The 144179-nt window shown below is 42.2% G+C and overlaps 1 protein-coding gene across 1 annotated transcript; it reads right to left on the minus strand.

The window, feature by feature from the left end:
* Nucleotides 1-18729: 18729 nt before the first annotated feature.
* LOC124721589 (CD82 antigen) lies at nt 18730-116590 on the minus strand. The gene is made up of 5 exons (XM_047246638.1): nt 116373-116590; nt 68418-68612; nt 44573-44752; nt 43637-43849; nt 18730-22910 (listed from the first exon to the last, which is right to left on the minus strand). The coding sequence occupies exons 1-5, from the start codon at nt 116436-116438 to the stop codon at nt 22758-22760; spliced, it is 807 nt and encodes a 268-aa protein (XP_047102594.1). The 5' UTR covers nt 116439-116590; the 3' UTR covers nt 18730-22757.
* Nucleotides 116591-144179: the final 27589 nt, after the last annotated feature.

Genomic DNA, 144179 nt, shown 5'->3' on the forward strand with positions numbered 1-144179 from the left:
GAATACTGAGTTTAGTGACTAGCAGTGAATTCACTGTGCAGTAAGTTCCTGGAAGTGGAAGTATTTTTGAGTTGTTTCTCTCCGCTGCCAGATGGTTTGGCAACTGATGTACGAATTGTGAAAGTACTGGCTAGCATCGGTCATGTTCTGTTGCCAGTAGGTTTGAGTTTATTTCTTGCTGAATGCATGGACAAACTGTTCTCTGAGCAGTTATGCTGCGAGTGTGCATATGCCCTGTCAATCACGTATCACCTCTTAGGAAGGTAGTTTTGGCTTACTCGTGAGTGTTTCCACAGTGACATGTGGTTCTTTATTTGGAACTGTTACATTCCGGTCCCCCCCCCCCCCTTGTGCACAAACCAAGTGGAGGATCAGTCACTAATAGTTTACCTGTTTGGTGTTTTGTACTAGTTATGCTGTTTTGATACTGTTGATTTTGTGGAATCCAGCTGAAATCTAATCTTGGCTCTGTTTATTGTATGCACAGACAGATATTTAAGTGTTTCCCTTGTGTTACTTGTAAGGAACAGTGTACCTGCATTCGTTATCAAGGCTGCCTGCTTTGCTCAGTGGGTATCCTGAGTTCTCAACAGCAAAATCCTACAGTGAGAGCTGTTCTATTTACTAGCAAGGCTATGGCACCATTTGCGTGTCCTTTTCCAGGAGTTTATCAGACCAGTGTCTAAATAACTTTCAGGCAGGTTAAAACTGTGTGCAGGACAGAGATGAAACTCAGGACCTTTGCCTTTCGTGGGCGAGTGCTCATTCTGGAAACATCGCCCAGACTGTGTCTAAGCCATCTCTCTGCAGTATCCTTTCTTCCAGGAGTGCTAGTTCTGCAGATTTTGCAGGAGAGCTTCTGTGAAGATTGGAAGGCAGGAGATGAGTTATTGCTGGAAATAAGGCTGTACGGATGGGCTGAGAGTCGTGCTTGGGTAGCACAGGTGGTAGAGAACTTGGTCACGAAAGGCAAAGATCCCGAGGTCAAGTCTCGGTCCAGCACACAGTTTTAATCTGCCAGGAAGTTTCGTATCGGTGCACACTCCACTGTAGAGTGAAAATTTCATTCTAGTGTCTATCTAGTTGTGAAGGGGCCCACTCTCCAGTCTAAACTGAAAACCTAGATTAAGATATGGCTTGTGCCAATTAGCATAAGAGGGTATTCATTCAATACATGAGTAATATTGTATGACTTTCTTCTGTTGACTCTTCTAATCTCACTCGAAGGGCATATTGAAAATCCTTTCTTCTTTCGTTTAATCTATCCATACCTATAATTTATTTTCTTGGTGTTACTAGTTTTCTTTGTTCCTATGGAATATTAATGTTTGTTTTTGCCCTTACCAGTCTATGGTAAGCCTGTTTTTTGATACCATCCTTGGCATTTAAGTCCCCAATTACCAGTTTAAAGCGGCAGTCTTGTCCTTTGTTATGTGCATTTTTTATTTCTTCGTAAAATGCTTCTACTTCATCATCTGAATAGCTTGCTGCTATAAGGTGTGAAATGATGGCATTGTTGGGATTGATGTATCTCTAAGAAAACAAATCACACAAGTGTCACTGAACTGTGGACAGCAGATGGTACTGGTATGGAGATTACAAGAGCTGTGATCAGCTACAGAAGATTTATGTTCCTTTTACAATGTGTCTGTTTTGACGACAAGAGTACAAGGCAAGAAAGAAGAGTAACTGATAAACTTGCTGCAATAAAGCAAATTTTGGATGTCTTTGTGGTGAACTGCAAGAACACTTATAGTGTAGGACAATTTGTGACAGTAGACGAAAAGTTGCAAGCTTTCTGGGGTCGCTATTCTTTTGTTCAGTATATCGCGAACAAACCAGCGAAGTACAGGATAAAGATTTTGTTTTAGCAGATGCTAAAACATTCTTCACTAGTAATAATGAAGTATATTGTGGAAAACAACCGAAAGGACAATACCATGTTTCTAATACTCCCTGTGATATTGTAGGAAGGCTAGTTACTCACATTGAAGGCTCGGGAAGAAACATTACAATGGATAATTGGTACACTAGCGATTCCTTAGCCAACATCCTTTTGAAAAAGCTACTAACATGCATCGGCATGTTGAGAAGAAGAAAAAAAAAGCCAGATCCCACAAGAATTTTTACCTAGAAAATGTAGGGCTTTCCACTCCTGTTTATTTGGTTTTCAGAATGATATGATGCTAGTTTCGTATGTGCCAAAACAAAACAAGGCAGTTACATTATTTTCAACTATTCCCAATTTGGAAACGTTGACGAAGTTACAGGGAAACGAGAGATAGTTTTGGATTACAATATAGCAAAGGGAGGAGTTGACACAGTCAATCAATCTGGAGGTGCGTATTCCGTCGCAAGGGTGATAAGAAGATGGTCATTGGTTGTATTTTATGTTCTGATGGATATAGCAGGAATCAATGCTCAAATAACTTTTCACACAAATGAGGCAAATCCAAAAAAGAAGAGAAGAATTTTCTTGAAACATTTAGCACTCTATCTTATGAAGCCTCAACTAGGGGAAAGAGCTAATATTCCTTCACTTCCTGCCGACATTGCAACTTTCCTCAAGAAATACAAAGGTCAATGTGTTGAAAGAACTGAGGAGCCTACCACCAAGAAAAGAAGTTGGTTTGTGACATGTGGACAAGTAAGAAACACATCTACCACCATAAGGTGTAACTCATACCATAGCTTTGTTTGCAAAGGATATGTAAAAACAGTGCACACATGTGAGAAGTGTAAAGCATTTCCCGAAAATGTGCAAGACGATTAACTGTGTAGCTGAAAGGAACTTTGTGGTAACTTATACTTCTTCAATATAAAAAGTCTTTGCTCTTTTATATTGCAATGAAGGAGTGTTTTTGTTCAGTAGGTTCTTAAAACTATTGAAACAGGTTGATATGTCAGCTACGGTAGCAGAATGATATGAAAGTTTCTTATTTGTGTAATCGAATAGTAAATTAGTGATGTAATATAAGTTTCTTGTATTGTTGTTTACATAAACTAAAGTTAAAGTGTGATTTAGCTCATACACGTTTCCCTCGGTAGCATAATGACAACTTTCGACTATATGTGTACAAAGTGCGCCAAGCGCCCGCTTACGTTACGAAAAGCGACGAGCCTGTTCGAGGGAACATTCCTTGATTGAATGTTTATTTAGTGTGACTGTAAGCCAGTTGTAACATTAGCTGGAGTGAGACCACATCAATTATTCGGAGCTTTGTTTCAGAACAAGTGCAGTTATGCTTTCCATTTGTCTTACAGGCTCAGCAGTTGCGGGGTTTGCGCCCTCATCATTATGATGCCACACTGTTTGGGGTGGTTCATGTTCTCACATCTGGCACCAGGCTCACTCCAAGAATGTCGAGTGTTCCACAATGGCATCAGATTGGAGGCTACTTGTCAATAAATTTGAGTTGAGGAAAAAGAAATTGAAATAAATAAAAGTTGTTTCTGCCAAATTGATCATCAGTCACAAGAAAACCTGACTCCACTCCCCACCCACATTCTCTGACTCATTAGTTTGAGTGCTACTGTCATCGGCACCTTTGGAAACGTGGTCGAAGGATGGTAAAACCGTGAGTTGGCAACACAGTGTTGGATTTCCGTAAAGCAGGATAGGTGAGTATCTGCAGCAGAGCTAATGACACAGCACAATGCCGGTCCAGGCATATGTGTTTGGGAGCACATATTCAGCGCACATTGCTGAATGTGGGGCCTCCACACCGGATGATGTGTGCATGTACCCATGTTGACCGAATGGTATTGACAACTGTAATTGCAGTGTGCACGAATCATTGAGACTGTTCCATGGAAATGTGTCACATGGTCAGACGAATCATGTTTCTTGTTACACAAGATCAATGACCATGTCCAAATACACTGCCATCCAGGTGTACGGTTGCTCAAAACATGTACCACGCCAAGGGTGCAGTCTACCAAGGGCAGCATTATACTATAGGAACATTCACTTGCACTTTTATGGGACCCATGGTAGTAATGAAAGACATAATTACAGCTGTTGACAATTTATTTATTTACAAGTCAAGTTCCTTAGGACCAAATTGAGGAGCAACTCTCCAAATTCATGGAACATGTAAGTACATGAAATTACAACATGAAAGTAATAACAGATAAAAATAAAGTGTTTATGAACCTGAAAAGAGTCAATCCATAAGTTTAAGTAAATGCAATCAACAATACAACAAGAATCAGCTTAATTTTTCAAGGAACTCCTCGATGGAATAGAAGGAGTGAGCCATGAAGAAACTCTTCAGTTTTAATTTGAAAGCATGTGGATTACTGCTAAGATGTTTGAATTTGAGTGGTAGCTTACTGAAAATGGATGCAGCAGTATACTGCACACCTTTCTGCGCAAGAGTTAAGGAAGTCTGATCCAAATCCAAGTTTGATTCCTGCCGAGTATTAACTGAGTGAACGCTGGCTTATTCTTGGGAATAAGCTAATATTGTTAACAAGAAATGACGGGAAACTTTCTGGCAGATTAAAACAGTGTGCCGGACCGAGACTATAACTCGGGACCTTTGCCTTTCGCGGGCAAGTGCTTACCATCTGAGCTACCCAAGCACGACTCTACTTCCACCAGAACCTCGTCTCCTACTTTGCAAACTTCACAGAAGCTCTCCCTAGTCTGCCAGGAAGTTTCATATCAGCGCACACTCCATTGCAGAGTGAAAATCTCATTCTGGAAACATCCCCCAGGCTGTGGCTAAGCCATGTCTCCGCAATATCCTTTCTTCCAGGAGTGCTAGTTCTGCAAGGTTCGCAGGAGAGCTTCTGTGAAGTTTGGAAAGTAGGAGACGAGGTACTGGTGGAAGTAGAGCTCTGAGGATGAGGCATGAGTCGTGTTTGGGTAGATCAGAGTTCGAGTCTCGGTCCGGCACACAGTTTTAATCTGCTAGGAAGTTTCATATCAGCGCACACTCCCCCGCAGAGTGAAAATCTCATTCTGGAAGAAATGAATGTACGGAATATGTATATATTGAGAGGCCAATGTCAAAGTACTCAGGCTCGTGAACAGGGGTTGACAAGAGGTTCGTGAACCTACACCAGTTATTGCCCAACCAGCCGTTTCTGAGCAAAAAATATCCTTTTAGAATGGGAAGAGTTAAAATACCATACAACATAAGTGAATGAAAATAAGCAAAGTGGACTAATTTTCATTTCGAACGACCACTCACTTCAGATATTGTTCAAATAGTAAAAATGGCAGCATTAAGTCTTTGAACAAGATCCTGAACGTGGGTTTTCCACGACAGTTTACTATCTATCTGAACACCTAGAAATTTGAACTGTTCAGTTTCACCAATCATATGCCGATTCCGTTTTATTGAATTGTGTGTTGGGAACTGTGAAAAGTGAGTCTTACTGTGATTTAGCATTAGTTTATTTTCTACAAGCCATCGACTTAGGTGATGAACTGCACTGTTTGAAACTGACAAGGGGAGGCCGCCAATTGTGAAATTCAGATTGGATTCATACTGCGCATAATAGAAGCTCATGGCCAGAGGTGTAATGTGGCAAAGCACCAAGATGCACTTCTCAGCCGTTGGCGAGAAAATCGACAGTTAAAAGAAACCGTTGCGGTGACATACTCTCTATGATTAATACTTTTCTACAGCGTCGTGGCGCAACGGTAAGCGCTCGGGTTCGTAATCCCAAGGTCGCCTGATCGAATGTCGCGCGATGCAATTCTTTTAATTATTAGTTATTTGTAATTCAAATATCAAATACATAATATATATACATAATATATAATACAGAATATATAAACTATTAATGAATTGCTTATGCATGCTGGTGAAGGCGGATCGCTCTCCAATTGTACCGCCTCCATTTTTCCGTTTGTTTAACAGGGTGTACCAAAGCTCTCCCGTCCCCACTGATTTTCGACGATGTTATAAGTTGCGCTAGGGACCGCATCTACCTTCTTTCGAAGTTAGCAGGCAACTACGCTGTTATGCGGCGGCTCGTTTCGGCCCATTCAACATCTGTCCTTCAAGTGTAACGAGCGAGTAACGGAGTTTATATTTCATACCTGCCACAGCGAATTTGTGTTCGTGGGGTCTCTATTCTAATCCGAACGTTTGACTTACGCTATACGTATTCGTTTCGGAATATCGTTTCTACGTCTTCCGTTAACTATTCGTGGTTAACATTATGAAGACAATTAATAACATTTGTGAAATACAGCTTTGTTTGCGGAAAACATAATGATGTTCGAAGTCGCCAGTTTTTCCACGACAAACGACTTTCAACAACTTATTATATGCATAATTGTTGCAACTGATTGCCGGGAATTTTTATATATATATATATATATATATATATATATATATATATATATATATATATATATATATTTGAATTATAAAAAACAACTACTAAAAAAAATTGCATGGTGCGAGATTCGATCCGGCGACCTTCGGATTACAAACCCGGGCGCTTACCGCTGCGCCACGACGCTGTGGAAAACTATTAATCGTAGAGAGTATTTCACCGCAACGGTTTCTTTTAACTGTCGATTTTCTCGCCAACGGCTGAGAAGTGCATCTTGGTGCTTTGCCACATTACACCTCTGGCCATGAGCTTTTATTATGCGCAGTATGAATCGAATCTGAATTTCACAATTGGCGGCCTCCCCTTGTGAGCCAATGTTGCACACAACATCCTTTACTACCAAGAAAGTGTCATCACCAAACAGAAATATTTTAGAGTTACCAGTAATACTAGAGGGCATATCTTTTATCCAAATAAGGAACAGGAGTGTCCCCAAAACTGATCCCCATCCCCCACTTGGCTGTACCCCGCTGAGACCCCACATCACAGCCATTCACAACATTGTGAATAATGACCTTTTGCTGTCTTTTGCTAAAGTAAGAGGTGAACCAATTGTGAGCTACTCCCTGTATTCCATAATGGTCCAACTTCTAGAGCAATATTTTGTGATCAACACAATCAGTTGCCTTAGTTAAATCAGAAAATATGCCTTGTGTTTGAAACCTGTTGTGTAACCCATCCAGTACCTCACAGAGAAAAGAGAACATAGAATTGTCAGTTGTTAAACGACTTCTATAGCCGAACTGTACATTTAATAGCAAATCGTGTGATACAAAATGATCAATTATATTTACATACACAGCCTTTTCAGTAACTTTAGCAAAGACTGATGGCACAGAAATAGGCCTAAAATTGTCTACATTATCCCTTTCTTCCTTTTTCTAAAGCGGCTTCACTACTGAGTACTTTAATCATTCAGGAAACTGACCATTCTTAAAGGAAAAATTACGAATATGGCTAAATACAGGGCTAACATGTGCAGCAGAGTACTTTAATATTCTGCTAGGCACTCCACCATATCCATGAGAGCCCTTAGTCTTCAGTGATTTAATTATTGACTGAATCTCCCCCTTGTCTGCATCACAGAGGAGTATTTCAGACATCAATCTTAGAAAGGCATTTGTCAAGAGAGTTATATGATTCCCTGTAGTAACAAAATTTTTATTTAATTCACCAGAAATGCTCAGAAAATGATTATTAAATACTGTACATACATCTGATTTACCAGTAACAGAAATATTTTTACTACGAACTGACATTATATGGTCGACCTTTTGCTGCTGACCAGACACTTCCTTCACAACTGACCCTATGGTTTTAATTTTATTCAGTGAATTAGCTATTCTATTTGCATATCACGTGCTCTTTGCCTTCCTAATAACATTTTAAGCACCTTACAATACTGTATGTATGGGCTATTGTAGCTTGATTGTGCCTACTATTAACATTTTGATATAATTCCCACTTTGTTCTACGCAATATGCTTATCCCACTAGTCAACCACACAGGCTGCCTATTATTCTTACTACCCCATTTAGAACGTTCTAATGGAAAGCAACTCTCAAAGAGCATAAGAAATGTGTTAAGGAAAGTATTTATCATATATGTTATCGACACTATAAACATCCTGCCACTCTTGTTCCTTGACAAGGTTTAAAAAGCTCTCTATTGCTGTTGGATTAACTTTTCTACATAGTTTGTAATTACATGTGACATTTATTTGAGTACAAAAGCCTTTTAGTGTTAAAATTTGTGCATCATGGTCTGAAAGGCCACTCACTAATGTAATTCCCATCTAGTAATGAATAAAAATATTGTCTATGGCTGTACTACTGTACCCCTGCACCCTAATTGGAAAAACAGTCTGCATTAGATCATATGAATTTAGGAGATCTACCGACATCCTTTTTATTGCACCATCATATACAAAATTTATATTGAAGTCACCACATATAAATAATTTCTGGTACCTCCTACAAAGTGAATCAAGAACCCTCTATAGCTTGAGCAGAAATGCTCTGAAGTCAGAGTTAGGGGACCTATAAACAACAACAATTAGAAGTTTAGTTTCACCAAATCCAACTGCCCCTGCACAACGTTCAAATATCTGTTCAGTGCAGTGCCGTGATACATCTATGGACTCAAATGGAATACTGTTTTTTTATGTACATAGCCACTCCCCACCCCACAAGGAACTCCTTGAAAAACAGCCAGCTAATCAGTACCCTGGTAAAGGAAGCCTCTGAATTGTCAAATTACTTAAGTGGTGCTCCGATATTCCAATAATTTCAGAGTCAACATCTATAAGCAATTCACCAACTTTATCTCTAATACCTCTTATATTTTGATGAAATATGCTAATTCCTTCTCTACTTGGAAACATGAATTCCTCTGAATGTAAGCCTTTACTCAGAGGGACTCCCTTTAATCAGGTATACCTATCAGCTGATTTCAATCTAAAAAAAGGTGCAGCTCCGACACGAATTACTACAGGAACTTTTCCATGAGTGATCCCACCACCACCCACTACACTGTCACCTATAAGCTTTGCCAGCCTCCCCTTCCCATTCCTATTGAGGTGCAGGCCATGCCTAGTGAAACCTGATCTACTGATAGACTCAACTGGCACCACTCAAATGTGACCCATGCCCTCTGCCATCAGCACCTTCTCCAGCCCCATGTTAACATGCCTAACAGCCGCATTAAGACAAGGCCGATCATGACGCCGAAACAGTTGCACGAAATGCGCATTAGTACTACCAGTTTGAGTAGCTATCTTTACCAGGTCACTGCTGTTGTTGTTTTTTGGGGAAGGAGACCAGACAGCAAGGTCATCGGTCTCATCGGATTAGGGAAGGACGGGGAAGGAAGTCGGCTGTGCCCTTTGAAAGTAACCGTCCCGGCATTTGCCCGGAGCGATTTAGGGAAATCACGGAAAACCTAAATCAGAATGGCCGGACGCGGGATTGAACCGTCGCCCTCCTGAATGCGAGTCCAGTGTTTAACCACTGCGCCACCTCGCTCAGTACCAGGTCACTGTCCACATCATATTCCCTGCTCCAGCCACTATCACTACTTGATCCTCCTTTGTAAAATTCCTACATAACTCCCCTAAGCTGTCAGTCACCTGAGTCAACCCTGCACTAGGCTTCACAATGCTGGTGACCTGGTACTCGCTCCCCAACACTTCGTGCAACTGCTGGCACACACCTCTACTGTGCAAGCTACCTAGCAGCAGAACCTCCTCCTTTCTGTTAGACTTTGCAACTGACCTAGGCCTCCAAACTGCTGAGGACTGCTGCACATTCCCTATATCTACAGATACAAGAGGCTCCTCTTCACTCACCTCTGACAGTTGGTCAAATCTATTGCATATATGCCACGTGTAACTGTCTGCATACCACCTCCTCCTAGCTGCCTTCATGCCAACTGCCAGTTCCCATTCCCCACCACCACTCACCCTCCTCAACCCATCTAATTCCTCCTTTGTGCATCGTAACTGCACCTGAAGGGCACAGATCTTACGCTCCTGCCCCTCTATCAACTTATTTCTACTACAGATTCTGCATTCCCAGGAGAAGATATCACTAGAATGACCACTGGCTTCCCCACTGAACTGCATCCCCCCTCCCCCCCCCCCCCCCCCCCAATGAAAATATTTTGAACAAATCCAACACCATAACCCACTACTCACAAACCTATGACACAGCCCACACATCTCACTCATGATAAATTTTACAGTTACTGAAAAAAAACTATACATCTACCCTACCTACGTTCAGTTACACCAGCATAACTATTTATAGAACTGACAATAGCAGTCTCGAAATTCTCTGTCTACTAAGAAAGCAACTACTTGTCTTAATACTACTACACCCCATCTAATACCAATACCAACAAAACTTCACAAAATTATTAGCTAAAAGCAAAAATTGAAGCGACCACTGGAACACTCAACGAAGTTAAAACACCGAATGAAAATTTTCTGAAATATTTCAGGAGAAACAATAAGAAATGTTAGCTGAAAACTAAAGCACGAAGTTTACTAAAACACTTCAATGCACAGAAAACTCTAAAAAACACATTATTATAGCCCTTTATGCTCTATGTTCCCACAGCTCTGGAGTCTTCCAGCAATATAATTGTCCTTGTCATGAAACCAGAATCGTGCTGCAGTGATTTGAGAAGCATGATAGTGAAACCAGATTGAGGTCTTTGACTTTACACATACACGATCTGAACTCAACGAAACATAGCCAAGGTGCTACCCGGTGCCAACTCCAAGCCCATGAACTGATTTGTAATTTGCAGGGATTACACAATCTGCGCATAGACATCTTGTACTACGTACTTCTGAAAACCTACCACGGACTTGTCGAAAATATGCCACGCAGAATCGACACAGTATTGCATTCTGAAGATGGACCGACACATTATTAAGTAGGTGGTCACAACGTTCTAACTCATCGGTGTATCTGTTTGTATGTATTATTGGCCTGTTGCTGTTGTGTTTATACTTATAGATACACACAAAAAACATCCTACCAGTCACAACTTTCTACACTATATAACCACACCGGTATATAAACTTAACAGAATTTAAACCTGTGTTAAACCATATTAATAACTTCATTTTGAGGCAGTATGGAATGAAACAGTTTGACTGTAACCCAAACTATTAGAAGGAGACATGGATAACTTTATCATTGATAAATGTAGAAGTAACTTGTACACAGTAACTTAGGGAAGTGTAGTGGGACTCAGGGTGTTGAGGTATAACAATCACCTGGCAGACAATATTAATAGTAACATCACGCTTTTAAGAGATGATGTAGTTAAGTATACTGAAGTACAGTCTCAAGAAAGCTGCACAAATATTCAGTCAGATCTTGATACGATTTTACAGTAATTCAAATACTGGAAACTAGCTTCAATTGTATGGAAATACACAGTTGCACATATCACAAAATGTAAAAACACAGTGTTGTATGACTACAATACAGATTGTTTCAAAAGATATATTACAACTTCAATGTATTACAGTATCCAAACTAATCAAGATATTCACATCACAATTGGCTTATGTGACAGACGTACTCTCAAAGTTTTCTTTATGTGCATTCCAGATTGTTGTTGAGTGAAGTGTAATGGCAATGGTTCAAGAAAGGTCTCAGGGTGTGGAATGGTTTGTTCAGACCAAATTGGACATGCAGGTTCAAACGAACTCCCAGACAACAGTACAGATGTCGATGCACTGGTGGTACAGGAATTTTGTGTAGACAAGAAGCATCAATGTGATGTATCCATGCTGGATGATCTGGAACAAGTGAAGCTGACACACAGTCAATACGGTTGGCTTTTCAACATTCACCACAGAAGTCTGTTTGGAGGACATCATAGGAGCTGTGAGCTGAGGCGGCCGTGCACTGGGTCTGTCGGAAACTTTTACAAATGAATCTGTACCAATTGCAACATTGCAACCAGACGACAAGTCACAATGTATACATTTTGCTGCAGACGTTTTTCACCATTTAGGGAGGATGGGAATTTTCTAAATACACTCTTGGAAATTGAAATAAGAACACCGAGAATTCATTGTCCCAGGAAGGGGAAACTTTATTGACACATTCCTGGGGTCAGATACATCACATGATCACACTGACAGAACCACAGGCACATAGACACAGGCAACAGAGCATGCACAATGTTGGCACTAGTACAGTGTATATCCACCTTTCGCAGCAATGCAGGCTGCTATTCTCCCATGGAGACGATCGTAGAGATGCTGGATGTAGTCCTGTGGAAAGGCTTGCCATGCCATTTCCACCTGGCGCCTCAGTTGGACCAGCGTTCGTGCTGGACGTGCAGACCGCGTGAGACGACGCTTCATCCAGTCCCAAACATGCTCAATGGGGGACAGATCCGGAGATCTTGCTGGCCAGGGTAGTTGACTTACACCTTCTAGAGCACGTTGGGTGGCACGGGATACATGCGGACGTGCATTGTCCTGTTGGAACAGCAAGTTCCCTTGCCGGTCTAGGAATGGTAGAACGATGGGTTCGATGCGGTTTGGATGTACCGTGCACTATTCAGTGTCCCCTCGACGATCACCAGTGGTGTACGGCCAGTGTAGGAGATCGCTCCCCACACCATGATGCCGGGTGTTGGCCCTGTGTGCCTCAGTCGTATGCAGTCCTGTTTGTGGCACTCACCTGCACGGCGCCAAACACGCATACGACTATCATTGGCACCAAGGCAGAAGCGACTCTCATCGCTGAAGACGACACGTCTCCATTCGTCCCTCCATTCACGCCTGTCGCGACACCACTGGAGGCGGGCTGCACGATGTTGGGGCGTGAGCGGAAGACGGCCTAACGGTGTCCGGGACCGTAGCCCAGCTTCATGGAGACGGTTGCGAATGGTCCTCGCCGATACCCCAGGAGCAACAGTGTCCCTAATTTGCTGGGAAGTGGCGGTGCGGTCCCCTACGGCACTGCGTAGGATCCTACGGTCTTGGCGTGCATCCGTGCGTCGCTGCGGTCCGGTCCCAGGTCGACGGGCACGTGCACCTTCCGCCGACCACTGGCGACAACATCGATGTACTGTGGAGACCTCACGCCCCACGTGTTGAGCAATTCGGCGGTACGTCCACCCGGCCTCCCGCATGCCCACTATACGCCCTCGCTCAAAGTCCGTCAACTGCACATACGGTTCACGTCCACGCTGTCGCGGCATGCTACCACTGTTAAAGACTGCAATGGAGCTCCGTATGCCACGGCAAACTGGCTGACACTGACGGCGGTGGTGCACAAATGCTGCGCAGCTAGCGCCATTCGACGGCCAACACCGCGGTTCCTGGTGTGTCCGCTGTGCCGTGCGTGTGATCATTGCTTGTACAGCCCTCTCGCAGTGTCCGGAGCAAGTATGGTGAGTCTGACACACCGGTGTCAATGTGTTCTTTTTTCCATTTCCAGGAGGGTAACCTAACATTTTCTGACAAAGCAACATTCCACATGTGTGGTAAGGTAAACAAACACAATGTTCCCACCTGTTTATGTTACCACAACTGGCTGACTGCCAGGACAGTCTTTTCCAACAAGATTATGCCCTGTGTCTGCTAAGACATGGTGCAAGTATCTTATTTAGTTTGGATGCTATAACACGTTCAATTTGTATCAAAACTTTTGAGAAACCCTGTATATTAATAAGTCACAACTAAAATCCATCAACTTTTGTTAACTGGTAGGATAATGTGAAAATAAAGTTGGGTTACAAATGAGATTGGTCACAAAACAGTGCTGCAACCCATCCCATAATATTTCTAAAGAGTGTGGGATCCATACTAGATAGGATTAACAGGGTACATTGAATGAATACAAAGAAGGGCAGCATAATGGACACATGTCTCAATGGAGGACATCATGGAAAACCTTAAAGACGTGAACTGGTAGGCCCCTGAAGACTGACACCAACTAACCTGCAAAATGCTACTTTCAAAGCTTCAAGCCCCAGCATTAATAGTGGAATCTAAGAATATTCTACCATCCCCTGCATATTTACCCTGTTACAGAGGGGGGGAAAAATTCCAAATAATCATTACGCCAATCTGTCTGAAAGTACTAACCAAGCTCATCAATTTGCCTTCCAGAGGTGAGATATGAGGTTATTTAAAAAGGTGCAACAGATTTCAAAAATTTACATCTGATAAACCACAAAAGACACACCTGCAACTCCAGTGTCCTGTTACAAAGTTGAAAGTTTTGAACGGTTTATGTATAACTTCAACTCAAAGCTGTGTTGCTGTTTGTAGGAAAACAACGATACCATAGGAATGAATGTTTTATGTGCAGCAATTAGTAAAATTTGAGTCCATTGTTAACATACATTTTGTTGAGAATTCCACAAAGAGCCCCCTTTTTACGAGCAAATTTATGAGTAGCATAAAAAATTCATAGGTGGCTGCACCTTCAAATGGAAAAGCATAGTTTGTCCACTCACAACAGAAAATGTTGAATGTATATGTGCAACTCACACAAGGAGCCCTAGGGAATCCACAACACAAGCAATGAACTTAAAATCCATTAACTTATGGTATGGCCAGATATGGAAAAACATCTGAATCAGATGCCATACAAACTGCAGTTCCTTCAAGCATCTTATTCCTGATGACCACACAAAAAGTACAAATTCTGCACTGCAGTTCTAGAGAACCACTATTCTGAATGATCAATTTTTTCAAATTAATCCACTTTTTTTTTTGCACAATTTATCTCCATAATGTTAGACTTTGGACAAGTGAAAATCGCATGGAAGTTTTTCAACATGAAAGAGAGAAGCCAAAAGGTAACACTTAACACCTTCTGTATCATTTCTGTAAACAAATTTTATGGCCCATTCTTTTTTTACTGCCAATGGCCTTGCTGCAGTGGTAACACCAGTTCCCATCAGATCCCTAAAGTTAAGCACTATTGGGCTGGGCTAGCACCTGGATGGGTGACCATCCGGTCTGCCGAGCACTGTTGGCTAGCAAAGTGCACTCAGCCCTTGTGAGGCAAACTGAGAAGCTACTCAACTGTGAAGTAGCGGCTCCGGTCTCGTAAACTGACATACGGCTGGGAGAGTGGTGTGCTGACCACATGCCCCTCCATATCTGCATCCAGTGACCCCTTCCAAGGCATATTCAGACAAGAGTTTAGTTTTTTACGGATATCATTGTCACAGGAATTTTCTATACAGACTTGCTAGAAATCTGACTTTGCTGAGTTTCAAAGTAATTGCCCAACCACATCTGATGTTACCTGCATCAAACCACTGCAGAATGTCCAATTGGAGGAGGAGAAAAAGAAAATTAGTTTCATTGTTGGTGTTTGAAACTGCTCTTTTTTTAATAACAACAACAACCACCCTTCAGTCAGTACTGCCGATACACACATCTAGAAGTGAAAGTACAGTACACTATCTTAGTTTTTGGAACTAATAGTTTCTTTCTCTGGTAGGAGAGACAGATAGGTTGAGGAAGATTAAAAAGGAGGGCATGTCACTGAGACCAGAATGAAAGTGAATCACCTGTACCGATGACAAGGCCAGACAGAGATGAAGGGTGGGACATCACATAGCACATTGGTAAGCACTGTGCTAGCTTCAGTTCAGTGGGATATTGTGAAGTTAAGATTGATGACAGGAAAAAAAAATACAGCAATTAAAAACTGAGAGAGAAGAAAATGAAAAAGAGAAGAAGCAGGAGAATGAAAATGAAAAAGTAAAAGCAAAGAAGAAAATAGTTAAGTGAAAAAGAGGAAAAAATATACATGTATAAAAATATTGATGAAAAATGAGAGTGGAGTTTTTTTAATGGAGATAAATTCGAGGCAGGCTCACCAGTCCCTAGAGTCATACTGTAAAGTATGTTCAGCTACTGGGTACTGGAGATCCACATGGCACAGTGTTCTATAACCATTCATGCACTCTGACAATACAGAGGTTATTTTAACATAAAATGCCACACAATGGACACAAGTTTGTTCAGATACAACATGTTGGTTCATTTTTTGCTCTGCCTGTGATACTATGTGTGTGCATGCGTGGTCTATAGGCACTCAATGGTGAACTCATCAGCACCCATACAAAAATTAGCATGAATGAATGTGCTTAAAATGTCTAAAGTACTATAAAACAATTAAGGGTAAGTCTGACACTCACTCATGGATATCTCCACAATGTAACTATCTCTCATATTTTAAGATGCATAAAACCAATCAGATATCCTAAAACTGGCAGTCAACACGAGGAAAACAGTGACACAGGGAAATGTGACCGGCTGATCAGCTACAAAAACATGGAGGAGCCTGATAACTCATTGAAAACATCTTCCTAAAATTATAGGGAACAATTCTGCCATGTTACAAAAACTTAAGTTGTACCGCATCTGTTTGATCATCAGTTAAAACAGAGGGCAAATCTTCCTGTGTTATTACAGGAGCAGGTGGCATTGGGTGGGTGCATGGAGGTGGTTGTACAACAGGGATGACTGCGGTGGTAGCAACCTAGCGTGGTAAGCATAATGGTTTGGGAATGTCATATGGTTTGACTAGAATGTTGCAGAAGTTATGAGGGTGATAAAATTGGGTGATGTTGGGAGAATATTAAGGGGAGAGGATCTCATTTCAGGGCTCAAGGCTAACCATATATCTCTCCCATATACATACAGTGTCTGATAGGTACAAAAGAAAGGTGCAAGTAGAGGTCAATGAAACAAACAAATAGGCCTTTAAAACAGTTTTCACAGTGCGATGTATTATGACTGAGTACATGAACACCTTTTACCAGATTTCACAAGGATCCAATTGGCAGAAATGCGCTTAAGGAAAAAACATTACAAGTGCCACATGACCACTATTCATGCAAAGGCAGGCTTCAGTACGTCTCCTTAACAACGCCTGCACACATTAAAAAATTCCACACATTTTTAGGCTGAATTGAGAACTACACACAATGTGTTCCCAGTGTTCACAGACAATTTTGACAGGGATGGAATACACAAAAGTTTTTATAATAGCAAAAAAATCCATTGGGTGCAAGTTGGGGGTTCTGGGAGACCACAGTATTGGCGAGCGATAGCTCGTATGGTTGTTGTCAAAGATTTGTACAATGTATTTCTTAACAGCCACACGAAATTATGCCAGTGCCATCGTGCACATACCATATATGCATCCTTTCACCATAAGCTGCAGCGTAACTGTAGCCTTAGACATTAACAGTGCTACAACATTGACACGACTGCACTTGTGCATACATCGTTTTGGGAAACCACTGGTTTCTGGACTTATGTTTACTAGGATTATTTGCTTGTTTCACTCTCCTCTACTTGCCCCTTCAATTTGCATCTATAAAAGTCAAACACCATGTATATTAAAAAATTCTCTGTACATAAAGAGGAGTGTTTGCGATTAATGTAAAAGAAAATTACATAAACAGTCAGTATGTTGATAAATGATTACGACAACATGTCCAGCATGAAAATAAAATAAATAAAGTTTGAGCATAAATATCTCGGGACAGTATCAAGCCAAGATCAAAAGCTCTCAGCTTGGTAGAGAAATATCGTTTTAGGGTAACAGCCGACATTTTTTTCCAACAAATAATTATTTTAGTTCTATTAACTATATCCGACATAACATCTTCAGTGCACTGAAGAAAGTTTTCAGATCTGAAATTTCTTTAGATGTTGGAGTAAATGGAAGTTTGAGCTCGATCTGGTGAAGAGTGTGGGTGATCAAACTACTTTTACTTCAGATCCTCCTATTTTCACACTGCCAAAACACCTCTTCGGCAGTTGCGGTGGTCTTTTTAAAAGAGTATTACTTTCTTTTGCAACATGTAAGTCATGTAGTTTGTGCAAAAAGACTTTCAAATTATTTTCTTAATCATGCTTTTATCTTTTGGCATACGGTCACAGGATTCCACCTTCTCACTGAGAAATTAGGTTTCATACTCTTTCGTCAGCCTTTTTTTTAAAAAAGCACCTATATCTAAAACCTGTCATCTTTAAAAATATACCATATTGTACACTTTCTCAATGTTTGCATCTAAGGGTTGCACTTTCATATGGTTCTACTCAAGAGAAGCTCTGCAATTTCTGTAACCTTTTTTTTTTGTAGCCTCTTGAGAAGAGAAATTTCTTTTAATAAGTTATTAAAACTTTTGTCAGAATCTAAATCTGTTTCTTTATATCTGTTATATCATTAAGATTTTATAAACTGTGCAAATATATAATGTAGCTGAAAAATTTAGCACTCTCTGAGATACTCAGTTGTTAACTAGTCCCAGGTTTGTAAGTGTGTACATGTTGGGTTGTCTAAGAAAACATGTGGTCTGAAAAGCATTCTGTGCAGATTCAACTGTCACTGCATCTCCTAACAAATTAGTTTACTTAAAGAAAAACCAACAGACATAGAAAATTCACCACTGAATGGCTCGATAGTAAGACAAATCGTACTATTCCAGTGCAGGTAAGGGAAATATTCACCATTTTGAAATTCCACTTTTAAATGATGTATCACTCTTTTCCTTCTTTGCCATTTTCAGACACGCAAACCTATTTCTTTTACTATTTAGAATCTTACAGTTTAAGGTAAAGAAATCTTGCCCACAACTACAGAACATGACTTCTGGTCATACTGCCTGCTGACAGAACAATCCAACCCAACTTCCTATAAACTCTGTAACAATTTTGGAGTTTCCTTAGTATAAATGTTATAAGGGGTTCTTAATAACTGCACCTTCTGGCAGCTTAAGACCTACATTTGGGCTTAGGATGTTACATGATAAGCAACGTAAGTTAAAATGTTTTATTAAAAAAAGTCAGAAGGATGACAGGAATTAGCATTTTAATACATTCTTTAAATAATTACACTTAACTACTAATTGATCTTTACTACGTTATTTGGTAACTGTTACAACATGGCGACATTATAGTTAAACCAGGGCTTAAGCGAATTCGTTAGAGTTTTAATATACAAATAAAGAAAATTAGTCTTCACATCATGCTCAGTATTGCATTTGTGTCTCTAAACAATTAACAATATGCTGATAATATATGATGTTATTCCTTCTTTCAGTTACTTTTAGCATACTACTTTATCTAAAGTAGTTTAAGAAGCTACAAAGTCAATATGAAAGTAACTGTTGATCAAGCAACAGTTTCGGCACGTGACAGCTTTATGACTAGATAGTTACATGAAATGTCATCGACAGTAACTTACAATACATAATAGCATAAAAAACACTAATATTTGGCTTAATGGTAACTTGTGAGGAGATTATCTGTGTAAGCTGTATATCATTCCACCATTATGTTTTACATACTTCCATTTCAGTTACCACGAAATGAGGAAAAAAACAAAAACTGTGCCATTAAAGCTTAAACCCTGGTTTCAAGAGACAAGAATGAATCAATCTCATTCTAAATGGTAATACTAAAAATCTATATTAACAATGCATAAATTTATTTATTAACTTCAGTCTAAGATAGTTTTTCATTGGCATATACTCTGCACATACATGTATTTAACAACACTGCAAAGAAATATGACCAGTGATACAAACACACAGGCAAGGCAGAGCTGTCACTCAGTATTTCCAAATTAAAAGTAAAGTTTTTGAGCGTAAGTTTTTAATTTGTAATCTTACAACAACTGATAAATTTGTAAATGTGTGTTATAACAGTGAATTTATATTCAGATTGTTCTCTTATATACTAGAACACACAGAATAAATTACAACCTTCATTGATTTGTGTGCTGCACAATGATTGAAATTATGCCAGTAGACTGGATTTCTAATGTCATTATTGTCTATTTTCTTATTTATACGTTAATAATGCTGTACATTCCTTAGAAGTTTCTCTACCAAAAGTCTTCCAATGTTCCTGGACTTTCAGGGCACTAGATATTGCATTTTCGCCCATATCTCTGCGTAACATAAAAAGTGTTTGGCAAAAGCATTTTGGTTGGAATACTTTAAGAAGTATAAACATAAAATTCTTAACTTGCATATAGAAAGATGTTTTCTGAACACATTAGAGGGGCATTACTGACTAGCAATACAAATAAGACTCAACATTTATGTAATGATTACTTCCCAATCTTTATGTTCACTTAAGTAACAACCATTAGCATTCCAGTATTCCATCCGTTTCCTTTAATATGGAGTACAACTTAATTCTTTTTTTTAAAAAGATGTTTTTTATTTGAGTGAAAATATTTGGCACATCTTTGTGAATCAAGGGAGCAATAAATTATGAAAATTTTTTACAAAAATATCATTCACATTTGTAATTAAACAAATATAATTGAACTAATCGAGTGAGGATGTAACAAACAAAATTACAGTTGGAAAAATACAATCATGATTGAATCCAAAGCTACTCTTCATTTTAACAAATTGGCTTTAGATACAGTCATTATTTTATAAATGTCAAGAGATTACCATTGTCAACATAAGAGAGCATATCATGCATAGCCTTATGAGTATCTAGAGCAAAAAACCCTTCACAGTTTGACAGTTAAGTACTTCTAGAATTTTGATTTTAAGGGTATTCAAAAGAGGTACCTGTAAGTTCAGCACATGAGAGCACCACCATATAAAAATAGAATATATTGGAAAAAACTGGTCCCAAGCCAAATTTGTAACTTGCTGTAACATAGTAGTCCAAACTGCGCAAAATTAATTTTCTTTGGAAATAGGAGTGACAAAAAATAGCTCCCTAAGAATGAAGAACTACAGATATGGCATTACACTTTTAAGTGTTCTCATTGAAAATTTTAAGGGAAGTCATGACTTATTCACTATTACAAGTCATGACTTATATTAATGAAAATGCATTAGTATTATAGCAAAATTTCTCATGACAAGCCCTAACTGCAATTTCATTGTTTGGTACTCCACAAGTACAAAGAACTGTTAAACTGCAGTGGTGCACAAGTCTTTGAAAATTATAAAGATTAAACTAATGACCATAAATTACAAAACTGTACAAACTATGTTACTTATGCAGATAAGTATTAGAGTGCTTTATGGCACTTATACTGGATACGTCCAAGAAATAAAAAAAAAAAATTAAAAATATAAAATAATCATGACAATCATCTTATGAGAATAAAACTTTTACCAAATTTATTTGGTCATAATATTTAAGCAGTCATATTCATAGCTGTATACATTACTGTCACCCACATACTTCAGTAACTCTCATATACTGAAGATTTTTGAGTACTGTTTGAAAAAATATAATAAAGCTTTTGAGTATTTTATGTCAAATGAAACATACAGTGAGTAAGAGAGAGAGAGAGAGAGAGAGAGAGAGAGAGAGAGAGAGAGAGAGAGAGAGAGAGAGAGAGACATGAAATGATAGAAGACAAAATAACTTTTATTAAAACAGCCATTTTTTCCAAAGTTGAAAGTTGCTGAACTTCCAACAAGCACTCATCGTACACAGAAATATAGTTTCCCGTGCTTTGTATGTCAATGAACTTTAAAATTATATTTGCAACTCATCACACACAAAATGTTGTACTAACAAATTATGGCAAGACTTTACCATTACAAAATTGTGCTGTATTTTTTCACAATGGCTTCCACTTTATCTACAATTTTTTTTTGTCTCTCAATGACTTGCTACTGAACAATTTAAACTGATACGTATAAATTAAATGACTAACATCAGCACATTATGCTACCTTTTTTTTAATCTCTCCCAACTAACTCAGAGAATAGGGTGGAAAACTGAATTACAGATAACCTGTGACATTGACTGCTAGCAAATTCCTTGCTTGAGTGCTTTTAAGTTTTGTGCCACATTTTAAAGTCTGAAGAAGTTTAAAACTTAAAATTTCTACAGTTACACATTTACTACTAGATACTTTAAATTCTTAAATATAGTACATCACTACAACAGATTTTGATTCTAACCACACAACTCAACTTTATCTAGTGTTACAAGCAGTGAGACCTCTTCCTGTAAGTGCCACAATTTTAAGACATTTTGCTTCAACCAAAAGTCATTTCAAAAATATTAAAAATAGACTCATATCAACTATGCTACAATGCATTAGTTGTTAAAAACAGTGTGAAATTAAAATGCAAGTTACTGTACATTAATGACTGACAGGTTTTCTCTTTTCTAGTGCAAATATGTTATGAAACTTTACTAATCCACAGATCTTTGCAGGAAGAAGACTGCAGGCCACAAATATCAAGCTGCTAGGAGGAAAAAGGTTCAGACATTAACCAAAGACAAAATTATGCCTACCCTTAAAAAAATAAAGACTTCAAATATTTAAGAATGTCGAAAACTAAACCCATATAAGAAATACTGTGTGTGCGTGTGAGGGAGAGAAGAAGTTGACAGACAACATGTAACAGCTAAATACTACTGTTCTGGGAACAAAAAGAACATTCCCAACCCAGCTATCAACTTTAAACTTGTATAAGGTGAACTTGCCTATTAATCTATGACAATAATCCATCACAACATACAACAAATAAATTAGATTGTCATGACTTATTCAAGCAAATAACAAAAAATCTGAGCATTTGCACATATAAAAAGTTTATGAAATTCTATAAACAATGATTTAAAAATCTTACAGCAGAAGTGAGAAGTAATTATAAATGATTCAATGCTACCTTCAGATCTAACAAATAAGACAACATGCCAAAAAACAGGCAGGCTAAGAGATTCAAACTTCTTGCACAGTATAAGTTTCATAAAAATATTCTGTATAAATGTACCATGAAGTATGTAAGCGCATTATGGTCCTTTATGTTAATTGTGTGCATTGAGAAAGAAGTCGTTTTATATCTCATTTAACAAATAAGATAGCCGTAGAGGAAAAAATTTAAGCTTTGTATCTGTCCTCTGAACGAACAGCACAGCACAGTATTAGTGAGAATATAAGACCCAGAACTTCAACTGTGGCAAGTGCCAGGCCAACACCCATCAAAATATTTGCATACTGCTGAAGGAGTTCAATCAGTTTGTCGACACAGCCCTGCAACAAAATAAATCCAAATCAATTTGCACAGAATGCATAGCAATTTCTACAAATGTTTGACAGCAGCTCAAACAAAACACCATTCTGCAAACCTGTAAAACAATAGTAAAATATACTAGCTGTGGCATTTCATTCTTAAATTATCTCTAATGCTTGGAAGTTACACAAATACACTAACTGTGTACTGAATTAGAGTGGCTGTGTTTGAGATAGAGCACTCCTGTCACAAGGGGTGGTGCCAGGGGTTGGGCCATGTCCCACCCAAATAAGATGGACCAATTTCAGAATCAAATTTAATTTTATAAAATTGAAATAAAATATATACAGTTATAGGCATATGGCAAACCACTCGGTCAGTTTGTTAAACAATTCTGTATTGTCTCATATTAAAACTGTAAAATCAAACAAATACATTTGAAATAGATTTTCTTACAAAGTTAACACTGACTTATCCATTGATCTGCCCATGTTGAACAACAAACAAATGAAGCAGTCTATCAATCTATTGAATGAACAGTTCTTCCCCAGTTTCTTGTGGGTGTTCGCAAGTGTTTTATTGTTTCTATTGATGCTAAACGATAAAAGAATATTTGTTATCATTGTGGTCTTTTGTAGTGAACTGCACATTTTCCTTAAAGTGAACTTAGTAATTTGGCAAAACTGCCCAGCATCTCACATTTCTTCAGTTCACAGCAAACAGTTATTAAAATGAATGAGTACATTACATCTCCGTCTGTAACTGCAGAGGTTAGTTTCCATGATTCAGGAAGTGAAGTAGAAAAAATTGTGTTTGGTGGTGTTGGTGATGAAACGGAAGTAGGAAAAGAATTAAAACAGTCTGAAAATGACATCTCAGTGAAAATAAAGGTGAAGATTTATTTTCTATTTTCAGCACTAGCAGTACTAATCAATCTGCTTCAGTTCGTGATATATCTATGAAACTGACTGTTGAATCTGAACAACCTGTATTAAGGACTTTTCCTTTTCGCTCGTTTGGGGACAAAGAAAAATTTCCACCCAGGTTGGTACAACATTTATCCATGGCTAGAATATACTACTACAAATGATGATGCATTCTGTTTTGTCTGTTGATTTTTTTGTCCCCAACTAAAGTGATAACAAGCCAACTGCTTAGTTTTGTATGTGGTGGTTCCACTAACTGGAAAAGTGCAACAGAACCTAATTCCAACTTTAATCATCGTGAGAGCAGCTCCACACACAAACTCCATATTTGTCTTGGAGTCTCTCAAAAACTTGAAAAATAAGTTTGGTGAGAACACATCTGTTGCTACTCCACTACATGAAACATACGCTCTGGAAATTCAAGAAAACACAGAATAAATACAAATGATTGGCAATATACTTTGATACATAGTTTTTCAAGGAATAGTTGAAAAAGGTCATAATGAATCTAATGATAATGTAAATAAGGGAATATTTTTTAGAGTTAATGAAACTTATGTGGGAAAAAGATCCAAGTGTTAGGAAACAACTTTAAAAGGGAAAAAACACACACAACATAATACATGGAAAAAAAAATCTTAGCACCATGTGCAATATCATGCTATAATATATCTCCAATGCAGTGAAAGAAGACCACTATTTTGCTCTACTGATTGATGAGTGAAAAAGATTGTTCAAAAACTGAGCAACTATCAACTATGGTTCAATACTGTTTAGATGATGACACACAAGAAGGTTCTAAGTTCTGAAACTTCAAAAACAAATTGGATGCTGCTGTGGAGTTAATTTAAAAAAACTGTTGCACACACACATATGATGTAACTTCAGTTATGAGTGGTGCTTGTGCAGGTGTTCAAGTTCTTTGAAGAAGGGAACCCCATACGAGTTATATAAACTATAAGTTGAGTATTGTCATAGTAACAACATGTAAAGGAATCAAATTGGCTACAATTTTTTTTATGGCGCAGCAGGGGGGGCATGCTTTTTGGCAGTGCATCAAATGTTTACTAATACACAAATAAAAAAAATTGGAAAATTGCAATTAAAAAAAGTTAAGTGTATGCTTCATGTTTGGCTGCGAAGAAGATAACTGATGCTATTGTTGAAAACCCAGTAAATATTCAAAGCAGGAAATTCAGAACAAGCTGCAGAAGCACCAGGATGATTTAATGCAAAGTAAAACTGTTTTTATTTTTCACTTATACCTTTTCATATATATGCTAGAAAAGTGCAAATGTATCTGATTTCCTTCTGAGCAAAGATCGTTGCTGCAATCAACTCAGATGCTCAAAGGGATCATTTCACCCAAATAGTGTGGCTCAGACTCTGGTTTCACTGAATGGAATGAAAGTGTAGATGTGGCAACAAAAACAGGTGCTGATACTTCTGCAGACTTCTTGCTTCTTTGTAGAATTTTAAATTTCCAAAAAGACACTGGGGAATATGTTTGTGATTTGCCAAATAAATATAGCCTGGAACCTGTATAATCAACCAGTTTCAAATCTTGAGCATTTTATAAAGTTTTACATATAACGAAGAGTGAACTTTAGAGACTTGTTGCAAAAACTGCAGTAATTAAAGAAATCACTGCTTAAACCAAAAAGTGAAACTTTTATGGACAAATAAATGTTACTGCCACTGGCAGAAAATTATTCATCCAATACTGAATCGCTGGAAGCAAAAATTCAAGATATTAAAAAAATGTTATCACACGACAAACAGCAAACCAGAGTGACTGAAAATTTACTTGCATTGCTCAAGTTGTTAAACAATATAAACTTGTTTTACATTATTTGTAGAATTTAAGTCAAATAGCTCTGACTATTCAACCTTCCTCTGCATTACATGACAAAGCTTCATGTATACAACATGTGAAATGTTCTTTAAGGAACCCATTGAGTGTGAGGTCTCATATTTAGTCTTTAGTAAGTATCATTTAGAAGTGTTACATCAACAGTCATGACAGGAAAAATATTAGCTGCTAATGACTCACCATGTGCGCCAGGAGGGCAACAGAAAATGAGTGTCCGGGTGGTGCCGAGATCAATGATGAACACCAAATGAAAAATGGTGTGCCACGGTGATAAAAGAGGTACGACCCATCAATATCAAATCAGAAACCCCTTAGGCATTATGTACCAAACTGGACAATCAGCTAGGTATCCACTCAAAGAATGCTTTTAAGAATCATACTGGTGTAACGAAGTGACGAGAACTTATGGAATGTGACAGCATGCAACCAAATATGAAACAGTCTGTTCTGTTTTGTGGAGCTCATCACGAAACTGGCTATCCTTTAAGGCATACCTGCAGACAGTGTAATGTTTTATAGGCTCGGGGGGGGGGGGGGGGGCATCCAGTTTCTGTGGTATGAACTGCAAAGTACACTTTTACAGGAGGGAACATTTGTTCTAAAGGATTACGATTTTTATACGCCGACCAGGAATCGGGCATCAATAGTTTTAGTTCTCTTCTGCCCGTTTTTCCCCACTCTCGATTGCTGTGAAAAAAAAAAATTCCCTTTGACAGTTGCAATATTATGCACACGAGAAAGAATCATACGAGCAGAGCACCTCCAATTTCTTGCAACACAATAAATAACTTTCCAACCAATTTGCGATCCATATTAACAGTTGGCATAATTGAATATGAATGCATTAAGGCACGGATGTTAGCTGATCTTGATACACCTCTCTTGTACCTCTCATTTCCAGGGTTCCTTCCAAATGGATTTCCTCTTCAAATCCCAATTGGTCAGAGTTGAAAACAAATTTTGCGGCCAATTCCACAGTTGGCTGTGCATAGTCAAGTTGACGCTTTGTTTGAAATTTCATTATCTTACGTCTTCTAGTTCTGTAACACTGTCTGAAGTTTTGCAACCTTCCACTACTTCCCTTTAAATCACTGTAATCTACGCCGCTCACAGTTTCATGTACATAACACAGTACGTCACTATAATGCACATCCTGAAAATTGTATCCAGTATCCTTGAAACACGCTAACACCAATTTTTGTAACAAGTGCGTCTTGTCCTCCCTCAAATATCCACTATTTTTTATTCATTACATGATCATATTCCTGCAGAAGTATTCAAAATCTCTATGTAACTATGTTTAGTACCTGCTCCTTGGACAATGATTGTCCTTTACTACATTTAAGTGGAAATGGGATTTGTGGCTCCCTGTCCAACAAGGATGATGAACTATATGGCTTGACACCTGTTTTAGAATCACTTTCACTTAAGCACATATTATCATTGCACTCCTCGTGTACATTGTCTGCAAAGTAAGACTGTATATGACACCATACATTCCACTGACTCATCTTGCAGAAACGCTAATATTTCATCTGGCACTTCTTTCTCACTCTACGAAATTCTTTAGGTTTCTTTCTGGTAAAATGTTAACTTCAGCAATTGTTGTTGTAGATATACTGCAATGTTTTCTATGTTTATTGTTGCCACTGCCCTGCTTTGTAACACCACCAATAACATTGTAGCACTGTTATGAGTTATTCATCGACTTAGCAGTTCAACTACAATAATGTTGGAAGGTGAAGATATGAATTAAAATTTGTGCCGCAGTCAGGACTCGAACCCAGGCCTTCTCAGTGCAAAATGTGTTTACTCTTTGATGCAATGCATAATGTCCTCTGTTGTTGTTGTTGTTGGTGGTGGTGCTGCTGCTGCTGCTTCTTCTTTAGGGTGCAAAACAGCTGAGGTTAAATGCAGTAATACACGATCTACAGCTTGTACTGCATCTGCCTAAATATCTGATAAATTCAGATAGCAAACACATGTTAAAACAAACAGTTATAAAAGCAGCACTGGAGCAGAAAATGGCACACTGTCAATGGCTGGCTGTGGTAAGCACAGAGAAGTGCAGGGTCTCCACTTAAATAATGGTAACTGAAATGACAGTACCCAATATGCAATCAAGATAAGTATCTCCTAGGAATGAGAAGGGTGAGAGAAAGTCCTCCAAGCTGTTGGGAGGCATTTAATTTCCTGGAGTTCGTTCCCATATAGATATGACCAGTGTTCATGCCAAAGGGACACTATGCTCCTATGTGCAGCAACACAGAGATCATCCGAAGGGAAAGAATAGCTAAAAGGCCTGGGTAGTCTGATTGCAGCCTTGGCAGCAGCATCGGCAGCTTCATTCCTCAACACTTCAATATGACCAGGGACCCATATGACCATCACTGTGGCTCTATCATCAGTGAGTGAGTGAGTGAGTGGAGGCATTCATGGGTTCGTTGCACTAAGGGACGGTGCATGTATAATACACACAGGCTCTGGACGGCACTAAGTGAATCTGAACATAATACACAACTGAGAAGCCTGTTTCACTGGATGTACAAAGGGTGTTCAAAAAGTTTTGCACAGTCGTCTCCAATTTTTTTTATTTTTTGCAGGAGGAGAATGAAATTTTTTGTGAAGATACTGGGAACATTTCACTGTACATTGAGCGTACTCAATGTAGACCCCATCAGCTGTGATGCATCTGGCCCAACGTTTTTTCCATGATCTAAACGCACTTTGGTAAAATTCTGGGGATTGACTTTTACATCATCGCTTGACACAGGAAATAAGGTCTTTCTTGCTATCAAATGTTTTACCACACATGTGGGCCTTCACACGATCAAAATACTTATATGTACCAACTTCTAGCTGAATGTTTGAAGTGTGTTCACAAAAAATTTCATTCTCCTCCTACAAAAGTAAAAAAATTAGAAACAATCGTGCAAAACTTTTTGAACGTCCTTTGTACTGAGTGACCTGATGAGAGTGGAAACCCTTGCAATAAAAATCAAGCACTGGTCTGGAAGCCGGTATCTAAAATGTTTGTTGTCAATGACAAAGGTATATCTGACACCAAGGTTAGTCTTGCAACCATCAGTGTACACGAAGGTGCTGTCTCACAGTGGTCTGCAAAGTTTGAGAAAGCAATAGGTTGAATCCAGAGTAGTGTCCTTGGGAAGCAAATTAAGTCCAAGATGAATGGGGATCTCTACACATAGCCAAGGCGGTGAAGGGCTCTCACACATCAGCCATGTGGCAGGGAACATAAGGTTAAGGTTCCGAAGCAGTATATGAAAGCAAACTTCAGAAGGCAACAAAGAAGTTGCACTTACCCTGTATTGGTGGTCAAGGGAGTTATCAAGAAAGGATGCAGAGGATGGATGGTTGGGTATAGAGAACAGAAAGCACACTTATCTGCCAAGGAGAAAAACATGCCAGTATGACAGCTGTAGTTCAGCAGCGTTTGCGTCGAGACTCATAACTGGGGTAGTGTAGAAAGCTCCAGTGACCAAACGTATGCCTCAATGGTGGATTGTGTTGAGAAGGCAGAAAATAGATGGTCATGCAGATGAGTAAACAAGACAACCATAGTCCATTTTGGATTGGACAAAGGACAGCTCTACACAGAGGAGGATTTTTTGATCCGTTCCCCCATGAAATGAGGTTTAAAACACAGGTACAGCATGCTGCCGGATAAGATATGTGGGAGACCAACAGTTTCCTATCAAGTGGGAAGCCACAGATTTTGTGGTTTCGACAAACATAAGAGCAATAGAACAGAGACGTAAGGATGGTGGAAGTAACTCCTTATTTTGCCAGAAGTTCAGACAGCTTTTTCTATGGAAAAGTGGAAGCTGTTGTAAATGGTCCATGAGACAAGACACCACTGAAGTCATCGCTTGAGTAAACAGGTCCATTGAGGGCTGCAGTAGATCACAAAGTCGTTGACAAAAACAGAGCCCGAGATGCCTGGTGGGAGACAATCCAAGATAGGGTTAATTGCTATGGCAAATAGGTCTATGATCAGCACAGAGCCCTGTGGCACCCCGCTCTCCTGAATAAAAGTATTCAAGAAAGCTGAACCCATACATACCCCGAAAACCCAGTCTTTTAAAAACTTCCTAATAAAATGGGGCAAGTGGCCTCGGAAGCCCCACATGTGCATTACATGGAGGATACTTACTCCAACAGGTATCAAAAGCCTTCTCCAAATCAAAAAATGCAGCTACAGTCTGTTATTTCCACAACAAATTGTTCATAATATCAGATGAAAGAATGACAAGATGATCAACTGCAGAGTGGTGCTCACGAAATTCACATTGTGCATTTGTTAGCAAATTCCAAGACTCAAGCCACCATACCAGCTGACCATTGATCATGCATTCCATCATCTTACAGACACTGCTGGTGAGGGAAATTGGGTGGTAGCTGGATGGAAGATGTTTGACCTTACCAGGCTTAGGGCTTAGTGTGGGGATTTCATTGACTTCAGACCAACGACTGGGAAACGCGCCACCCAACCAGATGCGATTATACATACGAAGGAGAAAGTGCTTTCCGTCAAGAGATATGTGCTACAACACCTGAATATGAGTATTGTCCAGTCCTAGAATGGAGGATCGTGATGAGGTGGAAGCACATTTGAGCTCTCTTATAATAAAAACAATGTTGTATCATTCATGATTCTGAGAGAGGAAAGGTATCTACCAAGCCTCCTCTGCTCATTTCCGACATACAAATGAGAGATGGTAATGGGCAGTGCTCCAGGGCTTTTCACCCCAAGTATCGACCAACGTATTGGAAATATCGATAGGGTCCACAATGACATCATTCACTTCGGTCAGGCCAGGGATCAGGAGATATACCTTGTTTGCAGAAAACTGACGTAGGTTACCCCAAACAATGTATGAGGGAGTAAAACAGCGAAACACATTAATAAAAGAGATCCAACTAGTTTTTTGCTACCTCTGATAATGTGATGGCACTTTGTGAAAAACTGTTTATAACAAATATAGATCTCCTTTGTGGGATGGTGTTCAATGACACAGAGAGCACATTGCGCACGAACTGTATCATGGCATTCCTCAGTCCACCACGGGACTATGACATGTTGCAGTAGGGAATATGTTTGGGGGTTGGAACACTGCAGCAGTAAGGATAACATTCGTAAGGTACTCTACCTGATCTTCACTACTATGGACATGTTGTTCGTTGAAGTTGCCAGTGAATGGAAGAGCCTCCAGTCAGCTTTAGATAGCTGCCAGGTGGTCTTGGGCACAAATGGGACACAAGTTAGAAGACAAATTATGCATGGGAAATGACCTCTCGCGTATGTGTCCAAAAGGATGGACCACACTAGATGGCGGGTAAACTGTAGAACAGAAGCAGAGATTCAGATGCGAAGAAGTGTTTGTGGAATCTGAAAGAAATGTGGGTCCATCAGTGCCAAATGAAATGACAGTAACCTGGTTGAGAATATCTGCCGGGAGAGAGCCTCTCGGGCAGGTTCTGAGAGAGCCCCAAATGGGATGGTGGGTGTTGAAGTCGCCAAGTAGCAGAAAGGGTTGAGGAAGTTCAGCAATATGCTGCAGTATGTCTGCCCTGGTGAGATCAGAGGATGGCAGGTGTAGGTATTACAAAGAGAAGAGATAACTGGGAAGAGACATACTGCAAGCAACAGCGTGTAGTGACGTGTTCAATGAAATGATTTGGCTACGGATATCATTCTTAATGAGCTTCATGACTCTCCTGTGAGCTGGAGTTCCTTTCTCGGAAGGAAGCTCGAAACGTACTGGAGTGAAGTGTAGGAGGTCAAAGTGGTCTTAAGGGCATAACTTCGCATCTTGGAGGCATAAAATAAATGGGCACTGCAATTGCAGCTGCAAGTCTGCCCTGTGTGATCTGATGCCATAACTGCTCCATTTGAGAACAGCCATATTAGATGATAGGAGATATTTCTCTTATAAGGGGCAATTACTTAGTTGGCAGCTGAGTACCGGATTTTGGCTGTGTACTGCTACAGGGTTCTGAAACAGAAGGATCCTGTTCCATTATTTCTTCCGAGGTACCAACAGCCTCCCTGGGTTGTTCAGCTGATTCCAGGGTGAAAAATTGGTTGGTACTTCCCACTGGCGAAATGGAGGTCGACTGGACCGAGGCGCTGCATTGTGTCACTGTTGTAGAGGGTCTCCAAGTTGGAGACGGGGAAGAACTTTTGTCTTTGTTTGACATCCTACTACCTCTGCGTTTGTCACATGTGAACCCAGACATTTGCCTAACTTGACACGTGCAGAAAGTCGTTTCGAGAGTATTCTTTTTTAAATTTCCATTCTTCTGGTTGTGTCACACGTGACTTCACTATTGTGGGCGAAGGTTTTTTGGTGGGTTGAGCACTGTAGCAGGCGCAGGTGAGGACCTCACTTTAGCACTAGGTGATTTCAGAACTGTAGCACTGAACTAGAGGTCACAAGTCTGCATGGCCATAATTTTCATGGGCTGAGACATAGCAAGAATGGTACTGTAACTGCCGGATAGTGGTTTGCAAGGCTTTCGGCTCGCTAACATTTTGCAAGCAATTCTGAGGGGGCACCTTTTCCTAGAACCCGATCCCCTGAACAGCTCACTCATCGAAGTACACACGGCATTCACATAATGAAGTGAAGTGGTATGGTTGCCACTATAGTTGAAGGAGGGGGATAATGAGGTGGGCAATCTCCCACATGAACATCCCTGATACAGGTTACAACTTGGCTGTGTTTTTTGGGGACTTGTATGATTACAATGCTGATGTTGGTAGCAACACATTGGGTTCAGTACATAGGATCTAACACTGAAACATTATAGCCCGCCTTTATCTTCAATGGAGAGACTTACTATCAATTGTTCAGAAAAAGGTGTGAATTCTGCATCAACCCTCTTCATAACCCAATAGATTGCAGTTACGTCCTGATCAGAGAGATAATGTTGTATATCTCCCTCAGTTGTATCATCAAGCAGCTGAGCATATATAACACCACATGAAGAATTCAGTGTTTGATGAGCTCTACTCAAACAGGGTATCCATGGAGGAGCATAGCTTTAAACAATTTTTGGGCTTGAAAGCACTGTCTGTCTCTAGAAGCTAAGCTCCACTGCATAAGCGAGTCCAGGACTTTAGTGGGACTGTAATTGTGTCCACACCTTTCTGAATGACACATTTTTTCACTGATAAAAAGTTATTACCTCCTGTGCATGACACCAAAAAGCAGCGGAGTGCAATTGGAAAATTTTCATGTCCTTGGCCTCATTCGATTTCTGTTTATTAGATGGAGATTGTATACTCATCGCCGGTGAATCTCGTGTGATTGCCAGTGTCTCCAATGGTGCAGTCCTTCCTTCCAAGTGCCTTCCACAGAGGGGAGTACACCTGCGTTAAGTGATTGTTCACACCTCAGGTCACACTTCCCGAACTCCAGACAGAGGGACCAATTGACAACTGGAGTGGGAAGGTAACAGATCAGGTAATCACCCCTCCCTAGGCCTGGCCTTTACCAGATGTACATGCAAACCCTTGCTGTCAACTAGGGTGCTGGGAGCATTACACAGTGACCCTTTACATGTCAAACACATGCCGGCCTTCAAGCACACACAGGGAGGAAGACAGACAAAAAGGGAGGCCTCAAATGGTGAAGCAGAGGAAAAACAGCAGAAGTCAGAACAAGAAAGGAGAGAGTGACAAAAATGATACTCTCATGTTTTGGTTAACCGATTTTACATAAGACCTGGTCCCCATGGGACGGGAAAGAGTAGTAGGACGACAGACATGCAGCACAGAAAAGGAAGGAGTATTGCAAGGTGTAATGATACAAGTATCATTACAACATAAACAATATCTACAATATCTTTATTAGCAGAATTACTAAATTTCAATCATGTAGCAGTCTGCTGTCACAAACAGGCACTGTATGAGCCACACCTAATGTAGATGCTCATGGCATCTTGCAGTTGCGATGACGCAATCTGGTTGTAAAAACGGGTGGGTTATGAATCGCCATTAACATGCTGCCACCTAGTGGTGGAAATGGCAAACAACCTAAGAACACATTTAATAAATTAATTATGAAATAAATATATTATGTTCTGTTTATTTTGTTAAAACAATTAGTGTGTTAAAATGACTGTAAAATTATGTATTGTTTATTATAAACAGTCACGGTTTTAGAAATAAGTAATAATTGTTAAAGGAATTCCTGCATATTAATCTGAGCATTGGTATGTCACCCTTTTTGAGAAGAGAGTTGTCGAACAAAAATTGCCTAAGTAGTCAGTAGTACTGTGAGCACAGTGCACGTGTATGGTGTTTGCGAGCTAAAAATTGAGCACTGGTAAAATTAGCCTTGAATGACTGCTGAATGATGCTATTTTGTAAAAAAGTGCAGCTAAATTGTATGTTACGGACTAAGAGGTTTGCTCTAACTTATTGTGGAGTAAAAAGCCAGTTGTGTCATGAATAATGGGATAGTAAGCAGCCATTTCATATTTCAGTAGCAACTGTTAAAGAGGCTTGGTTATAGCTCATCATCACATGAAACGCAACAATCCTATTTGGTCTGTGTTGCAACATGCAACAGTCTTATTTTACCTGTGCTACACCGTAAAGTGGACTTTGAGTAGGGAAGCCATATTAGCAAAAGGTGTAAGAGCTACAACGTAACTGGAACTGCAAGTTCAGCAATAACATACTGGTTATTTATAAATCAAATGCTTATCTCGTATGTTTGTTTATGTATTTAAAAATTAGCATCCTTATAGCTCCAGTGGTTTAAACCAAAGATTTTTATAGAGATAAAAGCTGGTATTTATTTGAATACAAAATCTTTTCCTGACTTTCACTGAGATTTCATATAGAAATCATAAACCAGCCAAATTTTGTAATGGATGCTGTGTGTCACTGTAGCTGTCTAGAAGAAGGGACCACAACGTAAAGTGAAACTTCTACTCCTTTTCTTCGGAGAAGTGTGTTGGCATGTGTACTTCGCAAATTGAAACCAGTGTCATGTGATGATGTCTGAGCTCTTGTTAATTAAAGTCAGAAATAAATTACGTAATTTTTCATTACATATTGCTAAGTGACAAACTTTTTCATACCGTATCTGAAATATTTTTAAAATATTAACATTAAATATTTTAGCATCACAGTAGATACACATCTTCAATGCTTATCAGATTATTCATTAAAAGTTAATTATGTTAATTTTGATGAAATGTGCTGTGGTATTTAAAATAATTACCTTTGTGTGAATACAGATGCATTAATATTAGGCATTCCTGTGAATTTAAGGGCTAAATGTTTAATTAACATCCTGTACAATCATCACCTCTAAGGCAGTTAATGTTAAAATTACTTTGTTTCCTCTGTGATCATTTGCTGTTAACATCTGTTTATTATCATTTGAACTAAATCATGTGGCACATTGCAAACACTCAGACAGAAAGAGTGATCAGCCATTACACAGCTGATCATCTACAGCATGTGACTGTCTAATGTAATTTAACAGTCCAATTGCCACACATGGTTAACAAAGCAATTGTTATACCCTAATTAGAATAAAATAATTGGAACAGAACAAGGGTATCGCAAAAGGCAGGAGCCCTGTGTGTGCCAAGCACATACTCACAAACTAGTTACTAGTCCCCTGGGGGGGGGAATGCACTCGGTGATTAGTGTAAAATCAAAACGAAGCACTCTTGAATGCTAAGAAACAAAAATCTGAACCTTTTGTGCACTTTCTGACAAATTTCCCTTTTAAATACTTAATAAGCATTGCTTACTGCACACCATATACTCACACTTAGAGATACTCAAAATAAAGTACAATTTCTCTTATTTCAAGACGCAAAATCCATGTCAACTTACCATCAGAGTTTTTATGAATAACTGCCACACTTATGGTGCCAGTTTTAAGTAATTGATGCATCCTGATTCACAGATAAATTAGCTGTATAAGAAAACAGTATATCTTTCAGTGCTAATATTTTCTTCCCCTCTCAGATTACATGGCTAGAACCTAATACCAGTGGAGTATTATCAGTATTTTTCATAAAAAACAAAACTGCATGCATGTAACCTAACCCACTACTGAAGTTTTTTTTAACAACCCGAAGTTCAAATAGAAGGTGGATCAGTAAGTATAATTTTTCACTGTTTAATGAAGAACAAAATCACAGAGATTAGGTGTGATTCACTGGCAATATTTTGGGACTGAGTAACAAGTGTCAGCATGCCTTGCTATGCAGTAGTTTATGTGGGTCACTACACGTGATGCCACACAGCTGTTGGCAGGCCTTGTATTCTCTGACATATCTAAGCAGCCCATGGAATAATTTCCAATGGCTTAACTACAAAAAGTGTTATTGCCAAATGCAACACCCCCTCTCAAAGTGTTCCAAGTCTTCAGTTTCTGTCAATCCCTATCCTTTAGGAACTCGAGAAATTTCTATGGTACAGAACCCCTGAACTACCTCCGTTACCTACCTGAATTACTCCTACTATGCAGTACCAATTTCCTACATTCCATCTCCCAAATAGAAGTCCCTGCTGGCTGTTCAACAACTGAAAGAGCATTTCAAACACCACCTCAAGAAGTCATCAAATCTATTGTCTTCCTAGTTCTTCTGCTCTCTGATGAAAACCACTATTCAACAAGACAATGCTACTCTCACAGGCACTCCCTCACCTTCACATCAGTCTCTTATAAGGCCCAGACTGTCTTGCCACATTCCCTCAAACTCACCCGTCAACATCTTGCAAGATGCAGAACCCAAACAAACCTGCACCATGACTGCTAACATAACCACTAAGTACCTTAACTTGTAAAGCATCAGTCCATTACAAAGCCATCACCTTCAGTCCTATGCCCAAATTCAATCATGCAGTACTTGAGAAGGATCTACTCTACTTCGCCAATTCCCTACAGTAAAAACACTTTTCTCCCACTAAAAACCAACCAAAAACAAACAATGAACAAAACCTCTCTCAAACTATGCCTTCATGTAACTGTGGCACTCCTCCATTCCCAGTCCAACCACTGCCCGATTACTTCCCACGATTTCCTTTCCTCTGGCACAACCTCGCTTTCCTTTCCTAGTTTTATTCCAAAACACACAAACCCAGCAACAGCAGAAAGAGCACTGATCCACAATCTTAAAACAGACCCTACAAATAACCTATATCATCTTGTGGTTAGTGTTGTGGGCTATTAACAAAGAGGTCCCAAGTTCAGTTTTGAAAAGGATCCTCGAGTTGTGCCATAGGGTAGTTGGGTTTCAGGTTCTGCTGAATGGATCAGGAGTCCACTACAAGCAGGAGGCAGCTACATGGGTAGCAGGGGCCCTGTGGCATGGACTGGGCAGTTTTTAGGTTAGAGGGGCTCTGGGAAATACAAGAAGGGCTTCAGTCACAAAGGGTACAGGTCAAACATAGGAAAAACAGATACAGAACCATTGGTATAACATTTTTAAATTGTTGTTGCTGTGTTGGCAAAGTACCAGAGCTCCAAGCACTAACAGAAAGCACAGATACTCAAATTATTATAGGCACTAAAAGCTGCTTAAAGACAGAGAAGTTCTGCTGAAATTTTTGCAAAGAACCTAACAGCGTTCCAAAAGGATAGGCTAAACATAGTTGCAGTGGCATGTTCATTGCTGTTAGGCGTAGGTTATTTTGTAGCGAAATTGAAGTAGACAGTTTCTGTGAGTTAGCATGGGCAGAGATCATTTTTGGCAACCGGAATAAAATAATAATTGGACATTTTTACTGATCTCCCAACTCAGGTGATATAATTGCTCTAAGGTTCAAAGAAAACTTGAGTTTAATTTCAAGTACGTACATGATTCATACAATTATAGTTGGTGGTGATTTTAATTTACCCTCGATATGTTCACGAAAATACATTTTTAAACACAGGGTACACCTAAGACATAATCCAGAATAGTGCTAAATACATTCTCTGAAAATTATTTAGAGCAATTAGTTTAAGATCCCGCGCAAATAGTAAATGGTTGTGAAAACACATTTGATCTCTTAGCAACAAATAATCCTAACTTAATAATGAGCATCAAAATGGATACAGGGATTAGTGAAGAAAGGGTTGTCATAGCAAGACTGAATATTGTAACTCCCAAAATCCTCCAAAAATAAATGAAAAATATACCTATTAAATACAGCAGATAAAAAAATTCACTTGATGCATTCCTGAGAGACAATCTGCACTCCTTTCAAATTAACAAAATAAGTGAAGATCAGATTTGGTTTTAATTCAAAGAAACAGTGTTGACAGCAATTGAGAGATTTATACCAGACAGACTAGCAAACAATAGAGTTGACCCCCCTTGGTACACAAAATGGGTCAGAACTCTGTTGCAGATACAATGGAAAAAGTATGCCCAATTTAAATGAACACAAAGTCTCCAAGACTGGCGACCTTTTACAGAAGCTTGAAATTTAGCGCGGACATCAATGTGAGAAGCTTATAAAGGTTTCCACAGCAAAACTATGTTGAAACCTGGCAGAAAATCCACAGATATACTGGTCGTATGTAAAGTATGCTAGCGGCAAGACACAGTCAATGCCTTCTCTGCACAATGGCAATAGGAATACTATCGACGACAGTGTTGAGAAAGCAAATTTACTAAACATAGCCTCTCAAAATTCCTTCACCAACGAAGATTAAGCAGATATTCCAGAATTCGAACCAAGAACAACTGCCAACATAACTTAGAAGTAGATACCCTCTAAGTAGTGAAGCAACTTAAATCACTTAATAAAAGCAAGCATTCAGGCCCAGACAGTATACCAGTTGGGTTCCTTTCAGAGTATGTTGATACAATAGCTCCATACTTAACAATCACATACAACTGCTCACTCAACAAGAGAACTGTAGCCAAATATAGGAAAGTTACACAGGTTGCACCAATATTCAAGAAAGGTAGTAGGAATAATCCACTAAATTACAGGCCCATATCACTGTCAATATGCAGCAGGATTTTGGAACATATATTGTGTTTGTACATTATGAATTACCTCGAAGAGTATGGCCTATTGAAACACAGTCAATACGGTTTAGAAAACACTGTTCTTGTTAAAGACAACTACCTCTTTACTCACATGAAGTGTTGAGTAGTACTGACAAGGGATTTCAAATTGATTCCGGATTTTTAGATTTCCGAAAAGCTTTTGACACCGTACCACACATGCAGCTTGCAGTGAAATTGAGTGCTTGTGGAATATCGTCTCAGTTATGTCACTGGATTCACACTTTCCTGTCAGAGGGGTCACAGTTCGTAATAACTCATGGAAAGTGACAGAGCAAAATGGAAGTGATTTCTGGCGTTCTCCAAGGTAGTGTTATAGGCCCTCTCCTGTTCCTTATCTATAGGAAGAATTTACGACACAATCTGAGTAACCGTCTTAGGTAGTTTGCAGTTCATGCTATCATCTATTGTCTAGTAAACTTATCAGAAGAGCAAAAATATTCACACTAAGATTCAGGAAAGATATCTGAATGGTGCAAAAATTGGCAATCAACAATAAATAATGAAAAGCATGAGGTCATCCATGTGAGTGCTAAATGCAATCCGTTAAACTTCAATTACACAATAAATCATGTCTAATCTAAAGGCCTTAAATTAACCTAAGTATCTTGGAATTACAATCACCATCAACTTAAATTGGAAATAACATGCAAAAAATGTTGTGGGGAAGGCAAACCAAAGATCATTTTATTGCCGGAACACTTGGAAAATGTAACAGATCTACTAAAGAGACTGCCTACACTACACTTGTCTGTCCTCTTTTGGCGCGCAGTCTGGGGTCATTACTAGATAGGATTAACGGAGTACACTGACGGGGGGGGGGGGGGGGGGGGGGGGGCAGCATGTTTTGTATTATCGCGAAATAGGTGACAGAGTGTCACCGACTTTATACACGATTTAGGATGTACAGCATTAAAACAAAGGCGTTTTTCGCTGTGGCAGAATGTTTGCACGAAATTTCAATCACCAGGTTTCTCCTCCAAATGTGAGAACATTTTGTTAATGTTGGTCTACACAGGGAGAAGCAATCATCATAATAAAATAAGGCAGATCAGAGTTCACATGGAAAGATATGGGTGTTCGTTTGTTCCGCATGCTGTTCACAAGTGAAATGATAGAATTATTGTGAAGGTTGTTCAATGAACCCTCTGCCAGGCACTTGGGTGGGATTTGTAGAATATCCATGTAGATGCAGATGAAGACCTGGAATATGGTCCAGTCAACCTTGTTAGACCAAATGACAGGCTGATTGTTGAAGCAAACTGGACATGCAAAGCACTGAAGTGGAGTCAGATCTGTGGACTAGACCCTAGACCCACTTGACATTCACTTCACCTGTTCACCTGCAGATGAAGGCTCCACCACTGTACTGATGATTCACTGTTGCTACCTCACATGAGATTGCTGCTCACTCATCTTTATTGTTTACCACACATCTTCCGACATGTCTACAACAGCATCCTACTGGCCAATGTTCACACTACTAACACTACCGCTCCCAATGACCTGCTAACTGAAAAACCACTGTCTCCTTCCTATATCCCCACTCCCAAGAGATGAAGCTGTGTGAATCAATCCTCTACATGGCCTTGGGCACTGAAATGGCACCCTTATATGGCAAACTATTTATGGGGCAACTAGATGTATCTTTTCATGCCATCCAATCCCTTCTCTGGTCTCAGGTTCGTTGACAATATCTTCACAATTTGGACTCTGGTACCATGACACACTTCTCATTTCTCCCATCTATTCCACCTGGTCCTACAACATCCTTCCCAGATGCTGACCTCCACCCTCTACATTAATACGAAGGTTGGAACTTCAATAATGACAACTATTTATTTACCGCTCGTACAAAATAGAAACATGTTTCACTTTCAAAGTAGTCACCAGCACTGTGCATAACCTGTTGCCAGCGATATGGATGTTGTAGGATGCTCTTAGCAGTGCCAGTTGTGTTGACAGTTCAAGGGGCACGATCTATTGCCCGATGAATTTGTAGCAGTTCTGAAGCGAATGCCGTGAAGTGATTCCTTCAGTTTAGAAATAGAGTTGTACTCACGAGGGCTTAAGTCAGGGGAGTGCAGTAGGTGGTATAGCACTTAGCAGCCCAACAGTCAAACAAATCAGTAACAGCTGGCACTGTAAGTGCTTGAGCATTAACCTGCAGAAAGTGTTATCACTTTCCCGGATGAACAGCGTCACTCCCCATGAGATGGAATGCCATTCGCAGGGGGGGAGGTGTGGAGGTAAAAGTGGACCAGGAAGAAATGGGAGAGCCCAAAGGGGTCACGAGGACGCAAGCAGATGCTGTGCTTCCAAGAGCAGTTGTGAGTCCTCTTTGTTGGATTGAAGGCCACGAATGTTCCATTGGAGGACAATCATGACAAGGAAAGTGGAGGATGGGAAAAATGAAGGGGTGTCACCTCGGCGGCTGCCGAGAGCCAGTTTTCGAAGACTCACTATTACAGGGCGCAGAGGCTGGAGGATCCTGCTCCACAAGATCTACAGAGGCTTCAGCATTCTCCTTCTGTGAGTCTGCAGAGTCCAAGGCAGAAAAAGGGTTCGCTGCATGCACTGGTAACACGGAGGTCGGCTAGGTTGAGGGTATATCATATGGAGACACCGTTGAAGAGGAGCTCCGACTCAGCGAAGGAAAAGATCATTTGCCTTTGTTTTATTTCTTGGAGGCTTTCTGGTTGCCAAAGGAACACTCAGATGTTTGTTGGCTGGAGGGATGTAAGAAGTCTTCACGGGAGTATTCCTTCTGCCCTTTCCAGCATGCTGGTTATGTAGCAAGCGACTGCCCTGTGAGGCAAATGTTTGATGGCCCGTTGCACAGGTAGAGTAAGAGACAGCGGCACTACGATGACACGGTCATTTTACAACTGCAGTGGTGAATTTGATGTTGCATGTCTGCATGGCCATGTCCTTCATGGAATTAGACGTAGCAAGAATAGTGCTGTTAGTGCCGGATGGTAGAACACCAGGTTTCCAGCTAGCAAACAATTTGTGAGCAACCAGTTAAGGAAGGCACTTTTTCCTTCATCTGGATCTCCGGGACAGCCCACTCATCAAGCTACATGGAAAATCTTGGGAGGAGGCAGCACGATCACCATTGCAATTGATACAGCAGGGAGGAGGAGGCGGACAATAGCCCACATGATCATCCCTACCACAGGTTACACATTTTGGTGGCTGTCGACAGGACATTCAAGTGTAGCAGCACATAGAGTTCAGAATGTATGGTCTGACTGTGATAACTTCATAGCATGCTTTGATCTTTGACGGAAGCACCACTCTGTCCGACATAAGAAACAGAGTGCATGTGGGCACTAAGGATGCCTCTACCTTTTTCATCAACTGATGGACTGCAACAACACCCTGATCAGAGAAGTATGTTTGGATTTCTGCATCGGCCAGACCATCTAGCAGCCTAATATAAATAACACCACAGGAAGAATTCAGCATTTGATAGGCCTCAACATGAACAGGATAGCCATGGAGGAGCGAAGCAGCAAGCAGTTGTGTTCGAGAATCAGAAGTTGTCTCCAGGCGCAAAGTACCACTGCGTAAATGTGAGTAGGATTTCACAGGGCCAGCAATTGAGGCTGCTAGCTGGTCCGACCGATGCAGAAATCCAAACATACCTCCCTGATCAGGGTGTCGTTGCAGTCCATCAGTTGATGAAAAAGGTAGATGCATCCTTAGTGCCAACATGCACTCTGTCTGTTATGTTGGACAGAGTGGTGCTTCCGTCAAAGTTGATGAAAAGGCAGATGCATCCTTAGTGCATCTGTAATTGTCCATGGCAAATATTTCGCATTTTCCTTTCGTACTTTGCTGCTGAGGGTGTATAAAATGCCTCAAAAGTAATCAAGGAAATTGTGAGATGCTTCCATAAATTATTGGGAGAAATTATAATCTACATTGATTACGTACATAGCTGGTAAGTCCCTTAACCACAATATAATCTGGGATTAACATTTATACAATGCAGATTTCTGAGTTAAGCTTGATCTGAGTTAAGCTTGATCCGAGGTCATTTTCTGTGTTACTCTAAAGATTTGCTTTACACACTTGGCCCTTAGTATCATGACAGGCACAACCTACCATTAGCCTATAAGAAGCAAGGTCAACTCCTACAGTGTTATTTGGAAAAAACAGGTATCCAACCAAATGACGAGCCTCCATCAGTGCATGCCACTGAGCAAAATATGTCCTGCTTAAATGGCTGCTGCACAATCCATACTCTCTGGGTCAATCCTATCCCTCTACATCAACTTCTGTAAGCTGCATACATGTGATCTGTCTCTACAACAGATTCTTTGAACCCTTAATCTCACTAGCCTCAAGCTCTGCTAGCTTCTATCCCATACCCACCTTCAACTCCACTCCCTCCACTCATCGTCCCCTCAATGTATACCACACATTCAATTTCTCCTACCTGCAACCAGGACCATTTCGCTGGTGCCAGATCCTCATTCTGTTCTCTTGTTGCTCCTCCGTTCCATAACCCTTACTGTTACTTCTCTTTATCCGTTCCTTATCTTTCTTTTTGTTCAAACATGCTCCACCCACTCAATGCCTTACCCAGGTCAAAATATATATAGACACACAATGGAAAGCAATATTGTGAGAAGGATAGCTGCTAATCAGTGTGTGTGTGTGTGTGTGTGTGTGTGTGTGTAATGCTCAATGTATTACTGTATTGTCAATGGTTACTTTGACTCTTTTCATTACTTGTTACTGTATATGTACAACTGTACCAGCAAAGTAAAATTGCTCTGAAGGCAAAAACGTTCAATATGAATCATACAAAAATACGTTCAATACTACGCAGAAGCTACGTGGTGATTTTTCTTTGATGTACATTGTATATTACCTCAGAATAAATTTGTCTGTTTATAGCAGCAGTTAATATCACTGTGCGCCCTTCTTCACATTCCTTTTTAGTAATTCCATCAATGCAGCAGCTAGCAGGAATGTTGTAAACATTTACAGCCTTCTTAATTGTCACTTCCACTATATTTTTGTCACGCATATTGAATTTACTATTAGCCCAATCACCTGGACCAGATGCCCCGCAGCATTTCAACTGTGGACAGAAATATCACAATCATTATTTGAAGTATGAAAAATTCACAGGTGTAGCATATATACATTAGGCTCCAATCTATAAATATCCTGCCTGTCCTATGAAACAGATGTCAAATACACAGTTTAAAAAAATTTGAACGTATATATTCAAATTTGTTTTTCACTGAACTGAGAAATGTGAACACCTTCAAAGTTTTGAAAATGCATATGTAAGAGCTCCAAAGGAAAGAAAGTACGTATATTCCCCAGTTTGGAATCTATTAACACTATGTTCTGAAATGGGTATTATACTTTTTTCACAAAGACAGCAGTAAGTAAATAGCTGACAATTACTTCCTGAACCAAATCAAAACATTGATAAATTAATGACAGAACCTTTATGAAAAATTGCTAATTTCATTGACAATGTACCAACATGTGCAGCAAATCGAGAAATTCGATCCACACAGACAGCTATCATATTTTCAGTTTTGAAACTGATTACTAGAAATTTTGATTTGATTTGAGTGAAGTCTGCTCACTTTGTCCCAAGTGATCCTAAAATACAGAAATACAATCTGAACGAAGAAATGTGCGTATGTAATTACCTGCGCACACACACACACACACACACACACACACACACACACACACACACACACACACACACACACTTTTGCAGAAAACAGGCAAAAAATTGTTGGAACACAATGTAAAAAAGAAACTACTTTAAAGAACTTACTCCAGACTGTATAGCATCAAATGTAGCTGTACGTGAATCAGCTCCTGATGTTCCATAATCAGCTTGTACGGTTGCAGTAACACTCTGACTGACTAGTTCCTTTAAGCGGTCACTATTGCTATAAGCCCATGCTCCAGCAGCAATTTCCGCAACCAATATTATGAGAAGGAAACAGAAGAACTGAAAAAGAATGCATACTATCATCTTCACAAGATCTTAAACCATCCTTTCTAATAGAGAAGTATGTCACTAGAAAATATGCTGGAGTGTAAAGTAATTAAGAATATTGGCATGTAACATCACAACACACACAAACAAATCACAAAATGGGAATTTTGGTGAGAGACAAAGTATAATAAAACTGTAATAATTTTGCAAGTACCTCTTCCCATGGTGAAAAACAGTAATTTAATCACAAACAAGCACAAAACTTTACAAGAGTGTCACAACTTGACTACCTACCTGTTTGAAAACAGAAAGATAACTGCATAATAACTGATGAGTGCTTAATAATGACACACACACACACACACACACACACACACACACACACACACACACACACACACACACAGTACAGTAAAAATAAATTATTGAAGAAGAAAGAAAAATACAAACATACTGACAGACTATGACAAACCAGATGTATGAGGGCTGTTCAAAAAGTAATGTGACTTTTCAAATTGCAAGCAATGTACATTCGATTATCGATCTTTTTGTTGTTACACATGTATCAAACACACGTTCACAGTTTCAAGCGTACAGCACACTTCGTTTGTTCTTGACAGATAGATAATTTGAATGTGTTTTAGTGTGCTGGGCAATTTTTGATTATGATGGTGGTTGGAAAAATTCTCGGAATCACCACCAGAGGTCAGTGCTAGCACAACGAGTTGTTCACGTGATATTCATTGAACTGTTGCCTGTTAACACGGCGGTGACATGGCTCTGTTGTTCCCGCATGGTGATTTGCTAAGATTGGGGGGGGGGGGGGGGGATATCTAGATTCGAGCAGTGATTTAAGTACTTCGTAGAGAAAGGTATGAAAGCAAAGGACATTTGTGCCGATTTCCAGAATACGCTGGGGGACTCTGCTCCTTCATGTTCAACTGTTGCCAAGTGGACAGATGAATTTAAATTTGGTCAAGAGAGCTTAGATGGTCCATGCAGTGGTCGGCCAAGATGTGCCACTACTCCAGAAATCATTGCAGAAGTGCACAAAATGGTCTTGGAGGATCACCAATTGAAAGTGCGTGGAATTGCTCACACTTGCCAGATGTCATCTAAAAGGGTATATCACATTTTAACTGAAGAATTAGTAATGAAAAAATTGTAAGATGGGTATCACGACTAAGCTGGATAAAAATGCATAAGAATGGACATATCTGAACAATGTTTGGCCCGTTTTAGGAGAAATGAACAAGATTTTTTGCGCCGGTTTGTGACCACAGATGAAACTTGGGTGCACTACTATACCCCAAGAGACACGCCAGTCAAAGCAGTGGAAACATGCTGATTCTCTGCCACCAAAGAAAGCAAAGAGAATTCCTTCAGCGGAAAAGGTCATGGCATCAATGTTCTGGGATGCAAATGTGATTCTGTTTGTAGATTATCTCCCCATTGGGCAAACAATTACTGGAAAACACTATGCTCACCTCCTGGACAAATTGTAACAAAAGATATGCAGAAAAAGTCCAGGTTTAGCAAGGAAGAAAGTCATCTTCCATCAAGACAATGCGTGCCCGCCCATGTGCCGTCGTCATGGCAAAATTACACGAACTATGGTATGAATTGTTGCCACACTCGTCTTATTCACCTGATATGGCTCTGTCACACTTCCATCTCTTCCCAAAACTGAAAAATTTTCTTGGTGGACGAAGATTCACTTCAAATGGAGAATTGATAGCCGGAGTTGACAACTATTTTGCAGGCTTGGAGGAAACTCATTTTCAAGATGGGATCAAGGTGCTGGAACAACATTGGACTAAGTGCATTAATCTAAAAGGAGATTACATTGAAAAATAAAAGAAGTTTCAGTGATGTAAGTACTTTTTTCCTATTCCGTTCTGAGAAATTTTTAGACCACCCTGGTATTATAAAAAAATAGAGCAAAGAATTTGCATCAAATTGTGTGTGAAAAATGGAATCAAGTGTTCTAAAACACTTGAAATATTGACAGTGGCATACGGCCAGTCTGCTCCAAGTAAAAAAAAGAAAATTTAGAAATAGTAGAAGTTGTTACAAAGTGGCTGAGAAGATGAAAATGATGAGCCTCACTCTGGATGCCCCAGCACATCAACAACAAATGGTAACATTGAAACTGTGAAGAAAATTGTTTTGGAAGATCATCAAATTACAGTAAGAGAAGTTGTTGAGGATGTTGTAATATCTGTCTGCTCGAGTCTTACAATTTTTTCAGATGTTCTGGGCATCGGACGTGTCAGCGAAGTTTGTTCCAAAACTTCTCAATTTTGATCAAAAGAACCGTTACATGAGCATCACTCAGGAGCTCTTGAATGGTGTCAATGATTATCCTGATTTGCTCAAAAGGGTCATAACTGGTGACGAAACATGGGTTTACGGTTATGATGTCGAAACCAAAGCTCAGTCATCCCAATGGAAGCATCCCGAAGAGCCAAGATCAAAAAAAGCACAATAAGTTCGATCAAATGTCAAAGTTTTGTCTAGTACCTCATGCCACGGAAGTCGAACACGCACCAGAACAAATGGACGTGGTCAACCCATAGGGAGCATCCGCGCGGCGAGGGCGCCGCCACATGCAGACAGCGGCCATCAGCCACTCCCTCCAGTTTCGTATATAGGGACCTGCTCTGCCCTAGTCCAGTCAGTCTGGTACTCGCTCTGGGTTGAGTTTCTATCTCAGCAGTACTGCGTTCTTGTCGTTGCTCGTTGTTGACTTTTGCCTGGCTCTTGTTCGGAGTGGATTTACTGTTGGTGTTTGGTGTTGTGGTTTCTACAAACCTCCGTTGTTTATCTCTTCCTTGTTGTGTCGGTCATAGTTGGTCGTGGTCGGTTATTGGTTGTCGTTGGTCTGTCGGCCGACTCGTCCTTGTGTTTACCCGGTGGTGCGTGCTCCACCGCCGGCGGCTTCCACGCCTGGCAGCTCCGATCTGCAGCCCAAGGCGTTCCCGCAGTTGGTTGTGGTTACTACATTTTACTCACTGTTTTTTTTTTTCAATCAATGTGGCATAGTACATAATGAATTTTTGCCTCAAGGTTGTATGGGCTATAAGGAGTAATACCTTGACGTTATGCGCCATTTGAGATATGAAATATGAAAAAAAGTCCGGAATTGTGGGAAAACAATTCATGGCTTTTGCGTCCTGACAATGCACCTGCTCATTCATCCTTGCTTGTGAGATTTTTTGGCCAAAAACACATGAAATCATGCCCCAACCACCATTTTCAACGGATTTGGCTCCCCGTGACTTTTTCCTGTTCCCAAAACTGAGGAGACCTATGAAAGGAAGACGATTTTCAACGACTGAGGAAATAAAAACTGTATCTCTGGATGTACTCAGGCTGTACCAAAAAGTTCTTATGAGAAGTGCTCCAAGGATTGGCACAAGTGTATTGTATCTGAGGGGGATTACTTTGAAGTATCTGTGTAGTATCCACCACTATTAAATCTCAGCACCGAGCAACGGCACGCTCAATTACGCGCGGCCAAGAAATGCATCACTGGCTGAACTTCTCCGCGCACCGCCCACTGCCAACATCACAGGTCACCTTTGCACGCACACACTTCATAACACAGTGATTGGCCACCCGTAACACTCAGCGATTGGCTGCGCAGAATATACAGCTCCGTTAACCAGCTCTTAACTATGGAGCCTCATTTAATGCCGCTCCTGACCCTACAAGCCAGTTCTCATCACACTATGTTTCTACTCCATGCTGCGGTGGACCTGCTGTTAGATGTTGATTCGGCTGTACTGGAATTTGGATTTCAACACTTGCAATCACTAGATATTGGTATAACCACCATCAATTTATATAATTTTCCATAAAGTGTTCATCTTCAACTTGGCGCTTGGGAACAGAATTATTTGTATCAGTGTTTTGTCAATAAACCGTAGAATGGTGATGTATTTTTTCTTTTATTTCTAGTTATAACACAAGAAAATGCCGCCAAGCCATCAACCATTTACACTGTAAGCTCTACTCACGCAACTTATTCATCAGCAGGACAAGAACCAGATGCTGCAACTGAACACTCTCCAACCACTTTTTCAAAGCTTACTACAGATGCAAGCAACACAGCAAGTGTCGGCTTTTCCTTCCTTTGCTAAGGCTTTAGAGGACTGGGAAGCCTACAAATCGAGATTACTGGAGCATTCCCCACACATTCCAGGTAATGCCAGACTCATGAAATCTTTGTTTTTGTTGTGATCAAAATCCGAGATTTACCATCTACTGTGCAAATTGGCCCCTTTATTTAACTCTTCAGAGCTCATCTTTTCAAACATTCAGTCATTGCTGGCTAAATATTACGAGCTTCATACCTTTGTTATTATGTCCCCGGTAGCAATTTAACAATGCAAGAAACAGCCAGACTCAGCAAATGGCTCTCAGAATTATGCAGAAGGAACGATCAGAGACATGATCATCCGGGGTACTCCTGACAGATTTCCAGCATGAGGCACTCCAATTCTAAGACTTGTCATTAGACAAAGTTTCAAACTTAGCACAAAGCTTTGAAGTGACCTGAGCAGCAGATAAGAAACAGGAGTCATGAATCAACATAGGAGCCATTAAGGCAAACACATCTGAGCCAGCAGCCAATGCCACACTAACAGCAATTTGGATGTAGCAACTGTACAGGCAGAACACTGTACCATTAACCAACCATGTCCTCCAGCCTGCTCGAGCTGATCAAACTGGTCTTGCGTACCGAAATGGTTGTTGCCATGTCTGGATTATTTTAATAAAACATCAATGTGAAGACTGTCCTGACAAATGGACCAACTGTCAAAACTGTTCTGTCAATGGCCAGTTAGCTTCCTTAAGTAATAAGTCCTATCAGGCAAGAGAGCCTCCTACCCAACAGATGGATTTTTATCTAGTAACCACTACAGACCTCCAATATGCTTTTTGTAAAAGTGCTAATTACAAAGAAACCAGTTCAATCAAAAGTAGACATCAGCACAGCCATGAGCATTCTGAATTACGGTACATATTTAAAACTTGCAAGAAACAAAGAGACATCTAATGGCTTATGATAATCGCATCAGTATGTGGTCATCAAGTTAAACTGCCAGCGACATATCATAATTTCACCAGCCACATTACCTTCTTAGTCGTTAACAGTGATTCTGCTGAGAACTTGTTTGGACATGATTCTCTACAGAAATTTGAATTTCAGTAGATGATTATGTGAATTTGTTAGCCGAAGATGTTCTATACTCTGACTTAAAGACACACTGACAGGATTATGAGAACCTGTTCACCCCAGAACTTGACACCGTAAACAATTTTGAGGCACCCGACACACTGAAACGTAATGCATGGCCTCAGTAATTTCGAGCTCGCGCCATTGTGTTTGCTGTCAGAGACCAAGTAAAGGAAGAATTTGACCATCTAATTGCAATTTCAGTTCTAGAACCTATTCCTTCTAGTCAGTGGGCTACCCCACTAGTCATATTGCAAAAGTCATCGGAAAAGATCCACCTGTGCAGCAATTTTAAAGTAACTGTCAACACCCAATCAGAGATTAAGACATATCCTATTCGAAGCCAGAAGAATTATCGTCAAAATTAAAAGGTGGGACCCACTACTCTAAAATAGACCCCATCAGATTTGTATCTCCAACTTCCCCTTGATGCAGAATCTCAACAGTTTTTTAACACTTAACATCATGCACAGGCTTTATCGTTTGAAATGCCTAATGTTTGTTATAGCATGTACCCCCACCATTTTTCAGTGGTATTTGCAACAATTATTATTCAAAGTGAATGGATGCATTAACTACTTAGACGACATCATTGTAACAGGGAGAGCCTTCACATTCTGAAATCTTTATCCAGTGTCTTAAGGGAGGCTGGCCTAAAATGCAGCAGAGAAAAAGGTTTTTTTCCAGCCTGAGACTGAGTACCTCAATCATCTCATTTCCAGCTCAGGCATTCGTCCTCTGGATAAACGTGTCAAAGCTACACTCAAACTTGCTGGACCAACAACGCTTAAGCAACTTCATTCCTTTCTGGGGAAGATATTGCATTACTGAAAGTTCTAACCCACAGCAACAACAGAAACCACCCCCTTGTCCCAGTTGCGAAAAAAAAAGTGGGTGCCTTTCCAGTGGACACCAGCACACCAACTTGCGAGCGCACCTTCCACAGGTTGAAATCCTAGTTGTTGACGTCTCTATGCCTCGAATGTTCTGATCCAACAAAGCAGTTATTGGTTGGTTGGTTGGTTGTTTGAGGTTAAAGGGACCAAACAGCAAGGTCATCAGTCCCTTGTTTCAAATAGACTCCATTCTGCTAACGGGACATCTCAGTATAGTCAGAAAAATAAAACGGATAAAGGGGAAACGTAAAAGGGCAGTCACGTTGTCATTAGTAAAAACAAATGAGGGAAGTTGGCAAGAGAACGAACCCAACACTATGCTGAAACAGCATAGGCAAGACCACCTGTGACTTAAAAGGTACAACTGCTACAATGCAGAAAGTACGTATGGGAATAGAAAAACTAACCAAGCCTTAAAAAGAAGGGGTAAAAACAGAGTAAAAGGGAAAGAAAAGAGGATTCCGGTCAGGGAGGTGAATCGGGAATCTCTGAACACTGCCTACAGTGGGAGACACCCAAACACTCACCGCCCTGCCCCAACACCAGAGGGAGATTAAAAACTTTAAAACTGAGAATAAAAACCACTCTCCCGGAGGAAACCTAGAACCAGAGAGACCATCCGGGAATCGTCAGCCAACATCAAAGGTAAAGTGTGGGGGAGTCTGTACTTAGCACGCAGAGCCAAAAGAAGGGGGCATTCAACCAAAATGTGGGCCACTGACTGGAAGGCTCCACAACCACATAGCGGGGGTGGCTCATCACGCAAAAGGAAACCATGGGTCAGCCTGGTATGGCCAATGCGGAGACGACACAGTGTGGTCGAGTCCTTGCGGGAGAGGCGAAAGGAAGAACGCCATGGGCCTGTATTCACCTTAATGGCACGAAGTTTATTAGACAGTGGAGTAGCCTCCCAAGAATTGGCCCATGACTGTGCAAAGTGGGATTTGATGTGAAGCCGTAAATCCGCTGCAGGAGGGGTTACAGAAAACGGGGGGGTAAGTAACTGCTCCCCCAGCCAAACGATCAGCGAGCTCATTACCCGGGATACCCACATGGCCCGGGACCCATAGGAAGTCAATGGAACAAGCAGCACGGTGAAGATCAGCGAGATGGTCATGGATGGCAGAGACCAAGGGATGGCGCGAAAAACACCGGTCAATAGCAAGAAGGCCACTCATCGAGTCCGTACATAACAAAACGCGGTTGTGTTGGGATTGTTTAATAAAGGTAAGGGCCCGGGAAATTGCCATCAATTCTGCAGTAAACACCCCACATGAGGGTGGCAGTAGATGATTTTCCGTTCCAACAAAGGACGTGAAGGCATACCCAACATGATCAGCAGATTTAGAGCCATCAGTGTAAAAAACAACAGCATCCCGAAACTCCCATAAAATTTGGCGGAAAAAGGAACGGAACACCACCGGGGGGATGGAATCTTTCGGACCGCGGCGGAGATCCATCCGAATTCGAGGCCGAGGAACTAACCAAGGAGGGGTGGAGGGGAGGGAGCGAGGAAGACAGGACAAAGAAGGAAGCTGAAAATCACGGGTAAGAGACGCAAGGCGCAGCCCAACCGGTAAACCCGCCCGAGGGCGGGAGTCAGGCGGGCGACGTCCATGGTCTGGGAATAGGATAGAATAGGAAGGATGAGCGGGAGAAGAACGGATAGTAAGGGCATAAGACACCAGAAGCTGGGACCGCCGAACAGAAAGGGGGGGGATCCCAGCTTCAACCAGGAGACTATCAACAGGGCTAGTAGGGAAGGCACCGGTGGCCAAACGGATACCACGATGGTGGACTGGATCCAGCACGTGCAGCGTGGAAGGAGCAGCTGAACCATAAACTTGACAACCATAGTCCAAACGTGACAGAACTAGAGCACGATAAAGACGGAGGAGGAGGGAACGGTCCGCACCCCAGGAGGAGTGGGCAAGGAAGCGAAGGACATTGAGTTTACGGAAACATCCTACCTTCAGGAGTCTGATATGGGGCAGCCAAGAGAGCTTGTTGTCGAAAAGAAGACCTAGAAAACGAAACTGTGGAACCACAGGCAATCTTTGTGCAGCGAGATAGAGCTCTGGATCAGGGTGGACCGTAGTACGGCGACAGAAGTGGACCACCCGCGATTTTAAAGGAGAGAATTGAAACCCATGGGAGAGGGTCCATGCAGAGGCACGCCGTATAGCCACCTGGAGCTGCCGTTCTGCAGATGGCATCGAGGAGGAACTAACCCAAATGCAGAAATCATCCACATACAGGGCAGGGGCGACCAAGGGACCGACAGAGGCCACAAGTCCATCGATAGCAATGAGGAAAAGAAGGACACTCAAGACAGAACCCTGTGGGATGCCCGTCTCCTGGGTCCGTGGAGAACTAAAAGCAGTACCAACTCGAACTCTGAATGACCGATGGATCAGCAACTGGTGGATAAAAATCGGGAGTGGGCCCCGAAGACCCCACTGATGAAGGGTTAGTAAGATGTGATGGCGCCAGGCCGTGTCATAGGCCTTGCGAAGGTCAAAAAACACTGCAACCAAATGGCGGCGCTGGGAAAAAGCCTGCCGAACTGCGGATTCCAAGCGAAGCAAATGATCGATTGGAGATCGTCCCTCTCGAAAGCCACACTGGTAAGGGGACAATAGATCCCGAGATTCGAGGACCCAAGTGAGCCGACGGGCTACCAGCCGTTCAAGTAACTTACAACCAACATTGGTCAAACTAATTGGCCGATAGCTGTCAACAGATAGGGGGTTCTGACCAGGCTTAAGGACAGGAACCACAATGCTATCCCTCCACTGAGAAGGGAAGTCACCCTGGAGCCAGATACGGTTAAACACCCGAAGAAGATGGTGCCGTTGTGGAGCACTGAGATGTTGAAGCAGCTGGTTATGAATGGAATCTGGGCCAGGAGCCGTATCATGAGAAGCAGATAGAGCAGAAAGAAATTCCCATTCAGTGAAAGGTTCGTTGTAAGATTCTGACTCACAAGTGGTGAAACATAAGGTGACAGCTTCAGCCTGCTGTTTTTGATGAAGGAAAGCAGCTGGATAGGAGGCCGACGCTGATGCCACTGCAAAATGGGTCGCAAGATGTTCTGCGAGAACTAATGGGTCCGTACAAATGCCATCTGGGAGGTGAAGGCCTGGGAGGGTGGACTGCCGATGGCAACCTTGGAGAGAGCGAAGTGTAGCCCATACCCGTGACAGAGGGACAGTGGAACCAAGGGAAGAAACGAATCGTTCCCAACATATCCGCTTGCTCTGTTTGATTAAATAACGGGCTTTAGCGCGAAGGCGCTTAAAGGTAGAAAGGCTGGCTACAGATGGGTGCCTCTTAAAGTGTTGCAAAGCTCGACGGCGATCACGGATGGCAATGGCAATGGCCGTACTCCACCACGGGACTTGCCGACGACGAAATTGTCCAGATGAGCGCGGGACAGCAAGGTTAGCAGCGCGAACAATCGCGTCAGACACGTCACGTAGGACGTCATCAATACAACCCGACAAAGAGGGAGAAAACTCGACCTGTGCAGTATATAGAGGCGAATCGGCGCGGTGGAAAGACCAACGAGGTAACCTCTCCATCGGGGAGCGGGAAGGGAGCGTGATAATCAACGGGAAATGGTCACTATCACAAAGGTCGTCGTGTGGCGACCAGTGTAATGAAGGGAGGAGAGAGGGAGAAGAAAGAGAAAGATCAATGGCAGAAAAGGTACCATGACCAGCACTGAAATGAGTGGGGGAGCCATCATTAAGAAGGCACAGGTCGTGGTCTGCAATAAATTGGTCGATAAGAAGACCTCGTCTAGATGGAAAGGCACTGCCCCACAAAGGATGATGAGCATTAAAATCCCCAAGGAGGAGGAAGGGAGGAGGAAGTTGCTGAAGAAGGGTGGTTAAGGCAGCAGGTGTAAGAGTCCTGTCAGGAGGGAGATAAAGATTGCATACTGTGACTGCAGAGTCTAAGTGGACCCTAACAGCAACTGCTTCCAATGTAGTTTGGAGAGGAATCCACGTGCTAGCAATGTCTGTACGGACCAACGTACAAACGCCACCAGAAGCCCGCAAGGGTCCGACCCGATTTGGACAGAAAACACGGAACCCACGGAGGGTCGGTGAGTGAGCATCAGTAAAATGAGATTCCTGGAGAACCACACAAGCTGCTGAGTAGGACGAAAGAAGGGATTTCAATTCCGGAAGGTGACGATAGTAGCCATTACAATTCCATTGGAGAACCACAGAACGATGGTTTAAATGAGGGCTGAACACGCTAAATCCAGTCATACCGCCGGGTCCCCACCCGTCACCGACAAGGATGGGGCGACATCCATAAACGACAGGTCAGAATCCGGTTGTGAAGCCGGGGAAGGGACCTCCGGTGACACCAGAGGCTCTTTGTCCCGGGACTTATGTTTCTTCTTCTTTTCAGGCTGAGATCGAGGAGGGCTGTGTGGCATAATGGAGCCAGCTGCAGCAAGATCAGGAACAGAAAGAGACCGGGCGACCTGGGGGCCGATAGACCGCGGCTCTCGCGGTCGCCGCGCTGCAGCAGACCTTTGACCTGGAAGGTGCCGGGAAGGGGCATCCCGGGAGAGGCGCCCTTGACCGGCAGACGCCGAAGGAGTGGGACACTTCTCCGGCTGGGGAGGGGGAGCGGCGCCCAGAGGAGAAGGTGTGGGAGCCGCAGGGGAGGGGGGAAGGAGAGGGGTCCGGGACGGGGGTAAGGAAGGGGGAGGAAGGGATGAAGATGTAACCAAGGCGTAACTAGATGTCATGGACACAGGGTGCAATCGTGCATATTTCTTACGGGCCTCTGTGTAGCTTAAACGATCAAGAGACTTATACTCCTGTATCTTTTTTTCTTTCTTATAGACTGGGCAATCTGCTGAACGTGGAGAATGATTACCATGACAATTTACACATACAGAAGGGGGAACACAGGGACTCCCCTCATGGAGTGGACGTCCACAGTCACCACAGAGAGGGTCCTGGGTACAGCGAGAAGACATGTGGCCAAAACGCAAGCACTTAAAACACCGCATAGGAGGTGGGATGTACGGCTTCACATCACAGCGATAGACCATAATCTTAACTTTCTCAGGAAGGGTATCCCCTTCAAAGGCCAGGATAAAGGCACCAGTATCAATACGATTATCTTTAGGACCCTTCTGAACACGCCGAACAAAGTGAACACCCCGCCGTCCGAGATTGTCCCGAAGTTCCTCATCAGTTTGAAGGATGAGGTCTCTGTGAAAAATCACACCTTGTACCATATTTAGAGACTGGTGAGGGGTAATGGACACGGGAATTGTGCCAAGATGGGTACAGGCACGAAGGGCCGCAGATTGGGCAGCCGAAGCAGTTTTTATCAGTAAAGAACCCGACCGCATCTTGCTCAGGGAGTCCACTTCGCCGAACTTGTCTTCAATGTGTTCCACAAAGAATAAAGGTTTGACACTGGTGAAAGTATCTCCATCAGTCCTGGTGCAAACTAGATAACGGGGGAAAGGTTTTGCCCCTAGTCGACGGGCCTGACCCTCCTCCCAGGGGGTAGCCACGGAAAGGAAGGCCGAAGGGGCAAGAGAAGCAGCACTTGAGGAATCAGTACCACGCAGAGAGACGGCCGCGGAAGAGCGGCCAGAGGTTTGGACCCTTATGCGTTTCATCTGCATAGCGTCTGCCCTGATACCACCCACTCCGATCAGGGGCTCTCCTCACGGGCGCCACCCAGCCACAGCAAGGGCCGTCTGGCACGGCGGCCATTGCCGGGAGTTCCGATGCTCCAGGATGACGAGCAACCACTCCAAGGCATGCATGAGGAGGTCACAGCTCAGGTATCAGAAGTGTGATCCCTGTGTGTTCAGGGGGCTCAACCAAAAGGGTACATAGCGACCCCACCACACGGGCTGGCTACCGTGCTGGCTATGCACCCTAGCATCAGACAACGACGTAGAAGAAAAGGTGGAATATACTAGGAGGGCACACGTCGGAGACACTAGGTAAGGTGCTCTTCCCCAAATGGCTCACACTACGGAAGAGAAATTTTGGAATGGAGGTCAAACCCCAGAGGGGGACCAAGGAATGCCAAAAGGAGGAGATGATTACGCAACAAAGCCAGAGTGTAAAACCAACAGAACCAGGAGGATAGCGGGGCCAACATAAGCAAGGACACCAATAGAGGGAGAGGAGAGGGCGAGGGGAAAGGGGTATGGAGGGGAAAGGAGGGGAAGGGAAAGGAAATGCAGCCCGGGAGAGAAAGAAGGCTGCAATGGCTCGGGGCCCCGTGCTCGCCACGCACGTATCCACGAAAGAGTTGTGGACCCCCTGGGGGGAAAGCAGTTATTGCAGCGGACACATCTGATACAGGTCCTGGCACACAGGGAGGTGGATGGCTCTGAGCAACCTGTAGCCTATGGATCGAAAGCATTGACCGACACCCAACACAGATAGCCACAAATAGAAAAAGAAGCACTGGCTATCATCTTTCCATTAAAGAAATTCCGTGTGTTTGTTTATGGTACTGAGTTTTACCTGAACACAGATCATAAACCACTGATCTTATTCAATCAAGCAATAAAGATTCCAGACAGGACTGCTAACCACCTCCAGTGCCGGGCTTCACTTTCGGCGCACTACCAGTATGAGATTCACTTCTACAGCACAACTGAGCATGCCAACACTCATGCCCTCTCCCACCTTCCATGGAGACCCAAACCAGAGTTGGGCAAAGAAGAAATTCAGTGTTTTCACATCGAACAAGCAGATGTCGCCGTAGATTCTTTTCTCATAACCAGCTCCCGGGTTGCAGACACAACCAGTACTGATGAGGTACTCCAACAAGCCCGGACACACATACTTCATGGATGGTCCTAACAACAACCTCCCAAGGCTTCCATCAGCTTTTTAAGGCCCACCATCAGCTCATGCTGACCGATGGAGTAATTCTACATTCTACTCGTTTCCAATGACTAACACCCACGAGTAACCATTCCTTATTCTTTACATAAGCACATCCTGCAACTATCGTACCAAGGTCACTGAACTCTTGGCTCGCAGTTTCACTTACTGGCTGGGCATGAACCAGGAGATTGAACGACTCACCTAAACATGTCCATCCTGCCAAAACCAGCAGGCAGCCCCAAGACACTCATTTGCTTCTTCGTCACCATGTGCTCGCCCTTGGGAGTGGGTACACACTGATTTTGCAGGGCCCGTGTTTAACACCATGTTCTTGATAGTGGTCAACGCTTACTCCTGATTTCTCAACATTGTCCAATGCAATGCCATATCAACCACCATCACAGCCTTGGGGGGGGGGGGGGAGGAAAAATTGTAATTGAAGGTCAGCCAGAAGTACTTTTAACTGACAATGATTGGTTGGTTGGTTGGATGGATGGATGGTTAGAGGGGGGGGGGGCAAACTGTGATGTCATCAGTCCCTTGTTCCCAGTAACAATTACACAACAGGAAAAGAAGAAAAGAAAGGAGACATACAGCACAATAACAGGAGAAATGAAGAACCAGAAGAATGACACTAGAACAACCAACACTACTATGGTCACAACAGGAAAAGAAAACCACAGAGAGAAGCAAGAAACAGGTAGAATGGGTAAAAACAATAGAGCAGATGACCATGGCTGGCCGACCATGAGAATGAATAGGGAAAAGCCAGCCACTCTGCGACACATTAAAACATCCACCCCAAAAGTATTAGAGTGCAGAACATAAAATCACAAAGGACATGTGTGAAAACTTGTCCAGAATGATAAAACACACCATCACGTATAAAAGGTAAAACTAAATTAGCTGATGAGGCATTGTTAGCTAAAATTAATGGCAATGAGTCCAGTAACTGAAGAGTCCGTTGCAGGGCAGCCAAAGGAAGACAGTTCACCAAGATATGGGACACTGCCAGCCAGGTGCGGCACCGAAACTGAGGTGGATCACCATGGCGCAGGAGGTAGCCATGTGTCACCCAAGCATGGCCAATGCGGAGCTGGTAGAGAACCACAGAGTCCCTGCAAGAGGCCCGCATGGAGGACTGAAACACATTCGTAGTCTCCTTACTGGCACACAGTTTGTTGTGCGTACTAAGGTTATGCCATTTCGTCTCCCAAAGCCACAAAACCCTGCGGCGTAGTACTGATCACAGGTCAGATGCAGAGAAGCCAATCTCAACAAGCAGTTTCCATGTAACTTGTTTGGGCAGCCTGTCGGCAAGTTCGTTGGCTGGGATTCCGACATGACCTGGGGTCCAGACAAACACCACTGAACGACTGCACCGTTTCAGGGTATAGATGGACACCTGGATGGTCGCTACCAAAGGATGACAAGGGTAACACTGGTTGATAGCTTGTAGGCTGCTCAAGGAGTCATTACACAGAAGAAACAACTCCAGAGGGCACGAATGGATGTGCTCAAGAGCACGGGATATAGCCACCAGCTCGGCAGTGAAAACACTGCCGCCATCAGGCAAGGAATGCTGTTCAATATGTCCTCCATGGACATACACGAAGGCAACATGACCTTTGGCCATCGAGTCATCTGTGTAAACCACTTCATGGCCTCGGTATATGTCAAGAATCGAGAGGAAGTGGCAGTGGAGAGTTGCGTGGTTAAGTGAGTCCTTAGCGCCATGTGAAAGGTCCAGGCAATGCCGCATCTTAGGTGTACACAACGGACGCGTACATGGATGGACCTCAAGTATTGGTGGTGAAGGCAAGGACTCCAGTTCGGAAAGAAGGGATCGGACATGAACTGCAATTGGAAGCACTGACCTGGGCCGCCGATGCGGGAGACGAACCACCGTGGGTGGGAAAAGGAGACGGTAATTCAGATGCGCAGGAGAACTACAAATGTGTGCAATGTAACTGTCCAGCAGTTGTGCATGCATAACCTGCAACCGAGGGACTCTGGTTTCCACCTGGATGCTGGTCACTGAACTTGTTCTAAAAGCTCCTGTCGCTACGCGAACGCCGCAGTGGTGCACTGGGTAGAGAAAAACGCAAAGCTGAGGGCGCCGCCAAACCATAAACCAGACTCCCATAGTCAAGGCAGGATTGAACAAGGGCTCTGTAGAGCTACAACAGCAGAGAGCGATCAGTGCCCCAATTATTATTGCTCAGGCAGCAGAGAGCATTGAGGTGCTGACAGCACTTCCACTTCAGCTGATGAAGGTGCGGATGCGAAGTCAATCGGGCATCAAAAACCAGTCCTAAGAGTCAATATGTCTCCACTACAGTGAATGGATCATCATTAAGGTAAAGTTCTGGTTCTGGATGAATGGTACGACACCGACAGAAGTGCATACCACATGACTTTGCAGCCAAAAACTGGAAACCGTGGGGACGGCTCCCTGTAGGCGCTGCTCAGCAACACCAGTACTGGTGGAGCAGTTCAAAATGCAGAAGTAGTCTGCTTACGCAGAAGGTGAGACGGATGGCGCAACAGCTGCTGCTAGACCATTAATGGCCACTAAAAAAAAAAAAAAAAAAAAAAAAAATATTCGAGAGAGACTCAATACACAGCCCTGCAGGACCCCATTCTCCTGGATATGGGGGGGGAACTATGGGAGGCATTAACTTTGATGCAGAAAGTACAAAGCAACAGGAAATTTTGGATAAAAATCGGGAGCAGGCCTCAGACCCCACTCGTATAATGTGGCACAGACATTATGTCGCCAGGTGGTGTCTTACACTTTTCATAAATCAAAGAAGATGGCAGCAAGGTGTTTGTGTCTGGGAAAGGCTGACAGATGGCAGACTCGAGGGACCCAAGATTATTAGTGGTAGAGCAACCATGGCGGAAGCTGGCCTGACATTGAGCCAGTAGGCCACGTGACTAGGACATGACCCAACCCAACCGCTGACACACCACACGTTCCAGCAGCTTACAAAGAATGTTGGTGAGGCTGATTGGCCAATAGCTATCCACATCAAGTGGGTTTTTACCAGGTTTGAGCACCGGGATGATTGTGCTCTCCTGCCATTGTGATGGAAAGATGCCATCATAACAGATCCCGTTGAAGGTGACGAGGAGATGTGGCTTGTAGACTGTGGATCCGATCTGGCCCAGGAACTGTGTCGGAGCAATGTGCAAGGGCACTGAGGAGCTCTCATTCTGTAAATGGGGAATTTTAGGGTTCACTGTGGTGTGTAATAAATGGAAGGACTGTCCCTTCCAGTCACCATTTGAGAGTGCAAACGGCTGGGAGGTAATTCTACGATGCAGAGGGTCAAGCATAGTGCTCAGCAAAGTGCTCAGGAATCACGTTTGCATTGCTTGATAACACGCGATTTATGTTAACACCAGGATCACCTGTTGGGGTCTGGTACCCGAACACACGTTTGACCTCTGCCCAGACTTGGAAAGGTGACATCTGGCACCCAATGGCGGACACAAATCTGTCCCAACAGTCCTGCTTCCATTGTTTCATAAGTTGGCGAATGCAGGCATGGAGCCATTTAAAGGCTACGAGTTGCTCCAGGGAAGGGTGTCACTTATGCCGCTTTAGAGATCACTGATGCTCCTTAACTGCTTCAGCTACTTTTGGCAACCACCAAGAGACTGCCTTTTGTCAGGGGCACCCTAAAGAGCAAGGGACTGTGTTTTCTGCCACAAACAATTGTTGTTGTCACCTGCCCAACCATCACGTTGATGTTACCATGTGGGGGGAGATTCAACGGTAACTGCAGAGGTTAAAGTTTCCCAGTCCGCCTTGTTTAAAGCCCATTTGGTCAGGTGCCTGGGAGCCTGATGCCGGGGCAGTGACAGGAAGATGGGGAAGTGGTCACTACCACACAGGTCATCATGTGCTCTCCAGTGGAAAGATGGACGAAGTCCTGGGCTGCAAATTCAGAAATCAATGGGTGAGTAGCTACCGTGAGAGACACTGAAATGTGTAGCGGCCCCAGTATTTAAGAGGCAGATGTTGAACTGAGACAGTAAAGTTTCGACATCTCTGCCCTGGCCAGTAAGCACGGTGCCACCCCTCAAGGGGTTATGAGCATTAAAACCTCCCGAAAGTACAAAAGGTTTAGGGAGTTGATCAATCAGTGCAGTTAACACATTCAGGAATACTGCTCCAGCTGGAGGAAGATATACATTGCAGACAGTTATTTCCTGTGACATCCTTATTCTGACAGTCACAGCTCCAAGAGGGGTTTGAAGGGGCACAGTTTCATTGCAGACTGAGTTTAGGACAAAACGCAAACTCCACCTGACAGTCAATTATAGTCGCTATGGTCCCTGTAGTATACCTTATGGCCACAGAGGGCCATGCAGAAAGCAGGTGTAAATCTTAACAGTTGCCGTAGCTCAGCCAGGTGGTGGAAAAACTGCCCCAATTCCACTGGAGGATGACATCATCGTGAGACTGGGAAGGCATGGAACAATCAATGAGGCAGTTTACTCCTCAGGGTCACCTGTTGCCATCTACTTTTTACCTGAGCAGTCTATATCCATTGTGTCCAAGGGTCTAGTGAGATCTAGGTCCTCAGCAGACACCAGACCCTCCACCTTGTCCACAGACTCAGAGCTTATAGGTAGCGGTGGTGTGGGTGCCACTGCAATTCCCTTGGTCTTAGGGACCTTTTTTCTGGATTTCTCTCACTGCTCCTTGTGTTTCCTTGGCTGGGAGGGCTTCACTGATTCAGTCTCCAGGACGGAGGATGAGCGTGAAGCCCTACAACCCGCTGCTTTTGGGCTCTTCAGCCACTGGTGGGTGTCATCTTTCCCACTAGCAGAAACCTGGGAAAGGGTTGACCCAAGGGACCCCTTCCTAGTGAGAGGAGCCAAAGAAGACTTACGCTTCTCTGGCTCAAAAGTGGGGACTGATATCCCCGATGGTTGGTTGGGGTGGGATGGGGTGGGGTGGGGTGGGTTGGGCGATGAGGGGGTGCTCCCGAAGTAGGTGGTGCGGGAGCAACAGGGAGGGAAGTGCCCCCCACCGTCAAGGGGACAGAAGTAGTCTTCTGGTTCTGAGAGGCAACAGGAATGTGGGGAACTGATGGGGCAACAACTGTTCCCGTAGCGGCGTAAGAGGATGTCATAGCCAAGGCACTCAAAGTTCCTCAGTGTAGGTCAATTGGTCCAATATCTTTTATTCCACGATTTCCCTCTCTTTATGTAAAATCCTGCCGTCTAGCGAGCAAGGCGAATGATGCTCTCCTTGCAGTTGACACAGATGGGAGACGGGGAACACTGAGTGTTTGGATGTGATGGATGTCCACAATCTCAACATGTGACGCTGGAAGTACAGCAGGAAAACATATGGCCGAACTTCCAGCACTTGAAGCACCGAATCGGGGTAGGGATATATGGCTTTACATCACAGTAGTAGACCATCACCTTGACCTTCACAGGCATTGTGTCATCCTCGAACGCCAAGATGAAGGCACCGGTGGCAACCTGATTATCCCTCAGACCCAGATGGATGCACTGGACGAAATGAACACCTCACTGCTCTAAATCAGCATGCAGCTCGTCGTCAGACTGCAAAAGAAGGTCACTGTGGAATGTAATACCCTGGACCATATTTAGGCTCTTATGGGAGCGTGATGGTTACAGAAACATCCCTCAACTTGTCACAAGTGAGTAATGCCCTTGACTGGGCAGAGGATGCTGTTTTGATCAAGACTGCATTTCGGACAAGGCCTCCACCTTCCCAAACTTGTCTTCCAAATGCTCCACAAAAAACTGAGGCTTCATTGACATGAAAGATTCCCCATCAAGTCTTGTACGTACAAGGTACCAGGGCGAATAAGCTGCACTGCCATCCATAGCCTGGCATTCCTCCCATGGTGTGGCCTGGGATGGTAACGATTTGGGGTCATTTCTTAGCATTGAAGTTGGACACTGCATGCTTAGAGACTGCTGGCGGCAGAACACCAGCAAGAGATGACTTACTACGCTTCATGGCGTGTCATCCGCCCTGATGCCACCCACTCCGACCACCCAGCCTCAGCAAGGGCCACCTGACACGATGGCCATTTCCGGGAGTCCCCATGCCCCAGGGAGATGGGCATCCACTCCATGGCATACGTGGGGAGTTAGCCGCGCAGCCATCAGCAGAGTGATCCCTGTGTGGTCAGGGGCTACAACCAACAGGGTACATGGAAGCCCCACCACAACAGACTGGCTACCGTGCTGGATATGAGGTGCAAAGAATTCCATGGTCCTCGTAGGCACACAAAACGACACTGCATAGTGGGTGGAGGAAAACACAGCCAGGAAAATGTCCTCGCTCAAGAGATGAAGGATGAGCAGGACTGCAATACCATGACGAGAAGTGGGCTAAAGATCTCAATGCACGATGGACACAATGCACCATGTAAGGCATCCTTCCCCAATTGACTTGCTCTTCAGGAAAATTTTGAAAAATGGAGGTCAATCCCTACAGGGGACCACCACATAAAGGCCGAAAGGTATGAGACTCCTTTTTGTCGCCTCTTACGACAGGCACGAATACCTTGGGCCTATTCTAACCCCCAGGCCCGCAGGGGAAACTGACAACGGTCCACTATTTTGCAGCAAGGAGTATGGTGGTTTCTGTACCCAGCATGGCATTTGCCACATTCCAACACCCCCCTTCCATCCACAATCAAATGGAGAAGCCAAGAGAATGGTTCGCACTTACAAAACTCAGATGAAGAAATACCTCCAGGATCACTCCACCAATGCATCATTAATTAATTAATTTTTTTTTTTTTTTTTTTTTTTGAGCAGTTACAGGTCCACACCCATCGGAGACAATAGCCCTGCAGTGCTTCTCCACGGATTGCAGCCCGGACCATCTTCAGCTTGTTCATATCAACACCACAGCCAGCATCACTGCTGCCTGCACCCAAGTTCAGCTCTGGGACCTTGGTTTGGGGGAAAGGATTTCACCAGCGACCAGCCTGGATTCCGCAAACAATCATCCCGCACCGGGGCTAGAAGGTTTTCGGGGTGCAGTTTCCCCAACAGTCATTTCTGTCCCCCACCATTACCAGTCACCTAGTTCCTATCCTATCCCATCCCAAACCATACAGCCACAGTACCACCAGACTTATACATGCCTTTTGCCCACAGCCAGCTGATCAACACCTCACCCCAACAAGAGCGACTACCCCAGATGTCGTCCTGCCCCAGAAGCTGCCCTTCCCGGACCACAAGTAATTCCAGATGAAGATGAAGACATGCCACTGGTTCCTCCTGCTCCACCAGTCCCCTGTCAAGGCCCACACCGTACAACCTTTGCCCCGGCCAGGGCATTTTTGTCCGTATGCTCCTGTGCCCCAAGTCACCAACGCTGCTGAGGACTCTGAGGAGGATCCTATTAATGTGCCGTTCATTCGCAGCAGATGCTTCCCCAAGGGGGAAGGGGTGTGATATCCACCACTATCACATCTCTGTACCGAGCAGTGGCACACTCCATTGCATGCGGCCGAGAAATACATCGTTGGCCGCACTTTTCCGTGCGCGGCCCGCTGCTAACATCCCCGGCTGCCTTCTTGTGCACACACTTCACTTCAGAACACAGCGACTCACCACCGAAGATATACAGCGACCTCAGCCGCCGGCTCCATTAACTATGGAACCTTACTTAACACTGCTCCTGATGCCTACAAGCCAATTCTCATCATGCTATGTTTCTACTCTACAACTCCGAAGCACTACTCTGTAGTGGACCTGCTATTCGATGTTGATTCAGCTGTGCTCTGGACTTTGAATCCAAGTGCTATACTGGAACTTTCATTTCAACATTCCCTTGGCTTAGTATGTCAACAGACTTCTTATTTCTGCCAGAATTCTGCATTTCACTTAACGCTTCCTGGACATTTGTATAACCACCATCAATTTATATAATTTTCCATGAAGTGTTCATCTATAACTTGGCACTTGTTAACAGAATTATTTTTATCATAGTTGTGTCAATAAACCATAGAACTGTGATTCCTATTCCTAGTTATAACACACTGGTTACAAACTGTTTAAAAGAAAGAATTTGACAACGATATGGTATTCCAGTTAATTAATTTAAAATAAGCACTAGCAAAATAATTACTTTAAGTAGAGTAGTTGTGTAAACAAATTATTCTGAGAATCAAGTTGACACCAGTATAGTTCCTCCCCCCTGATTAAGACTTACTTTACACTTTTCTCCTACAGGAAAGACAGCTGTCATGCAGGTTCTACTGGAGTTACATTATAAGAGTACCTACTGAACTCACTTTGGAAGCTGATGATTACTCTCCTACTTCCAAGAAACCAAACCAGATTTCCAATTCAACATCAGGCTACACTGTGGTAACTTACTGAAGCAGTAAAAATCTTTCCTGATAATTGAAGGACACTCAGATTACTCTCTTTGAGGATTTTTGTACAATGTCAGAAACTGGAATCCTGTGCACCACTAAATGTTAGTCAGCAAAGGTCTCTATTATCGGAGCTGCTTTACTGGGATAGGTAAACAACACTCTCCCTTTGGTAAAGCAGTAACCATCAGTTACCTGGCTTTGCCAAAGATCCATCCAGTTGACTCGTGTTGTGATTGTTGAAATGGAAAGATCAAATGAACTCTGGAACTTCTGCCACTATCTCCAAATGATAACTTACAACAACAAATCCTTTTTCTCTTGCTGCAATATTCCCATTTTGCAGAGGCTCCTGAACTTATACATTTTACTTGCCATTTGACTTTGGTTTCATTGCTGGCAGTCTGTAAAATTATGTCTGGCACCTGCATGTGTTAATTTGTGGGTACCTGTGTAGGTGCAGACAGCATTTGCTGCAGCAGGACCATATCTCTGTTGGGCTATATAACTTTACAATGACTTTATTCATGACTGAGGAAAACACTGCAGCTAAAAGTGGAAATATATTGCTATAATTATCTTCACTGCTTCATCATAATACATTTGCTTGTTAACCTTTGGTTCTTATTTTTACCTCACAAGTAAACTCAGGACATCCACTACTCCACACAGTTTGGTTGTAAGGGAAATTGAAGGCTAGCAGATTGGAGGAACATAATTTCCTTATCTGGTGTGCAGCTGATTCATCAAACAACCAACTATGATGTGATGCATGCAAATACACTGACTGTCACCAAGTTACCTCTGATGACTCTTAATCAGTTGTCTATCTAAAGCAGTTTAACTCTGTATTATTTGAAAAATACAATTCTGGGGAAGTCATATCAGAATGAGACCTACTGGGAAATTGCCAAGGAAATTAAATTTATCGGTGAAGGTCAGATTCTCAACTTCTATCCCACCATCTTTCACAGCACCTGGAGACTTGTCCACTTGGCTACGGTGTGCATCAGAGCCAGTTTCTGCTATCCGGGAGAAAGGGGCTTTGTAAAACCTGGAGACAATGGATAGCTCTTTCTGTAATCCTGTTGAATGAATTGTAGTGACTGCCTATTTTCCTAGCTTAAGAGATTTCTCATGATGGCATGTTTTGCAGCACCTATTGAAAATAAACTTATCAAAAGTTCAGGCCGTAAGCTCCACTTTAAAAAGAATTCAGTGGAACTACTGCGAACTCACAAAACTGAGGAGTCTGTGCAAAGCTGTTCGGAATGAATGAAGCAAGTAGTGGGCTGTTTGGGGAACAAGTGATGCTTCAAGAGTGTTGAGCTTATCAAGTTCATTGCGAGTGATCAATAAAGTTGTTCTCCCAGTACAGAAAGCTTTCAAGAAGTTCTAATACATTCCTCTGTGCGAGTGTGAAATTCTGCTTAATCTGCCAGTTTTCCAGGCACGTCTTGCAGTTTAGTGGGCGTGCAAGTGCTCAGTAGGAAGAGGATGCGCTACAGAGCATTGAGCCGTTAGGTAGCTGAAGATAGTGTTTCTGTGGATACTTTAAGTGTGGCTTTTTGCTTGTCCTTATGCATTTTTTACTTTTGAACTGTTATCTTGTTTTGTTTTTGGAGTATATTATTGAGTTGATAAAATCAGTTGTGTGTATTACAGAGTTACTTTGCAGTGTATGTTTCCCAAACTAGGCAGACGGAGCAGAGTGTCTCAAAATAGTTTGACTGCTACAGGGCATTCAGTAGGAGTGACAACTTTAACCCAGTCTCGTGGGTCGAAGCAAAGTTGGTAACCCTTATTTAGACTGACTTAATAGTGTAGCAGAGCAGAGGATTAGTCAGGTCCACCAATAAATGTTTCCAAGTTAATCTACGACGTAACACATCACAAATTGTTTAATAGTAAATGGATTCTGGCCAAAGCCATGAGTAGGACTTAGCATGAAGCCGTGGAAATTCCGTACTAACCAGTTATTGAGCATTGCCTGTCAAACTCTTATCAATCAAAGGGGAGACATACGTTAACAAGTATATTTGTTATAGATTTGTTTTATTATCAATGTGAGCATCATAGCGATGTTTAATATACTCAGCCAACAAGAAACTAGTTTTTATTTTACAATTTCATTATATTAGCATAATCAACTGTGACTGTTATGGGAGTATATCCAGCAGATCACATTATAGCGAAACAAAAAAGGAGACAGAGATATACTCAAAAACAGATCTAACTTACCGATACAAGCATACAAGGAGACTCCCTGTATGCTCCACAACAGCCCAAAAATGCAACTATAAATATTAGTGCACCAGCTGCGAGTAGAATGTATAAGCCTGTATAATAATTCCCATCATCTTCAGTTATGCTCAGGTATGATGTCTTGTCAGTGAGCAGTAAAATAGTAAAAACCAAAATTGTCAGTCCCACCAACTGGAAAAAAAATCAAATTACACTCCTTACAATAACAAAATGGCATTCATAAGTACAATGTACATACTATTTTACATTAGCACAATGATAACTCTCAGCTTCCTTTCCGTACAGTTCTATAAAATCTGAACCTTTTTCCCACAGTTAACACACTGAGCTAAAAGTCTGTTACGACATTATATTGTATTGCATTAAAATATATTACATTATATATAATTTTTTACTACATACTGAGGTTCAAAAACTCTCAGTTTAGAATTTTTCTGGCTCACTAACAGAACAGATTATCATTCTCAATAGTCTTTAAAAAAGGTAACACTATTTTTCTATGACTAGAGCATAAAAAGAAGAGAAATTTCCTTAAAAGGGTCTAATCTAATCCCATCTGCATCATTAAATATGAAAAAAATTCAACATATCCTACCTTTCTTGGTGACAGGAATTCTAATAAAAGAGCAGATGTCCGAATAGTAAAGAAAGCACCAGAATGCCGCACATTATGCCTACTCTGCCATGTACTGCAAAGTAGGAGTATAAAGACTAAATTTCTTACAATATGAAGCATTATATTCAGCTTCTGGCACATGGTACTGCTATTAGTGATACCTTCCCCCTAAAATATTCACTTGGATACTTTGATTTTTCAGCACATTATTTCTAATCCACTGCCTCTCAACTATCACATTCCTAAGATGACTGCCACTATTCTTGCAGTAAAAAGTTCGGACATTTCACGAAAGTGGTAGGCAAATATTACATTGCTCCCAGTCTAATGTCATGAGATACATTCATGACAAATTCGTTTCAATCATTCACAACAATTTTTGAAAAAAAGCATCAAAGCTGTATACAATAAAACTTTGCTAAGGTTGCGTTCTAACAGACATCCCCACACATTCATTCCCTCATATAATTTTCTGGTGTAAAAAAATTCATAAAAATTCGCAGTCATGAGGAGTAAATGAATCTATTCTGAATCTATTAAGGGTTTATGCTGCCCTAACCATGTAGAAAAGAGTAAATTGCTAGAAAGCATTCTTTTTTACTTTAGTGGTTGTAAGAAGTAACAGGACATTATGATGTGTTGTCTTTACTCTATTGCTTTTAAATTTACTCTTTCATTCTACAGATTAACAAGTACAATGACTTCGTGTAAGTATATTTTAACACTTTCACAACTCAGCCCGAGTCTGTCTCACATACTGGCTACGAGTCAGTGGGATCCAGGCTCCATCACAAAAGTGTTATGTTTTGATACTCCTATGGCAAGTGCTGACAGGCAGGAGTATTACTAAATTATCAGTTAATAAGTCATGGCTGTAAAATACTAACACAACTGGCTACAAAAGTATGGAGCAACTGGTGTTAGCCAACCTAGGGGATGATTGCTCCGAGTTCTAGAAAAATTTAAGAACACAGGAAGAAATACTGACTTATCGAAGAAAATAGGTTGATGAAAAGTAAACTCTCATTTATAACATTTGTAGATTTAGAAAAAGATCTGACAATGCTGAATACACTCTCCAATTCTCAAGTTATCAGGGATAAAAGGCAAGTAGTAAAATGTTATTTACAACTTGTATGGAAACCAGACTGTATTTCTAAGAGTCAAATGGTTCAAATGGCTCTGAGCACTACGGGACTCAACTGCTGTTGTCAGAAGTCCCCTAGAACTTAAAACTACTTAAACCTAACTAACCTAAGGACATCACACACATCCAAGCCCGAGGCAGGATTCGAACCTGCGACCGGAGCGGTCGCGCGGTTCCAGACTGTAGCGCCTTTAACCGCTCGGCCACTCCGGCCGGCTAAGAGTCAAAAGACATGAAAATAAACTAAGGAAAAATTTGGAAAAAATTCCAGTTCCGGGAGAATAAATAAAACTAAGGTTAACCAATGACACTGTAATCATGTCAGAAATGGCAAAGGACATCAAAGATCAATTGAACAAAATGGATAACGTCTTGAAAAGAAGTTCTAAGATGGACATCAGTACCAAAAGTAATAGCTGCTTTTTGTTATTTGAACGGCAAGATAACTGACAATAGCAGAAGAAGAGTGGACACAAAATTTAGATTGAAAACAATCTTTTTCAAGAAATTTTTCTTACTATGTTAATAATGAATACAAATATTTTAGGAAGTCTTTTCTATAGGTATTTGTTTGGAGTGCTTCATTATATGAAAATGAAAGGTAGACAATAAATAGTACAGACTAGAAGAATAGAATTGTTTCAAATATCTCAAAAGAATGCAAATAATTAGATAGGTAGATTGAGTAACTAATTGAGTATTGGTTCAAATTGAGAAAAGAGAAGAGCTTTATGGCACAGCTTGACTAAAAGGAGCGATGTGTTCATGACACATCCTGTGACATCAAGGAATAGTTAAATTGGTAATAGAGGGAAACGTCAACAGCGAATATTTTAGAAGGTGTCCCAGGTATGAATACAGTAAGCTTCAAATGGATGAAAGGTGCAGTAGTTACGCACATATGAAAATATTTGCACCAGATTGACTATCAGTGATCACTGTATCAAACCATTCTCCAGACTGATTACCACAGCAACAGCATTGTTATGACAACCCACCAAATGACATAACAGATGTGACCTGGTATGACATCTTTCTCTACCCATACTGAGATTTCACTGTCAAGTACTGAACCAGCCGAGTATGAGCTGCTTTCAACAGCATCACAAAAAGAGGGGTACATGAACAAATAAAGAAGACAGTTCTAGTATCACAATCTACTGTCAATAATGGAAGAAGTACAGGAACCACTCAGTCTTAAAGTCCATGCAAAATAGTAAAATCTAACCTAGCAGATTTTCAAAACATTAGGAAGTTTCAGAATTCACATGTTCTTACACTTTTCTTTCAAAATGCCAATGCATTGGCAGTGTTCAGCCAAATCCAGTCACTGTCCTTAGTTGGCCTTCATTGGCTTACAGTGTACGTGACCTTACACTACCTTGACTACAGTGGATTTTATATCTTGCTCAGTATTAATAGTTAACAATAGGATCTGCCTGTCATGGTCTGAGAGGTCATTGACTGTTATTTTCGTAATATAATTTTGTTCAATAGACCTTTCTACAAAGATATTATCAATGACTGACTGTGAACAATTAGCTACCCTGGTTAATAAGTGTACAGCAGGAATTAAGTTGAATGGTAGTGATCCCTCCCCTAGCCAATCTGCAACTGACGAAGTACCAAGTAACATCTCTATGTCGGCTTTGACAAACAAACATGAAGCAACTATGTTGGTTGGAGCGAAATTATTGGTTGAGCTATCCAATATACAACATCTTGTGTAAAAAGTCATGCTCTGACATTGTGTGACATCTATATTTTGTATCTATAACCTCAAAGTGTTAATGCTTGATAACTAATATTTACTGAACAGTGTCATTAATTTCGGTGACTGTAATGCAAGTTATACTGTGTGTGCTGTTAAATGCCTTTTACTGTATAAACTCAAAGTGTCTCCTTGACAACTACTCCTATCCTGCAGAAGAATTTCTAATAATGTCAAGTGCAAAAACTTACAAATTTTCAGCATGTAGCCATATTTATAAATTAAATTGGGATATGGATATGACTTTTCACAGCATTACAATTTATCATGCAAAATGATTTGTGGAACATGAAACTAATTCTGCTGTGAAGTTCAACAAATACTGCAACTCTGATTAATGCTTGAATAGTTTCTCTTCTGAATATATTGATGGAGGAAGATATGTGCATATCTTCACCTGTTTAAACTGTGATCTGTAAAACTAGAACTGGCCATCAACAACAACATAGTGTGAATAAAGTAGGAGGAGCCATTTTTAAAATCCACATTTATGAGATCTACATTTGGTACTATCCTTTACAGAACCAGTTACCAGCATATTTCACAATTTCAAGATATGAGACTTCAGGATACGTGTGCCCGTGTGCATTAACAGGTAAGGGGCATATCACACATTCTCCAGGAATTGTCATGAATTTAAGAACAGAGAACAACATGTGGAAGCATATGCGATAAAAGTTTGTAATACATCATTCATGACAGTAAGCATACACCAAGCACGTGCAGGTAATTTAAATCTATTTATAAATGACGTTTAAGCTTCTTTGGCAAAAAACAAAGAAATACTGGTTGTGATTTTAAAGTACATTTTCTTAAAAATTCTTCCAGTAAGAATTTATTACAGTCAGTAACACTACCATTCAACTTAATTCCTGCTGTACACTTATTAACCAGGGTAGCTAATTGTTCACAGTCAGTCATTGATAATATCTTTGTAGAAAGGTCTATTGAACAAAATTATATTACGAAAATAACAGTCAATGACCTCTCAGACCATGACAGGCAGATCCTATTGTTAACTATTAATACTGAGCAAGATATAAAATCCACTGTAGTCAAGGTAGTGTAAGGTCACGTACACTGTAAGCCAATGAAGGCCAACTAAGGACAGTGACTGGATTTGGCTGAACAGTGAATGCCAATGCATTGGCATTTTCCTTCTCATCCATACCAAACGAAAGGCTTGGGGCCAAGGGGTTCAGCCATGTGGAATCACAATTAGCTCTGATAACTTGCCAACATAGCCCCCATATTATTATTGTTATAAGATAGCATTTTAATTACAATTTCAATGGCTGACATTATGAGGGAAGAAGAGGATTTCTCAGTCTTCACATGTGAAGCATTCATTTTACTGCACAAAGATGATGATCAGAAGAAAATGAGGAGGTAATGACATTGGTGGATGAGCGCTCTTTTTTAAAAAAGTAATGAGCAATATGGTGGGACAAAATGTCTGACCTTAAAGCTGAAATGGCATATGGGCTATTTCATAATTTTTTTTTCCAATGAAGGCTACAGATTTCTAATCATTATTGAATTGTGTAGGCCCTAAAATTTACGAAGATAATATCTCTTAGGAGATCTGCACCTGCAGCAGACACTTAATTGTCACGCCCAGTTTTGTTTGTTTCTCTTTGTTGTTCACAGTGAAAAGATGTCAATAAAGACACCATTTTTCTTTTCCACATCACGCATATGACTTTTTAAAGCCAACTTATTTCCCTCCAGTTTGTTTTTATATTTGCAGTTCACAGGTGCCCACAAACATTCCAGTTCACATTAAGTTATCAGCTTCTCTCTCTCTCTCTCTCTCTCTCTCTCTCTCTCTCTCTCTCTCTCTCTATGCTCCAGCATTTTTAAACACAAGAGACACCTCTAGTGAGAGCAATCACTGCCTGCAGTGGAAACAGCGACTATTGAAATTAAATTTTTCAGGACAGCCATAAGTCACACTCAGCATGTTTTATAGACTTGTTTCGCTTTTTAACAGCCAACTACTGTACTTTAAACTGTAAATTCTCCCTGCTGCTGTTGGATAAGCAGCAGCCAGCAGCAAGTCGTACCCTTAACTCACTTGTATGTTTTATAGTTTAATTCTTAATTTCTTTGCTCGTTTTTGGGTACTTGCATAGTTTAATTCACAAATTCCTAGCATATTATAGTATTTGAAAGTTGTAGCATAGTGTTTTAGTACCTGTATAGTGTAAATTCGCGTAGTCATTCATCCATTTGTTTTGGACGGCTTGTGAGATAAAAGAGAGGAAAAAAATTGTTAGGGATGGATAGGAACTGCACCTGTTGTGTATGGATTCAGGGGGAATTGGCCACCGTCCGTAACGGCTGCAAGCTGTTTTGGCCATGGTCGACAGTCTCCAGGCTGTTGCCCTTGGCCACAGTGACATTGGGACACCAGAGGTGAGCACTCTGGCGCCTATGGAACCTGTAGCATTGCGTGGGATCTCTGTTACCACTGCGCCCTCCGATTCGGACGTCCCTGCCAGTCGACACTTGCCTGACAGTGATTGGCGAACCATGGCGGGGTCACGAATCCCTGGGCGGAAGGCAAAAGTTGGTGCTAGCTGCAAGGCTGTACCCTTACACCTCCGTAACACGTTTGAGGTACTGCCCACTGCTGAAAATACTGAAAATACTGCCAGCAAGGGCGGCATCGCTTGTTGCGGCAGTGGCCAGTCTTCCTGAGAGTTTGAGACAAGCACAGAAGGTGGGATGGCTTGTCATTGGGAGCTCCTATGTTAGGCAGGTGATGGAGTCCCTTAGGGATATGGCAGCTAAGGATGGGAAGAAAGCCAATGTGCACTCCGTGTGCATACCGAGGGAGTCATCCAAAATGTGGGAAGGGTCATTCCACATGCCATGAAGGGTACAGGGTGCAGCCAATGGCAGGTGGTGGCTCATGCCTGCACTAACGACGTGTGTCGCTATGGATAAGAAGAGATTCTCTCTGGTTTCCGGAGGCTATCTGAGTTGGTGAAGACTGCCAGTCTTACTAGAGAGATGAAGGCAGAGCTAACCATCTGCAGCATTGTAGACAGGATCGATTGCGGACCTTTGGTACAGAGCTGAGTGGAGGGTCTGACTCAGAGGCTCTGACGGTTCTGCGACTGTGCAGGCTGCAGTTCCCTCGACTTTTGCCATAGGGTGGTGTGGTTTCGGGTTCCGATAAATAGATCAGGTGACCACTACACACAGGAGGCAGCTACATGGGTAGCATTGGCTGTGTGGCGTGGACTGGGCAGTTTTTTTAGGTAAGCCAGCCTCAGGAAAGATCAAAATGGGCTCCAGTACAGGGCAGAGAAACGACGAGAATCGACCAAACAACAGTTGATATTGTAGTTGTAAATTGTCGTAGCTGTGTTGGAAAAGTACCAAGGCTTCAAGCACTGGTAGAAAGCACTGAAGCTGAAATCGTTATAGGAACAGAAAGCTGGCTAAAGCCGGAGATAAATTCTGCTGAAATTTTTACAGAGGTAGAAACCGAGTTCAGAAAGAATAGATTAAATAAAGTAAGTGGTGGTGTGTTTGTGTCTGTTGGTAGTAGTTTATCTTGTAGTGAAGTTGAAATAGATAGTTCCTGCAAATTACTATGGGTAGACGTTATACTCAACAGCTGTACCAAAATAGTAATTGGCTCCTCCTACAGACACCCCTGACTCAGATGATATAATTGAACGGTTCAAAGAAAACTTGAATCTCATTACAAATAAGTACCCCACTAATACAGCTATAATTGGTGGAGACTTCAATCTACCCTCGATTTGTTGGCGAAAATACATGATCAAAGCCGGTGGTAGACAGAAAACATTTTCCAAAGTTGTGCTAAATGCTTTCTCTGAGAATTAATTTGAACGATTAGTTCATCAGCCCACAGCCCACACAAATTGTAAATGGTTGCGAAAACACACTTTACCTCTTAGCCACAAATAATCCTGATCTAATAGAGATCGTCATGACAGATACAGGGATTAGTGAACACAAGGTCATTGTAGCGAGGCTCAAAACCTTAACCAAAATCACTACAAATAAATGCAAAATATATCTATTTAAAACAGCAGATAAAGATTCACTTGATGCCTTCCTAAGAGTGTCTCCATTCCTTACAAGCTAATTATGGAAATGTAGACCAGATATGGCTCAAATTCAAAGATACAAGATCGACAGAGATAGATTCATACCGCAGAAGTTAATAAGAGAGAGGACTGATCCACCATTGTATGTAAAACGCATTTGAACACTGTTGCAGACGCAACGAAAAAAAGCACGCCAAATTCAGAAGAACACAAAATCCCCAAGACCGGCTAACTTTCACGGAAGCTCAAAATCTACTGCAGACATCAATGCAAGATGCTTTTAATAGTTTCCACACTGAAACATTGTCTCAAAATATGGTAGAAAACCCCAAAGAGATTCTGGTTGTATGTAAAGTACACCAGTGGCAAAAAACAGTCAATACCATCATTGCGTGACAGCGATTGAAATGTTACCAATGATGGTGCCACTGAAGCGGAATTACTACATACAGTTTTCCATAATTCCTTCACGAAAGATGAAGTACATATCCCAGCATTTGAAACCAGAACAGCTGCTAGCATGAGTGACATAAAAGTAGATACCTTAGGTGTTGCGAAACAACTCAAACCACTTAAGAAAGAAAAGTCTTCAGTCCAGATGGTATACCAATCAGGTTCCTTTCAGAGTATGCCGATACAATAGCGCCTTTCTTAGCAATTGTATACAACTGCTCACTTGGCAAAAGGTCTGTTCCCAAAGACTGGAAAGTAGCACAGGTCACACCAATATTCAAGAAAGGAAATACGAGTAACCCATTGAATTACAGACCCATATCGCTGACCTCAATTTGCAGTAGCATTTTGGAGTATATACTGTTGTTGTTCTTTGGGGAAGGAGACCAGACAGCGAGGTTATCGGTCTCATTGGATTAGGAAAGGATGGGGAAGGAAGTCGGCCGTGCCCTTTCAGAGGAACCATCCTGGCATTTGCCTGGAGTGATTTAGGGAAATCACAGAAAAACTAAATCAGGATGGCCGGACGCGGGATTGAACCGTTGTCCTCCCGAATACGAGTCCAGAGCATATACTGTATTCTAACATTATGCATCACCTTGATACATAACCAACGTGGATTCAGAAAATATCATTATTGTGCAACACAGCTAGCTCTTTATTCCCATGAAGTAATGAGTGGTGTCAACAAGGGATCTCGGATCAGTTCCATATTCCTAGATTTCCAGAAGGCTTGTGATACCATTCCTCACAAACTACTATTAATCAAATTGAGTGCATATGGAGTATTGTCTCAGTTGTGTGACTGGATTCGTAATTTCCTCTCAAAGAGGTCATAGTTCATAGTGATAAGACAGTAAATCATCGAGTAGAACAGAAGTGATATCTGGCGTTCCGCAAGGTAGTGTCATAAGCCCTCTGCTGTTCCTGATTTATATAAATGATCTAGGTGATAATCTGAGCAGCCCCCTTAGACTGTTTGCAGATGACACTGTAATTTACCCTCTAGTAAAATCATCAGACGATCAATTCCAATTACAACATTATCTAGGGAGAATTTCTGTATGGTGCGAAAAGTGGCAATTAGCACTAAACAAAGGAATGTGCGAGGTCATCCACATGGGTACTAAAAGAAAGCCGATAAATTTTGGGTATATGATAAATCGCACAAATCTAAGGGCTGTCAATTCAACTAAATACCTAGGAATTACAATTATGAGCAACTTAAATTGGAAAGACCACATAGATAATATTCTGGGGAAGGTGAAACGAAGACTGCACTTTGTTTGCAGAACACTTAGACGATGTGACAAACCCACTAAAGAGACAGCCTACATTACACTTGGCCGTCCTCTGCTGGAATACTGCTGCGCGGTGTGGGATCCTCACCATGTAGCATTGATGGAGGACATCGAAAAAGTGCAAAGAAGGGCAGCTCATTTCATGTTATCCTGCAATAGGGGTGAGAGTGTCACTAATATGATACGTGAGTTGGGGTGGCAGTCACTGAAACAAAGGCAGTTTACTTTGCGGCGAGATCTATTTTAAAAATTTCAATCACCAACTTTCTCTTCTGAATGCGAAAATATTTTGTTGACACCCAACTAGTTAGGGAGAAATGATCATCATAATAAAATAAGAGAAATCAGAGCTCTAACGGAAAGATTTAGGTGTTCCTTTTTCCCACGCGCCATTCGAGAGTGGAAAGAGTGCTTAAACGAATCTCTTATTTGCAATCGATGTTGTCAGACATCAAAGAGGATTAAGTAAATATTCCAGTATTCAAATCGAGAACAACATGAGTAACTTCAAAGTAGATATGCTCTGTGTAGCAAAGCAGCTTAAAGCACATAATAAAGGCAACTCTTCCAGTCCACATAGTATACCAATAAGGTCCCTTTCAGAGTATGCAGATACAGTAGCCCCATAATTAGCAGTCATATGAACTGCTCACTTGACTATGTTGAACAGTTCACACCAATACTCAAGAAAAGAAATAGGAGTAATTTGTTGATTTACAGACCCATGTCACTGTCAATTTGCAGTACAATTCTGGAACATATACCGTGTTCAAACATAAATTACTTCAAAGGTAAGTGTATAGACACACAGTCAACATGGATTCAGAAAATATTGCTTGTGTGCAACACAACTATCGCTTTGTTCTCATGAAGTAATGACCTCAAATTGATTTCGTATTTCTAGATTACCAGCAGGCTTTTAACACCGTTCCTCACAAGAGATTTCTTATCAAATTGCATGCCTATGGATTATTGCTTCAGTTATAAGACTGGATTTGTCATTTCCTGTGAGAAAGGTCACAGTTCATACAAACTGATGGAAAGTTATCCAGTAAAACAAAAGTGATATCTGGCATTCCCCAAGAAAGTGTTGTAGGCCCTCTGCTGTTCCTAATCTATATAAATGATTTAGGACACAATCTGAGTACCACTCTTCGACTGTTTACTAGATTGTAAATGACTGCATCATCTGCAAAGTCATCAGAAGATCACAACCAATTGCGAACTGACAGACAGGACATCTGTATGGTGTAAAAAGTGGCAACTGTCTCGCTAAGGAAAAGTGCGAGGTCATTTGTATGAGAACAAAAAGAGATCAGTTAAATTTTGGTTACAAAATAAGTTACACAAATTTAAAGGCCACTAGTTTCACTAAATACCTAGTAATTACAAACAACTTACATTGTAACAATCACAAAGATAATGTTGTGAGGAAGACAAACCGAAGATTATGTTTTATTGCCAGAACACTTAGAAGATGCAACATATCTACGAAAGAGACTGCCTACATGGTACTTATTCATCCTCTGCTAGAGTACTGCTGTGCAGTATAGGATTCTTAACAGATAAGACTGACTGAGGATATCGAAAAATTTCAAAGGGCAGTTTGTTTCGTATTATCAGAAAATAGGGAAGAGAATGCCACGGATATGGTAAGCGAGTTGAAAGGGAAATCATTGAAACGAAGGAGTTTTTTGTTACGATAAGAGCTTTCCAGAAAAATTTCTCCTCTGAATGTGAAAAATCTTATTGTCACCAACTTACACACATAGAATTGATCATCACAGTAAAATAAGATAAATCAGGGCACATAAGGAATCTTTAACTGTTCATTTTATCTCATGCAACGTCAGGGAGTGCGATAGTAGAGAAACAATCTGAAGGTGGTTAGAAGAACCCCCGTCAGGCACTTCAGTGTGAACCGTATAGTAGACATGTAGATATAGAAAAAATAAAAAAGCTGGTACACTTTGCATATTGTTGCAGCCCAGGATAATATTCCAGGTGGCTATTAAACTAATTTTTAGTTCTTCCCTGGCAATGCCAGAGACAGAGCAGAGTAGGTCAACAGCCAGGCAGAATGCGCTGATGGTGTAGCAGCAAACACAGAAGCTATTGCAAAGCCTTGGACAGGCCAAGCACTCCAGCAAGCAATGTAGCAAAATAACATGGCGACAGGAGAACAGCCATAATGGCGACTCCCTAAAGTCTCTAAAGAAAGCCCAGATCGAATGCAAGAATAACTAATCAGTTACTGACACAAAAAAATGTGATTGAAAAGCGAAGCTGTGACATGCAGAAGTGACAAAGTGCGCTGAAAAGCTCAGAAGACCAGGGCACATTCAGTCAGCCCCACAGAAGGATAATGTCATCCGTGTAGCTTGACAAGTACATATACCCTTACTCTCACATCTTAATTCTCAGTTTTAGCTCAGCATTACAGTCAACTAGTACTGATCCAGAACTTTTGACACTCAATCAGCTTTATACTGAGATGATTATGATCTATGATGCCACCACCAACTATGTCTGATGGACTTTACTGCAGAGGGCTGCTCCTCCCGCCGCTTCACCCTTGCCTTCACTAATGGGAAGACTTCGGCTCCTTCCAACTCCAGGCTTCTGCAGGCCTCCTCACTGATGGCCCTAGATAAGTTGATTAACCACCATTGTTTTGGGGAAGTGCAGTAATTGCTGCTCCACCTCACAGCTACAAGCTAACTTCAGCACTGTGAGCCGGTCTCTTGCATGGAGGCCATGACTTAACTCTCCACAACTACAGCCACCTTGAGCAGAACTGTTGGCTGCCTTGGCAGAACAGAGTACGGCCAACACTGTCCATGCTGTGGCTAGTTAACTGTGATGTCTTGAGGCTCCGAGTAGGCAGATCTTTCACTGTGGCAAGACACGCTTGTGTCAGCCCATCCCAGCATGGTTGCTCCCCTTCTGCCCACTGCACTGCTGGCAACCTCAAAGAAAGGCAACTGTGTACCTCTGATCAATAAATGTGTATTCTAATGATGTCTCATCAACATCTTCGGGTATTTGACAAATCCTCACCACCGATTTCTGCATAATGCTTTCCTGATGAGTGTAGACGCCACATTCCCAGTCCCCTATATTTGTTGTCAGAAAGTGGTTGCCAGCGGTGGGGAAAATCTACGCCAGGTATCACACCCACACATCTACTGCATTAGCAGCGAATGTCAACTGTCTGGCTCCTCTTTCAGCTCACATGCTACAGTTTGCAGTGAGTGACCTTTTTTTAGAACCTGACGTTTCTCTACAGCATAGCTTTGGGATACACTTCATAATGGCCCAATATAAATGCCCAAACTGGCCATATGAACTTAATAAAGTTATAAAAAAGAAAAGCAATTGGAGTGGCTTTTCATTCATTGACTGTCTTTTGTTGGAAATGACTCATAGGGGCATCCACAGCACTCAAAGTGTCATTTGTTAAACTGCAGAAGCCTGCACACCTGGCTCAGTGATGTGGAAGCTGTAGGGAAATTTACTTGCAGCCAGTGAGGTGTCTATACTGCAATTTCTCTAGACACAAGTTGCCGTGTATTCTGACTATGTCAGCTATATGTAAAATGTTTATAAGGTTTGACCAAGTGGTGCAGCAGTGCACAGAATCCGACTGGGCACAATGATTAATATGGTTTGTCTCTTGTTTAAGCATTTTGGGTACAGTTTCCTTATTTTTCCTTGTATAACATCAGATGGAGGTTACACAAATTGCCAGAAACACATGTGGCAACTTCGCACAATACTGTTGAAGTCTTGGACAGGCAGGTAGCTGTTTTGCTGGGAACTAAAGCCTAACAGAAAGAGTTGAATGAAGCATTACTAACAAAAGTAGTAGCATTAAAACCATTGTTGGGCAAGGAGAATCTGACCCAGGGTGAACAAAAAGCTTGTTGAACATACCTGAGCCTTCCACTGATCCCACAGCAGCTAACGAGATAACACCTTTTTCAGGGAAAACAACTTTGAATGCAATGCATATTTATTAGTTTCTGAAGGATGCAACTAAACTACGAAACTGGCCAGATTAAAATTCCTTAAATATGGCTAGGTTATGATTAGTGGGCAATGCCAAGATGTACATCATGTACCATGAGGCTGAGTAATGGGCAAACATTTGCTGAGCTGTCTAACACACTTGTCCAGCACTATCATAAACGAATTAGCATGAGGGTTTTTAGGTAAAAACTCAGGAGATTATCGCAGAAACTTGGCAAATCAGTAGAGCCCTCCTCGGACAAGATTAGGAAAATTCACACACAAACTTACGAACTGACGTAGAATGCAGAGACTGACAAGAATCATCACATATGAGGTGAAGAATAGGGCTTCAGATGTATTTGTGGGGGGTCTTTCTGCTGCCATGTCAAGAAGAGTCAGGCTGGAGTGCCCAAATGAGTTGTCTGTTGCTATTAGGATTGCCACACAACTGAAAGAAATCAATATTGCTACTTAGAGTGACAATGTTTTCTCCTGTGAGGTAAACTGTTGTAGGTGTGATTGTACAGACCACACCAGAAAGCAATAATGCCAGCCAGAATGTTACGAGTGTGGAGAAGTAGATCTAAAGTGCATTATCACTGAACCAAAAAACCTGATAAACAATTTCCAAGTAAGTGGTCATTATACAAGAAATAGGGTGCCTTGCCCATCGAACAGCATTCTCAGTAGAACAGAGGACAGCAAAAATATATGCAGATATGCCATGTTACCTGCTAGGAACAGTGAACGGTAGGGAACAAGTTTTTGGTGGATGCAAGTCCTCACACTGGTTATCAGTCAACCTCTTAAGCAGAAAGTGACAGGTCTCCATGATATAGGTTATGTGGGGTAAGTGACAATGATGTGATGTCACTGGCGACAACACTGCTCTGGTTTAGTGTAGGAACTGAGATTTTTCAGGAGCTACGGAAGTGTTGTCAAACGGTGAGGGGTACTGTGCGATCCTAGGACTTTACTTTCTTGATAAATATGACACAAACACTGTCCTTTTGCAGTACACAATTGAACTCCATAGGACATTGTTTCCATTAGGGGCAACAACTGCACATATTACAATGTCGCAAGGTTCATCAAACATGTAGGTGGAAGCAAATAAACTGCTGATGTGCACCACAAATAAGTTTGCATGACAGCACGCAACAGGCAAAGGGAAGTTGGTCTGAGTTAGTGGAGGTACAGACTTACTAAAGGAAATAGTGTGTGTTGTAGAGCCACTGGAAAGAAATAAAGAACTGGAGAAGCCACACTGTTCTGTATGCAAAACTGTAGTACGAGTCAATGAAATAGATGGTTATGTCAAGGTTCCAGTTAGTCTTGATAATTTTGTCATAGATGAAGTGAGACTGTCAAAGGGTTTACTAATTGCTAATTTAGATGTTATGGAGGAGGGCGAGACAATTATTTAATCACTAGCAGAAACACCAGTTATGCAGTACAGGATACCGAGGAGAAACAATTGTCCGACATATAGGAAACTGTACAGTCTTCTGAGAGGTATGCAACCACTGATGAAAGACTTTATTGACCAATAACTGGCTGATGGGTTTACTGAACACAGTGACAGCCACTGTCCTGGCCTTATAATCATTGGATGGCATTTAGACAAAGATTCTTTTGTGATTACCGCTACCTCGATGCAAGAACTATCACCAATGCTTATCCCAAATTGAACCTAACAGAGACTCTGGACAATTTGGGTCAGTACAAATATTTTTCGACAATGTGTGTGAAGAATGGATCTCATTAACTATAAGAAACACTGGAGGACCAGCTGAAGAGTGTTTTTACTGTACCCTGGCGCCATTTCCAATACCATTGAATGCCGTTTGGACCCAAGAACACACCAGCTAATTTTCAAAGACTGTCAGATGGGTTGCTTAAAGGCTTTACATCAAAACAATGGATGATCTATCTGGACGACATTACAGTGTTTTTGGAGGACGGGAGAAAAATGTATATTGACTGGAAGAGCTGTAACAAAACATCTAACATTGATTATTTATAAATGTCACTTTGCAGTGACAGTAGTACACTATCTCGGGCACATGATCTATCAGGAAGATGTACAAACTGATTCACAGTGTCGTCAGTTTGTGATTTCTTACCACCACAGGCAATGAAATAACTGCTGTAATTTATAGGCCTTTGTAATTATTATAGAAAATTACAAACAATTTTGTTGAGATTGCCGAGCCTTTGAACCACTTATCAAGGAAAGGAGCAAAATGTGAATGGTTTACCGAATGTCCCACAGCATTTGATACCTCAGAACAGGCACTGATGTCAGATCCAATTTTAATATTTTCCAACTTTGAAAAGAAATTCATTTTGTCCTGCAATACAAGCAATCTGGTGGTGGGATGCTTTTGCAGCCATAATATCAATAACGAGGAACATCCAGTACCATACGCATCCAGATAACTGAATAAAGCAAAGCAAAATCACTCCACTATGGAGGAAGAAATGTTAGCAGTTATCTACAGTATTTCTTATTTCCTTTGTCACTTTTATGACCAAAAATTTAAATGGTGACTGATCAAAGCATGTTAAAGTGGTTGACCGGATTAATAGTTGCTTCCAGTAGGTTAAAGACTTGGGCACTAAGGTTAAACAAATTCAGTTAAGAGGCAGTGCACCAACCACAGAAAAAGCATACTAACACCTATATTTTAAGCAGGAAAACTGCAGTTCTGCAAGCATTAGGCACAACCATTACTTTGTGGCAAAGGGCATAGTTAGTTGACTGTCAGGCATTCATGTCACAACCACATGCAAAATAGATTACTGTGAACAACAACAAAGTGTTAGGGTTAAACACATGTGATGGTACCCACAGTATTCTGGGACAAAGTTTTGAAACAAGTACATTACCTAATCTTGGCAGGTCATGGCAGTTGCAGAGCAACTGACCAATGCGTAGCTGAGGAGTTCTGAAGCAAGACTAGGAAGCAGGATGTTGAGCAATACATTAGGAACTGCGTACCTCATGCAAAATGGTCTGACCTTCCATTGCAAAGGCTACAAGAAGTGTCAAAACCATTTGAAATGACAGGACTGCATATTTTAGGACCTTAAAGAACACCAGTAAATCTATACATATCGACCATAATAGACCCACTTCTCACACTTCATAGGCACTAATTTTATGTCCGATCTTATGAAACTGTTTCATCTATTACTTCACATTCACACAATTTCTAAGACATTAAGCTATTATGTGAATAGTAATCATGATAACTCTGATGTTTACTTTCAGCACATAGCCACCACATGCAACTCTAAAGTTCACACAGCAACTTGCCTTTCATCATATCAAGTAATATATGGCAGGAAAATGCCTTTGTCCTTCAAAGTGATAAACCCAAAGCTTGAAACCAATGATCAACCAGTAAAAAAAAGGCTGCAATATGTTTGGCAAAAAGTGGAGTGCACAAAACGAAGGCTGTAGAGCATCAGGAATGGCTAGGACAATGTGTAGGGAAGTTGTGACATTACAGGGTTGGTCAATGGGGTTTGGTAACAAAGCCATACATGCCTAAGGGTAAACCAAAGGAATTCCTAACCCAATACCATGGAATATACCAGGTGGTGAAAATGACATCTCCTGTCAATACATATGCCGACAGGAACTTCCACACTTCACATGGGGGTATGTTAAGCTGTTTCAGGGAACTGTGGATGCTCTACCCCAAGTGTTATCATCATTTGTAGTACAGAAAGCAAAGTCTAAAAAAAAAATAAGAAAAGGACCAGCCAGTAATAAGCAAAGTGCAAACAGGATGCCTTAGGCACTTCGAGCACATCAATTGCATGTTGAGGTTGAATTGCTCATTCCATGTAGCTAGACATATCAGAGGAGGGAGAGTAAGTAATAAATGTTCCTTCTCTCTCAGGTGGCTTACCAACAGATACAGATATAAAAGATAATAGTGCAGAGAGAAGCCTACATTCAGACATCATTCAAAGAATTACAGGAATTTCAGAGTGAAAGAATTACGATTTCCCAAGGTGGAATGGTATACACTGGCAATGCACAGGCATGCAAGGTTCAAATGGTGTTGTGAAAAGCCAAACCATTCCAGAAAGTGACACACACTGGGTCTACCACATTTTTTCCACCAGAAATAATAATCATAAATTGGTTCAAAAATGGGAAACCAAAGGGCATGACCAGAATAGAATCGTGGGACAGCAGAGTAATGATAATTGGTATGACTCAACACTGCAGGACAACACTCCATTTTCCAGCTATCCAGCTACGGTCACCTGTACGAGTATACACAAGTGGACACAACCTATGCTGTATTGGCCAGAAAAGCTGCTGGAAGTGCTGTCAACCCAGAAACTAATCTCCCTGACTAATATCGTGAACCCAGACAACATATGCTTGCTAGATGAACTGAACTTTTAGTGAGGGAAAAAGGATGAATCACAGTAATGCAAATGCTCCAGCACGTGCATGAATATCATGATAAACAACATCACAACTTTAAGGCTAAAAGTTGTTACACCTTACAGTGTTGCAGGGGGGTTTCGACTATGATTTGGGTAATCTGCTTTTGCTTTAAACGAGAGTCTGTACACCACTCAGAGTTACCTTTCACAAGATACCCAGCAAAGGTTTGTTAATATAGCTAGGGATTAATAAGTGATATGTTTAATTTAAAGTCAAACAATGGAAACTCCAGACTGGAAGATCAACAGTGAAAGGAAAGGATAGATTATTACTCACCGTAAATAAGACAAGTTAGGTTGCAGACAGGTAAAAGTAAATGACTTAGACATAAACTTTCGGCCACAGCCTTCATCAGAGAAAGAAACACGCACACCATTCATTCACATAAGCAAGCACACCTCATCAACACAACTGTCAATTCTGGTAGCTCAAGGCATTTTGGTCTGACCTAGCGAGTTGGTGGTAATACGTTCATGAGAGGTGCTCGCTTGTGAAAATGATGTTTTTCTGACGATGACTATGGCCAAAAGCTAATGGTAAGTGTAATTGTGTGTGTTTGCAATTTAACGTACCACCTGTATGGTAAGTAGCAATCTGTCTTTTCCTTACATTATGTTTAAACTACTACTAAACTTCTAAACTCATAAAAGACACTGTTAGCTTGTAAGTGGTGACTTCGAGAAAGATCAAGATGATGCATTCGATGGATTGAACTTGTAATGTTACAGGATTAAGAGTCAACACAAGAGCCTTATGGTTCAGCTATGAGGGAGGAGAAAGAAAACTAAGTTGTACACTGTATAATTATTGCTGTTAAACTTGTATCACTAAATTGTTTTACCCCATAACAATATTCCATGTGGATTTAAAAAATTGTTTAAGTACTTCCCAGGCAATGCCAGAGGCAGAGCAGAAAGGGTCAATGGTAAGGCAGAATCCCAGCAAGAGAGAATCACTGATGGAATAGCAGCAAACACGGAAGTTATTCCAATACCCCAGATGGACCCCCTCAAGCAAGCGCCACGCATGGTAGCCACCACGCAGTCTGAGGTATCTTGTCACAGTCCACGATGCTCCCCCGTCGGAGGTTCGACCCCCCCCCTCGTGTGTGTGTGTGTGTGTGTGTGTGTGTGTGTGTGTGTGTGTGTGTGTGTGTGTTTTTGCCCACATCATAAGATAGATTAGGTAGTATGTAAGCCTAGGGGCTGATGACCTAAGCAGTTTGGTCCCGTAAGATCTTACCACAAATTTACAATCTTAAGCAAGCAACATAACAAAATAACATGGGAAAAAAAAGGGATATCATCATAAAGGTGACTGTGCAAAATGTCACAAGAGAACTCTGTTCAAATTAAAGAGTAACTTTCAGTTACTGACACAGTACAAGAAGAGCATCTAAAAGGTGACATTGCAACATCATGAAACAGTCATAAGTGCTAACAAACCCACAAAACTAAGACTAATTTAGTCATCCCCACAGAAGGGGGACATTAGCAGTCTAGCCCAAGAAGTGTGTATAACCGGACTTCCAAAGCTTATGTCTCAGTTGTACCTCAAGTGTTGCAGCCACTTAGTACCACGATGGAACCCATGACTCCATCCATGGTCTACTGAGATAACTATGATACGCAATACCACTGCCAACTACGTCTGACTGACTGTGCTGATGAGAGTTGCTGTTGCTGCCGCTGCCACCACCACCTCATCCTCAGCTTCACTGGTGGGAAGCCACTGGTACCTTCTAAATCCAGGTCTTTGCAGGTATCAATTATGGTCTTTGGTGAGCTGATCATCCACCATAAAGTCGGGACACGCAGTAATTGCCAACAGTAAGAACATGATGCATACATTAATGATCAACCTGCCCTGCAAACTGTTTTAAGATGCTACATCTACATAGATACTCCGCAAGCCACTGTACAGAGCATGGCGGAGGGTACCCTGTACCACTAGTAGTCATTTCCTTTCCTGTTCCACTCTCAAACAGAGTGAGGGAAAAATGACTATCTATATGGCTCTGTATGAGCTGTACCTTCTCTAATCTTTGTGGCCCATACGTGCAATGTATGTCAGCAGCAGTAGAATCTTTCAGCAGTCAGCTTCAAATTCCGGTGTTCTAAATTTTCTCAATAGTGTTTCTCGAAAAGAATGTCGCCTCCCTTCAGGGATTCCCATTTGAGTTCCCAAAGCATCTCTATAACACTTGTGTGCTGATCGAACCTGCCAGTAAGAAATCTAGCAGTCCACCTCTGAACTGCTTCAATGTCTTCCTTTAATCTGACCTGCTACGGATCTCAAGAATAAGTCACGCCAGTGTCCTATATGCAGTCCCCTTTACAGATGAACCACTCTTTCCTAAAATTATCCCAATAAACAAAGTTGACCATTCGCCTCCCCTATCACAGTTCTCACATGCTCATTCCACCTCACATCGCTTTGTGTAACACCCAGATATTTGAAAGACTTTACTGTGTCAAGCAGGACACTAGTAATACTGTATCCCAATATTACAGGTTTGATCTCCCTACTCATCCGCATTAATTTACATTTTTCCACATTTCAGGCTAGCAGCCATTCATCACACCAACTAGAAATTTTGTCTAGGTCATCTTGTATCTTCCTACACTCTCTCAATTTCAACACCACGGCATCATCAGCAAACAACCCCAGATTGCTGCCCTCCCTGTCTGTCAAATCATGTATGTACATAGATAACATCAGCGGTCCTATCTCACTTCCCTGGGGCACTCCTGATGATTTCCTTGTGTCTGATTAACACTCGCCGTCGAGGGCAACATACTGAGTTCTATTACTTACTAAGTCTTCGAGCCACTCGTATACCCGTGAACTTATTCCATATGCTCATATCTTCATTAACAGATTGTAATGGGGCACAGTGTCAAGTGCTTTCCAGAAATCTTGAAATATGGAATCTGCCTGCTACCCTTTGTCCACAGTTCTCAGTATATTGTGCAAGAAAGTTCATTACATTCAAACTGATAATATGTTCAAGGATTCTGCAGCAAACAGTAGTTAGGGATATTAGTTGTAATTTTGCAGGTTCGTTCTTTTACCTTCTTACGCACAGGAGTCACCAGTGCTTTTTTTCCAGACACTTGGGACTTTGTGCTGGGTGAGAAATTCATGATCAATGCAAGCTAAGTAAGGGGCCATTGCTGTAGAGCACTCTTTGTATTGTGAACATGACAAGAGTTTTTCAAAGTATCAATCAGAATAGATTAAATGTTCAGTGTTGTTGAATATGTGCTGAAAATTACATTTTTTTTTCCATAACCAAAAAGTGACAGACCTGCTTGCATAGCTTAATGCACAACACACTAGGGGATTAAAGGGACCAGACTGCTATGGTCATCGGTCCCTTTTTCCAAATACAAAGAACACCCACAGAGAATAAAAACGAGGAACAGAATAGATCACAGACGATACAGAACATGAGAAACTTAGACAAAGACAAGACAAAACGAACTAAAGTCACACAGAGTGTGACGGTGGTTGGCCGACCATAGAAATAAAAAAAGGAAAAGCCAACCACTTAGAAACACATTAAAAAGTCAGTTTAAAATCATAGGCCAAAGGCCAGAATCAACACAAAACAATAAAATAAAACAGAAACACTCAGATTAAATGATAAAATCCCCCTGCCCGAATAAAACGTAAAACTAAGTCAGCCATAGCGGAGTTGTCCGTTAAAAGGGCGGGGAGCGTATCAGGCAGCGCAAATGTCTGCCTGACCACAGCTAAAAGGGGGCAGGCCATCAAAATGTGGGCCACTGTCAAAGCCGCCCCACAGCGACATAGAGGAGGGTCCTCCCGGCACAGTAAATATGTGTCAGCCGGGAGTGGCCAATGCGGAGCCGGCAAAGAACTACTGAGTCCCTGCGAGTGGCTCGCAAGGATGACCGCCACACAGCCATCGTCTCCTTGACAGCATGGAGTTTATTGTGCGTTGTCAGTTCGCGCCATTCATCGTCCCATAGCGCCAAATTTTGTGGCGGGAGACTGCCTGCAAATCAGTCTCTGGGAGGCCAACGTCCAGAGATGGCTTACTGGTGGCCTCTTTCGCCAGGCGGTCAACATGTTCATTACCTGGGATACAGACATGACCGGGGCTCCACACAAAGACCACAGAGCGGCCGCAACGGGCAAGAGTATGCAGGGACTCTTGGATAGCCATCACCAGACGAGAACGAAGGAAACACTGGTCGAGAGCTCATAAACCGCTCAGGGAATCGCTACAGGTAACTAAGGACTCACCTGAGCAGGAGCGGATATACTCTAGGGCACGAAAGATGGCGACCAGCTCAGCAGTGTAAACGCTGCAGCCATCCTGCAATGAACGTTGTTCGGAATGGTACCCTAGAGTGAGCGCATACCCAACACGACCAGCAACCATCGAACAGTCAGTGTAAACAATGCCAGAGCCCTGATACGTGGCCAGGATGGAATAAAAGCGGCGGCGGAAGGCCTCTGGAGGGACTGTCCTTCAGGCCCTGTGCCAAGTCGAGCCGAAGGCAAGGGTGAGGAACACACCATGGGGGTGTATGCAATGTGGCCTGGAAAGGAGGTGGGACAGTGAAAACCCTAAGCCCGGAGAGAAGCTCTTTGACGCGGACCGCAATTGTACAACCAGACCGGGGCCGACGTTCTGGCAGATGGACGACTGATCGCGGGAACAGGAGACGATAGTTTGGATGCCCGGGCAAGCTTAAAACACGGGTAGCATAAGCGGCTAGCAAACGTTGGCGCCGTAACCGCAGGGGAGGGACACCTGCCTCCACTAGCATGCTGTCCACAGGGCTGATGCGGAAAGTACCAGAGGCAAGCCGTATGTCGCTGTGTAGGACATTGGGTCCAGTACCCGCAGCGCAGATGGGGATGCTGAGCCATAAGACAGGCTCCCATAATCCAGACGGGACTGGATTAATGCCTGGTAGAGCCGTAGGAGAGATTGGTCGGCGCCCCACCTGGTGTGGCTAAGGCATCGCAGAGCATTTAGATGCCGCCAACATGCCTGTTTAAGCTGCCGAATATGAGGCAGCCAAGTCAGCCGGGCATAAAAAACTACACCCAAAAACCTGTGTGTCTCCACCACAGCAAGGAGTTCGTCGGCAAGATAAAGCCGCGGCTCAGGATGGACTGTTCAACGCCGGCAGAAATGCATAACGCGGGTCTTGGCAGCCGAAAACTGAAACCCATGTGCTACAGCCCAAGACTGCGCCTTACGGATAGCACCCTGTAGCTGACGTTCAGCAGCTGCAATGCCAATAGAGCTGTAGTAAAGGCAGAAGTCGTCAGCATACAGGGACGCTTGGACAGACGTCCCCACCGCCGCAGCGAGCCCGTTAATGGCTATTAAAAACAGGCTGACACTTTAAACAGATCCCTGTGGCACACCGTTCTCCTGGACTCGGGAGGAACTATGGGAGGCCGCGACTTGCACGCGGAAGGTACGATACGACAGAAAATTGCGGATAGAGATTGGCAGAGGGCCCCGAAGACCCCATCCAGGAAGCGTAGAAAGGATGTGATGGCGCCTTGTCGTATCGTACGCCTTCCGCATGTCGAAAAAGACAGCGACCAGGTGCTGACGGCGGGCAAAGGCAGTACGGATGGCCGACTCCAGGCTCACCAGATTGTCGGCGGCGGAGCGGCCTTTACGGAAGCCACCCTGAGATGGAGCCAGAAGGCCCCGTGACTCCAGTACCCAGGTCAACCGCCGGCTCACCATCCGTTCAAGCAACTTGCAAAGAACGTTGGTGAGGCTAATGGTACGGTAGCTGTCCACCTCCAAAGGGTTCTTCCCAGGTTTCAGAATGGGGATAACAATACTTTCCCGCCACTGCGACGGAAACTCACCCTCGACCCAGAGACGGTTGTAAAGGTCGAGAAGGCGTCGCTTGCAGTCCACTGAAAGGTGTTTCAGCATCTGGCAGTGGATGCGATCTGGCCCAGGAGCAGTATCAGGGCAAGTGGCAAGGGCACTGTGAAATTCCCACTCACTGAATGGGGCATTGTACGATTCAGAATGGTGGGTGTGAAAAGAAAGGCTCCTACGTTCCATCCGCTCTTTAATGGAGCGGAAGGCCAGTGGGTAGTTGGAAGAAGCGGAACTAAGAGCAAAATGCTCTGCCAAGCTGTCGGCAATTTCGTCGGAGGCTGTACAAACTGCTCCATTCAGTGACAGCGCAGGGACGCTGACAGGGGTCCGAGAGCCGTAGAGGCATCGTATCTTGGCCCAGACCTGCAATGGAGTGACATGGAGGCCAATGGTGGACACATACCGCTCCCAGCACTCCTTCTTGCCTTGGCGGATAAGGAGACGGGCCCGCACACGCAGCCGTTTGAAGGCGATAAGGTGGTCTATGGAGGGATGTCGCTTGTCACGCTGGAGCGCCCGCCGGCGATCTTTAATCGCTTCAGCGATCTCAGGCAATCACCAAGGCACAGCCCTCCGCCGAGGGGACCCAGAAGAACGGGGAATGGCAGATTCGGCGGCAGTAACAATGCCGGTGGTGACCGATTGAACCACCGCATCAATGTCATCAGTAGAGAGAGGCTCAATAGCGGCAGTGGAGGAGAACAAGTCCCAGTCAGCCTTATTCATAGCCCATCTGCTAGGGCACCCGGAAGAGTGACGCTGTGGCAGTGACAGAAAGATCGGAAAGTGGTCACTACCACACAGGTCGTCATGCACACTCCATTGGACAGACGGTGAAAGGCTAGGGCTACAGATTGAAAGGTCAATGGCGGAGTATGTGCCATGCGCCACACTGAAGTGTGTGAAGGCACGAACATTTAACAGCGAGAGATCGAGCTGTGCCAATAAATGCTCAACGATGGCGCCTCGACCTGTTGCCACTGACCCACCCCACAGAGGGTTATGGGCGTTGAAGTCCCCCAATAGCAAGAAAGGTGGCGGCAATTGGGCTACCAGTGCAGCCAGGACATGCTGCGAGACATCACCATCCGGTGGAAGGTAAAGACTGCAGACGGTAACAGCATGTGGCGTCCACACCCAAACAGTGACAACCTCTAAAGGTGTTTGGAGAGGGAGACTCGCTGTGCAGAGTGTGAAGGACATATATGTAGACGCCACCAGACACCCTTTCATAAGCTGCTCGGTTCTTATAATAACCCCGATAGCCACGGAGGGCGGGGTTTCGCATTGCTGCAAACCAAGTTTCCTAAAGAGCAATGCAGAAGAAAGGGTGAAGGCTGATAAGTTGGCGGAGCTCAGTTAGATGGTGGAAGAAACCGCTGCAGTTCCACTGGAGGATGGTGTTGGCCATGGCTGGGAAAGGCGTGACGGGACTGGGAAGGCAGATTACGCCGCTGGGTCACCTGCTGCCTCCGATGGAGCACCCGTGCAAATGATATCCATTGCGTCCGAGGGACCGGCGAGATCGAGGTCCTCAGCGGACGCCAGAATCTCCACCTCATCCTCAGAGGCAGGGCTTGTAGGAAGCGCTGGGATGTGTGCCACCGCAATAGCGTTGGTCTGGGGGGACTTTCTTCTTTTTCTGCTTGTCGCACTGTGTCTTCGGTGGTTCAGGCTTCATGGGCTTCACTGGGTCAGTCTCAGGGACAGACGACGACCATGAGGCCCTACGACCAGGGACTGGTGGTTGTTTCAACCACTTGCGGGCATCCGCTTTTCCACTGGTCGGAACTTGTGAAGGGAGGTCCCCAAGGGAACCCTTCCTGGCGAGAGTAGCCGAAGAAGTCTTACGCTTGTCCGGCTGGGAAGGGGGAGCTGATGTCCCCGATGGTTGGGAGGGTGTTGCTCCTGAAGAAGATGGAGCAGGAGCAACAGGTTGTGTAGTGCCCCCCACAATCAAGGGGGCTTTTGGATGCTGACCAATCATAGAACCAACCGTATGGGACGACACAGGAGATGGAAGAACCGTCGTTGCAGCAGCGGCGACGTAGGTTGACGTCATTGCCACAGGATGGAGCCACTCGTATTTCCATCTAGCCTCGGGGTAGGTCAGGCGGTCCAGGGTCTTATAATCCATTATCTTCCTTTCTTTCTGGAAAATCCTACAGTCCGGCGAGCAGGGGGAATGGTGTTCTCCGCAGTTAACACAGATAGGAGGCGGGGCACATGGAGTTCCAGGATGCGAAGGACGTCCACAATTCCGACACGTGATGCTGGAAGTACAGCGAGATGACATGTGCCCGAACTTCCAGCATTTAATACACCTCATCGGAGGAGGGATATATGGCTTCACATCACAACGGTAAACCATCACCTTAACCTTTTCGGGTAAGACATCACCCTCAAAGGCCAAGATGAAGGCACCGGTGGCTACCTGATTATCCCTCGGACCCTGATGGACGCGCCGGACGAAGTGAACACCTCGTCGTTCGAGGTTGGCGCGGAGTTCATCGTCGGACTGCAGAAGAAGATCCCTGTGGAATATAATACCCTGGACCATGTTTAAACTTTTATGGGGAGTGATGGTGACAGAAACATCCCCCAACTTGTCACAAGTGAGCAACCTCCGTGACTGGGCAGTGGATGCTGTTTTGATGAGAACCGACCCAGAGCGCATTTTGGACAAGCCCTCCACCTCCCCGAACTTGTCCTCTAAATGCTCCACAAAAAACTGAGGATTAGTTTGCATAAAAGATTCACCATCGACCCGCGTACAGACAAGGTACCGGGGTGAATTATCTCCACTGCTGTCTTTAGCCATGCGTTCCTCCCATGGAGTGGCCAGGGAGGGAAATGATCTTGGATTGAATTGCTTGCCGTTGAGGTTTGACCTCGATCGCTTAGAGACTGCTGGTGGAGGCCCACCAGTGAGAGATGATGTACAACGCTTCATTGTGGGTCATCCGCCCTGATGCCACCCACTCCGACCAGGGGTTCTCCCCACGGGCGCCACCCAGCCACAGCAAAGACCACTTCGCAGGATGGCCTTTGCTGGGAGTCCCGATGCCCCAGAGGGATAGGCATCTACTCCTCGGCATACGTGGGGAGGTAGCAGCTCAGGCATCAGCAGTGCGATCCCTGTGTAGTCAGGGGGCTACCACCAAGAGGGTACATGATGACCCCACCACAACGGACTGGCTACCGTGCTGGATGTCGGGTGTCGAAATATCCATGTACATCATGAGGGCAAAGATGGAAGTGCACATTGGAGGGAACGTATGCCACCCGGAACACACTGCAGTGGATGTGGCCGGAAGCTCGATGTAAGTCCAACTCCATGAAAAATCAGGTGTGCCAGATCTTAGGGCAAGATGGATTTTTAGATGCACCACATAAGGTGTCCTTCCCCAAATGGTACACACTAACGGAAAAATTTAGAAACTGAGTGGTCAAACCCCTTAGGGGACCATCACATTAAAGGCCGAAACAGCTGAGACTCCTTTTAGTCACCTCTTACGACAGGCAGGAATACCGCGGGCCTATTCTTACCCCCGAACCTGCAGGGGGGAGACAGGGTGAGCCAGACCCAGAATCAAATCTGTGCAGTGGGTTAACAAATATTGGTATAGTACACCAGTCATCCTGAGTGTCATTTTAGGGAGTTTTCTATGTTCAGATAGGCAAATACTGGGCTTATCCCCAATCTCTGCCTCAGAAAACCTAATACACTGGCAATTAAAATACAGTTACACAGAGATCAAAATTTACAAATTTAACAGACAGATGGTGCACCTGACTGGCTTACCTTAACTGACAACTGATAACAGGAAAGTATCAAGGCCACAAAGTTAAAATAAAATAAATCTGCCAAGTTATTAAAACAGTGCACCCTGTTACAAGATAAGCAATTTTCTAAGAGTTACTGCAAAAATTATGAAACTGGTATTCTTTGCATAAGAGTAAAATTGAAAACGTTTATTTTTCAACTCTCATGAATTGGGAAAAAAATCTAAGGACATTACACAAGGTCTGATCAAGGGTGCTTTGCATTTCTTGCTACATATATGAACAACCTATTTTAGTTTAAATGGCAAGCAAAAATAACTGCTCTTCTTAGAACATAAGTATTATTCTGCAGTCAATGAAAAAGCCTTCAAGAACACTGCATGTATTTTGTTGAAGCTATCAAGTGGCTTTCTGCAGAAAGTACACAACTCCAAGGTGTGTCACACTAACTGGGATCATAAAAAAGTACCATCTCATTTTTTCTGCGTGTGCATATTAGTGAGAACTTACATTTTAAAACCCATAACATACTTTCTAAAATTACCAGGTTCATGTAATTTTGTTGCCTTTTGAGACAGAGACACGGTATACTTCAAGGTAATCCATCACTTTGAAACACTATCTAGTTAATCATTTTCAGCTACTCATTCTTCCATTTTTCATTTTTACACATGTATCCCCTCCCCCTTTCCCTAGTAACCAAGCTGGCTGTAGATATGGAATACCATAGGACTTTATACTATGCTACCATGTGTTTCGTACAGGCAATCATGGTCAAACAAACAACTCTTCTCATTTCCCACATTCCAAGTGTATTGGAAGCCAACAGAAAGTACATATTTGTGTGCATTTGTACCATATTCTCCAAAAGTTTTGGCAGTTCTGAATACAAGTTCCTTCAATACAGCTTCATTCCTTTTGTGGTCCCATTTGGTGTTCACAGCTGTTCATCTCAAGAATTTCATTCCACAGGCTGCCTTTATTGTCCAGGCTTTGCAACCACAGCACACTAAAAGTCTTGCTAACATCTTGTAAAGACATACTCTGGTGTGTTTCTGGACTAGGGAAGGTTTCATTACATTATTAACGACACCCATTACTTTTGTATATCTGGTGGCTTCCTCGTCTAAGTCTGTTTCTGCCAGAAAGGACAGTTTATAACCTAAATATGTGAATGTGTCCACTCTCAAGAATTTTATTTTTCAAACAGGTATTACTTTGTATTGAGTATTTTCCACAGAAGGCCATATTTTGTTTTTCAGTGCTTGTGTCCAAACTGTATTTTTCGGATATAATCTGTAACGGATCACTATAGGTCATCCTCTAATGCTGCTACAAGAGAAGAGAGAAATATCTGCAGAACATAAAGCATCTAGCTTTGTGTTTAGGTTGATTTGAATGAAGCCATGTGGCGTTAGTCTCTACTCTTTGATTACTTTATTCATATAAATAATAAACAAGAGTGATGAAAGGCCACATCCAATTTTACTGCTGCATGTATTCTACCCCACTCCTGTAATTTGCCCTCTTTCTTGACACAGATTACATTTGTTGTGTAAAATTTGTATATAGAAGGGGAAGTCAATTTAAGACAAGACAGATGGAAAAAAGTAAGTACACTGTTTATTATTTCAAAAGTAATGGCCAGAACTGTTAATACATTTATCCCACAGTAAGACAAGACATTCTTAATACATTTATCCCACAGTAAGACAAGACATTCTTAATACATTTATCCCACTGTAAGAGAAGACAGTCACTCACTGCCTACATGGGAAAAATGTTTGCAGTTACCTGTAGAACAATGATTGTACCCAGGTGCACACCCCTTCGTCCTAAGCAAATCAACAGCCATGAATGGCTTTCTTCTGGGCTCAAAAATATAGAAAGCACATAGGAAGATATCAGGACCTAATGGAGGAAGTGTACGAGTTATATATGTCTCTAATTAAGTAAGTTTCGAACAAGAGTGGCAGCACTTGTGCTGCGGTGTCTCTGGAGAGACAATAAATGTAACTGAGTTGTTTATAGAAGTGTCTCTTTGCGCAATATGAAAAAAAAAAAAAATTCAGTGTAATAGTTACAGCCTTCATCCTAAAACAAGTAGATGTAACAGGTTACAAGTCCAGTTTTGTTTAAGAGTTTACAGCGAATTAACGGCTCGAAACAGTAAAGAAAAGCTTGTAAAAATAAGGCAACATGTGATTCGATTGAAAAAGTGTTGTCATAAAGCCTTCCTCTGAGGTGTGTTAGTGCAAGTAAGCATCAAAATGAGATTTTATATCCACCATCAAATACAGCAGTCAGAATTTGAGGTTAAAGTGAAATTACAATGAAATGAATGCCCTTAGCTGAATACAGGCGTTGATATAATTTAACGGGGACAGTTGAAAATGTGTGCCCTGAGTGGGACTCAAACCCGAGATCTCCTGCTTACAAGGCAGACGCTCTATCCATCTGAGACACAGAGGATAGTGCGACTGCAGGGACTTATCTCTGGCATGCCTCCCATGAGGCCCACATTCCCAAGTGTCGTCAACTGAGTTCCGAGTAGAGTACAGCCAGCTGAGTTGAGTTTAGAAACAATGACAGCCGAGTTTTAAGGTTAACAGATTTGTATTCAGTACGTAACTTTAGGCCACATACTGCACTCAGATGAAGTTCTGAGTTCTGCAGAAATGGATATGTCAAAGAATATTAAACCACTGACTGGAGAAGTGGACTGGCAAATTTAGAAAAGGAAAAAACGAGATCGGCTGGATTACCACGAAGGTGTATTCAATGTCATTGAGAGGAGATCAGTGAAGCCCAAACCACTAGAACACAGCGCAACAGCGATTTGTATCGAAAGGCCAACAGTTACGTAAACTGCATAACAACTAGTGCAACTAGTGATTAAGTATATCAGAAGGTGAGGGACAAGGAAACAGTGTTACATGGGATACCTTAAAGCAGCAGTTTGAAAATCATTGAAGAATCAGTTGTTCAAAATCTGTACAGACTTTTTCTCCTTTAGCTGGAACCAAGATGAAAATGTTTCTACCCACATAGGGAAACATAGAAGTTTGTGGAACAAGTTAAACAACATGCTGAAATCTAAAAACAAAAGTGTTTTACCAGATCTTATGCTAGTCTGCAGAGCCTTGCATATTTTACCAAGTGAATTCAAAACTTTTCAATCAAGATGGATGTTGCTGACAATGGCTGAAAAAGAACATCTGATGAACTGACAGTGCAATTATGTATGTTCGAAAGGAATCTCACGAAGAATCCAAAAGGTGACAAAATGCCGAAGGAAGCATTAATGGTAAATGTTAGAAAACAAAAACCAGATGGTAAAAGCAAGTTTGTTAAGAATGATTCAAGAAAATGTGACAATTATTGTAAACAAATGGGCCACTTAGGGGAAGGGCTGCAGAAAGTGGATTTCCAATCGAAAAATAAATAAAAATCACAACACAAGACAGGAAATTGCGCACTTGTAGGTTCTCTGCTGATGTCTGTCTGTGAAGAGGGCCATTCAGGGGAAGTAGATTAAGCATTCTGGTGGGTGGACAATGGAACTACAATGGATGTGACTAATCTTTCAGAGCGTTTCACAGATTTTCTGAAATCTGACAGACTACGTGATGTAAAGGCACCAGGAAAGAACACTAATGGAAGTAGGAAAAGGTAATATTGAGTTGTCATCTTTGACTGATGGGCAGAATATGATGCTGCTGGATGTGTAGTATGTTCCACAGCTGTCTAGGAACTTTTTTTCAGTGTTAGCTGCTCAGGACCAGAATCGTAATAGTGAATTTAATTCATCAGAAACAGAGTGTTGGCTTAAAATTGATGACAAAGTGTGTTTCATGGAACCCGCTGAGCTCTTTGGAACCTTATACAAGGCAGACATTCAACCAACTTTGCTCAAAGATACTGCTGTAGTAAATGCCACTGAAGAGACTTCATTACTGCACCAGTATCATGTGACATGGGGACATCAGGATAAACACCATGCCAAATGAATGTTAGAAGGTATGTCAGAAAGGGAATTAGGCATAAGCATTCCCATGGAAAACACATTTTGTGAGCCCTGCATTTGTGGCAAAGCACATCACTTCCCATTTGGTCAGAGAGAAAAGACAACCAAACCAGGTGAACTAATGTCAGCTGACACCTTGTAGAACTTCCAATGCGTCTTTCTAGAAAAAGAGCTATACGGTTGCTTTCAAAGACAGTTACACAAAATTCGGTATTGCTGCAGCATACAGCAAAAATTTGAAGGCAAGGATGCTTTGAAATATGTTCTTCAACAGTCAAAGAGCTACTAAGTGGCAGTGGTGGAGAACTCTATAGTACAGGAGTCCAGGCCTTACTGCATACAGAATGTGTTACTCAACAGACTGACAGCACCCTACACAACACAGTAAAATGGTGGAAGTGAGTGAGAGACGTGAACTATAGTTGAAATGGCAAGAACCTTCAAGAACTCAAAGCAGCTTATATCCCAGTAGCCATGTGGGCAGAATTGGTTGGAGCATCAGTGTACATTCGATATCTAACTGCATAATAATCTGGGAAGGAATCTGTCCTTTTGAGTTGGAGTTCAGTAAGAAGCAGAGAATAAAACCTTTACGTATAATAGGCTCTACATGCTATGCCCATGTCCAAGTTCAAAGAAGACAGAACATGGATGAGAAAGCTGTCCAGGATCATCTCGTGGGGTATGATGGAGATCAGCATTACAGAATTTGGGTGAAAGAAGAAAATAAAGTCACTCTTAGCAGAGATGTTATCTTCCATGAAACGCCTGCAAGTTGTGAAGAGCAAGTCAAATTACTGCTGCAGGATGTTGAGCAAAGTAATCAGGGAAAGTACGCAGCTGAGAAAGAAGGTGAGGCAAACACCAACAAAGAAGAGAATGAGATTTTCACTCTGCAGTGGAGTGTGCACTGATACGAAACTTTCTGGCAGATTAAAACTGTGTGCCAGATTGAGACTTGAACTCGGGACCTTTGCCTTTCACGGGCAAGTGCTCTACCAACTGAGCTACCAAAGCACGACTCACGCCCCGTCCTCACAGCTTTACTTCCACCAGTACCTCATCTCCTACCTTCCAAACTTTACAGAAGCTCTCCTGTAAGATGGGAGGGCCGAGAAGAGGTTGTCCAAGCCGCTGGGAGAGGCTTAATAAGCCCAAGCTTATTCCCGTGAAGGGAGGACCATTGGCAATGCCAAAGGGACACCACCTTCTGACAGACAGAAACACAGGGATCATCGGAGGGAATATAGGAACTCACGGGCTGAGCTATGAAGACTGCAGCCTTAGCAGCAGCGTCAGCAGCGTCAGCAGCGTCAGCAGCGTCAGCAGCGTCAGCAGCGTCAGCAGCCTCATTTCCTGACAGACATGACCAAGATACCACATAAACATCACACTGGCTCCACCAAGAGTGAGCAAGTTGGTTGGTTGGTTGTTTGAGGTTAAAGGGACCAAACAGCAAGGTCATCAGTCCCTTGTTTCAAATAGACTCCATTCTGCAAACGGGACATCTCAGAAAAGTCAGAACAATAAAACGGAAAAAGGGGAAACGTAAAAGGGCAGCCACATTGTCATTAGTAAAAACAAATGAGGGAAGTTGGCAAGAGAACGAACCCAACACTATGCTGAAGCAGCATGGGCAAGACCACCTGTGACTGAAAAGGTACAACTGCTATAATGCAGAAAGTACGTATGGGAATAGAAAAACTAACCAAGCCTTAAAAAGAAGGGGTAAAAACAGAGTAAAAGGGGAAGAAAAGAGGATTCCGGTCAGGGAGGTGAATCGGGAATCTCTGAACACTGCCTACAGTGGGAGACACCCAAACACTCACCGCCCTGCCCCAACACCGGAGGGAGATTAAAAACTTTAAAACTGAGAATAAAAACCACTCTCCCGGAGGAAACCTAGAACCAGAGAGACCATCCGGGAATCGTCAGCCAACATCAAAGGTAAAGTGTGGGGGAGTCTGTACTTAGCACGCAGAGCCAAAAGAAGGGGGCATTCAACCAAAATGTGGGCCACTGACTGGAAGGCTCCACAACCACACAGCGGGGGTGGCTCATCACGCAAAAGGAAACCATGGGCCAGCCTGGTATGGCCAATGCGGAGACGACACAGTGTGGTCGAGTCCTTGCGGGAGAGGCGAAAGGAAGAACGCCATGGGCCTGGATTCACCTTAATTGCACGAAGTTTATCAGACAGTGGAGTAGCCTCCCAAGAATTGGCCCATGACTGTGCAAAGTGGGATTTGATGTGAAGCCGTAAATCCGCTGCAGGAGGGGTTACAGAAAATGGCGGGTAAGTAACTGCTCCCCCAGCCAAACGATCAGCGAGCTCATTACCCGGGATACCCACATGGCCCGGGACCCATAGGAAGTCAATGGAACAAGCAGCACGGTGAAGATCAGCGAGATGGTCATGGATGGCAGAGACCAAGGGATGGCGCGAAAAACACCAGTCAATAGCAAGAAGGCCACTCATCGAGTCCGTACATAACAAAACGCGGTTGTGTTCGGATTGTTTAATAAAGGTAAGGGTCCGGGAAATTGCAATCAATTCCGCAGTAAACACCCCACATGAGGGTGGCAGCAGATGATTTTCCGTTCCAACAAAGGACGTGAAGGCATACCCAACATGATCAGCAGATTTAGAGCCATCAGTGTAAAAAACAACAGCATCCCGAAACTCCCATAAAATTTGGCGGAAAAAGGAACGGAACACCACCGGGGGGATGGAATCTTTCGGACCGCGGCGGAGATCCATCCGAATTCGAGGCCGAGGAACTAACCAAGGAGGAGTGGAGGGGAGGGAGCGAGGAAGACAGGACAAAGAAGGAAGCCGAAAATCACGGTTAAGAGACGCAAGGCGCAGCCCGACCGGTAAACCCGCCCGAGGGCGGGAGTCGGGCGGGCGACGTCCATGGTCTGGGAATAGGATAGAATAGGAAGGATGAGCGGGAGAAGAACGGATAGTAAGGGCATAAGACACCAGAAGCTGGGACCGCCGAACAGAAAGGGGGGGATCCCAGCTTCAACCAGGAGACTATCAACAGGGCTAGTAGGGAAGGCACCGGTGGCCAAACGGATACCACGATGGTGGACTGGATCCAGCACGTGCAGCGTGGAAGGAGCAGCTGAACCATAAACTTGACAACCATAGTCCAAACGTGACAGAACTAGAGCACGATAAAGACGGAGGAGGAGGGAACGGTCCGCACCCCAAGAGGAGTGGGCAAGGGAGTGAGCAAGTGATAGTTTTCCTGGACCTGCTGCACTAAGGGATGAGCAGTGTACAGTGCACATAGACTTTGAAGGGTGCTGAGTGAGTCTGAGCAGAGGACAATTAAAAAGTCTATGTCACCAGATGTACTCTGTGGCATGATACAGGGTGAAGAGCTCTGCTGTAAACACTGAACAGTGTGCCAGAAGCCAATGCCAGGTGCCAATGATGTAGGCACATTTGACCCCACGGTCAGTGCCAGAGTCATCAGTGTATATAAAGGTACTATCGCGAAGTTCCATGCGAGAGTTGTGAAACTGAAGGCGATAGAGCAAGGCTGGGGTAGTATCCTTAGGAAGCGAATGAAGGCCAACGTTAACATGGGTCGCTTCACAAAGCCAAGGTGGTGAAGGGTTCACATCCACTGGGAAAGTTGGAGGTAGTGTGAAGTTAAGCCGCCGTAGCAAATACCAAAAGTGGACTCTAGGATGTAACAGAAGAGGGGCGCACCCCATACTGGTGATCAAAGAAATCGTCGAAGAAGAAGGCACAGGATGGGTGGCCACGCATGGCAGACAAATGGCATGCATACCTGCTGAGAAGAAAGTCATGGCGGTAGGACGGTGGTAGTCCAACAGCTTAAGCATACAGACTCAACGGGGCTAGTGTAAAAGGCGCCAGTGGCCAAACGGATGTCACAATGGTGGATAGTGTTGAGACAGCGTAAGAGGGATGGACATGCAGACGCATGAACAAAGCACCCATAGTCGAGTTTCGAACAGACAAGGGACTGGTACAAACAGGAGGGTGGTCGAGTATGAGCCCCAGAAATTTCATAGTTCCAAGGAACAGAAGGGAGACAGGTCCATGGAGAACTGCAATAGATCACAAAATCATCAACAAAAAGGGAGCCGCAGATGCTCAGAGGAAGACAGGCCATTATACGGTTAATGGCGATACCAAAGATGATGACACTCAGGACGGAATCCAGAGGTACACTGTTTTCCTGCATAATGATGTCCAACAAGGCAGAACCCACATGCACTTTGAAAACTATCTTTTAAAAATTCTTGAAGGAAACTGTAGGCGGCCACAGAAGCCCCACGTGTACAGAGTATGGGGGATAGCAGTTCTCCAGTAGGTGTCGTAGGCCCTTTCCAATTCGAAAAACGCGGCCACAATCTGCGATTTTCACAGAAAACCACTCATGACATGAGTTGACAAAGTAATGAGACGGTCAACTGCAGAACGCCGCACTCAGAATCCGCACTGTGCATTTGTCAGTGAATTGCGAGACTCGAGCCACCATACCAGCTGGGTGTGAATCATATGTTCATCACCTTGCAAAGGCAGCTAGTGAGATAGATGGGGCGATAGCTAGAAGAGTTTTTGGTCCTTACCAGCCTTGGGTATGGGTATGACGGTGGCTTCATCCGATGTCTGGGAAATGTGTCCTCTGTCCAGATGTAGTTGTACATGTTAGCAGAAAGTGCTCGCCCACAAGAGAAAGACTCAGCAACATCTGAATGCGGATGGCGCCTGGCCCTTGGTGGAGGATCGGGATGAACTGAGAGCACGATCTAGCTCCCTCATAGTAAAGGCGGCACTGTAGCACTTACGATTCTGAGAAGAGAACTGTATCGCCCGAGCCTCCTCCACTCGTTTCCGATGGAGGAAGGCAGGGTGATAGTGGGAAGAGCTCAAAATGTCCACAAAATGGCGGCCCAAGGTGTTGGAGATAATAATAGGGTCCACGATGACATCTTCCACTACTGCCAGGCTGGAAATTGGTGAATGGATCTTGGTGCTAGAGAGCAGTCGGAGGTTGCCCACACAGAGGAAGAGGTCGAACTGTTAAAAGAAATAGTGAATGAAATCCAGCTAGCTGTTCTGCTATCCCGAAGAATGTGGAAACAGTTTGCACGCATCTGTTTATAATGAATGCGGTTTGCCATTGTAGGAGGACAGTTAAAAACACACAGAGCACATCTCCGGGCACAAATTGCACTGTGGAATGCCTCAGTCCACCAAGGGACCGGGACATGACATTGTAAAGAGGTGCGAAGAATGGAACATTCTGCAGCAGTAAGGATAATGTTTGTGACATATTCCACCTGGTAATCACAACTGGGGAAATCTTGTTCTTCGGAGGTTGCCAGGGAGGAGTAAAGCTGCCAGTCAGCCTTAGTAAGCTGCCATTTGGGTGTGCACGTCGATGGGGTAGGAGTCAGTAAACTGATAGCACACGAGAAATGGCCACTCGTGTAGGTATCAAAGAACGGACCACTCAAGACGATGGGCAAGCTGGGTAGTGCAGAAGGATAGGTCCAAATGGGAATAGGTTTGTGAGGAGTTGGAAAGGAATGTAGGGGCGCCAGTGTTAAGGCAGAACAGGTTAAGTTGGTTAAGAAGATCAGCCAAGAGGGCCCTTCCCTGACAGATCTTGGAAGAACCCCAAAGGGGATGATGAGCATTAAAGTCATCAAGTAGCAAAAATGGGGGGGAGGTTGCTGCCCAGTAAGCTGAAGGAAGTTTGCCATGTTGACACTGAATGATGGAGGGACATAAATGGTACAGAGGGAAAGAGTCAGGTGGGGAAGGAAAAGGCAGACTGCAACAGCTTCAAGAAGGATAGTCAGGAAGATGCGTTGACTAAACCTCATCCCGTATGAGCAGCATGATGCCCCCATGAGATGGAATGCCGACCTCAGGGGGAAGGTCAAACTGAACTGGGAAAAAATGTGAACGTTCAAAGCAGTGGTGAGGATGAATTTTTGTTTCCTGAAGGCAGAGTACAAGGAGGTGCTGCGATGCTAAAAGCAGCCATAAATCCTCTTTCTGGGACTGAAGGCCACGAACATTCCATTGGAGGAGAGTCATGAGGAAAAAATGAAGGGGTGTCATCTTAGCAGCTCCCGTGTGACAGCCTGTGAAGAGTCGCTGCTACAGGGCACAGAAGCAGGGGGATCCTGCTCCATTGGATCCATAGAAGCATCGGCTTGTGCATGCTGTCTGTCTGTCGAGCCCAACACTTAAACACAGTTGGTGGTGCGCACCGGCGACATGGAGGCCAGCCGAGTTAAGGTATCATGTGGCAACACCGTCAAAGGGGATCTTTGAGTTGGCGAAGGAGAAGACCGTTTGCCTTTAGTGGACTTCTTCGAGTCTTTCCAGTTAGCGGAGGAAGACTTAGGTGTCGTTCGGCTGGAGGTACAGATGAAGTCTTCACCAGAGTACTCTTCCTGTCCTTGCCAGTCTACTGGTTGTGTAGCTGGTGGTTTCACCTTCTGAGGCAAGAGTTTGATGGCTTGTTGCACAGCTGGAGGGGGATGGTGATGCTACCTTGACACTGGGCGATTTTACAACCTCAGAGCTGAATTTGACGTCGCATGTCTGCGTGATATGTCGTTCATGGAGTGCGGTGTAAGAAGAACAGTTGTATAGGTGCCAGATGGGAGAACGCAGCATTTGTGACTAGCCAATAACTTGTGAGTGACTGGGTAAGGCAATTTTTCCTTTACCTGGATCTCTTTGACAGCCCACTCATCAAGATACATGGGACAATCCCGAGAAGATGCAACATGGCCACATTTGCAGTTGATGCAGCATGGAGTAGGAGGCAGACAATCACCCTCATGTGCATCCCTACCACATGTTACACGTTTGGCTGGGTGTCAACAAGACAGTCTAGTGTAATTGAAACAATGACACTGGTAGCAGCGCATCGGATTTGGAATGTACAGTTGGACTGTGATAATTTCATAGCCTGCTTTGATCTTGGATGGAAGCACCAGCCTATGAAAGGTGATAAAAATAGTGCAGGTGGGCACTAAGGAGGAATCTTACCTTTTCCATCACCCGAAGGATGGCAATGAACCCCTGATCAGAGAGGTAAGATAGGATTTCGGCCTCTGTTAGACCGTCAAGAAGCCTAGTGTAAATAACACCACGGGAAGAATTCAGAGTTCTATGGGCCTCAACACAAACAGGGTAGCCATGGAGAAGCAAGGCTGCAAGCAGTTTTTGTGCTTGAGAATCAGAAGTAGTCTCCAAAAGGAAAGAGCCATTCCGTAAATGAGAGCAGGATTTCACAGGGCCACCAATTGCATCAACACCTTTCTGAATAATAAACGGATTTACCATGGTGAAGGACTGACCATCTTCAGTACGTGAAACCACAAGTAACTGTGGTGCAGCAGGAAGGGTCTTTGAATCGTTAGCCTCATTATGCTTACATTTCGTAGACGCGGATTGGGAAGATAATTGGCTCATCGCAAGAAAATACCTCGTAATTGCGAGCACTTCCAATGGCGCATTCCTTCAAATTTGGGGGGGGAGGCAGGGGCAGGACCTTTACGGTTCTTATTGTTTAGTTATTTATTATCAAAATGTAGTCTTATACAGGGCTATTACAAATGATTGAAGCGATTTCACAAATTCACTGTAGCTCCATTCATTGACATATGGTCACGATACACTGCAGATACGTAGAAAAACAAAGTTTTGTTCAGCTGAAGCCGCACTTCAGGTTTCTGCCACCAGAGCGGCAGTGAGACAAAATGGCGACAGGAGCCGAGAAAGCGTATGTCGTGCTTGAAATGCACTCACATCAGTCAGTCATAACAGTGCAACGACACTTCAGGACGAAGTTCAACAAAGGTCCACCAACTGCTAACTCCATTCGGTGATGGTATGCGCAGTTTAAAGCTTCTGGATGCCTCTGTAAGGGGAAATCAATGGGTCAGCCTGCAGTGAGCGAAGAAACGGTTGAACGCGTGCGGGCAAGTTTCACGCGTAGCCCGCGGAAGTCGACGAATAAAGCAAGCAGGGAGCTAAACGTACCACAGCCGATGGTTTGGAAAATCTTACGGAAAAGGCTAACGCAGAAGCCTTGCCGTTTACAATTGCTACAAGCCCTGACACCCGATGACAAAGTCACATAGCCCCAATACCACCCAGTGTGATTTCGATATATTTGAAGCCCTGAAAAAGAGATATCTGTGCCATCAATTTGCTTAGGACAAAGAGGTGCAAGCCTGGGTACAATTGTGGTTCTGTAGGCAACTGTAAACATTTTGTTATGAAGGCATTGACCTTTTTGTCTCACAGTGTGATAAATATATTAACAGTTACAATTATTACTGTTGAAGTAATAAACAGTTTACTTTTTCCCACGTCTCATCTTCATTTGACTGCTGCTTATATCATTGATAAGTTGCTGAGCTACATGATCATCTGCCAGAATCTGTAATAATGTGTTTACCGACTTTATCAAAAGTATTCTCTGATGTCAACAAAGGCAATGTGTGTTTCTGGACTGAATTTTCAGTTTTTCTATCAGAAATTTCAATGAAAAATAGTCATCACAACACCTGCTTGTACAATTTGATGATGTTGGCAAAAATTTTATATGCAGACTTCAATAAGCTTATTCCTTGGTGGTTATTGCAATTTTGCATACATCTTTTTTTGGAGCTAGGACTAACAATTGATTTATTCCAGCTCTCAGGTGTATCATTTCTTGGCCAAATCACTTTCTAAGTGGTTTAGTAATCTGTCTATAAATGACTTGCTTGAATATACAAACTGGTCTACATTAATTGAATCATCTCCTTGGGTTTCATTAGTTAGTTTGTTGGATTTAGAGAAGTCATGGAAAACCTAAATCAGTATGGCCAAACAAAGGTTTGAACCATTGTTCTCCAAAATGGAAGTCCAGTGTGCTAACCACTGTGCCACCTCACCCTGTATTAGTTAGTTCCATGTTATTTTTTAGTGTTTTTAATACATCCTTAGAGATGGTTTCTCTTGAATAGCTTCCTGGGAGCTGAACTGCTAGAGGCTCTGACATCTGAGCAAGCTGTGAAGAAAGCAAGAAGAAATTTGGAAAGGAAATTAGAAGTCCAGGGAGAAGAAATAAAAACTTTGAGGTTTACTGATAACATCGTAATTCTGTCAGAGACAGTAAAGGACTTAACAGAATGGACAGTGTTTCAAAAGCAGTTACAACATGAATATCAATTTTTTTTTTAAAATTGAAGGGGTAGAGGAATTAGTCACATTAAACCAGGCAATGCTGAGGGAATTAGATTAGGAAATGACACTCTAGGTAGTAAACGAGTTCTGTTATTTGGGCAGCAAAATAAGTGACAACATCTGAAGGGGAGAGGATATGAAATGCAGATTAGCAGTAACAAGAAAATCATTTCTGAAAGAGAAAAATATTTTAACATCTAATAAAAATTTAACTGCAGCCTTTAACACAACTGAAATGTGGAAGGCATGAAGTTCAGATAAGAAGAGAATTGAAGCTTTTGAAATGTGGTGCTACAGAAGAACACTGATTAGCATAGTTTAATAGATGGGTAGATTATACAACTAATGAAAAAGTAAGGAACTGATCTGGGAGAGAAAAGATAGTGATGGAACATCTTGACAAAATTAAGCAATCTGTTTATAGGACACAGCCTCAAACATCAACAAAATGTTTACTTGGTAACAGAGGTAAGTTAGCGGATAAAAATTTGAGACTGAGATAAAGGCTGGGGTGTAGCAGACCAATTCAAATGGATGTAGGCAGCTGTAGTTATGCAGAAATGAAGTAGCTCGAACAGGATAGACTAGCATGGAGAGCTGCATAAGAATATTAATCAGACTGGAGATGATAACAAGGCAGAAGTCACATAAAGAGCAGGGCTGTCACCAATCCTGTACAATATGGCAATGGCTGAAGTGACCGGACAGTGGAGTGTGACAAACAACAAACTGATTATAAAGACACACACGAGGGTCAAGGAGGTCAGTAGGTCAAAAGTGGATTACTTGGTTTTTTTTGTTTCTTTTGACAGTAATACAAAGTGTAACTGAAGAAAATGCACAACCTGAGCAAAACTGCTATAAGAATAGGACCTTTTTACCCTACTTAAGAACATACATAGACACATGGGTTGGATTGCTGGTAAGGCACTTTAAGAATTGCTGCAGAAAAGGAACTTCCTACCATCTGGAGTTATCGCTGACTAGTGCTTTCTTGATCCCACACAGCTCAGCATAAATACATCAAGTGGCAGATCAGTAAGCAAATTCTAATGATAAAACGAGGGGGAAATACAACAGAACAACCTGCCTTAGATTAGATTAAGTTTTCGTTCCATAGACCCAAAAAATGAGATCATTCTTGTGGGCGTGGAACATAAAGTCTGAAAAACATAAAACATTTGAATATAATACTTACTAGCTTGATCATTTGTCAGGAGATAGTCTAAAATAAGCTAGTACAATGCAGTAAACTGGAACAGCTAATATTTACAGAATTAACACACAGACAGAATGAAACACTGTTATCCACTATTAATAAATTTATCACATGCAAAATACCTAATCTTGACTGTTGTGACGAAGTGTTGTCAAAACTGAAATCTAACATATTTTTACTTAAGCTGACTTAACAGTCTGTGTTAAGATATTCATCTATGGAGTAGAAGGAGTTGCCTATCAAAAAGGCTTTCAAACTCTGTTTAAACCGTGCTCTATCTGAAACCAAGTTTTTAGTGGTTGCTGACAATTTATTAAAAATGTGTGTTCCTGAATATTGGACACCTTTTTGAACCAAGGTACATGATTTTAGACATTTACGAAGATTCTTCTTATTCCTATTATTGATAATGTGTACTGAGCTATTGGTTGGAAACAGATGTATTGTTCAAACAAATTTCGGGCTTGCAGCCGGTCGTCATTCAATACACACAATAGTGTGGTTCAACTATCAAGTTTTCGATGCATGCACAGAATAGTTACAGTACGTTTTATAGTGTGGAACGGAGGACGTTTTCGCCAGTCTGCGACGGTTCACCTGAAGATGACTGGCAGGTGCCCAGTATTGGACGACGACCAGCAGCAAGCCCAAAATTTGTTTGAACAGTCAATTTGCTGGGAAAATTTTAAAATTCACAACAGATGTATTACTTGCAACAAATTTCATTAAGGAATAAATATACTGAGAAGCAGTGGTTAGAATACAAAGTTCCTTGAACAGATTTCTACAAGATGTTCTAGAATTTACACCACAAATGTTTCTTATGACACGATTTTGCACCCTAAAAACTTGAGCTCAGTTTGACAAGTTGCTCCAGAATAATGATCCCATATGACATAACAGAATGAAAGTAAGCAAAGTATGCAAGTTTTTTTTTATATTTATATCTCTTACATCTGACATCATTCTCACAGCAAGTACAGACTTGTTTAGGCGCTTTAGCAATTCTGTTGTATGCCCTTCCCAACTGAATTTACTATTGAGTTGTAATCCCAGAAATTTAACACTGTCAACCTCGTCGATCTGCATGTCTTCATACATTATACTCACACTGGAAGGAAATCTCTTACAGGTTCTGAACTGCATATAGTGGGTCTTCTCAAAGTTTAATGACGAAGAATTAGCTTTAAACCACTTATTAATGTCAGTGGAAATTTGATTAGCAGCTATTTCTAAATCTGTACTTTACTTGCTATTTATTGCAATGTTTGTATCATCAGCAAACAAAACAAACTTAGCATCTGGCAATTTGACAGATGAGAGGTCATTAATATACACAAGAAAAAGCAATAGACCCAAAATGGAACCTTGAGGAACACCACATGTAATTAATTCCCAGTCAGATGAAGACTTACTGCTTACTGCACAGGTATTTCGCAACAACACCCATCAGTATACAGAACTAAGTTTGTTTTGTATTCAGATAAAATGCTTTTAAAAACCTCCTTACAAACAGAACACAGGGTACTTCTCAAGCTGTACCCCACCATGTCTAAGTCTACTCTTAAGGTACTTTGTTATAATAGTGTTTCTGACCCAATACAAGGAGTACCATTTGGCAAACAAGGCCCGTAGCAACATGGGGAAATGAATGTACCGTTTTCATTCTTATAACTGATAGATGTTATGTTACCAGAAGCTACTACATGTTTTTGTTAGTTAAATAGGCAAAGTGAATATGTGGTACAAGTACATTCACTACACACTCAAGTCAGCAGACCAGCTATCACAGACAGGGGAGCATCAATTAAGATAGAAAGCTTATTTTGTAAATACTGATTCATGTGTTCAGCAATTCTGCTGTCATTGACATGACAGAACAACACGCTAAAATCAATTTCTGTTCACTGTCAGGATAATCCGTAGCAGATACCTCCACACTACTTTGGGAGGCATACAGGGAGGAAATGTTGCACCTTGGGCTTCACCACTATGACTGGAGAAAGCAAAACAGGTGAGAATAAACATGAAAACCATGTAAAGTTTTCTTTCTGACAGCTACTTCGGAAAGAAAAATGAGGGATTAAATGCAACAACACGACAATCAGACAAAATAAAGCCTTTGTAAGATATGGATGGGGAAGAAAATGGAATGCATTCTTTTCCAAGGAACCGTCCCCAGCTTCACCTTTATCAGTTTAGGGAAAACTACAAAGAACCTAAATTGGAATGAACAGACCTACCATGATTTGAACTCCACTCTTCCCAAATGAGAGTATGGTGCACAATCACTTCAACATCACATTCCATTTCTCAACCCAGTACAAAGCAAGGAGTGTCACGCAGTTCACAGCCAGAAACAAAATGAGGATGGTTTCACACCTATCCTATTCACCAGACCTGGCCAACGTGACTCTTGTGTTCACCAGAACAAAAACTAACATGGAAATATCTTCTAGTACATGGAGAATGCTAAGCCACTATTGTGTGAGGTGTATTAGGTCTTATGGATACTATTTTGAAGGCAAGACAATTATGTAAATGTGTTAAATACAAGATGTGTCTAAACAATTCTACTTAACCTTCCACCCAAGTTTTATACTATTAATCAAAATGGCTCATACTGACTAAACAAATGAAATGCGATATCTTGCATTACTGAAGAACTATTTGTCATGATGTATTAGTGGAAGACTTCTCATATTTGCAACTATGTCCGTATGTGTGACAAGTTTAATCAAAATCTATAGACACAATGGCAGCAGATGAGCAGTTTACTCCAAGACTTTTGTTGCATACAGCCAACAAATTGAATGAATGTGATCCAACATACAAGAAGCTCAACTGATGGTGCAAATTTATGTACGTATCATATATGATCAATTAGCAGTGATCACTTTCAAAGCAGGGCCCCCTCTGAGTCCACACAATATCTGCAATGGTTCTTTTCTCTATTCAAAACATTTCTTCTTCAATGGCATTATTCAAGAATTCCACCGTCTTTGCCTTTTTGCAGGATATTTCGGTACTTGACTATTCATCCATGGGCAACAAGTCTACCAATTTCAATTAGTTACAGCATCATGACATCCTTCAAGGATTAACAGATACCTTCAATATAATTTCACCAATTCATACCCAAACCGTTCCCTTTGAATGTCATTGAGCTACAGCACTGATCAAAATGTCATCACACCTAAGATTTCATATTCACATTCATTTTCTTTTCCAACTTTCAACCAAATTTTCAACCTCCAACCTGACCTATAACTTGGGTTATGTTACAAATCAGTCTAGCCACAACCTACAATACAAAAAATATACACAAAAAAGTCCGTGCTCTGTTTTCTTCCCATTAGCATGTGTATGACACCACATGCCACATCATTATTACATCACAAGATGAAGCAGACATCCGCTATTGGTAGGCTCAGTTGACCCAGTTCAAGGTATCTAAAATGTTGCGGACTAGTAATTTAAAATGTTGTGGATCTCTGGAATGTAAGCAGCTTCACATATTTTGGTTGAAACTGTGTACTGCATAAGGTGCTGTTTATGACTTGGTGGTGACTGTGATTTGTAAATAGATAATGAACACAGTCAACACTACCATCAACTCATACTTTGCATAGATAATTGTTTCTGTAGAAATAACATAATTGCACCACAGCATTATCTGTAGGCCTAAACTGAAATTATGTCTACCTGAAGGCAAGTGGGCATAGGAGTTTCAAGTACTAATAATGTCAATTTGTCCTTGGTGCATGCTAAAAATATGCAAAAAAGTTGTGTGTTAATTTCTTGTGCCTCTATCATCATCAGAAGATACATTTTAAGTACCTATGTCCAAATTAGTACACACCATATGACTGGAGTCCACTTGGCAGTTTGACTCATCACATGTGAAAAAACTTTTATAACTTAACTGCTTTTATCTGTCTTCTTCAAGCAGTGTTTATAATGTTGAATTTCATAAATAGTTATCTCATGGAGGTCTAAAAGAGATTTTACCAAATTTTCTGTGTAGGGTACAGACTATTCTCTCACTAATGTTTCTTCATTCAATTGTGGTTTTTTTTCTAATTCCTATTCATACTCAGGCAGTCAAGAGCTGTGATGAATGTGATCCACCTCTACGAATACATTGAGCTAATGTATTTAATGTTTTTCTTTATTTATTTGCTAACAATTTTGAATCAACTATGGCTTCATCTTAAACTTTAGCTCAGTGAACAATGCAATGTACAATGACTAGTATATCTGTTAATGTTCTTGCTGAGAATGAAGCCACTGTTGTTTTGAAATCTATACAAAATAACTAAAAAACAAACAGCTGAATGGAGTACAAATTAGTAACAGAGAGGCCTTCATTCACCACAAGACACATTTACTCTCTCTGTTATCATCGGCACCCCAAAACGTCCAGATAATATACTAATCCACTGTGAAACAAATATGTCACTGACGAAATAAATCTCGGGTGAACAGCCTGGTGTGAGTGTGCATAGGACACAATATTTCGGCAACATGGTCTATTGCTGAAATATTGTGTCCTATGCACTCACACCAGGCTGTTCACCCAAGATTTATTTCATCATAAAACACTCCTGGAGAAATTGAAGAATCACAAATATGTCACTGATGGAGCACCTTAAAGAAGTACCACTAATAGTCACAATCACCAAACATCTGTTTATAACACTGCTAACCGAACGTAGTGATATAATGAAAACACATATGTATAAACTTCAGTGGCACTGGAAAGAGTACCTTTTATCCTTTTCAGAAAAACTATGACAACTCTAAAACATGAGAGTTAATAATACAACAACAAAACATGAAACTTAGCATACTAGAAGTCCCTCTTTGTAATATCAGGAACATGTGAAGAAGCTACATTAATAGCAGTAATTTCTTTGAATACATTGCAATATATGGCTGTTACAGTTATACACAAACAGAAATGCCACAGACATCCCCTATTAAACAATGGTACTATACTTCTGTAAGGCACTACACAAAATGTGTCTTTTAAAGTATAAATGACTTCCATCTTATCCCTAAGGTAGAAATGAAGACCAAGACTGATGCTGACAGCTTAGGAGAGAATGCATAATTTTAACAGTAAACTGTTTCTGATGATGTGTGTTAATGCTACATCAGTTTAAAAACTGTGATTTCTGTTTACACGAATTATGTCTCAGTGTTTCTGCTGTACGCCACTGATGTATAACTTCAGTACAGTCTGCTTCCCGTGCTGGTTATTACTGCTTACCTGTACAAACATATTACTCTAGTAATTAACGTTTTTTTTATTTTCTTTATTGTGGTAAATTTTTAAGCAATTTCTGTTTAAAAAACCAGTGTAATCATTATGTACATAATATCATTAAAGTCATGATTCATAAACCAAAAACTATTATTATTAATAATAATAATTATTATTATCATTAAATAATATCACTACCGCACATGTCAAACGTCGTAAGCATTTGTATCATTTATGTTTATTAACATGACAGGTAACCAATTATCCAAGAGACGTGGTTAACAGCACCATGTAGAACGCTATTTACATACCGTATTTTGCAATTGGATGTTGTCCTCGAGATAAAATACGTACAGTCTCCGATTTTGCCTCCCATGCTATTAGCCTACCTATCCTGGATGACGTATGTCTAAAAATGGTGTCTGTCATGCTACCTTTTTCCAATTCTCCCCAAATTTTAATTTTTCCTATAGGCATAGTTCCTACTTGCCATTTACCAAGTACTATATATTACCAAAAATCGATTATAAAAAAAGCTTAATTTGAGAGTTACCACATACTGCATATAAATACTACTTTACTTTCGAATGTCAACAAACTAAACTCACCCAGAATATGAAGTTAAAGATAAACAAAAGGAACTTCAAAACGGCGTAACATCCCGTTAAAGCCATTTCTGAATGTTGTGCGTAGACTGCCTACACAAAACACAGTCACAAAAATGTCTCCTTTAACTGCTCTACCAAACAGTAGGCCTCTGCATCAATTCTGATAACTACGCCCCCACTGCGTTTCGCACACCTCTGTTCACAGTTCCTATTTAGGAATTGCCTACACTACATTCGTAGAAACTGTCGCTCTTGTAGTACCAACTTCTAAACGAAAACTGTCTATTACCAAGGAATATCACGATATTTCTCATTATATTTTACCTAAATACGTTGCATCCTTCCTAAGAGGATCTTCCCTCATCTATAAAATGTAAATATACATCTTAAAATAGTAAATAAAGATGGATCACATATTTTAAATAGTACAAAGTGATAAAGGAAAATTTAAAGGGGACAACTAAAACCTACTGTAGACCTGTCCACACGTTTGTGTTGTAAAATTAACAACTGCAACATTCCCTTAGGGCTAGATGGTAGAAAGCAGCATAATGAAATAAAGGCAATGCTCTCCAACTGCTATGACGTGTTAACTAACACTGGAATTTCATGCAGAACGACGTAAGCATCTGTACCATTCATGTTAATTAAAACGCTGAAAAATTAATACTTATCCAAGAAACATATTTAACCCCCATACCAAAAGCTAAAAATCACCGGAGAAGCAGGTAACGTACATAAAAAAAACAATGAACATGCATTCAAGTGGAATGTGAGGAACTGTGCAGACAATTGTCACAGCAAGCAAAGTCTTCAATCCACGTAACGAGATTTTGGGGGCAGTGCGCACTCTTTGATCTGGCATCTACTCTCTTACACTCTTCCAACTGCGCTACACTCTACAAATATAACAGGTGTATACACAATATGTTTCTCAGAATTAGTAGGTGTTACATCTTACATATTTCCAAAATATTAAATTTTACCCTGTGCTGTGCCATTTTCACTGCAGTGAACAGTTTTTAATGGTCACTTCTCTGGCGTTTTCAGTCATAAGACTGCAAATGCATGCAGGGCATAACACCAGTAGGGAGCGCTCACTGCAGCGGACTGTGTGCATTAGCAGCCTCAGGACTGATGAAAATTGACGAAGAAGCGACCATTAACAGCTGTCCACTCTAGTGGACGCTATACGCCACAGGGTTACCAGTTCTTATTCTCAAACTTCCAGGCAGATTAAAACTATACACCACAGCCAGGCTCGAACCTGCGACAGTTGCCTCTCGTGGGCAAGTGCTCAAGCGACTGAGCTATCCAAGCACAACTCATGAGCCCTTCCTGCAAAAGGCAAAGGTCTCAGGTACAAGTCTGGTGCATAATTGTAAACTGCCACGAAGTTTGAATTCAGTGCTCACACCACTGCAGAGCAGCTATTGTTGTGGGTGGTTGAGAAGGGGTTCAGCATGGGAAATCAGTGAGATAAATAACTTCATATAAGCCGACATTTCCTGTAATTTCTTCTACCTGTCAATCTTTCTGCTAGTATGAAGCATGTATATTCCTGCAGACTGAGTGAGTAGGGAAAATGGAGAGATTATGCACATCCACAATTTTCAAGTAGTGTGTTAACTGCAAGTATGCCTTTTCTATTGAAATTTAAGAGCTCACAAATTTGTTTTCATTTGCATTCGAATTAAGATCGTGCATTTAAACACATTATCTCAAGATTTTTTCTTTTCTTTACCAGCAATAGACCTCACTAAGGATCGTGACAATGATGAGACTTTTGATTATTTTGAATGAATATTGCAACAGAGCACTGGGCACTAGCATGATTATTTGTAAATAATGTGTGTAATACTATAAATTATATATTAAATAAAGTAGTATCTGCTGTCATTGGTAAATTTTGCTTAGTGCATCATGTTGGAGTAAAATAAAATACTGAACAAATCATTAAATAAATGTTAGTGTTATGGAAACACTGTAGACAATATGTTTAGGCACCTATTATGAAGCCACCATATTTTGTCACATGTATGGTACACACTCTGCGTTTGTGAAAGTGGAATAGTAATCTATACTAATCAGAATTTAGTGCCATCTACAATTGATGGCTAGTGAAATCAACCATTACTAAAAAAACTTCTAAAACTGCGAGTTCCAGTTTTCTACACACCATTTCTTGAATATTGGGTGGAATAACAGAAGCTGCTCCACAAATTCCTCACAACACTATCATCAAATTCAGCGCATTTTATTTTCAATATAGTTACTTTATTGTGCCAAACTGTTGTATGTAGTAAGAAATCAAACCGTTTTACATTTTGCTCCCAAAATATAGCACCACATAACAAACGAAAATTACATTTTAATGTTTTAGCTTCTCTCAGTGTACTTCTTGATCAAATAGTTCACAGGTGAACTGCCAGATGTCAGTGTCCAACAGGAATAATATTTTGGCGAGTTGCCATCAGGTGCACTGATGAACTGACTGTTTTGGGACTAAAGACACAAAGAAATTAATGACATTAGCTGCCAGTCGACATTGATTTAAATGAATGCGTAAATTTGAAAATTTGTACCAGCTGGGATTCGAACATGGGTCGCCTGCTTATAAGGCAGATGCAATCTCCACTGCACCATCCGGATACAGTTGTCATCACAACTGCATGGGCCCCCCTAGCACACCTCCCGCCAGATGCAAGTTCTCAACTTATCCACACACACTACTGATGTAGTGCCCCTTGCCCATTATCCTCATTACTTGCAGCATTTCACCGACTCTTATAAGGTGATCGATTGGTCGTCCTCGCCGTAATTATATGAGTATTGCCGTTCTTTCTTCGCTCATTGGTTTAAATTAATGTCCACTGGCAGCTAATGCCATTAATTTCTTTGTGACTTGATTCACAGTGGCCGGGGGTTCAAAATGGTGTCTGTTATTTCAGACATGTCCAAAAGAACCACACATATGCTTAGGGACTGGCACAGTGTTTTTATCTACTTCTTCCCCCCCCCTCCCCCTCCTTCTGACCCACTACTCTATCTGCTGCCAGTGCATATCATCTCCTTCCCCATTCCTCCTGCCAACATGTTGCTCTGTTCTCGGTTCACGTCTAGGCACGCGTGCTGGCCACACCACTGTTGTTCCTCCGCCTCCCCCTAAAGTCAGTTTGTTGTGTGATACTGCCTTCAACTTCTTAATCAGACTAACTTCAGGTTTCCAGGCCTTACTAAGGATGTAGCCAGCAACATGATTGATCAGTGATTCCCCAGATCTCGATAGACTTATTAATGACACAGTCCCAGACGGTAAACATCTGTATGAAAACCTTAGTACGGTTCTGATCCATTTCGTGAAGTTCCAATAGGCAATGTTCCTAGACTGCCGAGTTGTTAGACTGCTGCAATTTGGTTTGTGGTTGGTGTTCTCAGAAATGATCTTCGATAGTGCACACCGTCTGAACTACATACGTCTTACCTCATTGGCAGCGTATCCGATAGACTTAAAAATTCTTGTAGTCCGAGCTCGTCTTCGACTGTTCCAAGCAGTCGCTGTGTTTTAGCTTGTGTGTAGAAGAGTGTCTTCATTTGGTGTTTCTGGAGAATTCGTCCTATCTTTTCAGATAACGCACCACAAAAAGGAAGAAACGCAGTCGCAGCATCTTCCTTAGGTTCCTTTTCCGTTTCCACCGATTGTACAGTTAGCGTAGGATTTATGGGCTCTGCGAAATTTCCACTCCTTGTAACCACTTTCTCCAGAACTCTATCCTCAGATGTTCAAGTTCTTGGCTGCCTTTCATTGTCAGAGAGGGTGTGAGCTGTCTGTGCCCCATTCCTCCCTGCCAGGTGGTAGCTGTACACTTCTAGGTGTAAGACATTGTGTGTCTTCTTCCAGTACACACCGTAGACCAATGTGCTGACCGCTCTTCTTTTTACTAGGACATCAAGAAAGGGGACCACTACATCCACTTCGACTTCCAGAGTAAAATTGATATTCTAGAGCGTAGAACCGAGGTTCACACATACTTACAGAACATAGTATCAGACAGAGTTAAGAAAAATATGTACAGTTGTGTATATACAGAGTGGCCAGCACAATGTCTTTATTGTTTACATGGTATTTGCTAAAGAATCACTTATTTAAGAATTTTGTATATGCGCATCTAAGAACTCCTCTACACTGTTATACTTGCATCTAAGAACACATTTACCATGTAACAACAGGCTGAGACAAAATGACATTTTAGTTATTGTTTGAAAGCAGACAATGTTTTTAATTTCTTTATACTCCTTGGAATGTTGGTACTCTGCATACATGTAGTAGTTCTCTTTACATCTAGTGCTTCAGTTATGTATATTTTTGTACATCAAAGCAATGTAGTTTATTTTTAAGAACATTATTACTGTCTATGGGTACAGAACAGTTGCTGTCATTGTTTATAATTCTTTGAATTTATTTCTGCAGGTCTGCCTTGGTGACAGGTTTCCAATGCACCTAATCACTTTCTTTTGCAATTTAAGTAACATACATTTGCGTATATTAGCTGTGCTGACCCTCACAAGTAGACAATATGAGATGAGCGGATAAATTTGAGCATTAATATATTTTTAGTAAAGTGTCATAGCCAACAGTTCGTGACATTTTTCTCACTAGAAATTATGCTAATTGTGGACCTATTTTATCTATATGTGTTTCCCATGCCATAAAACTGTCCACCATCAATCACAGAAACCTGCTTACTGAACTTCTGTAATATTTGAATCCCCAGGCTTGATAGCAAGATTGTCTGCTTTGACTGCCTATTTGCATGCATTCTCATGAAAGTGGTTTTACTTCATTTATAAAAAGATTGCACCCTTCAAAATAATTTTATACCCTACCCATCTCTAAACATGTCCTCATTTCTAGATCCTTTGCAGATTTAGTGGTTACTAGTAGAGATGTATTGTCAGTGTATATGATCACCATTTCATTTACAGCTTTTGGCATGCCATTTACATATAGACTAAATAGTAATGGTCAAGATAAAGAACCTGAAGTACACTATGTGTTACCTCCTTCAAAGTTCAAAGCACGTTTTCCTAGACTTTTTGCTTATTTTCAATAAATGTCTTAATAATATTGTTGACTTTCTCAAAGTCACCGATAGATATCGGCATTATCGTGACTACGGATTCGACATTGAATCCTGAGCTTTCTGGTATCATCACTCATGTCATCATGCTACCAAGCTCGTGGCACTGCCGATAGTGGTCACAATCAGTCCTCCATTCTTAAAAGTCTGGTCAGACTTTTCAAGAGTTGTGAAAATGCCTGCGTTCTGTTTGAGTTATTGGCAGATGTGTTACGCACTCTGTATGCTTTTGCACTCTGAGCAGACAGAAGGTAGTATAAATTTTCCGCGTGTAAGCATATACAGGAGCGTTAATCTAAGAAGAGGACCTTATGGACGGGCTATGTTCGCTTTGCTTTACTCATATTTCTACGATTTGATAGTCTGTGCCCAGACATCAATTCCATAAAGCATTGCAACAAAATTTAAAGAAATGCATGACCTTAAAAAGTTGCATTTAAAAATGAAATGATTTCCAACCACTCTTAAGTGCAAAATATTTTACACATGCTTCATAGATGTTTGTAACTGAATGCATAGGGTCGATGATTTGTGATGAAAGACTCTCAGGTTTGAATCTCTTTTGCACTTTTCTTTTTTTATATATAAACTCCATATTTTTGTCAAGTGGAAATGATAATAAAGAAAGGCTGAATCATAATTTTCTAATGAAAATAACATCATTTCATATTCTGTTATGGGTTACATGAAAAAAATTAAAATTTGATGCAATCTTATATACATCAATAACACCGCAGAATGTATTTCAGTCTGTATCTCCACTCTTTCTACTAATGTACACTAATTTCTTCTTCCTCATTCCATTGAGAAACAAGCATATGAGAAGTACTAGTATTACTAGCGAAGCTTCCTGTCTGATTAATATGATTTTAATCTGTGAGGAAACTTCATTTCTATGCACACTAGGCTGCAGAAAGAAAATTCATCTGCAGTATCATTGATGTATATAAACCATTTCACATACCTGCATAAAAGTTTAATTTGTTTCATATGACCCATAATGGAAAATAAAATGGTTTTATTTTCGTTAGAAAACTGTAATTCAGTATTAATTTAATTTCCACTTGAGAAAAATATAGAATTTAAATAAAGGTAAGAGAAGTCCTTGTAAAGGAGATTCGATCCAGAGGCTCTTTCATCACCAGTCTTGGTCGTTATGATATTCAGTTACAGGGATTTAAAAAACATCTGCAAAACGTTTTGCAGTAAACAGTGGTGGCAAATAATCTCGTTTTTAGAGACAACTTTAACGAGTTTTTCGTTTTTGGCAGCAAGTGATAATCGAAAGGATCACTGTGTTAAAAAGAAATCAATGGATACCAGTCATTGAATGCTGGCCCCAATTTTGACTGCACCAGAGGTGGAATTCCTCCTACATGTCCGTCAGGGTGTCTGATGATGGCAAATCCAGCACTGAAACTGGTTGCTCAACTGAAATAACAACTGGGAGTTTAGGTGGCTGAAGGTGTTTTTATTCGAAATTGTATATGGATTTCTGTATGGTCATTGATCAACATGCTGTTTCTCTATAATGTATTCTGTGTTGAACTAGGGAGATTGCTCGAATATATCCCATTCTTGGAAAATATGAAAATAGCTGGGTAAAACTGGTGAAGTTATTTCCAGACCCTCCAGTGAAAAATGATTTAATTTAGTAAGCAGCTCTTGTTCGATTGGTTCGAGTGCTTCGTCAGTTGATTTCTTTACACTGTCATTAGGTGGACAATAATTTACTACCCACACATCTTGCTTCTTGGTGGGTACTTCTATCATATCTTGTGGAGCTATGTTCAACACTGGTGCAACAATAGTTCCTCACAGCAGTTCTGCTTCTGCATTACTGATGTTTATCTATTTGCCACTTGTTTCTTTTTACTGACACTGACAGTTCTCACAACATAGGAATGCCTGTGGTCTAGCAAGCCACCATTTACTGTTGGCTCTAAAAACAAATTACTCCCCTGGTACATTGGCATCAGCACGTAGATATACATAGTTTTTCCTGTTCCTGGCGGGATGTGCTCGCATTCAGTTAAATGTTTGTTGCAACCCGTGTTCACTCAGGTACGAGCAGCCCTTAGCGCCTCGCCATCTTATCTTATTTGCAACTGTTCATGACGTCGCCTTTCCGGCTTAATTTTTTTTGGAATGTGACTTGTAAGTACTGCATCTCTTTCCAGTCAGTACACACTTTAGTTATTAATGTCTTACATACCAATTATGTTTTAGAACAGTTAGTTTAATTCTGAAGACGACGCTTATAGTAGCGTCGAACCCTCGTTAATTTTGACTTAATATTTGTGACCGAGGGCTTATTTGTTCTAATATAATATACATCGACTTCGAATGGCGTAATTGCGCCACTGCTCAGCATGCATATTACCTTAGTGGCGCTAACATTCCCTTGAGTCTGACCTCTAGAGTTCCCAATGTAGTCATAATCGTTATAACCGAACCAGATTTCTCTTCCTACAACAATGATCTGATCATGGTTAGCTGTCAGGAAATCTAACCTCAATATAGCTTTGTAGCGTTCTCTCTGCTTCTTATCACTTGCATTTTTACTACATATCCATCTTGGCTTATTGCGATGTTATTCAACACTTTTCTGTAATTGTGCACCCCATTGCCACTTAAACCCTTATTTGTACACTTCGGATGTCACATACTTTCTACCTTAACTATATGGCACCATGTCAAACAAATTTGAGCCTCGGTATCGAATACGAAATGGACATTTTGTTCATGGTAAATTGTGTTCACGAGCACACCTTTGGAACTGTCATCAGTAGAGTTCGCAATAACTAGCGCTTCTTGGGGGTGGAAGTAGTGACGGCCCTTCCATCTCCTCTGTCATATTTTAATTTATTCTTCTCAAAGCTCTCCACCTTAGGACTTGGATTCCCCTTCTTACAGTTTCGCGCAATGTGATCTTCAACTCCAGAGGTGAAACATCAAATATTTTTCCTACAAGAAGTTGTGTTTTGCTGCCTGTTCTCATGAAGCCTGGTTTCCAAGCGAACTTCGTACATATGATGATCCGGTTTGCCGATCAGTCTGACGTCTCTGTAGCCATTTAACAAATCGAACTACCGTTTGTATTGCTTATTCAGATGTCTCGCTGCGCACCAATCTTACTGCTCTGCCAAATTCACTCTGTAGCCATTTCAAAGACGTATCTAATACCCTTTGTCCAGCTTGAAACAATGTAGCCTCATGTGAAAATCGTTCTCACTGAGCTAATGTGTGTTAGCATTACCTTTCCAATGTGATCTGCAAAATGCTCGATGGGTTCTCTGTCGGAAATATGCATGCTGTGGAGTTGCTCTCTGTAAAACCTTGCTGTGTTTTTCGTCTTGTACTTTTATACAAAAGTCGTTTTAAATTCGTTGTAGGTAGCTGTACGACTGCATGAGGTATCACACTTGACGAAATCGAGTGCATCATCTTGGATGCACAGTTCTGCCACATTACTTTGTCCGAGTCACACCAGGATTCTAAACTTGCTATATTTTTCAGCTTACTAAAAAACACGTGAACATTCTCGTCTGATCTACGGTGGAAGACTGGAACTGTAGGGATCAAAGAGCAGTTCTTAACTACCGCTGAGTCCATTGTATTCTCATCGGTTATACTCTGAGGGCTGCTATGTACTTCACCTACATTCTTCCTACGTTCTACATTTACGTTTAAAAGACGAATTTCTGTGTGTAATTGCGTTATAACAGTCTGCAAATCCACACATTGCTGTGTGTCCATCATGATTGATTACCCAGTTACTCCAGTAATTAAAATTCGCCATCTTTGTCATTTGCGTGCTCACCAAGCAGAGCCAGTATCTGCAGCAATCTTACCTTCAGTGCTGGGTCTCGCTCCACTGCATCGCCGGAGAGACGTTGTCCGACTGAAGAATAGTGTCTGCATCAGCCTTGTGTCAGTTCCACTGCTCCACACGGATACCACACACTAACTTCCATGAATAATGCCGATCACTGCTACATCTCATGAAAGACTGGAGGTTTTTTTCCCTCCTCTCTGAGTAAAGGAACACTGAGGATCCCACTGCTGACAATACGTTTTAAGGTATCTAGTCCAGGATGAGTGATGGCGAGGTATGGGGTCATCAGGGCGAGGAGGTAATCAGTACATACATACACTCTAGTGGCCAGTGCCCTGGTGACCTACTGCCAATAACCCAGCACAGATGAACTGCAACTTGTGATGACACAACCTCCAGCTGACACAAAAGTCCCACATTTATTCTGCATGCCAAGATGTATCTGTGGCCAACGACACATGTATCCAGAATCATCAGATGTGGGAACAAGTGTACAGCACTGTGAGGTGAATGTTCGAGTATCCTACATCTATGCTCTTACAAAAGAAACAGATGAAGATAAGTAATGGCATATCGAAAATGTTTTGACATATTATCTTTAATATTTTCACAGATCTCAAAAATATTGTATGGAATTGCATAAAAATTACAAAAAACTGGAGGTAGAAAACAATGGTGAACATTTTTGTCTGAAATTGATTTTTGCTGATACCTTCAAAACCTATAGTGACAGAGCAAAACGGTTTACATATTCGAAATCACCATAAAAAGCTACAGTAGAGAAAGTAAAGATCATGCCAGATATCTATAGCAGTTAATGGGGGTAGAAAAAAATTACAAACACAAAAAGGCAGGAAACCATACTGATTGATGACAATGTGTTTCAAGAAGAAGAAGAATTTAAATATCTCGGGGTTGGCGTATCTAAAAGAAAGGATGAGAAACAAGAAATAGAAGGGAGGATAAAAGTGGCATCCAGAGCATCATATTCACTCGACAAACTACTGTCATTCAAAATTTTATCAAAGTAAGGACATATAAAAGTACACGGTCTAGTCACATTAATGTGACCACCCATTATGTTTGATGTCAACATGCAATAATAATTCACAGACTGGAGGTGGCAGCACTAGCAGTGAAGGTATATAAAGTGTGCCAGGGGGACTAAGAAAATCGTGTAGTCGTTGACATAACACAGAAACAGAGCGATTTATCTGACATTATCCATAACTGAAGCTGAGGCAGCTGTGGTGTACCATGGGCCATAGGTGACAGGAGTGAATGATGTTTGTGGAAATGTGTACGGATGAATAGATGTGCAACTACTGAGCAACTGATTGCCCAAATGAACCAAGAAGCTTATCAATTACAGTTCAGTACAAATTGCTGCATATGGGCCTCTGCAGCAGTCAGGTGACTCGTGCACCCATGCTGAGTGCTGTTCATCAGCTACGAAGGCTGGAATTTGCACGCCAACACCGCAACTGGAAGTCCACTGGTGGCGACAGATGGACTTCTCAGATGAATCACGTTTTATGCTACATCGGACACATGGCCGTTGTCGTGTACAGCTGTGCAACTATCATTGGAATGAGCTATGCTGGAGTAGGGGACGTTATGGTGTGGGGAATGTTTTCGAGAGATTCTCTAGGTGATTTCATGTTTGTTGAATGCACAATGAATCAGCACAAGTATGTACCTATCCTTGGGGACCATGCCCACCCTTACATGCAGTTTGTTTTTTCTTGGCACAATGGCATCTGGCTCTGAGCACAATGGAATCTATCAGCAGGACAACACACAGCTTGTGGTGTACGTGCGTGGTTCAAAGAGCGCCAGGATGAATTTACTGTACTCCTCTGGCCACCAAACTCCCCAGATCAATACCTAATAGAGAATCTGTGGGACCACCTCAGTTGGGTTGTTTGTGCCATGGATCCTAAGCCAAGAAACCTAACACAGCTGGCCATGGCACTGGAGTGAGCTTGGGCCCACATCCCTGTCAGTACCTTCCAGAATCCCACTGACTCTCTTCCTGCACGTCTCGCAGCGTCCTACGCTGCAAAAGGTGGTTATTCAGACTTTTGACAGGTGGTCACATTGATATGAGTGGACACTGTAGAATCAGATCAGTATTATTATAGGGGCAAAAATATGGAGAGCAGATAATTACACAAGGATGAAGATAAAATTTTTCGAAAACAAAATCCTGCAGAAGATATTTGGACCAATTTGTGAGGGAGGAGAATAGCGAAGAAAAAGAAACAGGCAACTCAGGGTGGTATATAATGAACCAAATATCGCTGCAGAGGTCAGGACAAGGAGGCTGAGATTGACCAGGTACATCTATAGAATAGAGGAAAGACCACAATTGAGAGAAGTGTCGGAGAAGAAACTTAATGGGCGAAGATGTTTAGGCACACCAAAAAATAAGATGGAGAGGCCAGGGGGCCAAGGACCTTCACATACTTGGAGCAAGGGAAGACGATACCAACGACAGAATGCAGTGGAGGAGGTTACTTCCGGAGGCCAAAAGCCGACTGTGGTTGGTGGAGCCAAGAGAGAAAGAGTAAGTACAATATTTATTAGTAACTACATAGGATGAGTCAAGAGGAGACGTACATGCTTTGACGGCTGATAGCATTAGTAATTCTGAACAAAATACGTGTAGGAATATATGTCCTATTCTTAACAGTTTCTGAGGAAACTAATGAAGACAATGGAGAGCAGGACAAATGCAGGGGATAGCAAATGAAACATTGTGATCTATTGTTCAAAACGTCCACCATCAACTATAATGCATTTTGTAACACTTGTAGACAGTTGCTGTATTGCTGGTCTGAGGTCATTTGTACCGTCTTTAACTTGAGCGCGCCTGAGAATGTCCTCCTGTGTGTCAACTCTGCGCTTATGGACTTTGATCTTAAACCAACTCCACAAACAGTAGACTAATGAAATAAGATTGGGTGACCTCGGTGGCCAAGAAATGGCTCCACGGCGACCGATCCAACATCCAGGATACGTTTCAGTGAAGTGCTGTGCCACTGGCCATACAGAATGTGCAGAAGCTCCACCGAATGTCACACATATCAAACCCTCCTAAGAAGGCAGATTATAAGAACGAATTATGGGTAGGCATCTCATAACAGTAGAAAGTAATAAAGCAGGATAACAAAAGCTTGTTCCCAAGAGATAAGTGGGATTCTTTGCCACATATGTAATAGCTCTCTGAAGCACGGTATTTTCCCAGATAGACTGGAGTATGCCATTGTTAAACCACTGCATAAAAAAGGGGATACGTCTGATGTCAACAACTACTGCCCAATCTCTCTTCTGACTGCCTTATCCAAAATTCTTGAAAAACTAATGTGTTGTTGAGTAGCTTCACACCTTTGTAAAAATAAAGTTTTAACAAAATGTCAGTTTGGTGTCCAGAAAGGTTTTTGAACGGAAAATGCTATATATAATTTCACTAATGAAATATTAAATGCTCTGAGTAAGTGGAAGTCACCCGTTGGGCTTTTTTGTGATCTCTCAAAGGCTTTTGATTGTATAAATCATGGAATACTTCTAGATAAGCTCAAGAACTGTGGTATGAATGGGACAGCACTCAAATGGTTTAAATCATACCTAACTGGAAGAGTGCAGAAAGTTGAAAGAAGCAGTTCACATAATATGCAAAAAACTGGTGATTTCTCAAACTGAGAAACAATCAAGAATGGGGTGCCGCAAGGTTCGGTCTTAGGTCCTCTGCTGTTCTTAATATATATTAATGGCTTGCCATTCTATATTCACTATGATGCAAAGCTGGTACTTTTTGCCGATGATACAAGTATAGCTATCACACCCAACAGACAAGAATTAACTGGTGAAATTGTAAACGTTGTTTTTCAGAAAATCATTAAGTGGTTCTCTGCAAATGGGCCCTTATTGAACTTTGACAAGACACAGTACATACAGTTCCACACAGTAAATGGAACGACACCTTTAATAAATGTAGACTTCGATCAGAAAACGGTAGCTAAGGTAAAATATTCAAAATTTCTAGGTGTATGCATTGATGAGGGGTTGAACTGGAAAAAACACACTGAAGATCTGCTGAAACGTTTGAGTTCAGCTACTTATGTTATTAGGGTCAATGCAAATTTTGGCGATACACATCTCAATAAATTAGCTTACCACGCCTATTTTCATTCTCTGCTTTCGTATGGCATCATATTCTGGGGTAACTCATCATTGAGTAAAAGAGTGTTCATTCCACAAAAGCATGTAATCAGAATAATATTGAGTGTCATGTAATATTTTGTATAATGTAATATCTTGTATAGACACCTTTTATTAACCTGACACGTTCCACATGATTACGAAGTGTCGTATTCGTGATCTATGGAACAAGTACTAATGTAATATGACACGATCAAATGCTGTCTGTGTAAGAAACATCCAGGAGGAGGAGGAGGGATACCGAAAGAGTGAGGAATTTCTGGCGAAAAATGAGCAGTAAGTATCATAGAACAGAGTATTCGACAAAGACCGAAGTAAAGCATCATGCACCTACGAAAAAGCAGGAAAGAAGTTTCTGGCGAAAATTGAGAACTATTTGGTATAACAGAGAAGAAAAGGTAAGAGACGGATTTAGGAGTGACATATGATATAGGCGAACAGGACTTTGTGACACAAACTGAGACAGCACACGTCCTGAGAAACACAATGCACTACCTACAGAAGTAAAAGAAGATCGACAATGCAGGAATTGAATCTGCAACATAAACAGTACGAGACTCAACGCCAGCTCGTACAGGAAACAAACATGTCCTACAAAGAAGTAAACAATAAAACACAGACTACAAAAGATCCGCGACAGATTTATGAAAGCATAGAGAACGTTGTACAGTTCACTATGCTGGAAGAGCCGATGACGTTTACTACAGCATTAAGACATCTAGTAAGGTAGAAGCATCCAGAAGGGGAGTATATTACTTATACTGTCCCTGATTTCGTAGTGAGAATCCATCTCAGAGAGAACAGCCTGCCAACAGAAGTGGGAAACCTTGAGAAGTTACTGAAGCAGGTTTCTGCCAGAAGAAATGAATCGTTCTCCTTAGATACCTTGTACAATCACTTTGTGATGACACATGGTCGTACAGCATTCGATCACAGGCGAGTAGGTCAAGACTGTCGAATATATACCTGTCACCCCTAATGTCACTTAGCAAGACCATAACAGTGACAAAAATATCACAACACTGTTCAGAACACTGTGTGGAACTGTTAGATCGACGAGTGTCTGCTAAGACTATAGGATATTAGTCACCTAGGACAAACTAAGCCTCTAGTGTACTCCATTGATGCAACTGCAAAGTCAGTATTGTGGCATATCCGCCTTACTGATGACGTGAAAGACAACTAGAAGAAGCCATTATGGAACTCAGCCTATGGGTATTGAATGCACCCTACAATCTGCAACCTACGAAAAGAAGGTTGGAGCAACGTCAAATACTGATGTCACTTGAGCAAATACGGCAGCGGCGAGCCGTGTGAACGGCTGGAAGGTTGCGAGTGGAATGACATCGAGTGACTACATTATCACACACTATACCACCACTGCAAGCGATATCCGAGATGACACAGAAAAGGTGATATATAAGATAAAGGACGCTAACTGGGAAGAACTAAGCAGAGTGTCTCAGTGTCCAGGAAGTCCATCGCTGGGTGATAATGTAGCCATTGCTGGATGATAATATAGATGCTAAAGGGCAAGAACTGACAGTTGCAATACATAGAGCAAAGGAGGCATCAATAAATATCAGCAGAGGTCATTCTAAAGCAGTATTTTGCATCGAGCGGGGCACAGCTAAAATTAAGATGCAAAACATGAAGAGCCAGGAATCTATATCAGAGCTGCGTGACCCAATGAGTGTATCTTGCAAGGAAGGATTCCAGCAGCGTGGAAAAATGCTGAAGTGGTAATAATTAGTTAGCGGCAAGATAAGGATACAGTGATACCCAAATCCAACAGATCAGTTTGTGTTTTGAACATTCTTGGATAGATATTTGTGTGCCTATTATTCAAAAGATTACAAGATCACGAACTGCTACACAGGATAAGCCCTCACCAGTATTGATTTAGAAAAGGGAAATCAATTAGACACAATTAATAAGCCAATTTCACTAGCGACAAATACTCATTCTAGGTACACTCTAGCGATGGTGATTGATATTGCTGGCGCTTTCTATAATCTATGGTGGCCATCTTTCTTTGGTTGCCTTAGGGATTTGGAGTGTCTAGAAGTGCTGCATAATTGCCTGAGAGACTATTGTCATGTGCGATATGCTTCTTTATCATACCCAGGAAAGAAAATAACGAAGACAATAACAAATGGATTTCCACAGGGATTGGTGTGCGATCTGGAGTTTTCGGAAGTAGCACTGGAGCCCATACTACAGAAGTTAGGTGACAGCAGTAACATAAGAGGTGGCATTTGCAGTGATGTGCTGTTCATTGTAAGTGGTGACTCCAGAAGAATTATAGAACACAATTGTAACGCAGCTCTCCTCGAACCTGAGGGCTGGTGTTGAAGTGTTAAATCGTCATTAGCACGTCACAAAACAGCGTATTTCCTGCTGAAAAGTAACCTAAGAAGAAACCCTAAAATAAAATTAAGTGATATAATGGTTAGGAGAAGCGCAGTAATGAGATATCCAGGGGCATTTCTGGACGAACGACGTAGCTTTGCACATCACGTGGAGGAAGCAGGCATGAAAGGCAGCATCGTAATGAATAAAATTATAAAGATTGCAAATAGGCTATTTTGGCTTCCCTTGAAGACAGTCAGAGTATACCACCAATCTATATTAGCATCAGTCGTAGTATCTGGTGCAAGCGTCTGGGCTCATAGACTGTAACTAGTGAAGGCAGCCTCAATTGTGAGAAGAGTCGAATGAGGCATGCTACTGAGGTGTCTATCACACTACCCCCAACGATGCTTTGTTAGTATTTCTGAGAATATGCCCACCGGACTTGGAAATTAGGAAAAGGGGAGCCTTGTACCGTTTAAAGAAAGGCAATCAAATGGAAGTACCAAGGGTGCGTGGAACTGAGGCCAATTCGAAAACGGCAATAAAAAACGTATATTACAATTATGGCAAAATTAATGGAACACTTCAGCCACTGGCCAGAGGACATTTCTTGCTAACATCAGGGAGGGATTAAAAACAAAATTTCTTAACCCATCGAGTGGATTGATACGTTACCTGGCTGGCCATGATGGTTACGCCATGTGTCTATACAAAATCAGAACACAGATGAATGATAGCTGCGCCTGTGGCAGTGTGGCCACAACAGAAGGCACATCGTGGGACAGCACACTCTATGAAGATGCAGCAGTTAATGGACGACAAGTATTAAGGATATGAGATCCCAAAGCAGAACTAAGGAGCGTGTCGACTTGGCACGTCTTGGACGATACTGCAGCCACAGTATCCAAGAAGGCCATGGAAGACTTCACGTGGCATTCAACTATAAGTCATCATACTGCCTTCCAGGCTAGACACCATACTCTGTAGATGGAGAGAAGATGAATGAGTGAAATACTGCCACAAGAATCTGTACTGCGTTGGTGCAAGTGATCATGGAAATGTGGATTTTAAGAAGCCACAGTAATGGGTGGAATTATTCGTTAGAGTGGAAACGCTACTGATGTGCTGGCCGACGCCAAAGGAATCCAGCAGACTATGGCTGCTGACCGGGGTACCATGACAGAAAATCCAGTAATAGAAACAACAATGTACAAGTTAAATGCACCAAAATAAAATGAACAAACGAAAGAATAAATTCTGTAGTGTTCATAATAGATTAGTAGCTGAGTAATTGTTGTTGTTGTGGTCTTCAGTCCTGAGACTGGTTTGCTGCAGCTCTCCATGCTACTCTATCCTGTGCAAGCTTCTTCATCTCCCAGTACTTACTGCAACCTACGTCCTTCTGAATCTGCTTAGTGTATTCATCTATTGGTCACCCTCTACGATTTTTACCCTCCACGGTGCCCTCCAATGCTAAATTTGTGATCCCTTGATGCCTCAGAACATGTCATACCAACTGGTCCCTTTTTCTTGTCAAGTTGTGCCACAAACTCCTTTTCTCCCCAATTCTATTCAATACCTCCTCATTAGTTATGTGATCTACCCAGGGCGGATCCAGGATCTCGGTCAGGGGGTGGGGGGAGCAAATTTTTTGGTAACTGCCTTCAAATAAATTAATTCCAAATAAAACCATTAATACTCCATACGCGCGTGCACACACACAAAACACACACACACACACACACACACACACACACACACACACACATATATACACTCATGGAAATGGAAAAAAGAACACATTGACACCGGTGTGTCAGACCCACCATACTTGCTCCACACACTGCGAGAGGGCTGTACAAGCAATGATCACACGCACGGCACAGCGGACACACCAGGAACCGTGGTGTTGGCCGTCGAATGGCGCTACCTGCGCAGCATTTGTGCACCGCCGCCGTCAGTGTCAGCCAGTTTGCCGTGGCATACGGAGCTCCATCGCAGTCTTTAACACTGGTAGCATGCCGCGACAGCGTGGACGTGAACCGTATGTGCAGTTGACGGACTTTGAGCGAGGGCGTATAGTGGGCATGCGGGAGGCCGGGTGGACGTACCGCCGAATTGCTCAACACGTGGGGCGTGAGGTCTCCACGGTACATCGATGTTGTCGCCAGTGGTCGGCGGAAGGTGCACGTGCCCGTCGACCTGGGACCGGACCGCAGCGACGCACGGATGCACGCCAAGACCGTAGGAGCCTACGCAGTGCCGTAGGGGACCGCACCGCCACTTCCCAGCAAATTAGGGACACTGTTGCTCCTGGGGTATCGGCGAGGACCATTCGCAACCGTCTCCATGAAGCTGGGCTACGGTCCCGCACACCGTTCGGCCGTCTTCCGCTCACACCCCAACATCGTGCAGCCCGCCTCCAGTGGTGTCGCGACAGGCGTGAATGGAGGGACGAATGGAGACGTGTCGACTTCAGCGATGAGAGTCGCTTCTGCCTTGGTGCCAATGATGGTCGTATGCGTGTTTGGCGCCGTGCAGGTCTGCGCCACAATCAGGACTGCATACGACCGAGGCACACAGGGCCAACACCCGGCATCATGGTGTGGGGAGCGATCTCCTACACTGGCCGTACACCACTGGTGATCGTCGAGGGGACACTGAATAGTGCACGGTACATCCAAACCGTCATCGAACCCATCGTTCTACCATTCCTAGACCGGCAAGGGAACTTGCTGTTCCAACAGGACAATGCACGTCCGCATGTATCCCGTGCCACCCAACGTGCTCTAGAAGGTGTAAGTCAACTACCCTGGCCAGCAAGATCTCCGGATCTGTCCCCCATTGAGCATGTTTGGGACTGGATGAAGCGTCGTCTCACGCGGTCTGCACGTCCAGCACGAACGCTGGTCCAACTGAGGCGCCAGGTGGAAATGGCATGGCAAGCCGTTCCACAGGACTACATCCAGCATCTCTACGATCGTCTCCATGGGAGAATAGCAGCCTGCATTGCTGCGAAAGGTGGATATACACTGTACTAGTGCCGACATTGTGCATGCTCTGTTGCCTGTGTCTATGTGCCTGTGGTTCTGTCAGTGTGATCATGTGATGTATCTGACCGCAGGAATGTGTCAATAAAGTTTCCCCTTCCTGGGACAATGAATTCACGGTGTTCTTATTTCAATTTCCAGGAGTGTATATGATATTTTTCTGTCAAATCACGCTTCTAGGCCTACTACAGTGGTGACTTGCATGATCACTATCGTGTTTCACTGAATTTGAGAAGCAAAAAATGCGAAGCCTACGTTCCTTTTACGTTGTTATTTTACGTCCTTTTGACAATGTGGTCATTTAAGACAGTTTAGTGCTAACTTATTGTAGATTAATCTACACATCACTGACACCGATACCCAAGGGGGGACACGAACCCAGTCTTCGCTTACGTGCGGCTCATGACCACGCCTAAAGCTGTTCCGCTACAGCGACCGAGCACCATTGGGTTTTCAGAGTCCTGTGAAATACTTATGAACTGGTGGCGAAATATATATTACCAATAAAATCATGTGGGAGGAAAGCAGGTGGGTAATGTTGGCATTATAGGATTCAGAAACAGGACGTAAACAATCAAAATTCATGAACTAGCAACAGGAGCTCACTTTTTCTTTAAATACAGTTTTGACAGTTTAGCAAGCTCGAGAACAGATTCTTCCTTCTACTCCGGCAGTTTCCTTGGCTATTTGCAAACACCAGTTTGTTTCTTCAAGATTTGGCTTCCGAAATAAGGAAACAGTTTAGAGCAAAGCTACAACTCTAAGTTCTAACACTGTTATGAAATTCATGCTTTTTTCAGATTGCGGTAGAAGCATACGCTTAGCACCACAGAATAAATTATATTGACGAGGAAAACGCATCTTCCTCAGTCTTTGGCAGAGTTGCCCTCTGCACTTTGGAGAATGAGAAATGAATCTGAGTTTTCTAGATTTCAGTATCTGTTTGAATCTGCTGACCCTAACATTTATATTCTTACTTTATGAGAGGATGTATTGTGAATGAATCCACAGACGTTATTTTCGTGTACATTATTACATTTGGCTAATTAATGTTTGTTCTCATTCCGCATCAAAAGTGAGACGAAAGCTAAAATGGGGGAGAAGCGTTCATCCAGATCGCAAATGTGCAATTGCAGAATAAAAGGGACTGTCGTAAGGTTCTCACTATTTGCAACTAATGAGAATATTTTCAAGTATTCCTTCGGTGTTCATCACTTAATTATCATCATAATCTCTTTGCAAATTGCCACTAGAAACAAAATCTTACATACGCACTGCAGGGAAAGTGCTAAAAAAGGGACACAGATCGCTCATGCCTCAGCGAATATTATCATTTTATTCGTTAAGTATAGTTGTTTCTTCTGTAGTTTATTCGCTAAATGGAAGAGGCTTCAAGGTTTCTTTTTGAATTGTTACATCAAACTGCGTGGCATTGTTTACATCTTCAACTACAAGTAAAACGTACTAGATAGGCCGACGTAATCAGCCCGTAAAGCAGTCGGAAAAAAAGGATCGGTCACGCAACAGGGAGAGGGGCGGGGGGCAATTGCCCCCATTGCCTCCCCCCCCCCCCCCCTTGCATCCGCTACTGGATCTACCCATCTAATCTTCAGCATTCTTCTGTAGCACCACATTTCGAAATCTTCTATTCTCTTCTTGTCCAAACTATTGATCGTCCGTGTTTCACTTCCATACATGGCTACACTCCATACGAATACTTTCAGAAATGACTTCCTGACACTTAAATCTATACTAGATGTTAACAAATTTCTCTTCTTCAGAAACGCTTTCCTTGCCATTGCCAATCTACGTTTTATATCCTCTTTACTTCGACCATCATCAGTTATTTTGCTCCCCTAATAGCAAAACTCCTTTACTACTTTAGGTGTCTCATTTCCTAATCTAATTCCCTCAGCATCAGCCGACTTAATTCGACTACATTCCATTATCCTCGTTTTGCTTTTGTTGATGTTCATCTTATACCCCCCTTTCAAGACACTGTCCATTCCGTTCAACTGCTCTTCCAAGTCCTTTGCTGTCTCTGACAGAATTACGTCATCGGCGAACCTCAAAGTTTTTATTTCTTCTCCGAACTTTTCTTTTGTTTCCTTTACTGCTTGCTCAATATACAGATTGAATAGCATCGGGGAGAGGCTACAACCCTGTCTCACTCCCCTCCCAAGCACTGCTTCCCTTTCATGCCCCTCGACTCTTATTACTGCCATCTGGTTTCTGTACAAATTGTAAACAGCCTTTTGCTCCCTGTATTTTAGCCCTGCCACCTTTAGAATTTGAAAGAGAGTATTTCAGTCAACATTGTCAAAAGCTTTCTTTAAGTCTACAAATGCTAGAAACTTAGGTTTACATTTCCTTATTCTTTCTTCTCAGATAAGTCGTAAGGTCAGTATAGCTCACGTGTTCCAATATTTCTACGGAATCCAAACTGATCTTCCCCAAGGTCGGTTTCTACTAGTTTTTCCATTCGTCTGTAAAAAATTCGTGTTAGTATTTTGCAGCTGTGGCTTATTAAACCGATTGTTCGGTAATTTTCACCTCTGTCAACACCTGCTTTCTTAGGGATTGGAGTTATTATATTCTTCTTGAAGTCTGAGGGTATTTCGCCTGTCTCATACATCTTGCTCACCAGATGGTAGAGTTTTGTCAGGACTGGCTCTCCCAAATGCGTCAGTAGTTCTAATGGAATGTTGTCTACTCCCGGGGCCTTGTTTGACTCAGGTCTTTCAGTGCTCTGTCAAACTCTTCAAGCAGTATCATATCTCCCATTTCATCTTCATCTACATCCTCAAGTACATCGCCCTTGTATAGACCCTCTATATACTCCTTCCACCTTTCTGCTTTCCCTTCTTTGCTTAGAACTGGGTTTCCATCTGAGCTCTTGATATTCATGCAAGTGTTTCTCTTTTCTCCAAAGGTCTCTTTAATTTTCCTGTAGGCAGTATCTTTCTTACCCCTAGTGAGATAAGCCTCTACGTCCTTACATTTGTCCTCTAGCCATCCCTGCTTAGCCATTTTGCACTTCCTGTAGGTCTCATTTTTTGAGACGTTTGTATTCCTTTTTGCCTGCTTCATTTACTGCATTCTTATATTTTCTCCTTTCATCAGTCAAATTCAATATTTCTTCTGTTACCCATGGATTTCTAATAGCCCTCGTCTTTTTACCTACTTGATCCTCAACTGTCTTCACTACTTCATCCCTCAGAGCTACCCATCCTTCTTCTACTGTATTTCTTTCCCCCATTTGTGACAATTGTTCCATTATGCTCTCGCTGAATCTCTGTATAACCTTTGGTTTAATCAGTTTGTCCAGGTCCCATCTCCTTAAATTCCCACCTTTTTGCAGTTTCTTCAGTTTTAATCTACAGTTCATAACCAATAGATTGAGGTCAGAATCCACATTTGCCCCTGGAAATGTCTTACAATTTAATACCTGGTTCCTAAATCTCTGTCTTACCATTATATAGTCTATCTGATACCTTCTAGTATTTACAAGATTCTCCCATGTGAGCAACATTCTTTTATGATTCTTGAACCAAGTGTTAGCTATTATTAAGTTATGCTCTGTGCAAAATTCTACCAGATGGCTTCCTCTTTCATTTCTTTCCCCCAAACCATATTCACCTACTATGTTTCCTTCTCTCCCTTTTCCTACTCTCGAATTCCAATCACCCATGACTACTAAATTTTCGTCTCCCTTCACTACCTGAATAGTTTCTTTTATCTCATTATACATTTCATCAATTTCTTCATCATCTGCAGAGCTAGTTGGCATGTAAACTTGTACTTCTGCAGCAGATGTGGGCTTCGTGTCTATCTCGGCTACGCTAATGCGTTCACTGTGCTGTTTGTAGTAGCTTACCTTGCACTCCTATTTTTTTATTCATTATTAAACCTACTGCTGCATTACCCCTTTTTGAATTTGTATTTATAATCCTGTAGTCAACTGACCAAAAGCCTTGTTCCTCCTGCCACCGAAGTTCACTAATTCCCACTATATCTAACTTTAACCTATCCATTTCCCTTTTTAAGTTTTCTAACCTACCTGCCAGATTAAGGGATCTGACATTCCACGCTCTGATCTGCAGAACGCCAGTTTTCTTTCTCCTGGTAACGACGTCCTCTTGAGTACTCCCCTCCCGGAGATCCGAATGGGGGACTATTTTACCTCCGGAATGTTTTACCCAAGAGGACGCCATCATCATTTAACTATAGGGTAGAGCTGCATGCCCTCAGGAAAAATTACGGCTGTAGTTTCCCCTTGCTTTCAGCTGTTCACAGTACCAGCACAGCAAGTCCGTTTTGGTTAGTGTTACAAGGCCAGATCAGTCAATCATCCAGACTGTTGCCCCTGCAACTACTGAAAGGGCTCCTGCCCCTCTTCAGGAACCACACGTTTGTCTGACCTCTCAACAGATACCCCTCTGTTGTGTTTGCACCTATGGTACAGCCATCTGTATCGCTGAGGCACGCAAGCCTCCCCACCAACTGCAAGGTCCATGGTTCATGGGGGGGAGTAATTAGTTAACTGTAATTAGTAACTGTTTAATGTAGTTTTGTAGTAGTAGAAGGAGTTGTAGGTTTTTTAATCTCTCTCGTTTTTAAAAATTAATTATCGGAAATAAAGAATTAATACATAACTTATAACTAACCAAGGAAGTGTGAGTTGTATGGACTATTTTAGCTGTTTAGATAATAGACTGTAATAATGAAGAATAAATAAATAAGCTCCATCATACTAAAAGTATGTATGACACCGTATTGCCAAAGGAATACCCTCCATGTATTCTGGTAACTCGTTTTGAAGGAAATCATGATGCCACTCTCCATTAAGACGGCTATCTAAAACAGCTGGATGAAAGAGTTGGTCATCAGTAACATCCATCAGACATGGCCCATAAAGACAATACTACACAGGCTAATGTCGCTTTGGTTATATTTGCATGCAAGTGTTGGTGAACTATGATGTGTGACTCATGCCCATGAGTTTCCAAAACCTGTTGGTATATAAATAACTTTAAGAACTAAAGATAAGAATAGAGATAAAAGCATACTACATAAATTGAAGGTGGAGGGGGGAGTGGAAGTAGGAAATGAAATGGAGGGAATTATTGATGTCAGCTGCATAGGGACTTCACGCAGAATCAGTGGCGACAAGTGAAAATGTGTGTTAGATCGAGACTCGAACCCAGCATCTCCTGCTTGTTAGGCAGTTGCGTTAACCACTGCGCTGTCTGCACACAGTGTTTATTGCAATTGCATCGACTATTTTGGGATGCCTCCCAGTTGACCAAACACCCTCAACAAGCGCCACCCATCGCCAGGTTCCATCCATGTCCTCCATGCTTGCTACTTTGAGATTCCTGCAGGAGGTCGAGTGTAATTGTGCATATGCAATGAAGGTGCATATACAACATTACTGTTATGTCTGTCATTTTTTTGTTTTAGATTTTAATTTAAACTAAATATTTTTAGACATTGGATTAACCTAAATTGTCCTGTGTTGCAAGTACAGTCTCTGTATTTAATGTGACCAAATAGGACCAAATAACATTCAATAAGTCGATGGAAACATATCACATTTATATCAAGAAAGTTCTAGAATGAAGTTTGTTACAGAATTTTCGTGTATGTAGTGTTGCCTGTAGAATGTACACATAAATAGAGGAGAACAGTTGATATGACAAACTGATGAGAGTATTCACTGTTTAAAGATTTATGTATCTGAATTATTATTAATAAATTCTTAACATGGCAGCAGCCAGCAGCTATTAACTGAAAGAAGATTGTATTTTAATAAAATAGTGATTTATAAAATTGGATGTGGCTGACTTCACAGTACCAGTGTTTGATGGAGAGGACTGTGGCAATTGGAAAAGGCGAATGGAAATGTATTCTGAAAAGGAAAAAATGCCACATAGTGGTTGCAAGAACAAAAACGAGCACTGACATGGTGGGTACCTAGGATGAAGAAACTCTAATTGCAATCAACTATGTATACAGAGAGATTATGAACAAGCAACTGGAATTTGTGAATACTAAGGAAACTGTGTTGGAGATAATGAAAATGTTTGACAAATTATACTCCAAGGAATGGACAGTACTATAAATTATTTGCAGAGACATATTGGATAAAGAGGTTAAAATACTATAGTGACATGACAACATTCCTCTGTGTTTTTTAAAGAACATGAATAAATTAAAATCAGAAAATGAGAAGCTAAACTAAAAATTGGAATGCTGCAGCACTCTGTGAGCTTTATCGGATATTTCGTCGATATTTGCAAGAAGAAGAACCAACAGTAGAATAATTAAAATATCCACGGGTGTGCTGCCGGTCTATAGTGTCCAACGGGCACAATATTTCGGCGAACATACATGTCGCCATCATCAGGTGAACTGACGGACTGAGCTCCTGTGAACGTGCCGGCACGGAGATCCGTACGCTATGGCTGCTCAGAGGGAACTGGGTTCGGTCAGCAGCTCACTCTAATTTCTTCCGCTGTCTTTAGAGGTTGTTTTCTGAGAAGGTTTTTGTCCCATTCGGACATTTCCTTCAATTTTTTTTTTTGGGGAGTTTGTTGGATGTGCTTGTCTTTTGTTTGTTCTTTTCTTTAGGGTATTGTGGATTCTTTTCTGTCACTTAATTAGTAACGGGCTAATTTTTTTTATATTTTTTTTATTATGCGAGGAGTATTGCTTTTGGTCTTTTGTACCGGTCTGGTACGTTGTTGTACCGACCAAGTGAGTTTATCAGATCGTTTGGCGATCTTTCCGTGTTGGCGTAGAACTGCTCCGCCAGGGTTCGGAATCGCGTGTTTAGTTTTTCGATGTCTGCCGCTATGTGGAGGTCTTCCATCGGGAAGCACGGCGGTGTGTGTAGCGCTCTTCTGAGCGCTCTGTTCTGAATCTTTTGTAGCCGTTCTACCGTCGATCTAGCAGCGTAACCCCATACGGGGCACGCATACTCCAGTATTGGTCTAATTAGACTTCGATAGACGGCTACTCCTGTGCTCAGGTCAAGGGAACTTGCACTGTTCAGTATCCTGCCTAGGGCCTTTTTGCGAACCTCCTCGATGTGGCACTTCCAAGTCAGGCGCTTGTCTAGTGTCACACCGAGGTACCTCGCAGTGTTTCTCTAGGGGAGGTTTTGGCCCTGCAGGTGCAGCATTTGGTAGGGGCTTCTGGGGGGGGGGGCGGCGTTTACTGAGACGTCTAGTCATTAGCATGGCTTGGGTCTTCTCAGAGTTTAGTGAGATTCGCCATTGTTTGGCCCATTCGTCTGTCTTATTTAGGGCGGTTTGAAGACGTGTCGTGACCAGGTTCCTGTTTGTTGAGCAGGAGAAGAATGCGGTGTCATCAGCATACTGTGCTGTTTGTACGTGTTGGGTGGTTGGTATATCTGCGGTGTAGAGACCGTACAGGGTTGGACCAAGAACCGAGCCCTGTGGTACCCCTGCATGTATTCTTCTCCTGCTTGACAGTGATGTTTCTACTTTTACGGAGAATGTCCTACCGGAGAGATAGCTTTTTATAAGTTTCACAATCTTTCCGGGGAAGCCCTGGGTGTACATTTTATTCAGAAGCCCGGTGTGCCAAACTGAATCAAAGGCTTTTGCCACATCTAGTAAGACGATCCCGTAGTAGCCTTTGCGGTTGAAGCTTTCTGTGGCTGCTTCTACTACCCTCATTATTTGTTGGGGGGCCGAATGTTGTGGGCGGAACCCAAACTGGAATTTGGGCAGGATTTGCTCTCTTCTGATGTGATCCTGTATCGGTACTAAGAGGAGACGCTCGTATAGTTTACTGAGGGTAGGCAGTAGACTAATTGGTCTGTAGTGTTGCGGGAACACCGGGTCTTTTCCAGGTTTTGCGATCGAGACTACTTCAGCGTGTTTCCACTGTGTCGGGAATTTTAGCGATCGCGTAATTTCGTTTAGGATATCTGCTAAGTGTGTTATTGCCATGGGCGGGATATGTTTTAATAGTTCGTTGGTGTGCTGGTCGTGGCCTGGTGCCTTTCTTGTTGGCAGTGATTTGATGACACTCGCCACGTCTTCGGAACTGAAGAGCGGCGTGTATTCATCGTCGTCGTCTGCCTCTGAAAAGGTGGCCAGTTGTCTGCGGACGATTGCGACGTGTTCTCTGTCCTGTACCTCTGCTGGCGTAAATTGTTTTTCGAACACGTCTGCTAGCGCATTTGCTTTATCTTCAGTGCTGAATTGCAGTCCACGTTCGCCATGCAGAGGGGGCATTTTTTCGCGTCTTCTCGTGAACTGCTTCGTGGCTTGCCACAAGCTGTGGTCATCTAGTTTGAGAGTTGATAGTCGTTCTGACCACTGCTGGTTGCGATACTCAGTGAGTGCAACTTTCAACTCTCGTTGTAGTCTGTTGAGCAGCCTCCTCGTGTTTTAGTTCCTAGTAAGTTTCCATTCTTTGGCGATCCTGTTTTTGTGTCTGATTTGGGCAAGCAGGTGCTGTGGGAGCTGCCTGGAGCAGGGGGCTCCCGCTGGCGCAGGCGTTGCTTCCTCAGCTGCTTGCAGGATCGCTTTAGTGAAGTCTTCCAGCGTTTGTTCAGCAGTGTCTGCTGTTGGAGGCGGGGCTTGGGCAAGTTCAGCAGCTATTCCGTTGCTGAACTGTTCCCAGTTTGTTCGTTTGTAAGCTGTGGTGCGCTGTGGGAGCGAGAGCCATTCTCCCATGTCGACCTCTAGGATAACTGGATTGTGGTCCGACGACATCCTGTTTATCGAACTAGCAGACACAAAACCCGTAACGTGTTTCGTGAGTGCGATGTCGAGGACGTCCGCCCTGTTTCCGTTGGTTGGGAAGTGGGTGGGCTCCTCGGGGCCCCATACCTGAAACTGGTGGATGCGCGCGAGTCGTTGCAGTTGTCGACCAGCTCTGTTGCTTACTCGTGGGTGCCAGTGTGCGTGCTTGGCATTGAGGTCGCCTCCTATTAGGAGCTTGCCTCTTATTCTCCCTAGTGCAGCTATGTCCTCTTCTTCTAACGTTTGGGAAGGGGGGCTGTATACTGCAACGACTGTGAGGGGTCCTGTTACAGTGGCAATTTCTATTGCGACTGTTTCAATTTGGCGAGTTGCTGGTGGGTACACTTGGTGGTGTCTAATACCTCGTTTGACATATACTGCAACCCCGCCTCCTGCGGTAGGCCGATCGGGTCTGT

The sequence above is a fragment of the Schistocerca piceifrons genome, chromosome X (assembly GCF_021461385.2).
Source record: "Schistocerca piceifrons isolate TAMUIC-IGC-003096 chromosome X, iqSchPice1.1, whole genome shotgun sequence".
NCBI classification, from domain to species: domain Eukaryota; kingdom Metazoa; phylum Arthropoda; class Insecta; order Orthoptera; family Acrididae; genus Schistocerca; species Schistocerca piceifrons.

Coding starts and splice junctions, on each gene's coding strand:
- LOC124721589 (XM_047246638.1), bottom strand. CDS start 116,438: ATGGCTTTAACGGGATGTTACGCCGTTTTGAAGTTCCTTTTGTTTATC. Junction 44,753..68,417: donor CTCCTTGTATGCTTGTATCG/GTAAGTTAGATC, acceptor ATTCTTTTTCAG/TTCTTCTGTTTCCTTCTCAT. Junction 22,911..43,636: donor ACAGACAAATTTATTCTGAG/GTAATATACAAT, acceptor ATTTTGTTGCAG/GGCTGTGTCGACAAACTGAT.